Raw genomic sequence first — 144,179 nt, 5'->3', positions numbered from 1 at the left:
AATTCATATTTGCACCTTCCGTAGTTGGGGTGTAGCCCACGGAGAAGACCCGTTCGTCACATCTGCTTTTATGAGTAGAATCACTGCCTGCTGACGTCCGGCGAAGCTTGCGCTTCAAGTGGCGCGATTGCACTAGCGTGTAATCACTGTCCGATTCCACCTCTGCCGCTGTTGAGCTGTCAGATGAATCGGGAAGCCTATAGTCGGTGATGTCGCGGTTTCCCACGGACAGGGCTACCGCCGCGGGACTCGCCTTGCCATGAGGGCGCGGAGGTGCTCCGTCCTCCATTCCGGAGGATGACGTCTTCGGGGAAGCTTCTGATATGCAGAAGTCGCACAACTTTGAAGAACCACAGAACAAGGTCTACCGTTCCGCACTTCTTCGTCTTCGTCTGTGGAGTAATCCCACAAAGTTACAAAGTGTGGAGTAATCCCACTAAGTGTACGTTTTGGAATATGAATGAGGTCAATGTCACAAATGCAGGTGAACGTGGAAATCGAACAATACATTGAAGTATTTCCGAAATAGTTCACGTTTTAATTTATGCTTTTAATGCATCCCCGATGAGCGGGATATTATAGAGTTGCGGCAACCCAATAGGTATATACAAGCTCGAAAATATCAAACCATAAAAACACATATGGCCAAGAATTAGCAAACTAGAGCAGACGGTAGCAAAGCGTGCGGAAAATCTACGTAATATGCAGCTGATTTTTTAACGTAGTTACGCCCCACCTGAATTCAAAGTTAAATGCGTAAGGTTTTCTCCAACCTCATTTAAAACACTATGCGAGCTATGCAAATGTTTTGGCTCATCCGCGGACACTGTGCGCAAGAAATTATAGTCACGAATGACTAATTAACTCAAATTCATTTATATTTCATTTGTTTGCTTATGCGGTGCACAATATTATCAGACACTTGGCAGTTGCATCTTAAGAGGAAGCTTGAACTTGAGGCCAACTCCGGTACCGCCAATTCAAATACATGTAAAACGCAGAATTGCTTTTACGAAACAACCCCTCGACCGATTTGAATGAAACTATTTGCACTTGAGAGAGAACGGTGCTTTGTAGTGACCGTTTGAAAGCGAAGTTTTGAAATGTTGCCGCGTTTGTTTTGTAAGGTCTGCCGAAAATTGCTAACTTTAATAGAAATAGAAGCATTAATTTGCAGATCTGTAAATTTGCACTATGAACAGGTATCTCCGTTCTGTAAACTGCTTTCGTTAGCGCATTTAAAGAACACAAATTCCATGTATTAATTGTCAGCTTGAAAGAATTTGTTACAATGTTTACAAGGATTTTGCAAAAGTCAAGCTCACATATTAATGGTATATTTCAGAGTGATGTTTAGTACACCACTTTTGTCCAGTTTCTATGGGCTATTGGGGTGAGTTTATATAATTGTGATAATTATTTTTCATTGTGGCGTTATAAAGCTGTAATAGTAATAGTTTTGTTTTCTGAAAACTTGCGATTTTCAACAATTTTATGCCAAAATTGATGGCCTGAATAAAAGATCCATTTACTACGCTCATTATATTTAACTTTTTCTTTTAAATTCAAGAAGCTTATCTAATTCGGTGCAGCGGTTGACCCAGAAAAATGACTTTTCCTTTCCCATCTATATAGATAGGACCCCTCGATAGGAGCACCGGAGCTCCGATTTAAATACATAAAGTTAAAATCTAGTCAATGTTGTAATCAGATTTTCAATTTATACATACAGGATCTCCCAGCTAACGTTAGCCAAGCTCTTAAAAATGAAATATGGAATATACGAGGACGCAGCTAATAACATTCTGTCAGCAGTGACGTGGCGCGCCAGGAGGACTTTTTCATAATTGAACTATCGAGAATTAAACGATGTTAATTAATAAGGTTTTCATTTACTGAAACGAGGGCACGAATTTTGATAGGAAAGTTGCATTCAGTGTGCTAGGTCTCGCGTAATTATTTCTTTCCGCGTTACAAAGAAAACCCGCGAAATATGAACTCAGCTGCATGACTACGCGTCCCCAGCGATCTCAGGCGTTACTCGCAAGAAATAACCGTCTGCTCGATGCCTATCTCTTCCTGTGCTCAATGCCGCTGCGCACTGCGTTGAATTCGCGCTTCACGCAAAAAAGACAGCTCCCAGTTGGTGGTGACCAACGCCAATAGCTATGCCTCGTCACTTTCACGTGACCGCCGAGCCAGTGATGTTTTTTTCAGTATGTTTTTGCCCTCCCCTTTGCATTATCATACATACTTACCTTCGTGATTTCTTCGTTGCCGTTTTTGTAAATTTCCATGACCTTTCTTTTTGTTTCGATCCTTTGCATCCAATTTATCGTCGGTTTCTCTCGCTTGCTTGTTTATAACTCCTGGTTGTCTATACACACTTTCAGTTACCATATAATTGCATGCCAACTTTCAAATCTACGGCGCAGCGAGCAGCGCCACCAATGGTGAGAATTTCTGCCATGGTGGGCGAATCGTAAGGCACTCCACAGCGATGTTGGACGGACGATGGTGACAGCGTCATCTACCACTGTTTTAACAACTTCAAATAAATGTGGGCTTTAACATCCCGAAACTTCACAGTGGTTTATGAGGGACGTCGCAAGGAAGGGCTCCTAGTTAAATATTCTTTTCGCCTAGGGTACTTGAAAGTGCACCCAAAGCGTTCTTGCATGCACCCCTATTAATAATAATAATAATAATAATAATAATAATAATAATAATAATAATAATAATAATAATAATAATACCTTTATTCATAAAAACAAGTGGTACAAAGTGCCAAGGCATTAGGAAAAAAGTTGCTACAAAAGCAACTTGACTGGTCCTAATAACCAGAAGGTCCAAAAGGCAGCAGACAGCAAGGAGCGAGAAAAAAAGAAGAAGAAAAAGAAAGGAAAGAGGAACAACGAAAATGGAGAAAGGAAAGAGTAATGGCATCTAGTACATAGATCTCACTTAAACAATTTGCTTACACATGAAACAGCTCGGGAAAAACAAACAATATAGATATATAGACACACAAAACTCTTAAAAAGAGAAACATTAGGTACATGGTTAAACGTAATTCTTGGGGCAATAGAAATTATACAGTTCTCTGCCAGAACGATTAGGTACATCGATGGACGCAAATTTGAGATTATTCAGCAGAGTGGGAGAGTGCAACAAGTCATTTGGTTACCATAGGTTGAACGCACATGCGGCACATGCCAGTATTCCGGGGACCTGGTGTTATAACATGGGATGTTGTGTTCTAATCTAGTCAGAGATGAAACAAGGCTTAAATTCTGTTTGGTTTCTTTTAGGCATCCAAGAGCAAGGCGGTAGTTAAACATATCACTGACTTTAATTACCCGAAGTTCTTTAAATAGGGGCTCAGATTGGGAGTCAAAGGGCATATCACCAAATACGCGAACAATTTTCTTTTGTATTACAAGCAAACGGTTAATATTTGTAACAGGTGCGGTGCCCTAAATAAGGCAGCAATAATGAAGGTGTCTCGCAAACAAAGCATTATAAATTAACATATTAATCTTCCGAGGCATGTAGCGAATAGAGAAAACGCGTCCAGTAATTTGGGAGAGCTTGAGTGCAAGAAAATCAATATGATCGCTCCAACTCATATTTTCATCAAAAAAGACCCCGAGCGTTTTTACAGAAGGGACGAGCTCAATTTTAGAAGACCCTAACACCACGTCCCTGCAAAAACAGGTATTCTTATTCTTCGGTTGAAATAAAACTGCCTTTGTTTTTTCAGCGTTAATCTTGAGACCATCGGACCATAAATATATTTCTTCCAAAGAAGAGCTAGCCACGAAAACAGGACAGTAGTGTCGTCGGCATAGATTATGAATTTCGCATCGAGATCAATATTAACGAGATCATTGACGTAAGATTGGATTGCTGCCGCCGCGGACATGAATCGCAGACACTTTCAACAGACACTCGTCTCTCCATACAATGCATGGTCTATATAAGTGTCATTTTCTCTATCTTGATTTCTTGCAGAACGCGTTCTCTGATTTCTGTTCCGAGCTTCGCACTTTGTCTTGAGCTTATATTTAGCTGCATTCCTCTGCTGTTTTTAAGTAGTTTCTCTCTGCTTCCGCATATGCGTGTAATGTATAATGTATGTAATTTTGCGTTCTTCCTTGGTTGTTGCTCCTTATGCACCTCTTTATTCAGATATTTTTTGTTTTATATTCTGTTTCTCATTTTTTAACATTTAGTCTAATTTTACTTTTCTATTTCTTTTTTTCTGTACACGACTATTTATACGTCCAGTTGTTCCTTGGCACACAAAATAAGTTCTTCTTCTTCTTCTTCTTCTTCTTCTTATAATAATAATAATAATAATAATAATAATAATAATAATAATAATAATAATAATAATAATAATAACAATAATAATAATAATAATAATAAATATTATTATTATTATTATTATTATTATTATTTCGCAGGATTTCCATAAGTTCCTTGTGTGGGTCGCATATGCGGGCTTCTATTATCTATTCAACGGAGCGTTAGCGCAGCGCGAGTACACACACACATAAGCATAGACGCACGCTCGCTCTCACACACATGCACACAACTCATACGCATAGACGCACGCTCGCACACCCATGCACGCACGAACACAAGCACGCACGCACGCCTGCACGCGCACACTTTATTCTCCATCGCTGCTATTCTACGACAACGCACAGGTAACAATTACCTATTGCCAACATGCACTTCGCCGCCTTGAATATAGTGTTTAACGAGATTGATCTGCACTAGAGTACTAACCTTCGGGAGCAAATAGTGCTACGCAGTTATTGCAGCAGCAGTGGCGCTTTTTGCTGGCAACATACGGCATGATTACATCTTTCACCGTGGTGTCTAGCACCGCCTAGATCTCCGGAGCTATTAACATTTCTAGAATTTTTTAGAGCGTCTAACTGCCCGCTCTTGCAGTCATTTTGTTGGCCCTGTTGCTAGTTTCAATACTGCTTGCTACCTGTGAGGAAGAAATAGAGTGAGAAAAATGGATAGGCAACGAGGTTAAAAGGTGTCACTTGGCTTGCTGCCTTACTACTGGGAAAGGGTGAAGCAGGTAGAAAATGACGAGGTATGTGCGCGCACACGCAGCAGCGTTCACCGCGCAAACAAATGTGGTCGCAGCGGCGAGTCGTCTTCAAAATGTGCAGCAATGGCCTGTTGGTATTCTGTGCGGATGGCGATCGGGTCCACGGTCTTGATATTTTTCCCATTGAAAGCGACCTTCAGTCCATATTACTAGTCGACTTATACGCGGAATGTCGCCTGCAGTGCGGTATTGGCTAGGTCCAAATTGCTATTCCTATTCTTCGATTGCAAGGGTCCCAGAAAACTGGAAGAATGCAAACATTATACTAATCCACAAAAAGGGAGACGTTAAAGAATTGAAAAATTGTAGGCCCATTAGCTTAGTCCCAGTATTATATAAAATATTCACCAAGATAATTTCCAATAGAATAGGGGCAACACTGGGCTTTAGCCAACCAAGGGAACAGGCTGGCTTTAGGAAGGGATACTCTACAATGGATCACATCCATGTCAGTAATCAGGAAGACAAGAAATCCGCAGAGCGAAATCAGCCTCTCTATATGGCTATCACAGATTACGAAAAGGCATTTGATTCAGTAGAGATACCAGCAGTCATAGAGGCATTACGTAATGAAGGAGTACAGACCGCTAACGTAAATATCTTGGAAAATATCTACAGAGATTCCACAGATATCTTAATTCTGAAAGAAATGTTCCAAAGGCAAGGGGAACTCATACTTCATACTTTTTTGTTATATATTATTGTTCAGTAAAGCCAGTGATAACAACACGTTGAAGTATCTTAATTCTACACAAGAAAAGTAGGAAGATACCTATAAAGATAGGGGTCAGACAAGGAGACACAATCTCTTCAATGATATTCACTGCGTGCTTGGAAGAAATATTGAAGCTATTAAACTGGGAAGGCTTAGGAGTAAGGATCGACGGCGAATACCTCAGCAACCCTCGGTTTTCCGATGACATCGTTCTATTCAGCAACACTGGGGACGAGTTACAACAAATGATTGAGGACCTTAACAGAGAGAGTGTAAGAGTAGAGTTGAAGATTAATATGCAGAAGACCAAGATAATGATGAATAGCCGGGCAAGGGAACAAGAGTTCAGGATCGCCAGCCAGCCTCTAGAGTCTGTGAAGGAGTGCGTTTATCTAGGTCAATTAATCACAGGGAACCCTGATCATGAGAAGGAAATTCATAGAAAAATAGATCGCACACGGCAGACATTCTCAGCTCCTGACTGGAAGCTTACCATTATCATTGAAAAGGAAGGTGTGCAATCAGTGCATTTTACCGGTGCTGACACATGGGGCAGAGACTTGGAGATTGACAAAGAAGCTTGAGAGCAAGCTAAGGACCGCGCAAAGAGCGATGGAACTAAGAATGCTAGGTGTAACGTTAAGAGACAGAAAGAGAGCGGTTTGGATCAGAGAGCAAACGGGTATAGCCGATATTCTAATTGACATTAAGAGAAACAAATGAAGCTGGGCAGGTCATGTAATGCGCAAATTAGATAACCGTTGGACCATTAAGGTTACAGAATGGGTGTGAATAGAAGGAAAGTGCAGTCTGAGATGGCAGATGACTAGACGGGGCAATCAAATTAGGAAATTCGCGGGCGCTAGTTGGAATATAGGTTGGCGCAGGAATTGGAGATCGCAGGGAGAGGCCTTCGTCCTGCAGTGGACATAAAATAGGCTGATGATGATGATGATTCTTTTTTTGCAAATGCAATAGTCTAACATTTCATCATTACTGTCACCCACTGTGGTGGCGTAGTGGCCTTGGCGTGGTTGCGCTGCAAAGCCCGTGTACGCGGGATCAATCTTGGCTGCGCCGGCCACATTTCGATGAGGGCAAAATGCAAAAACGCCCAAGTACTGTGCATAGCAATACATTCACTGACATGCCTATTTCCTCCTTTCAAGGACTATCGCAAAATGAGATGTCTCATCATTGAAAATTCTGCGGTGCACTTCGGTTGAATTGTATAAGAAAGTTTGAAAAAGCGCTACATTGTAGTTCTGCGGTGCTTCATAAATGCACTTGGCATTTTAGTTATGTGACGTTTTAATCCGTTCGAAAGTTTCTCGGTAAAATTTTTTCGATTAACTTTTGAACAGTATCTTTAGTGACTCGTTTCGGCATTACATCTTCATTATTAAGGGGCTCACAGACCGCTTATGCACTTATACCTTGATATTTTTTTATATACTCATATAATAATGATGTACACATTCAAAATAATAAAATTTAATTGCCTTCTTGGAGAAAAGTGGCGCTGGTGATGCCTTCAAATGAAGTTTTCTTGTTACCAACTGAAATAGTGTTAAAACGCACCTTAGAAGCATTTTCAAGGCTGTGAATGCAGAGAGAATACATGTGTGTTTTCTTCGTAAACTCCTTGACAAGCTTGGCTTAAGATAACCACAACAAAAAGAACCAGAGTTCGTGTGGAGCAACACTAGCTTAACAACCATAGCGTCAACTCCGATGCAGACATATCGTGTAATTGTTAGTTATTAATCGTCGATGAAGGAGTCTTCGATCGACAAACGGGAAGGACGAACTCCGCACAGCGGCAGCCTTAACATTATTGTCATTATATTTATGGTAATCGTTAGAGTAATTTTCTAAACAGCAGAGCGAAGTGGAGTAGCCGAGAGATTTTCTGCCTCATTCTGTCTGTAGTAACTGATTTATAACCTAAAAAAAATAGAGAACGAGCCCAGGAGGAAATATTTGCACCGCGGTTACTCCAAAAATCTTAGGGGAGTTTTGGAGAATTGCTTTATTACGCTGCTCATTCTGAATTATGATTATGGCGTATAGGCTACACTTTCATTTGTTTCTGCATTCACTGCTATTGTGCCAGAAAGGACCTCTTTGCTTGACGGACAGGAACATAATATTATACAATATACATTACGATCAAAGAATGCAGCAGTTAAATTGTCATCGTTTGTGTACCGACAATATATATATATATATATATATATATATATATATATATATATATATATATATATATATATATATATATATATATATATATATATATATATATATATATATATATATATAGATATGTAAGATGCCTCTCTTATACTTATGCATATAGTTCGACACTTCCTTCCTCCACCACGGGACAGCCTGCTACGCCTTCGCAGAACGACACGGAAATGCAGCGAGCGCAGCAGGTCTCTGGCTTCGTGTTGACTTTCGGAGTTTTCCTGTTGTCCTGGCTGGGAATTCATGACCGACCTTGGACGCAAGCGCCGTCGTCGATGTCTGCGAAATGCATACAAGACGGTCGTCGCTTTCCTCGAGTGCGTCGTACGCTTTCCTTGTTCGAAGTGGACGAGCCGACATTCGTGAGGTGGGGAAATAAGACACAATAGCGGCCGGCCCATCCGCCTTCGTAACCTTGCTTTTCCTCCACAAACGTCGATGCCGCCGCTTGTCGCTTGCATTGAGTTCAATCCATCTTTCTCTCTCTCTCTCTACCTGCCTCGTGTTGCGACTAGGATATAAATGGTGCTAAAATAGGATTTATATTACTAATTTACATAACACTACTATAAGCTTCAAGAGTAATGACATTATTTCAGGGCGCCCGAAACAATTAGCGTTGTATGTTCACGCCGTGGCGCGGCTGTGCTGTAATGTAAGACTAGAATGTAATACTGCAGTGTAAGATTATAGCGAAGTGCACTTTCACTCGAAAAGCACGCATGCGAGACAAGCATACAAAATATCCCTAAACGCTCAACGCGTTAATCGCCCAGGACAGAGTGCGTCACCGGTGCTTGTACTCACTGTGCGGCTTATCGCGGTCGCGCATTAGGCACTCATGTGTAACAGTGCAAGTATTAATCTGCAAGTGAGGTAGACTTATGGCGCGCCCACCTAGGTGGTTCACTATGACTCAGTGGCAATGGCGTTGCGCAGCTGAGTACGTGGTCGCGGGGTGGGTTCCCGGCCGCGGTCTCGCTGCAGTACGCGCGTGTTGCATGACGGGTATCGGCGGCGGAAATACACGTGCAAGCGCACACACACACGCACACACAAACACACGCACACAACGTGCAAACTGAAATGTCAGCTTTTTTTCCAGCGTTTCATATCACAACTAAATATTTCGAATGCCTATGCTTATTATCGAGCGGTCACGTTTACTGCTTAATGTATCGCCCACCTTATGGTCCCATGGCTCACTTTATTGACTGTGTGGATAAACTGTTGAACTTCATAAGTTATTACAAATACAAGATGATCATCGGAGGAGATATTAACATAGATTTATTAAAACTCCCTGCTGATCAGGCAATGTTCTTGTGCGCGGTGGAATCAAATTGTCATACCATTGAACAAATTCTGCTACGCCTGTTACTGCTCGGACAGTATCGCTCATTGATGTCTTTATTACCCATCTAAATACAGACGGTGCTTCATCGGGAGTGTTGTATTCCGGAATCAGTGACCATTTTTCCATATATTTGCTTGTTCAAAGAACAGACACACCAACTCACCCAAAACCAGATTCAATAGTAACAATCGAAAATATAACATCGCAGAAATTGGGTGCCTTTCTTCTATGATTTAAAAATGAAAGATGGGACGAAGTGACGCGTGGCGAAACAGCCGATAAGGCTTATCAGGCATTTATTTCCACGTTCAAACGTCTTTACCATGAGTGCTTCACCGAAATTTCCTGGATAAGAAAACGTGGCAAACGCCGTAAGCCATGGATAATTCGTAAGTATCGGAAAAGAATGAAGTGAAAAACAAAATTATTCAAAATATTTCTTAAGACAAAATCAATCACGGACCTAGAAAATTTTAGGCAGTACCGCAATAAGATAACGCCTTTTCTGAGGAATGACAAAAATGGGTATTTACACGCCCTATTTCAACGGGAATGCTATGACAAAGCAGGAAATGTTTGGAAACAGTTAAATCAATTACTAAACCGTGCGAAATCGCCGCCTGCTGTTGATGATATCATAATTAACGGCCATCGCATACACGGTTTAGAGCTTGCAGAAAAGGTAAATAAATTTTTTAAGGATGCCGTTAGCACTGGCCAAAGTGACTGCTGGGGAGCGTACAGCGTTAACAGAAACAGCCGCAGTATATATTTAAGGTCTACAGATGAAATTGAAATGCAGGGCATTTACACTTCCCTGAAAAATGGCAGGGTACGTGACGTTAACAATACACAAATTCAACCAGTAAGGCATGTGCTTAATATAATAGCTCCTCTGCTTACACATACATCTATATAACCTTGTGTTATCAACAGGGTGTTTTCTCAAGGTTATGTAGATTTCTAAAGTCATTGTTTTACATAAAAAACGCAATAAGAATTTACGGTCAAATAGACCAATTTTAATTTCGCCTATCTTATTGAAAGGGCCGGAAGAAGTTATGCACCGAAGATTAATTAGCGTCTGTACGTCATTTAAGTTGATCAGCCCATCACAACACGGGTTTATTCAAGGCAGGTCTAGTGAAGCCGCTCTTCTGATGCAGAGAGAGAGAGAGAGAATGATGCATAGAAAGGCAGGGAGGTTAACCAGAGGTAGTTCCGGTTGGCTACCCTGCACGGGGAAAGGGTTAAAGGGAATAAAAAGAGAAAAAGAGTTGAAGGGGAAATAGAAAGAAAGAGAGACGAGCACGAACAAGCCGCCTACATTATAGCGCGGTAGGGGGTGGCGTTCATAAAGTCTATCGTGAAGCCCCGTAGACCGCAGGAACCTTAACAACGTGAGTAAGGCTTTCAACGCCGTTGTTCTTCGGGAGCACTGACCTAAAGCTTTGAGTTCTGGTAGGGGACGATTGTCCAACTGGTCCAGTACTCTGCACATCACTTGTCTCTGGGCACTATATCGCGGGCAGACACAGATAATTTGTGCGAGCGTCTCATCGCTGTTGCATGTGTCGCACGTGGGTCTGTTGGTCATTGCAATAAGCCTTTCAGCTAGGAAAAGTGTGCTTTGGCATATACATTGACTTTTCAAAGGCTTTTGATGGGTTATATAACAAAATACTTCTAGAAAGACTTGAACTATATGGAATTCCTGGTAACGCTCTGCATCTCTTTAGGTCCTACTTAAAACACCGTTTCCAGTGTCTAACAATAGGAAAAGCGGTGTCTTCCCTTGCGAAAATAACCACAGGTCTTCCACACAGCAGTATTCTTGGGCTACTTTTATTCATATTATATGTCAATGACATTACCTCAATCAGTCACATGCCCACTTCAGAGTCTGCAGTCAGCCTTACCACGCAAGACCCATGAACAACTCGTGTTTGAGACCAGGGAGGTTCTCTATCAAGCCCTCATAAACGGACACGACATAATCTTCGAATGGCTTCCGGGGCACTGTGGCATCGTCGGAAATGACCTTGCTGATCACGCCGCCAGGTCAGCCCATAAAGAAACCATGACAATTCCTATACCCCTGTCAAGGACAGACGCTGCGAGGAGTCTTCGTTTACTTGCTCAAACCAAGACTGAAACTTTGTGAAACACTCCGATTGTCTCCAACTTCCTTCTCCTCCAGCTGGGTCCTACATGACGCTGCAGATTCCATCGACCTTCTCCCGCTGTCATGCAACGTTACTGTGCAGCCTCTGGTTAGGAGCGGCTTTTAAGAAAGCCTACTCATTCTTTATTGGAATGACTGACACACAGATTTGCGACTCGTGCCAATGTGAAGAGACGATCGAGCACATGTTGCGTTTTTGTAATCTCTATGAGATCGAACGCGACGTTCTCCAGAGGGAGTTAAATCGATTAGATAGCAGACCATTTTCAGAGACCAATATTCTCGGATCATGGCCCCATGCGTCGCAGGCTTACAAAGCGACGCGGGCACTGCTACGTTTCATGAAATCGACTTGCCTCAGTGACCGATTATAGGCGTGAAGTTATGGAAAACCGCACGTATTCACAATGATAGTACCTTCTTCCCTCCTTCTGCTTTCTTTTCTTTTCTTAAACTCCTTCCCCTGTGTAGGGTAGCAAACGGGACGTGCGTCTGGTTGACCTCCCTATCTTTTCTTCCTGCTTTTCCTCCTCCTCCTCCTACTTAGCACTGACCTACAGAGTCTGATGCCTGAAGTTAATAAAACATTGCACAAATTGCACACATGGAGCGAGTCAAATTCATTAACGATAAATTCAGCGAAAACAAGAGCTGTTCTCTTTCATTCCCGTCAAAATCAAGTCGCAACAAATTTGAACCTGCACCTTGGTCGTTCCACTGTCGAGTTTGTAGACACGATAAAAACTATTGGTATTATTTTTCATAAAAACATGATATGGGACTCAGTTTGATTATGTTCAGTCACAAGTAACCAACTGTGTCGGCGCACTTGCAACATTTCGTTACGCTCTACCTGAACCAATCAAGATGTTTATTTGTAACACATTCTTTTTGTCTTATATATAAATTATGTTTTTTTTTGTTTGGGGCAACTCTACAGGTAGGAATATTCTCAAGGTAGATCTGTTACAGAAAAAAGCAATTCGTCGCATTGGAAATTTAGATTATCGTGCTCATACGGAAAAAGTGTTCACACGATTTAACCTCATGCCAGCATTTAATATCTACTATTGCGACTTAGTTGTCAAATACAAAAAGCCCCTGCATCAGAAACGACACACCTTAAAAGATCTTACTAACCTAAGGAATAACATCGGCAGTTACACATTGAGAAACCAGGAATTTTGATGTATATACCATATTGTACAAAAGAAAAAAAAATTTAATTATGGGGTTTTGCGTGCCCACACCACGATCTGATTACGAGGCACGCCGTAGTGGGGGACTCCGGAATAATTTGGACCACCTTGGGTTCTCTAACGTGCGCCTAAATCTAAGTACACGAGTGTTTCCGCATTTCGCCCCCATCGCAATGCGGCCGCCCTGGCCGGGATTCGATCCCACGACCTGATTTAGACAAATGATCCGTTATACTTTGCCACGACTTCTGAACACACTAAGAGCCGACAGTGTTGTTGTATAAAATAGCGGCACACGAGGTATTGAACGCCATTTTTTATTTTTGGGATTTTCAAATTTCAGACTACAATTACATGTGTATGTCTATATATAATATATATACAGGGTGTCCCAGCTGGCTTCAGCCAGAGTTTCAAAGTGTGCGAATGCCACGTAGCTGGACAGAACCAAGGTAATGTTGTTTCCCGTCGCTTGGAGATACTGAAATTATTTTTTAATTTCGCCTACTTCGATAACTAGTCTTAATTAATTAATACTCTTCTGAAACAATATAGTTAGATGAAAAGTGCCAATAAGAACATTGTAAAACGACATGAAAAACTCCCGATACAGATTTCTGTTGCTACCTACATGGTACATAAAAGTGGTTTTCTTTCCGAGCGTGAAAGAAGCCCGGAAATGCACGCAATATTACCGCGAAACTGGCCGCTCCAGGCACTTCATATATATATATATATATATATATATATATATATATATATATATATATATATATATATATATATATATATATATATATATATATATATATATATATATATATATATATATATATGTAGGTAAGGCGGCGGCCGGGCAATGCAGGCACGGCTAGATTTTGTCATCCTTTTCGTGCAGGTTAGTACACGGCGCCCTGCTTGCGAATTTCGTAGTGAATGTTCGTGCCTCGTCGCACTCCTTTGCCCAGGCGTGTTGTTTGAGCGCACTGCGGGATATTTTGACTCGTTTTGCTTTCTCGTTCTACTTCTAAGTGGCGATGTAGAAATGAACCCCGGCCCGTCATTAAGTATAATGAACTAGCAGCAATTTTGCAAAATCAGATAGACTCATCATGCGAGCTCAAAGGAATAAGTAATAAGTTAGACGTGCTCATAACCGAAACAAACAAAAGACTAGCTACAATTGCAAAGAAAATAGAAGTGTTTGGGCTGCTAGCTGGAAAGACCGAGGACTGTGAGCGTACCATGCGCCATCTTCAAGGTGAAACTGCAACGCTACAGCGGAAAGCGGATGACCTTGAGGATTATAGTCGGCGCAACAATCTGATTATCTTTGGTGTAGATGAGCTTGAATCTGAAACCGAGAGTTCGCTGAAGCAGACAGTTGTGGACGAAATCTTCGAACAAACTTTGGGAGTAAAAGTGATTAGTATTGAGGGGATTCATCGTTCAGAAAAAAAAAAGCAGTCAACAAAACACGAGCGGTAATTTTGAGGTTGTTTGATTTTAACGAAAAAGTATAGAGCTTCTCATAAACGCCAAGAAATTGAAAGGTACAAAACTTTCCCTCTCTGAGGATTACTCCGTTCGAATTCAGAGGATAAGAAAGTTGCTCTGGGCTACGGTCCAGGACAAAAAGGCGGAAGATAAGGTGTACCTTCGCCTGGATAAGTTGATATTCAACAAGGAAGTGTACCTGTGGGACGAGGTCAAAAATCAGAGGTGAAAGGTGGCTAGTTTTGTTAAAGAAACAGATATTGATGCCACTTCGAATGTCCTTGTTTATTCAGCCGTCCAGGAGGAAAGTCGAGTAGCCACCAGGCGTAAAGGCACCAACGCACCCAAGTGACAAGCCCGAACAATTGTTCCATTACGACTTGTATCCTCTAAAGCGCAAAGTGTTGTCAACAAGGTGACCGATTTTGAAACCCTCCTTTTGACCTCGACCTTCACATAGCATTCCTTACCGAGACTTGGTTACATGCTGACATCAAGGACAGCAAAATTGTGCCCCCGTCGTACAAAATTTTTAGGTGTGATCGACAGACTCGTGGCGGTGGTGTGACTATAGTGGTTAAAGAAAGGGATTAAAGATAGTAGTTACTGCCAGGCATACCGGGCCATGAAAGAGTGTTCTGCAAGGCCAAATTTCTTGGTAATAGGGTTGTTATTTGTGTGTTGTATTGATCTCCGAATGCTGATCTTGTTTTCCTCGAGGAACTTTGCGGCTATGTACTGCACTTCAGCGGTGATCAAGCCAAAATTATTTTTGGTGGGGACTTCAACCTGCCTAACACTGACTGGGCCAATATGATAGCTACTCGTGGTCATAACAAACACTCAGAATTATTAATTTATACTGCCTTTTTATGTGATGTGAACCAGATTGTTAATACGCCTACTAGAGTTACTGCCTCATCAGGCCACATTCTGGACTTATTATTTTTAAACTCTAAAGTAGAGTGTTCCGAGGTTACTGTTTTGGACGGAATCTCCGACCATAAATTCGTGTTTGCGACTATTCAATTAAAAGAAATTGTGGAAGCATAGAAGGACCGTATTTTTGTGAAAGACTTCAACCGAGCAGATGATTCGAGTATTTCGGACTATATAGAAATTAATTTCAACAATTTCGGTGCTGATGATAATGTAAATATATTGTGGCACAGGTTCATGTCTATATGTTTGCACTGTTTAGATCGTTTTGTGCCGCACAAGGCGTTTGATAAAGTATCCCACAATAAACTTCCTCAAAATTTTAATAACATTGGAATCAAAAGCAAAATTCTTAATTTTATTAAAGCTTATCTTGACAACCGTTTCCAGTGTGTACAAGTTGATAACGGCATTTCAGAACTTCTCCCAGTAACATCAGGTGTACCCCAGGTCTCCGTCCTGGGACCTATCCTATTTCTCATTTATGTTAATGATATTGCATACGTTGTTGACCAGCATACAAAAATCAAACTCTTCGCAGATGTGTCTTCTGTCTTGTACAAATTGGTTCGATCACCCGCCCACCAAACTTGACTTAATGACAATTTAACTAGTGTTGCTAACTGGGGGATGGTTCTAAATATTAATAAATGCGGTGTACTTCGTATCTGTAACAAGACTACTTCCATGACGCACCCTTACTATATAGAAAACACACCAATAATGGAAGTACCAGCAATCTAGTACTTCGGAGTAACAATCACGTGAACGCTGAGTTGGAACTACCACTTAGATAACCATATATAGTATCACACTTCGAGCCCTACGAGCCATCTGACGCAAGCTTTGCAACGTGCCGCTCCAAGTTAAGCGGACGGCTTATAAAATCCATGTTAGGCCCAGTTTAGAGTATGCATCAACCTTGTGGGGCCCGCATACGAAACAGAATATTACCGAGCTAGAAAAAATACACAGGATGGTTGAAATGTTCATTTGTAATAAGTGCAGGAGAACTGACAGTGTTACAGAAATTAATAGTTTTGGTGGCCTCGAGTCGCTGCTGTCTAGGCGGGCCGAATCAAAGTTGAAGCTCTTGCATCTCATGTATCATGATTTTTTACCAATTGATTTGCCTCCCTACATAAACCCCTGTGCCTCGCACCAAAACTCGTTGCAATAATGGCAAACAGCTCAAACAGTATCGTATACAAATATTGATACATTCAAGTCTTCATTTTTCCCCAGCACCATAGATGCCTGGAATCTTTTACGGAGGGACGTTGTTGACAGCCCCAACGATGAAGTGCTCATTGCAAAATTGACAGCTATGTCTGAATGATGCATCTTTTTATTGCTCGTGCCATATCTTTGTATATAGTGACTGTGTATTGAATGTGTTTTTTTGCATTGTATGTGCTCACTCCTGCGGGGACTCAAGCGAGTCTGCAGTTATGTAATATATATATATATATATATATATATATATATATATATAGCTTTGTCGTATGAAGCTGTTTGGGATATCAGTGATCTTAACTTAGAAGAACTAGTAAGACTTATACAGTGATGACTAATGACCACGTCCTCTGCTATAGAGGCCTTCCACATAAGAAGCCGTACGGAGTATGGTTCCTAGTCCATAAGGACATAGCGGGCAACATTGAGGAATTCTACAGCATTAATGAGAGGGTAGCAGTAGTAATAAAACTTAATAAGAGGTATAGATTAAAAGTAGTACAAGCCTACCCTCCAACATGCAGTCATGATGATGATGAAGTAGATCAGTTGCATGAAGATGTGGAATTAGCGATGAGAAAAGGGCAAACTCAGTATACTGCAGTAATCGGCAACTTCAATGCAAAAATGGGGAAAAACAGGCTGCTGAACAAGCAAAACTATGGCGTCGATTATAGGAACGCTAGAGGCGAGATGCTGGTAGAATTCGCAGAAAGGAATAAGCTTCGAATAATGAACACCTTTTTCAGGAAGCGTAGCAACAGAAAGTGTACCTGGAAAAGCCTTAATGGTGAAACAAGAAATAAAATTGATTTCACACTTTCTGCCGATCCCAGCATAGTGCAGGATGTGGAAGTGTTAGGTAGAATACTAGTGCAGTGATCATAGGTTAGTGAGGTCTAGGATTCACCTCAATTTGAAGAGAGAAAGAGTAAAATTGGTCAAGAAGAAACAGGCCAACATGGACGCAGTAAGCGTAAAAGCTTACCAATTCAGTTTGGCACTTGCAAACAAACATGCAGCCTTAGAACAGCGAGCTGAAGATGGCATAGAGGTAATGAATGAAACCGTAACTAGGATGCTTTTAGAAACAGCAATTGAAGTGGGAGGTAAAGCACCAAGGCAACCAATATTTAAGCTTTCCTAAGCAACGAAGGACCTAATAAAGAAACGACCAAGAATGAAATTGTCCAACTCAAGAGATCAGATAGAATTCTCGGAATTGTCAAAACTGATCAACAAGGAGAAAATAAGGGATATTCGAAATTATAAAGCAAGAAAGACTTAGAATGCAGTTAAAAATTTGGCCAGCATGAAATCAATGAGAAGAAAACTTGGCATAGGACAAGCCAAGATGTATGCACTAAAAGATAAGCAGGGTAATATTATCAGAAATTTCCAAGATATAGTAAAAGCAGCGGAAGAATTCTATATTGACCTGTACAATATCCACAGCAGCCACGATACCTCCATTCGATGTATTAAGGAAGAGGTTGCAGAGAATCCTTCTATAACTAGCGATGAAGTTAGAAGGGGCTTGCAAGACATGAAACGAGGAAAAGCGGCAGGAGATGGAATAACAGTCGATTTAATAAAAGATGGACGAGACATCACGCTTCAAATGCTTGCGGCCCTTTATACGAAATGTCCCATGACTTCAAGGGCCCCAGAGAACTGGAAGAACGCCAATATTATACTAATCCACCAAAAATAGACGTTAAAGAATTGAAAAATTATAGGCCTATTAGCTTACTTCCAGTATCGTATAAAATATCCACCAAGACAATTGCCAATTAGGTAAGGGCAATAAGGCAATGTTCTCAGTCAGCCAAGAGAACAGGCTGGCTTCAGGAAGGGATACTCTACAATAGATCATATCCATGTAATCAATCAGGTAATCAAGAAATCTGCAGAGTACAATAAATCTCTCTATATATGGCCTGCATAGATTACGAAAAGCCATTTGATTCAGTTGAGATACCAGCAGTCATAGAGGCATTACATAATCAAGGAGTAGAGGAGGCTTACGTAAATATCTTGGAAAATATCTACAGAGATTCCACAGCTACCTTAAGTCTCCAGAAGAAAAGTAGAAAGATACCTATAAAGAAAGGGCTCAGGCAAGAAGACACAATCTCTCCTATGCTATTCACTGCATGCTTGGAAGGAGTATTCAAGCTATTAAACTGTTAAGGCTTAGGAGTAAGGATCAACGGCGAATATCTCAGCAACCTTTGGCTTGCAGATGACATTGTCCTGTTCTGCAACACTGGGGACGAGTTACAACAAATGATTGAGGACCTTAACAGAGAGAGTGCAACAGTGGGGTTGAAGAATAATATACAGTAAACAAAGATAATGAAGAATAGCCAGGCAAGTGTACAAGAGTTCAGGATCACCAGTCAGCCTCTAGAGTCTGAAGGAGCGCGTTTACCTAGGTCAACTACTCATAGGGGACCCTGATCATGAGAAGAAAACTTACAGAAGCATAAAAATGGGTTGGAGCACATGCTGCAGACTTTCTCAGATGCTGACTGGAAGCTTGCCATTATCATTAAAAAGAAGGGTGTAGAATCAATGCATTCTACCGGTGCTAACATATGGAGCAGAAACTTGGAGACTGACGAAGAAGCTCGAGAACAAGTTAAGGACCACGGAAAAAACGATGAAACGAAGAACGTTAGGCGTAACGTTAAGAGACAGAAAGAGAGCGGGGTGTATCAGAGAGCAAACGGCGTAAGCCGTTATTCCAATTGACATTAAGAGAAAAAAATGGAGCTGGGCACGCCATGTAATGCGTAGGTTAGATAACCAGTGGATCATTAGGGTTACAGAACGGGTGCGAAGTGAAGGGAAGCGCAGTCTAACATGGCAGAAGACTATGTGGGATGATGATAATAGGAAATTTGCGGGCGCTTGTTGGAGTAGGTTAGCGCAGGACAGGGGTAATTGGAGATCGCAGGGAGAGGCCTTCGTTCTGCAGTAGACAAAAAATAGGCTGCTGCTGATGACAATGCTGGTGACTGTGTATATTTGTATTGGTATATGTATTGCACTATTGATGAAGTCTGTAACATCAGTATTGTAAGAATGCAGTCTTTCTTTTGTACAGCCTGTGTTGTGTGCTAAGTTCCGTACTCATTTTTGTCGTATAGACATATTTGAGGATTTGAGTTGGCTGTATGCCATGTACAAGGGGTGCTCAGTTTTCCTTCAAGTGAATTTGTCACTTCTTGCTTGGGTTATCCCGCATCCCTCCTGATGTAAACAAATAAATACCAACAGGAATAGCAACAACATACCGTCGTCTGCATTCATTCGTCGTCATTTCGCCGCCTTTCCTTTCTATCATTATTATTCCTGCATTGTCTTGCCATCACCATCGTTTCCCTGTCTTCACTCATCGTGGTCATTGCCTCGTCGTCATCTCGTCGCCGTGATGCCATCGTCATTATACTGTTAATGTCATTCTGTCGTTATTGTTCCCTCGTTATTAGGCCATCAGTAGTCATGCCGTCGTCGCTCCATTGTCATCATCCTGTCACCGTCATTCTGTCGTCCTCATATCATCGTCGATATTGCGTCTTACATTGGTCGTCACGCCCTCATGGTCGTTTCATCGTCCTCATTCTTTCATCGTCGTTGCAGCCGTCGTCGTCCCATTGTCGTCGTCGTCGTGCGGACGTCATCGCGCCGTCATGGCTGTTTCATCGTCGTAATTTCTTCGTAGTCATGCCAGGGATCCGCATGTTCGAGCGCCACAAATGTTTGTTGAACGAAGCGTTTGCCGGTGAAAATGTGCCCAAAGTGGTTTAGGGCTCTATGATTGCAAGTGATCCCTAAACAATGACAGCCTTCCTCTCAAACACCAATGCAAGCTTCGCCTAAATAGATTCCCACAGCGGGTAATTCGCATAACTGTTGGTATTTTTTTCGGTTTAAGCCGCCAACGTTTAACCCTACCTATAGTACATTAGGAGTAGACAATGAGAGCATCTGTTCAGAAAATTCCTGGTTATTGATCACCACTCAATGTCACTGCAATGCACTGACCACTGCGGTCGAAGGGCGGTGCTGCCATTCACTTTCTTGATCGGTGGGTAAAGTGCACAAGTATCTGCACCTGAAAAGCGTGGGCACAGAATTGAGGAAGAGGTCAAGAAAGTCGGCAACCAAATACAGGGTAATTGAAAGTATAAGTCGACAACCAGGATTGGATTGGAAAAACTTTAATAAAGGTCCTGCAGGACGCACGTCAGCGCGCAGTGGGCGTCTCCCACGCAGGGACCGACAGGGAATACCTGTCGGCCGCTGCGCGAGCCTGCTGGACGGCCCATTGCTGGTCTTGTAGGAGCGGGCTTCGCATCGTCCTCTCCCACTTGTCGGAGGTAGAGTCCGGCGGAGCGTTTCTGCACTCCCAGAGCACGTGTGCGAGTGGAGGATTCAGAAAGAAAGTAAAAGAAACAGACACAATGAATTGGATGCAAAGAATGGAAACAAAAAAGTTCACGGAGTTTCACAAGAATGGGAAGAAAGAAATTAGAAGGGAAAATCTGCACGATAGCACCAAGGGCAGTGCTTCGCCATTTGAGTCTCGAGCTGGTTGCCTAAGGAGAAAAACATACCGGAGCAAGTATTCGCAACAAGATAAGGAATATGTATGCTGCAGCAAAACACCCGGAGCATACTCAGCACATCCTAATGTAATGCGAAGGGATTCACCCAGTGAGACCCGTAGGTAACGTACATCTTGCAGAAGCGCGGGATTTTAAGTGGGCCGAATCATCGCCCGGTCAGCTGTCGAGATAAGCAAGAAACATTTAGAGTAGTGGTGGAAAAAAAGCAGGGACGAGATTGATAGGACCGGATCAGTTAAGGCATAGGTAGCGGTACAATGTAGATAAAGAAGTTTTGAGGAAGAAAAAAAAAAGTTAAGGAGACATACAGAAATGCTAGAATAAAAAAAAACATGTATAGCATACCTTATTGCTCTTATTGCTCTTATTGAGCCTGATTAAATCAACCTGATTAAATGAACCTGATATCTGATTAAATCAAGCAGGTTAGGTGACTGTTTGTCACCTAGGGAATAGGGAATATGCGTGCGTGTGTGTCTGTGTGAATGCGCGCGTGCGCGTGTGTGCGTACGTGCGTGCACGTCTATAGTAGGGGATGCCAAAAATCAGCCCCATCATCAGTGATTGGTCAATAACTGATCAGTGTTCGAGATAAGCAATATACGCTTAGAGCACTGGTAGAGAGAGAGAAAGAGAAAATAGTGCAGGGAGATTAACCAGAGGTAGTTCCGGTTGGCTACCCTGCGCAGGGGGATGGGTTAAAGGGGATGAAAAGAGAAACAGAGTGGAAGGGGGATATAGAAAGAAAGAGAGACAAGCACGAACAAAGCGCGTACACTACAGAGTGGTAGGGGGCGGCATTCTTAGAGTCTGTCGTGAAGCCCCGTAGTCCGCAAGAACCTTAATAGCGCGAGTAAGGCCTTCAACGCGGACGTTCTTTCGGAGCATTGGCCTAAAGCTTTTAGTTCTGAAAGTGGACGATTGTCCAACTGGTCCAGTACTCTGCATATCACTTGTCTCTGAGCACTGTATCGCGGGCAGACACAGATAATATGTGTGAGGGTCTCGTCGATGTTACATGTGTCGCACGTGGGGTTGCTGTCCATTCCTATGAGGAAAGCATATGAGTTCGTAGAGGCAACGCCTAGCCACAGACGGTAGAGCATGGTCTGTTCACGTCGTGGTAACCCAGGCGGGAGGTGCATCCGTATGTGCGGAGACAACGAACGCAACCGACACATGGTGAAAACATTTGAGTCCCACAGGGGCAAAGTACACTCACGGGACATCAATCGCAGCTCAGCCGCAGCGTCTGTTCGCGAAAGCGGAATGAAGGCTCGTTGACCACTTTCATGTGCAGATCGGGCGGCTTCGTCGGCATGGTCTATCCCGCTGATGTTACAATGTCCTGGAAGCCACTGAAAGATTATGTTGTGTCCCTTGTCATGGCTTTGATGATATATGTGCCGAATTTCTGAGGCACATATAGTATGGAAGAGATGGGGGCCACAGTACTTACAGGCATAGGTAATTTTGCAAGATAAAATGCAGATAGGCAAAATGCTAGACTGCAATAGGTACAGTAAAACATGATTAGCTCCCCTTGGCACGTGCCCTTCGTGTCAGGCGTGGTGGCTGTACTCTGACGAAGGCTAGAAAATAAGGCTTCCAAAAAGTTCGTCGTCTCTGTCCTGCGATGTTACGTTGGGTCCTGCGTGCTGATATTTGAACGAACTCCATACATACATATATATATATATATATATATATATATATATATATATATATATATATATATATATATATATATATATATATACATACACAAACACCCGCCGTGGTCGCTCAGTGGCTATGGTGTTAGGCTGCTGAGCACGAGGTCGCGGGATCGAATCCCGGCCACGGCGGCCGCATTTCATTGGGGGCGAAATGCGAAAACACCCGTGTACTTAGATTTAGGTGCACGTTAAAGAACCCCAGGTCGTCGTAATTTCTGGAGGCCTCCACTACAGCGTACCTCATTATCAGAAAGTGGTTTGGCACGTAAAACCCCATAATTTAATTTTTATATATGTTGTCCCACATAACTTAAGCCAAAGCTTTAAATATGAGAGGCACTCGGGACGCGAGTTAAACCGAATGCATAATGTTGGCATAGACCTAGAGTTACTAAGGCTATTTTTTTATTTTCTCATGAACTAACGGATTAGTTATGTTTAATTAATCAGCTTTTTAAGCATTGGCTGCACACCCCAAGTGTGATACTCAAAGTTGTAGAGCACCTTGAAAAACCTCTGAATAAATTGTTTCCTACACGGTATATCTCACGTAGTACTTTTTTCCACGTTCCAAAGAAAGCCCCCCCGAAATATGAAAAAATATCACGTGACAGGGCGCGTGCGCACTGTCATTCTGCTGCTCTCGCGGTCGGCTGCAGCGATACCGGCCAGCGACAGGGCGTTATGCCTGGTGTAGATATCTGGGCATGCGGCTCTTATCGCATGACGGTGCAAATGCATGCTGCTGGCCGACCGTTGCCGAAGCGATAAAGCGTCCAAGGCCACGAAAAAGGAAAGGCGAAAGCAGCATTTTGATTATGCTTGAAAGAAGGAAAGGGCGAAGCGGCGTGGGAACGACGCAAGGCGCTGACGGCTGCTACAATAGAGTGTTTTAGTTGAGCGTGTTTACGCTCCGCTAAGCAGCTAAGCGGAGCGGAAGCGCTAATGCGCATGCGCCGTCCGCTTAGCCGTAAGCGGGCTAGCGGAGCGAGGAACATGGTCCGCTTAGAAGCTGCCTGAGCGGAGCGTGCTGCGCAGCGTTTTGGCAAGCGTTGGCGTCAGAAAGGATTGGATTGGCTGCAGAAAGCAAGCGCGCTGGCTATCACGTGGCGTTCCCCAAGACGGCGCTTTATTTTCCATTAGATAAAATGGGCCGGTAACGCATTACAAGCGCACGTCTAGATACTTCATGGAGAAATAAGTTATATACACACATATATACGTTTTACTGTATAAGAGGGATCATAAGGTGTTCTTATTTTCTTTCATTACCCTGAATTTGGCCAGGGGGCGCTGCAACTACAGAAGGTCCGCTCTGCTACGCTAAACGTATAACTAAAACGTGAAAATCGCACGCCACTCCCCTGTGGCTTAGCGGGGCAGCTCGGAGCGGAGCGTGCCGTAATGACGCTCAACTAAAACACTCTAATTTTGCCTTTGTACACAAATGACCTTGTAGTGGCTTTTAATTGAACGATGATGCTACAACTTAATACCTTAGGGCTCGAATAACGGCGGATAAATCACACGGGGACAAAACTAAGTAATGGTAAAAAAGAAAGCCTTGGCTATATTTAAGGAAGATTACGCATGTCTTCTTCAGACGATGTCTCTTTTCGCGCTGGCCCCGTATGCCCTACTTCTCACACTTACTCTCTCCAGACGTGCTTTTTTGATCTCGCACCCCGCACGAGTGCATAACTTCGTGATCGCAGTATTGGGTGGCCGCGTCTGGCTTCACACTTGCGCCCGCAGGCTATTCCAGTTTACCGGATGTATACTATACCTTATGTACCTCGTTTGAACCAATCCCAGCGAACTGCAATATATCCACTGCTCCTCAGGTGCCCGGATCCCTACGTGTTCTCCACAGCAAAGCTATTTGGCTGTGTCCAACGTTGAGCAGCAAATATGGCTTACCAATGAGAACAGAGCGGCTATGGTTTCGGCTCTAGGTGCATGAATTGGACATAGAAGGCGCGCAGTGCAGCTATTTCAACGCTGGCATCCAGGTACGCGTCCGAGCTGAATGACGATTGTGCGTGCACATGAAACGGTGAGACAGACTGGGACTTTTACGAAGAAACGACATAAATCTTCAATTCTGGGAGAGGAGGTGGAGACAGATATTCTGTCAAAGTTTTCTTCAAACCCACATGCAAGTGTTCGTAGTGTGGGTGCTGACGCTGGAGTGTCAGTCTTCAGTGTGGAGAGTACTTAAGAGGCAACTTCATCCGCCCCACGAGCAGCTGCACCAGATGTTGGAGCCCCGCGATTTCCAAAATCGAAATGACTTTGCAAACTGGATTATAATCAAGACGGAAGAGGACCGAGGCTTTGTCAACAAAATACTGTGGACCGATGACGCTACTTTCTCACGTAATGCCCTAGAGAACATTCACAACGCCCACTATTGGAGCGACGAAAACCCACAGTGGATTTTGAAGACACATCACCAATACCAGTGGTCGGTTAATGTGTGGTGTGGAACTTACGGTGGCACTATCATTGGCCCCGTGTTTTTTGATAACACGCTTACAGGTGAAAGATACGTCAACGACATCCTTGGTGGGGCGCTTGAGGATTTTGTATCAGCATGATGGTGCTCCCGCGCACGGGAGCAGCAAAGCTTGCAAATGGCTGCATGAAGTATTCCCGCCGCAGTGGATTGGATGGCATGGGCCCATTGCTTGGCCGGCACCGTCGCCAGATTTAACTCCCCTCGATTTCTTTCTCTGGGGCTACGTCAAGGATCAAGTATACTGGACACCAACCGCAACATCACAGAACCTAAAAGAAGAAAGACAATGCTGCAACTTCATCCTTCATACCATGATCAAGAACACCTCGGAAAATGTGGCTATGAGATGCCAAATGTGCATTGCAGCATGGTGACCTCTTCGAACACGCATTATAATCAAAGGGCGCTTTTTGGATTGAAGGTCACTGGAAAATCAATCCGGCCCTAATGCCGCCTCCACACCCAACCACATTACACTCCGTCGGCAGGCTGCCAGCTCTAGCCCATTTCAAGCACAAAAAAAATTCGTCTCTTTGGACGCTTTATCGCTTCGGAAACGCTCGGCTAGTAGCATGCATTTGCACCGTCATGCAATAAGAGCCGCATGCGCAGGTACCTAAACCAGACATGCCGGCCTGCCGCGGGCCAGTATCGCTGCAGCCGACCTTGTTCATCCATCGCACGCTTGAGAGCAGCAGCACAATAACAGTGCGCAAGCGCCCCCTCACGTGGTATTTTTTCATGTTTCGCGGGCTTTCTTTGGAACGCGGAAAAAAGTACCACGTGAGATATATCGGGTTGGAAACAATTAGTTGAGGGGTTTCTCAAGGCGCTCTACAACTTTGCGTATCAAACGTGGGGTCTGCAGCCAAAACTTAAAAAGTTGATTAATTAAACATAACTAATCCGTTAGTTTAGGGGAAAATAAAAAAAAGAATTGCCTGAGTAACTCAAGGCCAGTGCAAACATTGTGCATTCGGTTCAACTCACGTCCGGAGTGCCTTTCATATTTAGAACTTTGGCTCAAGTTATGTGGGAAAACCTGTATGTATATGTACAGGGTGTTTCAGCGAACTTTCAAAAATCTTTAAAAGTTGCCTATGACGGATATAACAATTCTAATTGATTAGCTGGTTTACTCGAAGTGGCGGACAATACTTGCACCATAAATTGAGATGGAGAATGGGCTAATGACTAAAAGTCCACTAATTAAGTTTTTCTAATTACATTATGGTCCATATTGCAATTTACAAATTCTAGCCGTGGAGTTCGCACGGCGGATCCACTTGTAACAAATTTTCAAGATGACACCAGTTTCGAAAAATAAATTCCCGAACATTGCGGAGAAATGCATTCGCGTTCCAGTTACTTGCGTTCTTCAGTGCACGAAACAACGTTTCGTTAACAAATTAACTGGAACGCCAATGCATTTCTCCGCAAAGTTCGGGAATTTATATCTCGAAACTGGTGTCGCCCTGAGAATTCGTTCCAAGTGGATCCGCCTTGCGAACTCCACTGCTAGAATTTGTAAATTGCAATATGGATAATAAGGTAATTAGCAATATAGTTAATTAGCGAATTCTTGTTAATTAGCTGATTTTACATTTCAAGTTTTTGTGGAAGTATTGTCCGCCTCGTCAAGTAGACCGGCTCATAAACTAGAATTGAGCAATCTGCCACAGGCAACCTCTAAACAATTTTGAAAGCATTCGTTGAAACATCCCATATATATATATATATATATATATATATATATATATATATATATAGCGGAGAGCTTTACGAGATACATTTGTGCACAGTGATAAAATCATGACTAGCATGAAAAACGCTCATCGACATACTGTGGGCGCCGTTCGCGTAAAGCTCTCTGTTACTTTTTCATTCTTGCTCACATAAGCCGGTATACCGAATGCCTCAGCAGGCGCAAAAGTCAACTACACGAGAAAGGCAGTAGAAAAAGAATGAGGCTACATACGGGGGATGAAATTAGCGGTATGCCAAGTGCTTGTGTAGGAACGGTCCCGGGTAATTCAAGATTGATTGTCGGTAAACAAGTATTGTCTTATTCAGTTTCGAATTTAATGAATTTAGTGGACATGTTGTAATTGCAGAATAGAAGTCAGTAAGCACTCAAAGCAAAGCCTTTTTGTAGAAGCTATATGCATTGCCTCAATTTGGAGAAATAAGTACTCAGAATCTCTGAGAAAATGGCATGGCTGCACCAGCTGGTATATTTCAGCACTCTGGAAAAATGCAGAGTGGGAAAGTGGCAAAATATACAGCAAAAAATGCCTTCAATTCGTTATGTGAGCATGTTTGTTAAAATATGCTGCGCTTTAGTTGGGTCACCCCGTGTAAATAGTAACTCAGGCACACGGCCGGCAGAGGTCTACGTGGAGTTAAGTTTACGAATACCCACAAATATTTTTCATTTGCGCTTTTCTAAACAGCAGCGACGACAGAGCAAAGGCGAACGATGGATGGCGCGGGCCTTCAAGAGCGTCTGCGTCGTCCACCTCAAGTTGTCCGGTCTTCTGCGCTGTTTGTAGCCAAATATGTCGGATTCTATTAACCCGCAATTCATACGCACTTGACCCCTTATCTATCCATACCCGAACTGCCGTCGTTCACAACAGCACTCGGAAAGCAAGGAGAAAAAGGAGCTTAAGTCATTTTTAATTTGTGGTCATTGAAGACTGTCCATGTTTACAGACGAGACTTCTCGTGTTTGTTCTCGACGATCTCCGGCAAGGGCGGCTTCTTCGAGGCCTCCCCCGAGTTGTTGAGCTCTTTGATAATTCGCTTGTCGACAGAGCGAAAAAGCATTCTGTCCAGTGTGTCGATGGGGGACTCGCAGGTGATGTTCAGGAGCACAGCGAGCGTCATGCTCAGCACGGTGATGCCAATAAATTCCAGCGTCTGCGAGAAGACAGAGAAAGAGAGAGAGAGCAAGAGAAGACCACTTTACCACGTATCCCTTCTGGTAATCAGTGCCAATACGAAAGCTTAATTATTAGTAAAACCATAGTCCTTTAATATACGTTACTACAAAGTCTAGAACCTCATTTATTTTATTTAAAAGGGAGAGGCGGGCTAGTTGGTGGTCAATATTGGAATGAAATATGTAACCCCGCAAACGACAACGGACAAAGAAGAAAACACACACTATCCGCGCTTGTCCTGTGTGTTTCCTTCTTCGTCCGTTGTCGTTTGCGCGGTTACATAATGCATTCCAACATTGTTTTCCCCTCAGAACGCTGCCAAGAGTGAATACACGGACAGCAGTTAGCTGTGTCGAACCTAGCCTGCTATATATACTGCACTATAGACACTAAAGCAATAGCCTGCTTGCACAGGGTAGCCGATACGACCGGTTTCAGCGCTGCGCGGCTGACATGCCCACAGGTGATCGCCTACTTCTAGTAGAATGCTCGTGCTTTCTTAAATACGTTTTGAGCCCCGCATAATAGTGGCGGTTATTTATTTCTGCTTCTCAGTGGTGCAAGTGGCGCTCCGCTAATGCGGTATCACTAGGATACTATGATGGTGAGCCGTAGGTGATAAGAAACAAATAGGATGCAGTGAAAGGCATCCTTCCACCATGCCGGCCAAGCTTCCGACTGGTGGTGTAGTTTCGCCTGTTCCTAAAGTATAGTTTAGTTTCCCCTGCACCTGGTATTAGCTTCAGCCGAGTAATATTCGCAAAAATATTGCACCACGAGTTTAGCGCTCTTCGGCAACCTTTATCGCTTAGTTGTCGTTCTTCCAAGCCGGGTCGCCAAATCGCGGACAGAACACTCCAAATAGGCATCAAGTTTGCCATCGAATTACACAAAATTATTAATGGATGTGTTAATGCTCGCACAATGTATTTTCTCATTATTATTTTTTTTGCAATGGTAAGGATGCGGCTTTGTAGCATTTGTGCTGCTGCTGGCTTATAACAAATTTAGCCAAATTGAAATTTCGTTGCAGTTGGCCTTAAGGGGAATACAGAATCTCCGACGGGGACAAAAAGGGGTTTCTTTTTCTTTTTTGGCAACCGTTTGTATTAAATAAATGTTATAGTAGCTGCGACAGACGACCCGAAATCTGTATGAAATCAACTTTAATGGCTATCGTTGTCTAACTTTCGTATCAGACATTTCGGTGCGCACCAAGTGGTAAGAATTAATGCATGGTTTTCGACTACGGCTCGCTGTTGTATTCAGTAACATCTTTAACAGCCTTAAGGATAAGGTTGCTAGCCATGGGACAAACGAGCACCGTTATGAATGCAAACATTTCTTACTTTGCACAAAGGCATCCAATTGCCACAACTCGCAGATGAGTAGCAGTGGTTTTATTTGGGTTCTGGTGTGAATGGTACGAGCTAATAGAGTGCAAGAAGCTGAGCTGTCACCATGGCGTTTCTTTTTCCACACCAACGAGGCAAGAAAAGACAACCTGCGAGTTATATGACGTTCCAGAGTTTGCACCTACGTTTATCTTGTAGCAGAATGTCTGGTTATGAAGCTTCGTACCACTTGGTGACGGCATGTTCTGATTGCACCTGTCACAATCGCTAATATAGACAACACTTGGCACCTGGCGTTAGTGGAGGCACAAACTTATAATAAAATAGGAACACGATAGAGTGAACTATCACACGAAACCTATTATCTGTATGTCAATAAAATACAAAAGAAACTGTATTCGCTATCAGCCTTAGCCGGATACACATTTGGGCGCAGCTATGGTCCAGCCTACGACACAGCACCGGATAAAACTTGCCTGGAAAAATTCCTCGGCTTGAAGGGGCGTCTTGATGATTCCGATGCGGACTAACAGCAAAGGAAAATGAATTAAATACGTGCCATACACGAGTCGTCCAAGCACTTGGAAGATTCTTGAGGACAGGAGGGCATTTAATGACCCTAAAGAAACAGAATGTAGTAGAATCAGTGGCGAAGCCTACGTAAATAGTAAGGAGCCCACATTAACCAAAGCAGTTCGTGCGCTAAATAATAATAATAATAATAATAATAATAATAACTTATATCCAGTGCTGGAAGATGGGCTTCCCCAGAGTTTCTAATTATCCACGTCTTGCGCTGACACCATCCTTGACTGCGCTTTCCTTCTCTTGGCATCCATTGTGTAACTCTAATAGACCATCGTTATCTTCTCTACGCATTACGTGGCCTGTTCAACTCCATTCCCGTCTTTTAATCGCAAATAGAATATCGCCAACCCCCTTTTGCTCTCTAATGCTAAATGCGCTAAATCTCCGCTCGTAAGAACAGTCCCTAGCTAATCACGATACAAAACGTATTAGCAAGGGCGACCGCTGAATGGCGAGCTTTAGAAATACCTGACGCATATCTGGGGAACACAAGAGTTAGCTGACGCTATCGATTGGGCGTGCAAAACAATGCAATACGAGTACAAAAGAACCTAAGCAATGTTTTAATTTTTGGTTACGTAAGTCACTTGTTTGCGCTATTTCTAAATGTCCTATACCATCGTTCATTATGAATGGTGGAAACAGCGCAACTTTTACGTATAGCTGGCAAAGAAGTCACAGACAACCCTTTCATCTTAGCTCTTGTTTGTGTCTTCTTTGCTTGCAGTCTGCGTAAAAGTTGCGCTGTTTATTAAGGCGAAAACCTTATATGTCTTATCGTTCAGTTCGTGAGCGAAAAGGCGGTTACGGCACGAAAGGTAGAAACTCTATCATCATCATCATCATCATCATCATCAATGGCTCATACCTCGGTAAGTAAGCAAGATAGATGATACAGATGGATGATAAAGCGTATTCAGAAGGATGATAACGCGAATTAAGTGGATGACTATGCGAATTAGGATCGATGACTAGTCGAATTAGGTGAGTGACTCTGGTGATTTAAAGGCAATATAATTAGGATTGATGACTAGGTGATTTAATAAGATGACTAAGCGAATTAGACTAATCGAATTAGGATGATGACTGAGTGAATTAGACTAATGGAATTAAGATTATGGGTAAGCGAATTAAGAGCATGACTCAGCGAATTAAGATGATGACTCAGGTTAGTTAAAGACGATAGCATTAGGATTAAGGACTAGGCGATTTAAGAGGGCGACGAAGCGAATTAGACTAATCGAATAAGAGGATGAGTAAGCGAATTAAGTGAATGACTCATCAGATTAAGAGGGATGACTAAGGGAAATAGACTACTACCCCTGTTTTAAAATAGTATCTTTCGCAACGTTCTCTTAAATCCCTTTTTTTCTTTGAACACGGATAACGTTAGTTAGGACACTCTATATACGACGTATACTATATGTCCCGGCTAGCACGACCCGAGCGGTTTAAAAAAAGTGGCTACGAGATACGCCGATGGGATCAATTGTGTCTTGTTGCCAGTCGCCTTGCACACACTGGTGAATTTTTCTGTTATCATCATTTAGCTAATTACCGAGAATTATTCGCGTGGATTGATAACTACTTGTGTCATTGCGTAAGCTCGAATGTCAAAGTGTGCACCTCATTCAAAACATTATATTAAACAGTTTCCAGCTCGCCACATTTTCCCCAGTTAGTGTTTCCTCGTCTCAAAGTTGCGGCGCGAAATGCGAAAAAGAATGCCAAGTAAAGGCGGGCCCACGCGTTTCTCGCACATGACAACGGCATTCGCAAAAGGGGTTTCAAATAATCAACACTACTCTATGGCTGACTTGGTGACCGCGAAAAAGTCACAAGGTGACGGCGTGCCTGTTAACTGGTGTTACGAGCAAGCAACCTTGTCACGCTGTTTGCTAGAGCATTGCAGACCAGCTTAGGGCAGCGGTATGATATACGATTCAAGCGAAGAAAAAAAAAACACGAATTAAAAAAAGGCACCGTTTTTATAGTGCGTTCTCTATTTTCAGGAAATGTTTTGTAAGTTTGTTGTTCCGCTCTCCTCGTGATGCGTATTTCTTTTACAACGCAGCTCTTAGGCGCCCGTTCCTGCGGCGAGCGTCGGCGGTGGAGTAATCGAGCGAACGAGCACAGCGAAAGATGAAAGCGAACGCGGAACGCAGGGGGGATGAAAGCCGCGACGAGGAAAGCGGAGAGCAGGGTATGGCGAAAGACTGAAAAGTGTAGTGCGGTGGCGCCGACTACGAGATGGCGCCAGAGTAGCGCGCGTCGTCTGGGAGTTCTGTAGGCGCCGGCTTCTGTGAATCGCGCGAACGCGTCACCCACGCGTTGGCTCTCGCCATCTCCAGATTAGTGAGGCAGTCGCGCCGCGCTTCGCTCCGTTTGCAACGGGCCACACGAGATAGATTGTCCGCGCCATCCAATACATAGCGAAAGGAAAACACGTGTACAGCTGCGTTCAAGTTTGCCAATTAGGGACCGTCGTAATTTTTTTCGTGCTTTAGTAACTGCGAAATATGTGACGGTTGGCAACAGAATGGGCCCAGATAAGAACAAATGTTTGCTAAAGAGAACGGGGTTATCATGAATCCAGCTACATTTATTTGTTATTTAAAAATTACCCCGCGCACGTTTCACGCGACATGCATTGTTGCGAGCTCGCTTGTTTGGCAGCGAATGGCCTGTCAGTCACCGTTATACAGCCACGGACATCACCCCTAAATGAAAGCGTCTGTTTATTTCTGTGAGTTTGCGCGGGTTCTCAATGATGCCAAAATTTCTGAAGGAGGTACCTCGTAATGTTGAGTGAGTTCTTAAATACGCAGGGGACAAGTTCACGCAGCTTTTCGTCCATGCCGGCCACCATTTCTAATAATAGGTTCGCTGTCACTACCTGTCGGTGTTTCCTTTTTGTTTGTTTCGTTTTTTTTTTACGAACGACTCTAGGCCCCCGAAGGGGTTCATGAATATGATCCCAGCTGCTTGAGAAATGAGGGTGTACACACCAACCTAAAAAAAAATTAATAAGAAAAATACAATGAGGGAAACGCTACTGCAAGAGATATGCCCTCCACTGCTGGAATGCCGTCGCAGTGGAGACGAGTGTGGCTCACCTCCCCGTCCGGTGACGCAGGCGTAGTGTAACCACCAGAAAGGTAGAGACCAGACGATACGGTTGAGGCCGGCGTACAACGCAGTGACCATTCTCGTCGGCATGTGGCCTCGATGCCACGGCATGGGCACGTAGATGACGACCGCACTCAGCACGACCGACGCAAACCAGGCACAGCCCTGCGTGAGCTGCAAACCGAGCGTACGGAGCATTCTGACGAGGGCCCAAAGCGAAACACCTGGTGAGGGCCAACATTTTCACTTCTCCAGACTACCGCACGCACGTACACCGAAGGATAAAGGAGATGAAGTAGCGGGCAAAACAACTACTTCCTGCATACGGACGGCTGAACTATTGGTTGTTCAAGCGACGACTATCGTCAAGTATTAAATACAGACGATTATAGAAAAAAGAATGAGTTTTGCTTGCCAAGATTCATATCAGTTAACAAGGCAAATTAGTGCGAGAATCAGGAATAAAATAGTTATTTAGCCAATTTTCCCTACTTTTTAATAATTACTTTAGTGCGCTTACTGTAAATTTGAGCCAAGTTGAAACCGTGCTTACCAGTATTCATTTATCGAAGCCTGTCGTAGCTCAAGCCTATTCGCCAAGTAGGAAGCTTGTAGTGCAACCAGCGCGAGGGCTGAGACACACGCAGCACCAGAGCTCGTGTCGCGTTTCTCTCCGCCCTCGTTTTTCGCGCTGCTTCCACTACCAGGAGCAATACCAACTAGCTTTTGTAGTAGGAATCCGTAGACTAGCACCACTTTCGAGGGTAGCCATCCCCAAACTTGCGACGAAATGCCATTGGCATTCCACTCAACCGTTCCTGCGTCAACTCTCTATTGGGCAATGTGGAACAAAGCTACATAAAACCCCAACTATTCACTGCTTTTAGGGACGACTAATTTGGAGACAACAGCTGGCCAACGTGTTGGTCAACGACTCACGCTGCACAACATCTTTCGCAACGGCAACAATTTTTCCACAGCTTCGGTAACAAAAGCGAACGACAGCGTTGACACGTTCTTTTACATAGTATATCTTTCCATGACGCTCTTTGCGGTGCGGGCTGCAATGTCTCTGTTTTTTACGTGCCTTTTTATTTTTCTTACTTTTTTACTTTCTTTCTTACTTATTTTTGGCATAGGGGTGAAAGTTCAGGCCCCCTTTGTGGGGCGAGCCTTCAAGAAGCAACTGCGGCATTTCGAATGTTAGGTGGATTGCTGACGACTGTCGATCAATGTCAGGGATCAATCGACACCGATGCCTATATATAGGGTGGCGAGCTGTGGCCACGATTAATTTGTGGTGAATGCTCGAAGAACTGTCTCACGGATGCCTACTTTTTCATCGAAAAGAGAGGCGTGTGTGATAGCCATAATGGACGAGTGCTGCTTCATGTGGGGCACAGACGCGCCCCGCATCAAAGTTGTCCAACATATTACTTGGTCTGACAGGGCGTCGCTTACCTGTTGGCAAACAAGCGCAGTCGGCGCTTCTTCAAAACACGTTCCCCAACATTTTTGGGGTTGCCCAGTGTGACAGGGCCACCGTCTGCATCGTTCTCCTGCTGATCCGGACGCTGTTGGTCAACATGTTGCATAGTGCGAATAGGCACTAAATGGGCATGCATTTAGCATTCTCGATCTCCTATTCCGCAATTGCAGCGTATGCCACTTAAGGTTGCGAATTTTGTTCTGAAGTTCATTTCTCAAATTTTGTTAAAGAAAGACCGTATTAGCGCGCAGTAGTAATATATACCTCTAATAGCCCTTATGGGGAACATCTCGAGATAGTTGTAGCTAAATCAGCTCGTATACGTGTGGCATGCTCATGGTATATATACAATATATATATATATATATATATATATTGAAAATCTTGAATATATATATATCCTTGAAAAATCTCATTTCATTTGCAGCGCTTGGTATTTAAGACGACTGAACTGATGAAAATAGAATAGGGCACATAAGGCAAATCTACCCACCTTCGAAATTTTCGCATTCCTGTAGCGTACGGTAAGGTAGCCGCAGAACATTCCGCTCATGTAACTAGGCACATGGGCAAAGGGCTTAAAGTGGATGTATTCGGCTGTGTCCAGAACCTTGCTGGATAAAGAGACAGAAGACAGAAGAAGAACTGTAAAAGTAATATCGCTTTCGGAAAGAAGTTTCCGTATTCTAAAGTAAGTTGGAAACAGTTATAGGAGGAAATAACCACACGAGCTCGTTGTTTGTTATTTAATAACAGCGCATTGATGAAAAGGTAGGCTACATTACAGCAGGCCATCCCACGCGCACACGCGTTAAAAACGCACTAACATACGAAGTCTCCAAAAAATCATTGTAAGCTAGAGAATAGCAGACTAAACCAGGAAAAGCGACCCATATGCATCCACGTGCGATTCTTTCCGTTAAAAAAACCATAAGGGGTAATACTATCTTCGAGCCTGTGCAGTTTGGAGACTGCAATGAGTCTGTGTAGATACTGGCGTACTACGGCAAAAATAAACTAAAAAAGTGAGTCACAGATGATCCTACTAATTTGTTAGATAAACATGTACGCAAATGGATAAAAATCTTATCCTATCATTTGTACATTTATTATATGTTGTCTCAGCATTACAGTGCACATGTTAGCTCTCTCTTTCGCTGTTTTTCTAATTGAAAACGTGGCTTTGGGGCACTGATGGTTTACACCAGGAAAACGAGAAAAAAATAAGCGAAGATGTAACAAAAATATTGCTGCAAGCAAGAATCGACTAGCCTCTTGAGATTACAAGGTTGCCAGAGAGCTGCAGGAACTGAAGTCTTATCTGGGTGATTTTTTTCTGCAGCATATTCAACTCTTGTTTCGCTGTGACAGCGACGAACGTAAACGTCCACACGTGTGCTGTTCCCAACGCCGCCTACCTCAGTGCAGTAGACAGTATATGCCTACAAATCTGGGGGCCTCCCCTACTAGCAATAAAATTTTCCGAAGCACTGCTTCATACATTACTATTATCACATGTAACATGTAATTCTTGCAGCAAGGATATTCCATAATCTTTTTTCTGCGTGTGTAGTCGTTATATAGGGGGTAGCGAATCGGACGCTCGTCTGATTGACCTTCGTACCGTTCCCCTCCTTGCTTTATATCTCTCTAAGCTGCGGCAGTGGTAAAGCAACATTGCGTAAGCTCTTTAGATTCGGTAAGTTAACTTGGGACGCTAAGGATTACAGCACGAGTTAGTCCGCCATTAGGGAAATAACTATCGACATTCAAACAGGGATTTGGGTGCAATGCGTGAATGTGGCTGTCGCACATTCTCTTTTTCGTGACCTAAAGCTTCTCGGATTGTGAATATCAATTTCGGTAATTGAAAGGATACTACAAGAGTCCAGCCATATTGGTCGGTTGAAACATTTCGACATGTTCTAGTGACATGTAGAGGTTTGCGAAAGGCTACAACTTTATCGCAACTATTCCCGGCAGTAACGGCGGACGCCCGCTGGACAATTTTTCCTCGCAGTAGTAAGGAGCCATAGCATGTAGAGAGTATTCGTGCTCTTCTAGTCTCAACAGCTGAGGTAGACAATACCGCGTTATGTTTTCGCCAGCAGGTAGGAGCTGAGGCCGTCTCAGGTAAGGGTTTTTTTTTCCCGTCTTATTCTGTTCATTTCTTATCTGAGCGGCTGATCTCAGCTATACCGCCGGCGCGGCTGAAGGCGAATCAATGGCGAAAGGCAAGAAAGAGTCGAAAACGAAAAGAATCGTTACGTAATACGGGCCCTGGATCAGTTCTGCGGTAAAGTGGAATGGAAACGCGTCATGTTAAGCAGAAGGCGCTTACCCTATGTCTGAAGTTCCAGGAGTGAGAGAAAATACCAGATCCCATATGTACGTCAGATATCCCGTCAGGATGCAGGTTACGATGCTCAGGATGACTCCGAGGAGGAAAGTTACGCGTGGTCGGCTGTGCAGGAGAAATTTGGACATTCCAGGTTTCAAAGAGCGAGTACTGAATAATCACAATGTCCCCCGCCAATGCGCACGGCTATGGTTTTCTCCTCAAGCTTGATGCCGGCTTAGAGCACACATGAAAGCTATCAGTGCAAATATGTGGTAATTATAAAGCGGCTCTGGGTCGTCGTACAAACATGTTGAGGCTGAGCGATTTTGCTGAACACTAATACGGCGTAACCATGAGTGTTGGAAGACTCATCATGCGCTAAACACCTGATGCAGCTGGTCACGAATAAATAATCTTCACAAGTTTTTGACACAGTGCCCCTGCATTCTACGCACTTTCTTTCTGTATGCTCAAACGTTGGCATCTGGCCTCCGTTACCAAGGGGGAAGAAAGTTGCACTTTAGCCCGAAAGGCGAAGCATTGATCGTGATAGCCAAATATTAGACAACTACAGGAAGTAAGGTTCGTAGTTTGATCGCTCGTATAAATTACAGTAAACATTAGCTTACTAGTTTACTTAACAAGCATAGTCTTACCCGCGCACAGGCAAACATGAGATCTCACTCGATGACCGCAAACACTTGCTGTCACAATGTTGATGCGATAAAGAGCGTGAGCAGAGTGGAGCGAGCCCTTCTGCTGCTTCTCGCTTCTACGTGTCACCAAAACTTGAGATTACGCGACCTCCAGCACTACGCGGCCCGCGCGCGGGAAGACAGCATAAATGCAACCACCAGCCATCTCTGCTCGCCCAACTTTTGCACCCGCCGGAGATGACCTAAAGCATAAGTAGCTGGAAGTGTATGCGCTTAGCCGCGTGGACAGCTTCTGCCGCTACGGCTCGTCTAGAAGAGGAGACGCGCACTTAACTGCACCAACTCCCCCACCTAGCACGAGCTTTATCCCGTGACCTTCAACATTGGGCGCATATCAAACTACCATGGTACGCAGGGTTTTACGCTCACCCTGGCACGCTTTTCCCCGCACCCATAGCACGCAGCAGTTGGGGAGTGATAGGATCTTATCGCACTTGGAACTTGGAACCTCACGGTGACGCCGACGGCCGCGACCACGGAGAAAATTCACCTGAAGTGTTCATGTGAATGCTATCGCTAAAAGTCGCAGTTTCACCCGAAATAAGAAGCACTGTTTGCGATAGCCAAGGATTAGACAAATACAAAAAGTAAGGTTCGTAGATTTTATCGACCGTACAAATTGCCGTGAACATTCGCTTACCAATTTAATTAACCAATCTTGGTGTGACGCGCGCACAGGCAAACACGAACGGCTCTTATTCGATGACCGCGAACACTCGCTGTAGCCCCGTTTACATGAATGCGACAGTGGCGCATCGCGTTTCCAATCGCATTTGGGAAAGGCGATGCGACGCCGTTTACATGTCGCGCATTAAGTCTCGCGAGAACGTAGCGCCACATGGTGTCGTATAAGGGAAGTGCAGCCGACTTCCGGTGTGACTGGTTTCCGGTAGTGGGCCGAGTGCACGTTGGTGGTTCAGTGCCGAGAAATAGACAGATTTAGTATAGCGTACGCAACTTATAGCGTAGGCTATACGCTGTAGTGTGGCGTACGCGAAGCAGCGCACGTTTTTTACGGCTTTAGTTGGCCAACGAGATCTTCGGATCTCAGAGGCCATATGCCGTCGTTGCAGCTATTTCCCGACTCTAGCGATAGGTGCACGCTGACATCTCGAATGTTTCTTTCGTTAGGCTTCGATACGTTCGAAACGAGAAGCGATCTCGAAAACACCACACGGTTATCTATAATACTCTGTCGTCGAAGCGGCCTGAGACTAAGCGGAAGCCGTTTACACAATCATTTGCTGCGAACGAAGTGCATTTTACATTGACCAGATCGCGTCGAGCCAATGCAAGCCACACATGACTGACAATTAACCCTCGTTTGCAGCTGCTGCCACTGCACTATCTGCCAGAAAATGCGATTTTTTTTGTTGCATAGTATATGTGCGTAATCACGTGCACGAAAATTTAACCTTGAGTGGCGAGTCAACTCATGCAAAGCTTCTAGTACGAGCGGAGAGGCTTTAAAAAAGCATCAGCAATTGTCATCCGCTATAGCGTTTGTTACACCGTCCAATTTCTCGACATCCATTTTCAGTGTGCGTTCCGCATGTAGAACTCGGAGTTAAAAATGGCATGCACTCGATAATGTAACATTCCAACTTCGTGAGCTATTCATATCATAAGTTCACTGCACTACCCTCCATTATGAAGTTGCGCACACTAGTCACGTTGGCTTCAGTCAACGCATATCGTGTGCAAGACTGTGGCTCAGCTCTTGCAGATTGGTGCCGCATTTTGATTGCTGTGAGTCACCCCATGAATGTCGTGCAATATGGGGCGGGCTCCTGCAATGTGGCAACTAGGAGAAAGCGCCTTACACCCCGACGAAACTTGGCGGGGGATATGGAAGAAAAATTCTCTCTTGATGCAATCAATTCTAATACTCCACCATGACTTCTCGTCATGTAGGAGACGCATTTTCGTAGAATTATTGTGAAAAGACGCCCTGGTATTTCTGGTACTTCTCCTTCAATACCTTGCAAAATAAACTTGTGTGTTATGTAAAAAAAATTCAAAGAGAGAAAGAGAAAAGAGGCTTGCGTAATCTAAGAGAGAGAGAGAGAGAAGTCATAAGGGAAAGACAGGGGCGTTAACAATGCTCAGCCCGGTTGGCTACCCTGCACTGGGGAAGGGGTAAAGGGGACTGAGCAGCTTAAGACATACTAACCAGAGAGCCTGCCTACAACGGTTTCTTATTATAATGGTGACGTAAGCAGCAATGCCGGAAGAGTTATGAGGAAACCACAGCACTTATGGTGACCTCTTGTGATGCTGCAATGAGCCATCATGCGCTTAACGTTCTCTTTTTTTCTGCCCCTTCGCTTCAAAGAGCAAAATACCCTCAGAATGACCACGTCGCTGTCAATACGTTTCTCCAACATAAATGTGGTATGGAGTTAGTAATACCAATAGGACTTATGTGGTCTTTCTCTAATCCCATAATGGCAAGACGCCGCATTCTACGCGGCTGTTCAGGTTAATGTTTTCCCTTTTCCATCCGGTATACGCCTCCTATCACAGGAATACCTGTGTTAGAAAGCGCAAGTATCTGCCTGAGTGCGAGTTCCCCTTAAACACGTAGCAGGGAAAGAGCAAGCGAGGTTAAGGACTCAGGGATAACGAGGCGACCATGACAGGGAAGATTGAGAAGGCGCAGACGAGACCAACGCTCTATAGCGTCGCGGATTGCCCTCCGTGGACGATCACTTTTAAATATTACCTGCAGTGCAATATATTTAAACTGGACTTGACATTTCACATGACAGGGGCGAAACGCGAAAACACCCGTGTACTTAGATTTAGGCGCACGTGAAAGAACCCCAGGTGGCCCAAATTTCTGGAGTCCCCCCCTACGGCGTACCTCATAATCAGATCGGGGTTTTGGCATGTAAAACCCCATAATTAAGTTTTTTTTTTTTACATTTCACATAAGCAGCCATAAGCGTATTCTCGTTCTTAATTGGTAAAAAAACGAAGAAAACGGCACAGGGCATGGCACCATAAAATTTCTTTGCGCTGTCAATTTTTTTTTCACAGAGCTGTCATGAACTCACTGCGGACATTTGTAGTTTTCATTATAGAGCCCCTCTCTATCTTTCCCTCTGAAATATTGAAAGTTAGCAGTCGCCTTACCGGAAAATAAACAGAAATGGTACTACTTACTAAATCATGATAATGGTCAAAGGTAAGGCCACGACTACGATGACCTGCATGTCTACTGATATGTACCATAGATGAATCAGACACTGAAAATAACAAAGAAATACGTATTGTTGCAACGGTGTAGTATAATAAAAAACTTGTTTTAAACGATGTACACAGTGCACGCAAATAATAACAGTCAGGTGCAGGTGACTGCAGCTTGTCTTTGTGTGGCTTCCGAAATCCGCCATTGAACCGTGGTCATGGATGAGGCTAACTGTGTAAAAGAAGCTCGAAAGCTGTTATTTCAAGGACATAATTTGTTTAGTGGTAGGAGCTTTCCCCGTGCGTTAGAGGAGCGCGTGTGAATTAAACATGTGTTTCTTTGAAAATTAATGGACATCCTGCAATTACTGCATGTCGCTTGCTCCTTAGGAGCATTCTGTTTACTGATTGTTTACGTCAGTTTACTGAGGTTTTTGAAGGCCTCTGAACTGGCGCTGCATGAGTTTGTCGTGATGGCTGCTGTTGACCTGCTTTGTCAGCAGAGCATTTGAGGGCTTGTCCATTTTTTTTTTTTTTTAGTCGTGATCATGCACTTTGATTTTAGCTCGCAAAAAAGTACGAAAGTAGATAAAATACATAGACAAGTTATTCAGGAACCGAACAGCTGGAGAAAGTGCTTCTAAATTAAATGGCTTAGTGGATGCGGATGTGTTACTGAATTCTTTGTCGGCATTGGATGGTTGGTGTGGTTTAAATGTCACAAACGCCAGGTGGCGGCACTAAGGCTGCAGTTACGGTAACAGTTGACGCTAAGGTGTAAACACATTATTTTTACAGTTTGGTAATTTGGTGAGGCTAAACAGTTCAGTCAACTACGTAAGTTGATGTCCTGGCTGAGGCAATTCTTCAAAGGTATCTCAATGTAAGTCCAGGTAAACTTACTGTCTCCTCTATTCTCTTGAAGTTGTTGACTAGTAGTGGAAGAGCCCACCAGCTTTTATCGCAGACTTTTATTTGGTCCATAAGCATTCCGTCGTCTGCTGGTCCTTCCAGCATCAGAGGAATTAGCGTGGATGCCAACAAAACAGCCAAGGCCGGAAATATGAGCCTGTGAGGAATGAAATATCAGTGCCTAACGCCCAGCTATTTACAGCTCAGAGTCAATGTTTTCCGTGAACTCATTTCTGGCTGCATGAATGGCCTTTAGCTCCAGGGATGGAAAACAAAAGTTCCTGGCCTTAAGTAGACATGTTTGCTTTCGATTGAGACCTGCTTTGTGGTGCCCAGGTATTGCTTGTATTCGCACAACATTAACCTAGCTAGTAATCCACGTCAACAAGGCACCCTTCTGGTTTTTTTTTTCTTTATCTTAAAATGCCTGTGGTATTTATTTCCTTCGGTATATAGCCATGAGCTTCCATTTTCTTCGTTGAAGTTTCGTGAAATGGAGTAGCTTGTGCCCTTTATAGATCAGCTCGTAACAATCATGTATAATGACACAGATGTCATCTATGCCCTGCCAATTATTTTAAAATCTTGCGCACCTAGCGCGAATGATATTTCAGGGCTCTGCTTATAGTCCCCGATACATTTACACTGGCGAAGCGATCTGCAAACCCTCTTTCGCCTTGCTCACACTTCTTGCACTCTTTCCTTGCTTGTGCTCTGGATCGGGCACAGCACATCAGCGCTCACGACACTCGGCCAGGTCTTACCCAGCCATGCACAGCATAATTAAATTTCTGGCTCACCGGTGAGATTAATCAGCGTGCTTTACTCTTAAGTTCACACGAATTGTGCATATTGGCTTTGATGTTCAGTGTGATGTTTATGCGCATCAATGACGCTAAAGAAGGGATTAAGGTTAGGAAAGAACTTAGTGCAGGAGAGGGTGAACAGGGGAGTTGCAACGCTTCTTTCAGCTATTCGACAAACTCTGATGAGGATTCCGTTTGGTACATCCTACGGGAGGCACATGACAGAACGGAAGCCGACGGCCTGTATTAGAGACGTCAGTTCACCTACCTCACGTATCTGCGGAAGATTGCCATCACATAGACCATGAAGGGATTTTGCCGGCTTGCTATCGACCGCTTGTCTTGCATCACAAACGTGAGCAGAAACCCGCTGTTCGCCGTTGTGAGGGTACGAGAAAATGTTCAGGTAACAGCAGGCCTTCGCTGCAGACATCGGTCGAACGAGTACTACTACTTACTTACCTCATGAAAAAGAAGGTGGACACACTCAAAGTAGTGCCGAGCACAATTTGAAAATGCAGTTGGTCCATTATCTCCAAGTAGCGTCTGAGAGAATCTGGAACAAAGTTTTAAGCTTTGTTCTTATAGCTATAAGCCATATGAAGCAATGTTTTTTTGGCGACTCGCACTGTGCGAGCAATTTCTTGAGTTCCTCTTCTTATTTACTATTAATTCACCCATGCGTGGTCGTCTGGAGTGCAACGTGCACATCAACAACAGCAACAACAACAACGATGGTGATGACGACGAGCATGTCGACAAACCCAGCAGGACTGTTGTTAGAAGATGCGTATTCAAAGGTTTAGAGCGGTCGGGTTGCGGCAGTCTTACCTTATAGTTATTTATTTATTTTTTTATTACATTTTGTAATATCAATATATTGTCAATTTTTTATTTTATTTTTTAGCCAATAAAAACAGCACTAGCCAAAGTGCTCTCCGTGTCAATATTTCCGCAGCAAACAATGTACTATAACAGAGCAGAGGTTGCGGCAGTTATTATGCTGAGACCTTCATGCTTCCTTACTATAGCAAAGCATTTACCTGTAGTCGAGTCGCGTAGCACGTCTCCAACAATAAAATTGAGCTGCGGATCGCTGTTGCGTTTGTTCATCGGGTGATAACTACTTGTGCGATTGTATTTCACCTGGTGCGTCTCGTGCTACGTGCTCAATGTGGAAGCTCAAGTGAGAACATGTACTTACGGTAATATTCTGTCTGCATGATGATGTACGTGTGTCCGAGGATAACCCAGAGGCACATCAGAGTCTTCATCCCATTGATGAATTGTAGTGGCTTGTTTGCCGCTCTGCAGTGGGCTGACATGAGGCGCTTGGCATTTTTTCTCGCAGAAAACGCAAGCAACATTTCCATGGGCAGGCCTTGAGTGAAAAATGAAGGGAAAAAAAAAGAAATTGTAGTGGAGAAAGCTAGATTCTGTTTTTAGACTGTGTCTGCACCGACATTACCAAATTGACTATATATATCAAAACGAGATAAGGCGAGATTCATCGCTGAAAGTAACAGGGGTTGACGCCTTGTCTAATGCTTACTTGACACATAACTTAGCCTCAAATTCTGAAACTTTCATTTTCTTGACAACTTTCCTAACTTTACCTGAGGAGCCCTTCACGCCTCTTTACAACAAAGTGTCAATGGTGGACGCAAGTATGTAGGAAGACGACGCCACGGTGGCCGACGAGGCGTGCCGGTCGTCCCCACATTTGTTTGGGACATCCAGTCAGCTGCGGCGACCAGCCTTGTCCAGAACGAGAGCGCGTTCTCTTGCTCGCGCCTGCTTCGCCGTTGTTCGAGGCGCAGCAAGGTGCACGTGGTGCCGTTACAAGAGAATTCTCAAAGCTCACTTTACCTCTCTTCAGGAAATCAGCCCTTTTGTATGGCAAGGAACGGTTGCCGCATGTCTGGGTTCGAGGGAACCCGTCATAAGCTCTACGAGAATGCTTTAACCAAGAGAAGTTGCTCAAGGCACGAGTCACGCTGCCTACGAGCTAGCAGCGACAGTACACAGGCGAGTATCACGCGGGCAAGCAGTGAGTTCAAGCTGGGAGATTGCTGGCAGGGGCCTTCGTCCGGCAGTGGACATAAAGATAGGTGATGACGGCGCCTAGCCATTTCTTATCCATCTTTGTCCCTTTGGTTAATTAAACCAGAGAGATGGATAACATTTTTTTTTAATGACGAGGTCCTAAAGCTCCACTCTACTTTGTACATATCATGGTGCTCACTACTGCCCCTTTCCGATTTTTTGTGCGAGTCGATGCGTGTGCATTTTTCTAATTTTCTCTCGCCCTTTTGTTTTTCGTTATAGTATATTAAACCTGTAGTAGTATTCCAAAGCCTTTCGCTCGGCTAACCTCTCCACCTATTATTAAAATTCCATCACCAGGACGCACGTATTTTGGCATTCTGGTTTATATACGTGGTGATCATCTTTAAGTTCCCCGGAATCTTTGAAAATCCCCTGTGGCAGATAGTATACTTCTTATCCTTGAGCTTGATTATTCGAAGAACCGGATAGTGCTAGCACGAGAAATCGAAATACATATTAAACTACTTAACGAAATTTCACTAATTACTTTATTAATTAATTACGTTGCGCTACATATTGTAACTTAGTGATTGTAGCCGCTGAGCTTGCAAGACGCATCTATTTGAAATGAATTTTCATGATGACCCAAGTTTACATATATTATTTTCCAAAGTGTGAGACGAAATACACGGACGTTTCAGTGAATTTGTGCTTTAGTGCATAAAAGAGTGTTTTTTTAAGAAAGTAAGCGGAACGACAATGCATTTTAACGGCGAGTTTGATGGCTCATATCTCCAAACCGGTGTCATTCTAGAAACTGATTCCAAGTGGATACGACTTGCAATCTCACCGGCTACAATTCGTAAACTGTAATATGTGCAATAAAGGAATTAGTTAAGAAGTTAATTAGCGAATATATTAAACTATTGACAATTTGCATCCATTTCTCTTGCAAGTAACGTCCGCCTCTCTGAACAATCCAGCTTAAGGACTAGGAATATGTTATCTGATGTTATCTGCAACAGGCGATTTTTGAAAATTCCGGAAAACTTAACAATGACCCCTTCGTATGCGGTTTTCTTATTACACATTTTTGGAATACGCATGTGCTGTGCCTGCTGGGGGGTGGGGAGGGCTATGCGGTGTAAATAAGGTAAGATGACAGTGCCTGTCCTCAAAAGTGCATTATCGTAGGCTGGCATACCGCAGCACCAACAATATGAGGAATTTAACGCACACGACCCAAACGCAAAAATATCGGAGCTCTTTTGTGTGTATATATATATATATATATATATATATATATATATATATATATATATATATATATATATATATATATATATATGCGCACACTTGCGCCACGCGCGGTCTTGGTGGTGGCGCCGCCAGATGGCGCGGCGCGTTCAGTGGGAAGCGCGAGAGAGGAGCCCAGCTGCATACACGCCTCATACAGATATACGGCTCTCTGCAGTACGGTGCGTCACTGCATTGCTCCAGTACTAATCGCATCAGCGTCAGGATTCGTCGTTTGGTTCTGTTGGAATCTTTTTTTACGCCACAGCCTGCCAGTGCTGTCCAGTGCGTACAAGTAAAAAAATCACCGGCCCTTCCAGTCAGTGAAGATGGTCGAACAGCGAAGCTGTGTTTGTTACACAGAGTGTTACACCATGCAAGACAAACTTCGCAAACAGTCTTTATTGTGAATCTTTTGTTTCACCATTCTTTCACCTCATTTTCGCTTTTGCGTGCTTCGCGTGGTGAGCACGCTTTAGGAGTACTTTTTTCTTGCGCGTGAGGTTTCTGCCTGTGTTTTGCCGTGCTTTTTTTTCTCGCGTGCAAGGTGCTTCGACCCTTCTAGCGCTGACGTTCATAGTAGGCAGCTTCTTCCTGAGGATTATGCACTACTCGTGGTCTTCCCATAGTTGTAGCTCGGGTGGAGTGAACTGAACCATTAATCTAAAGCTCCCCAATTGGGCGCAAAATCCACCACTGGTGATGCAGGCATTGTAATCGTTTTGACGATTGGTTGGATTGGTTTGACGATTGGGGCGGCTGCCGGTACTTCTTGCGCCAGCAAGAAGTGCCGGTAGCCACGCGCTCCTAGCATCGCGTTTCAATCGCTGGGCGCTGTTCTTCGGCCGCAAACCGCCAGCATACCATTTGTTTCTTTCGCGGCAGGGTGGAATCAATCGTCGACAAATTCGATGCCGATCTGGCTCGATCGCGAGAAATGCACCGTGTGACAACCGTATAATATTGTTACGGTGAAGTGAAGGAAGAAGCTGAATTGGACTAGAGAAAGACGAAGTCTGGCAGTTGCCTGAACGCCTAGCCTAATTTCACCCAAATCTTGGCCAATCCCCCACAGTGGGTGTGCGCCATCGCATAAGGAATACCATACCATACCATACCATGCCTGAACGCCATATCCATCATTTGTAAATATACGTTATTTTACACTCGTGGGCCTGCTTTCTTCCCGCAACATTTTGGTGGAAGGTGCGGGGTACAACCACGGAACTTCGCAGCGGACGTCATCTACCTGCCGCTACAATGGCAATTCAACCGACACAAGCGACAACGCCTCGGCAGCCCGTGCCAACGGTCATCCTCACTCACCCACGGGACCCGGGAACATTTTGTGGCACGGACAACGCCGACGTCGAGGACTGGCTTACGATGTACGAGCGAGTGTGCGACAACAACAGGTGGGATCCTACAATGATGCTTGCAAACGTAATATTTTATCTGAGGGGAACTGCGAAGCAATGGTATGACACACATGAAGCTGACCTAACGAGCTGGGATGTCGGCAAAGAAAAAATGCGAGACCTGTTTGGCAGACCTGTCGGTCGTCAGCTGGCAGCAAAAAAAGAACTTGCGTGCCGCGCTCAGACGTCGACAGAATCCTATGTCATGTCCTATGTCCTATGTGCTGGCCCTCTGTCGCAAGGCTGATGACAACATGACCGAGGCCGACAAGATTGGTCACATACTGAAAGGTATTGCAGACGATGCCTTCAATCTCTTGATGTGTAAGGATTGTGCCACTGTGGATGCAATTATTAAGGAGTGCCGGCGCTTCGAACAAGCGAAGGGCCGCCGCGTCACTCAAACTTTCGACCGATTGCCCAATACCGCCGCGACATCTTCTTGCAAAGACCCGCCGCGGTTCGTTCAGCCCACAGGACCGGAAGAAATAACGCGCATCGTTCGCCGTGAGCTTGAGGCCATGGCCCCGGCTCCAGTTCGTTCAGACTGTCGGGAAAGCGTACCCGCTATCTTCCTTATACAAGCGGTCGTTCGGGAGGAAATAGCAAGTTTGGGCATTCCATCTCTCTGCTCGGTCCGCCATACAAATACCTCCCAAATTTCTCCGACCGCTCGCTCCCAGACGCAAAGCTTTCCACCACTCCGTTGCAACCCAGCTGAATGACGCACAGCGGATGATAAACCCATCTGTTTTAATTGTTCCGGTATTGGACACATCGCCCGTCATTGCCGCAACCACTGGTCGTCGCCTCCTCGGTGGTCGTCTCCGAGTCACTACCGCCAAGTACCAGACAATCGTACTTTCTCGCCCTATACGCCGACTAGGAACATCAACGCCGACAGTGCTCCACCAAGATCCAGCCGCTCCCCGTCTCCGCAAGGTCGTAGGTCCCGTTCGCCTCTCGTTCATCGCTCTTCGTCCCCTTCTGCAACCGGTCGCTTCGCTTCGGGAAACTAGGCGGTGCAGCTCCCGGAGGTGAAGCTGCAACTCCGACCCGGCCCACAAATCCTCTGTTGACCCTGCCTACATGTGGAAACCTACTGGACATTGAAGTTGAAGGCGTTCCTGTTAGATCTCTCGTCGATACAGGAGCGCAGCTTCCAGTTATGAGCGCTGCTCTCCGCCGAAGGCTCAAAAAGGTTCTGACCCCCGCCGTACCGTGCACCGTGCGAGTCGCCGATGGGAGTACGTCACCTGTCCTTGGAATGTGCACAGCACGTGTGACCATTGGGGACCATTATACTGTCGTTCTATTTGTCGTCCTTGAACACTGTCCACACGACCTGATTCTCGGCCTCGACTTCCTTTCGAAACACTCTGCCCAAATTGACTGCTCCGCAGGTGTTGTACAGTTGGATCTGCCACTTCCTGCCGACGCAACCACTTGTGCTCCACACCGCTTATGTTCTGCTGAATTTGCAAGGCTGTCTCCACAGGCGGCTACAAATGTCCTCCTGACGCCCTGTCCTCCCGTACCTGATGGCGATTACGTCGTGTCGCCGCTTACTGACGTGGTTTTGTCGCGTAATATTGCCCTACCGAGCACCTTAATTCGGATCCGCGAAAACTGCGCTCGCGTGCCCATCCTCGATTTTGGGTTTTCGTCACATGTGTTGCCACACGGTATCGCCATAGCGCATATCACTCCTTTGGAAGAATTTCAGATTTCTTTTTTGTCCTCTGAATCCTTCCTCAGTACGAACGGACCTTTGTCATCCACTGCTTCGTACTCGACGCCTGCGGACGATGTTTCTAAGATGATCGCCCCCGACCTTCCTTCCGAGCAAACAACAGCTCTTCGTCTCCTCCTGTCATCTTATCGGGACATCTTTGATTTGGACGACCGTCCACTTGGCCAGACATTTGTTGCCACGCATCGCATCAACACCGGTGACGCCAGCCCCATCCATAGGCGGCCATATCGTGTCTCGGCAACAGAAAGGGCCATCATACAGAAAGAGGTAGACAGGATGATGGACAAGGACATCATTGAACCTTCCAGTAGCCCATGGGCATCACCGGTTGTCTTAGTAAAGAAAAAAGACAACTCGTGGCGCTTCTGCGTTGACTACCGTCACCTCAACCGGATAACAAAGAAGGATGTTCATCCCCTGCCTCGCATTGATGACGCTCTTGACTGCCTTCACGGATCGCAATACTTTTTATCAACTGACCTCCGCTCCGGCTATTGGCAGATTAGCGTCGATGAGATGGACCGCGAGAAAACCGCCTTCGTCACACCGGACGGTCTGTACCAATTTAAAGTCATGCCCTTTGGATTATGCAATGCGCCAGCTACATTCGAGCGCATGATGGACTCTCTCTTGCGCGGCTTGAAGTGGTCTACATGCCTGTGTTACCTCGACGATGTGATTGTGTTTTCGCCGAACACTGAGAGCCACCTGCGGCGCCTCACAACCATACTCTCCGTGTTTCGCAGGGCTGGCCTTCAGCTAAACTGCTCCAAGTGCCATTTCGGTCGCCGTGAAATTAACATGCTTGGTCATCTCGTAAACGCCGCCGGAATCCAACCTGATCCACAGAAAGTTCACGCCGTGCGAAATTTTCCTGTGCCTTGTTCAACGAACGATGTCCGTAGTTTTCTGGGCTTATGCTCTTATTTCCGGCGATTTGTGAAAAATTTTGCCGACATCGCTCACCCTCTCACTGACCTTCTTAAGAAAGACGCCTCTTTCTCGTGGGGACCACTACAGGAGAAAGCCTTCTCTACCCTGATTGAGCGGCTTACAACTTCCCCGATTCTCTCTCACTTTGACCCTTATGCGCCCACTGAACTACGAACTGACGCGAGTGGTCATGGCATCGGCGCTGTCCTCGCTCAGCGTCAACAGGGCCAAGACCGTGTCATCGCTTACGCTAGCCGCCTTCTTTCCACGCCCGAGCGAAATTACTCCATTACTGAGAGAGAATGTCTCGCGCTCGTATGGGCGGTCGCGAAATTTCGACCGTACCTTTTCGGTCGGAGCTTCTGCGTTGTAACCGATCATCACGCCCTCTGCTGGCTCTCCGCTTTGAAGGACCCAACTGGACGACTTGCACGTTGGGCATTGCGCCTACAAGAATATACATTTTCTATTATATATAAGTCAGGGCGCCTGCATAAAGACGCTGGCTGCCTGTCCCGCAATCCCTTGGATCAACCGGACGATACCGATGCAGACTCGGACATCAGTGTTCTGTCCCTCTCCGGATTCCTCCATATTGGCGACGAGCAGTGCAAGGATCCTGTTCTTCGAACACTTATGGAACGCCTAAGCTCCTCGCCCAATGACCCGTCCCTTCGGATGTTCACCTTGCGCGATGGAACTTTATACCGTCGCAGCGTTCGTCCTGATGGCGCGGAGCTCCTCCTAGTCTTCCCCAAGCACCTTCGACTCGCCGTGCTCCAGCAACTTCATGACGCTCCTACTGCTGGACATCTGGGCGTCACTCGTACTTACGACCACCTGCGGCGCCGCTTCTTCTGGCCCGGCATTTATCGCTCTGTGCGCCGTTATGTCGCTTCTTGCGACCTGTGTCAGCGCCGGAAGACGCCTGCTATGCCTCCCGCTGGTTTGCTTCAACCAATTGATATACCTACAGAGCCCTTCTTCCGTGTGGGCCTCGACCTCCTTGGCCCGTTTCCAATTTCCATCAAAGGAAACAAATGGATTGCTGTAGCAACCGATTATTCCACGAGATATGCCATCGCACGAGCGCTGCCAACCAGCTGCGCTACAGATGTCGCCGACTTCTTACTAAAAGACGTCATCCTGCACCACGGCGCCCCTCGCCAGTTGCTGACGGATCGCGGCCGCTACTTTCTATCGAAGCTCGTCGATGATCTGCTCCGCTCCTGTTCTACAGAACATCAGATTGCTACCGCGTACCACCCTCAAACGAACGGCCTCACCGAGCGACTCAACCGCACACTCACTGAAATGCTCGCCATGTACGTTTCCAACGATCACCGCGACTGGGACGTCGCTTTACCAAACGTCACTTTCGCATACAACTCGTCCCTTCACGACACTGCCGGATTTTCACCATTTTTCCTTTTGTATGGCCGCGACCCCACCTTGCCTTTTGACACGTTGCTACCTTCCGCAGTACAGTCACCCAGCACTGGTTACGCTCGCGATGCTATTGACTTAGCCGCCCAGGCCCGAGATGTCGCCCGTCATCGCCTCAAAGTCTCGCAAGCTTCTCAAAAGCGACGCTACGACCTTCGGCACCGAGACCACCATTTTTAACCTGGTTCCCTTGTCCTTCTCTGGACGCCTTCACGTCGCGTCGGCTTGTCGGAAAAACTACTGTCCCGTTTTTCTGGTCCGTACCAGATCTTACGCCAACTGTCCGACGTGACATACGAGATCGCCCCAGTCGGAGCCTTCAGTGCCTCCCAACGTAACCAGCGATGTTGTTCACGTCACCAGGCTCAAGCCCTATGTCCCCTCATTAAGTGAGGCTGTATAACTTGCACCAGGACGGAGCTACCCCGCCGGGAGGGTGATGTTACGGTGAAGTGAAGGAAGAAGCTGAATTGGACTAGAGAAAGACGAAGTCTGGCAGTTGCCTGAACGCCATATCCATCATTTGTAAATATACGTTATTTTACACTCGTGGGCCTGCTTTCTTCCCGCAACATTATTTTCGTAGAAGATAGCATTCTCGCAGGGGGAAAGGCGTCACTCCAACCACTTCTCCCCGGTTGAGCTATTCTTTCCATCTCCCGCTAGGTCACGTGACCCTTTTTTAGCGAAGTCCTACAACGACGACACAGGGTCTGCATAAACAGCTTCGCTGTAAAATATTCGCTCATTGGAGATCTTACAGGGCCAGAGGCACTGCGCGCATGTTTGGGACTTCCTCGAAAAGCTTCAACTTATTGGTCCTTGCTTCAGTATTTGCGCCGAAATGTCTGTTCCCCTCCTTGCCATGTGAAGCTTTTACTTTCTATACTCCGTTCCATACATAGCACTCAACGCTGTGGAAGCTACGCAAGAAGTTCGGTCAAGAAAAGTTATCACTTTGCGCGTTTCGTCTATGCTTCGCTGGGGATCAGAACCCGACTGGTTCCAGTCTCTCGAACTGCCGTCTGCATAATCTGGATCATTCTTTAAAACTGCGACTTCCATTACGAATTTCACGCTCTGATTCTAAATTATACTGCTGCCTTTGGATCAAGGCGGCATTTACAAAAGCTAACTGTTTCCGCATTGGATTGAACGACGCAGCTATGTGTGACTCCTGCGAGACCGAAAAGACTATTAAACACCTTCTGTGACTTTTGCTCCTGTTACGACGTCCAGCGCCGCCCTCTCTGGACAACATTATACCGGCTAGGCCCAAGGCTTTTTGAAAGCAAAAATTTAAGCAGTATGGCTGTGCAAGTCGCTCGAGCAGAAAGCAACAAGGGTGTTACTAAAGTCCCTCAGGTTGACAGATGTGTTTTTTATGTTCTTCTCCCAGTGCAGGATAGCACACCGGACGAGTATTTGGTTAACCTCTTTGCCTTTTCTTGCTTCCCTCCAATGCCACTTATGTGTGCTTCACAAAACTTGAATCGCCAAGACACAAGTTGGACTGTCTTATCAGACGAGTCGGGGCTCCTGTCTATCTGACTCTGTGGTCTACATGCAGCACCAGCATACCCAGTAGTTCGAGCTTTGTCACTGCCCCACCACGCGGCGCCACTCCTACGCTTTAATAATCGACATTTCCGCGACGGCGTGAGTGATGACGATGGCTGCCTGTTAAGTGAACTGAACCAAATTTTCAAAAATACAGTAAGCGTGCGCACAAATCGAACCAGCCAACTTATGTTCGCCTTATCATTTCTTTTGGTAGCCACTAGTCTTAAGCGCTCGGCCTCGGCCCTAATAAATGCACCACCTCACCAGAAGGCATTTACTCATACTGCAAGCTTGCGCTTGATTTAGTTGCTCACTATGAGGACGGCAATTTTGGAACTTTGTGGTCATTCTAGACACATCGTTGAAGCAATCTGAAAGCGGAGTGCGAACTTTGTAAAACCGCATAGAACATTCAACTGACGCGACAGCTTGCTTCGCCAATTGCTTTTCTCTTCGTAAGAAAGGTCCCAAGTGAAGAAAAAATTTCCATATAGTTTCGTACCTCAGACATCGAAAGTAATTTTGAACGGGTTTTGAGCACTTTTGCCAAGGGCACTGAATACATTTGCCTTTAAATTTAGTGAAAGTTCTCACCATACTTGTTCGCTTCGTCGGAACCCCGTGTTCTGTGGACGAGAAAGTCAGCGGATGTTCCGGCAACGACGAGCAGAACTATAAAGCCCAATACGCTCCTGCAAGTCGAGCGCAAAAACTCAAAGCACATGAACGCTGGAAGGTGACGCGTATGCGCTTGTTCTTTTTTTTTTCGAAACTTACATGCTCACCGCTTGGAAGGTGCTAACTATTGCAGTCGTTCGAATACGGCAGCCTTTAACTGTGGTGTTACATCCGTACGTCGAAGAAACTGCAACGAGAACAAACAATAAAAACAGCGCTCAGTGTTTGTTGACTAGACACCAGATGTTACTGGCCCGGCAGAGCAATGACCGCCACTGGTAGTCGAATTAAGTTTGTCGATGGCGGTCTCTTACCTGCATGGATGAGCTCCCCTAGCTCCCCCTGACTGCATGTCGAAGGACCACAAATTCCCAACAGGAAAGCGTAATCTCTTCCTCTGATCTTGTCCGGCAACGCATACAAATCGAAGCGACCCTGGAGGACATACAAGAGCGTATGGCGTTACAGCGTGGCTTTCTTTTTACAGTGCAGCTGTTTATGGCTAGCGTTCCATGCATTCTTGTTCTGCGTGTACAAAAACTGTGGGCCGATCCCGGAAATAGTGTAATACCGGGTCCAGCCACGGCAGCGGTGAAGCAGGCTTCAAGCCCTCCGCCAACTTGCAAAAATAAGTTTAATGCCTTGGGTCCAAATAGAGCCCGTATCGGACATTAAGCTGATAAGAACAGATACTACGCTTTGACTCGCGTCGGTCATGTATATGTTTGCACCGGACTCTTTTTGTCGGCGTTCCAAGCACTTGCGTATCTCCTTTCCTTTCCTTCCACTATCCGTGGTGGCGGTCCCGTCGAAACGTAAAGCATGTCTAGTTTCCTTTGATTTTGACACAGGCATTCGAAGACCTGACATCTGTAGTATAGCGACACTTTTCGTTCGGCTCACTCAATTCCGTTTGTTTGTTTGTTTGTTTCTTTGTTTTTTTTGTTTTTTTTGGCACGGCACAGTATTTCAGTGGTTCGTGAAGCTCCTTAGCCTTGGGAAATAAGCCCGCTCGACTTTTGGCTGTTCACAAAACTCCAAAGGCGCGGGAAAGGAATGCACTTTCGAACCCGAAAGGACATCAAATGCAAAGCGACGGTAGCCCAAGCAGCACTTCCTCAGAAAGGGTCTGCATAACTGTTTTAATAAGGGGACATAGCGTGGAACTCGGTTTGTGGAAGCAGGAAGGAACTACTTTGAGGGAGATTAGGGCAACAAAAATACCAAGCAACGCTTCTATTTTTCCGGGAGCATGGTCGGACAGATTTCAGAAAGGCCCCTCTTGTACTAGCGAAAATGTTCTCTAAAATTACGTGTAAAAATGAAATTTAAACTCTGCGTCATTGATTACTTCGCACAGATTGTGCGATAACTTTCACTAAAATAGGAAGTCATCGTTTCGTTCGCTAAACAAATATGCGCTGAAAGCCACTTTACTCAGTAATTGTAATACTCGAACAACTAAGTATTCTGATGGTTGAGGGCGTTGTTAACTTTCGCCCATCGCTGGGGAAAGCGAGGAAAGAGAGAGAGAGAGAGAGAAAACAAAAGAAAACTCTACCTGAAGGTCGCCAGTGGCTTTGAATTTTTTCACCAAACTTTTCGCAAAAGCTTTGGTAAGTCGGAAAGTCATAGTGCAGTACTGTCCTCTCAGTGTGGTTGACCTGTCATGCGTAGGCGCAACCGTTCGTAAGCATTGTTCGAAGCCTCCCAGGTTGGAAACGCTGTATTCCAGTGCATTGTTCGGTACGAAGGCGTTTGCGAAGATCACTGCGAACAAATTCCGAGTATTAAATACATTTCAAGACAAAACGTTTTTAGCGTTAAGGTGAAGCAGGTGAAGCAGGTGCTCGTTTTTCTTTTTTTAAGCGTTAGAATTCTTAGGGTTCTTCGCGCATTTTCCGGAGCTATCTATCTATCTATCTATCTATCTATCTATCTATCTATCTATCTATCTATCTATCTATCTATCTATCTATCTATCTATCTATCTATCTATCTATCTATCTATCTATCTATCTATCTATCTATCTATCTATGTTTGTATCTAACCGTTTTCCCACCTACCTGGGTCATTGGATAGTCCATGGTCAAATGGGTAGCGCATCGGGCTGCTGTGCAGAGGGAAGATGCTTCGAAACCAACCGTGGGACCTACTTGGGCCTCTGAGTATGTGACAATGTGTACATATGTGTCTCTCTTCAATGAACCTCTTTCACGCCGACATGGGTCAGTGTAGGTGCGGGACATGGGTGGGTGCCGCTGTTCGAAGAAACTCTTTTACTTCGAGCGCTGGATATGTGCCATTCAGTCTGTGCTGGTCTTCAATGGACCTCTTTAAAGCCAACTTGAATCACTGGGTATTTGTGTTAACACAACAAGTAGCTACAGTATAATCTATCTATGAGAGCATGTACTTGTAACCATGGTGACCAGTGTAGCGGTGCGGCCATCTTCCGGCCCACGGTAAGGAAAGCAACTTTGTAAGAGCGGCACGGAGCTCTGTTGGTCGCATCACTGCATAAACTTAACTTAGCCTAATATCACAAGCTGCTTCTACCGATTGCTGGGTACGCATAACAAAAGGGCTTTCTTATATTTGTCACAGAGATCAGTCAAATACTGGCATCAAATACTTTAATAACCGATAAGAAGTATGTGACAAAGTAAATAAATTAGCAAGGAATAGACGCAACGAATTGTGCGATGATTTATTTTAGTTTTAGCAGAGGAAACAGTGAATTCGTCAGCATATCAATCAATATTCCTGTATACTGGTGCCTTCGACGCGTCGTATGCAATCGAATTCTTTCGCGTCGTTGGAGGATGTCTCTTGTCACATTCAACCGTGACAGGCTGCGCGAACTGCATCCGCTGCTGATGACAGAATTGCAGGCACTGTCACTTGTTAGGAATCATATTTGTGACACTACAAAATGTTTATTAGAGAAAAAAAAGGTACTGAGTGGCTGCCAAGCACTGCACCCATAATTGCCTACAATATCCTTAGCGTATTATAAGAGCACTCAACCATCATACCTCTGAAAGGAAAATTGCGGCAATCTTTCCATCATACCAGAGAAATGGCTTTTCTAGATTAGTCAGCGCCTCCTCACTTGTGCGGTTGGTAAATTCTCTCAAAACGCAAAAATAATTTTAAATTATGATAATAATCAAATGAGAAACTAAGCCGGGCAGCCAAGAGAGCCTCGGGGTGCCTCAGTGCACACCTCCTTCCCGGCGGGCGAGAAGGATATCGACGCACTCTAACGTGCATGGAACATGAGCGCCTGTAGCGACACGTCGGCACAGTGCATTCAACCACAACGAATTCTAAATGTTTTTGTGCTGCACGATTGTCCCTTCAGTACGAGTAAATGAAATAGTTTCCCTTATGAACGTCACGTTGTTGTGAAAATCTGTGCACCAGCAATACGTTTAACAAACTCGCTAACGGCGCTCGTTGTAAATGTACGCCTTGGTTAAAAAAATATCCATGAGATGCCGCCACCATGGCTGCTGCTCTCTTTGTGACGACACGTGCGGAAAGCACAGCGTTGTCAGTAGAAATTATTTGAGAGCCCAAATCGCGAGTGTGCATGCCGATCCTTATAGTTACCTTGCAGAAAAACTGCACAGCTTTTGGGCGCGCCTCTTGGTAAACATGACCAAAGTGTCGTTGAGAAGCTGCCATACAAATTTCGTTTACATACAGACCAGGAGCGGCTGCCGCTCATGAGAATCTGCGCTGTAAAATTGTGGGAGCTAGTGACATACCTAACAGCGACGAATCACTTCAGCACACACTACAAAGTACAACAAAGTAACACAATAAGAATTAGCTCACCATACGATTGATAAGCATACAATGGTACAATGGCATAGTGCAGAGACTAATAGACTTCAAGCATTAGGGCAGTACCTTTTATTATCTTGGAGAATGCCGGAGTAGGTCTTTCGTTTGTTTATGTATACCCCCAGGTATTGCTTAACTACGGGTATGACTTGCGCTTTAGTGTATATCACGTTATTACTCTTCTCTTCGTCATACTCTTCTCTTCATTAAAGATCATCATTCCAGATTTCTCTGTGGTTAACATAAGGCCTAGATTGGTCGTGTCATTGCTACCCATATTCGCAAGTCTATCTGAATCCCTTGCATTGTCCACTAGTTGCACTATTTCATCTCAATACATTAGGCCAGGGACCGTCTCTCACACCATTTGCCCATTGGGGATGTAAGAGAGATCGAAACCTAATTCACTGCTTTCCAGTGTTTTTGTATGTCTTTAACATAAAGCGCGAACAATAATGCAGACAGAGGACATGCTTGCTTCAGTCCTCGGTGCGATTCCATGACTCCATTGCATTTCCAGCCATCTCATATGATTCGTACTCGCTTGTCCCTCTATGTTTAGCCGCATACAGCTCCATGAAATCATACTCTATGGCCTCCTGCTTGATAACATCCCAAAGTAATTGCCTGCCTACGTTGTCGCAAGCTACCTTAATATCTAGAAATGCTATTCATAACGGCCTATTCTGAGCTACTGAAATATCTATGCCCTGCGCTGTAGTACAAAGATACTAGAGAGCTTTAGCGTGTAGTATGAATCGTATGGCATTGCCAGAAATGCAATGAAGTCGTGGAATTTCACCAAGCACTGTAGGACCAAGGATGTCCTCAGTCTCCATTATTGTTCACGCCAAAACTCTCTATTAGGTAGTTTTAGCATGTCCGGCATTCCGGTAACAAGTTTTAGCCTGTCAAGTATTCGTTAAATGTAAACGGACTCGGTGTTTTACTGGATGACCAGAGGCCCAAACGTGAACGGCCTGCATGGTGCAGACACCTGGTGGCGCAAATATCAACAAGACAAACACAGCCAACATTGCAGTAACCGAGTGTATTTTTCTTTGCTGCTGGTGTAAATGTTCTGCAGCAACACGATTACGCCGCTTACTTGTTCTCTTTTGCAAATACTTTTTGACCTGCTAGCTCTAGTCAGCGGCTGCGTCCAAGCAGAATCTTTGTTAAGAAGCAGATTTGTAATCAGATTTGGTGCAGCTATTATCTGCTGTTGGAAATAAAGCATCTGCCCCTTTCGAAAGAGCATCTTGTGTACGCTTGAGCTGAACCTCTGGGTATATTGATCGTCCACTGTATCTGCAAGTATTAAATTTTAATTCTTGGCACGTGGCCCCTGCTAGAGTTCATGAACACGCGGGTCTTTCCTGCCCTTCTATCTTTCATTTTTTTGCCGTAGTGCTGCTAAATCACTTCTACCACCAGCACATTGGTACACACCAAACCGCCCTGAACACCAAGTTGCTTGACTAGGCGAATTCAGAGAAAACTTCGATTCTATTAATGTTATAGCGCATTGGGCTACTGAGCACGAGGCCGCGGGATCAAATCCCGGCCACGGCGGCCGCATTTCGATGGGGCCGAAATGCGAAAACACCCGTGTGCTTAGATTTAGGTGCACGTTAAAAAACACCGGGTGGTCAAAATTTCCGAAGTGCTCCACTACGGCGTGCCTCATAATCAGAAACTGGTTTTGGCACGTAAAGCCCCATAATTTAAAAATATTATAGCGCACGCATGTGACGCGCAATGTGCAAATGTGTTAGTGTCTGTAAGCTGAAATGTTTGTACTTTAATGGGTCGTTCTTTGTATTTAAGCTAAGCAGTTAATATTCGCGAAAACTATCATTGCTGGCAGCATACTACTTGTCTCGCTGAGTATTTTAGCCTCCAAAAGGGTGCTTGTGTACTGGGAATGGCTGCTTTTATAACCTGCGGTGCAAAACAAGTCTCATAGCATCAACATAATTATCAGGCCAAAATATTGCTAAATGACTTGTCACGTATTACGCCGTATACACACCTACTCTGATGAAAAACATCAGGAAGAAGGAACGAAAAAACGAATACTTAAAATCCCTGATCGAGATCTTGAGAGGTTCAAATTTTGCGAGGGACAAGGGACAGAGTGTCGGCCGCAAAAAGCAGAAAATATACAAGTCATGGTACTCACTTCTGATGGCCCACGGTTCTTGCCTTTTAAGCGCCATTGTCAATCGGAAGAGCCCCGAGGCACACTCGGAGCTCACGTTGACTGTGGACATGATTTCAGAAGAGTGCGACAGGATTGTTTTCACGATGAAGTCGGTTAATCGTTGTAGGTCCACTTCAATGTCCTTTGTCGTAACTTCGGGAGTGTGAGCGTGAACTTGTTTGTGCAGCAGCGCCGCAAAGATGAGGAGAGGCAGAAAGTATGCCATCATGTTGAAGTAGTGAACAAAAGACCGTCCTATAGTATAGGAAGGACTTCGACGAAAGGACGCGGTCGAAGACGCGATGCCTTCTCCTAGAAACAGGAAATCACGTCTCAGCCATCTGTATATGCATTTCTTCCTGCACAGTCGCCTCTCCGTTGAAGCCGCGATGTAGTGTTCCAGCGAAAAGCAACGGCCAGCACCCGCCTAAAGCCCCGCGCTGCTATGCTGCTCCTACAGGCACACGTGTTGTCTCTTTTATTTTTTTCGCCTAATTCCACACCAGGGTTAAACGATTTGCGTTGCACTGAACGACGCCTGAGTGGCTGGGTGTCAGGTTAAGGAAACGTAGAAGAGAAACGAAAGAGCTTTCTCCAAAACGTGTGTTACCGCTGACGTGTTACAAGTGGTTGCTACTCGTAATTTCCGTATGTTCGAACAACAAAAGTTTCGAAAGTATTTCGCTCGATGCGAAGAGTGTCGTATTTGTCTGTCCGCCACCTTAACAATCAAACAACACGCATCCTAAGACAACAACAGCCATTTTTCAAGAGGCAGTGTAGCGCTCTTAAGAACACCCCCCTCCACCTACTCCCCCCGCCCGCTTTTCCCCAAGAGAAAAATTATGTCTGTTTACGAAATAGTTATTCAACTATTAATCCGCACAATGTTTTCTACGAACAGAAAGGGAGCAACGTGCTGTTTATTAACACATAAGTTTAGCATCACTGTGTCCATGATGTATGGCTAGAAAATAAATTTTAAATAACAATGTTTTCGAAAATATTATTTATGACTTGCATCAAGTGGTCTCCCCGAGGGCGCTAGCACATCAGAGGCGAACAATGGTGTTGAGGTATACTCAACGTAGCCGCATTTCTCCTATAAACTAAAGGGGCCATGACATGGTCAACCAGAATTTTGGTGTTTTCCCCATAAATTAAGTCTATGGGAACCCCTTCGCATAATCCAATCCAGCATATGCAGAGCTCCGCGAGCTCGAATTAACGACTCGAATGAATAAGTCGGAGCTCCTCCTTGAACAGGCAGCAACCACCATGTTGATAATAAGCATGCCATGCCAAGAACCGCGTCGCAACTGCCCGCTATGTGCAATACAGAGATCTTGCGGCTACACTGATCGGCGGAGACGGTACGTGAACAATTATATTTCATTCTCTTCTCAGCAGTCCAAAAGCGCGACCATGCTGAATTAATAGGCGAGCATGACACTGATGTCAGCATGACGCTGACGCCAACCATCGGCCGATACGTCGGGTTGGTAGGTAGTGTCCCTAAATCACCAGTCCTTTATATTAAGCCGACAACGACACGGACGCGACCAGCGACAGGGAGTTGTCGCAGCCTGGCTGCCTTTCGTGCGGAAAACTCCGAAAAATACATTCTACCGATTGACGTCGGACCGTTCTCCGATAAGTCGGTCTCTGAGTGAAAGCCTCGCAAGAAGCCAGAACCCTGCCTCAACTCCAAACACTTCCATCTTCTTTACTGGTGGTAAAAAAATCAAAAGTGAAATAAAAATAAAGAAAGGACAAAGGGGGAGCATAGAATAGACTGAGACAAGCTGTCCCCTGTACTTGTCAGTTACGCAGCTTCCGTACAGATAATAGTCAATGTATCCATTTGCGCCAAGGTCGTACCCCTCCCCCTATAGCGCGCCCACTTAGTTTCTCGGTGAACATATGAATCCTTTCGCTACCAGTCAGTTTTTGACAAAACGATGCAAAAATAACATTGATTTTTTGTGTGTAATAACATTTATGCGGACATATAAGGTGAAAAAAAAACCGCGAAAGTGCTTTATTGCGAAGACGCTGTATACTTGGTGTTTCAGCGACTATTGTCTCTAATAACATAAGATAAGGAACTCGAGAATCAATAACAGTTTTTGCAGGACATGATTAGGAACAACGGCGGACAAAAGGAAATTCCCGGTTGAACTGTTCAACAGCCTATAACTATTCTAATTAACTAAGATTGGCTAATTACCTTTTTATTATTGTCAACGTAGGCTGACTGTTATTGTCGACGTGGGTAGAAACATGACATGGAAGGAAACGCCTTACATTTTCTTTTAGCTGCAGCATTGCGGAGAGCAATAAGCGCTAGCACATGACACGTGTTGATATTCCGTGGGTGCATATAGCTCAGTCGTGAAGCACTCTCTTCCCATGTAAGAGGTCCCGGGTTGAAACCGCGACACCTCCATTGTGGTGCGTATTCATTTTTGCATTTTGATTCGAAAACCGGATAAAAACTTTCCAGTGAAAGACGATACTCTACTATACTAAACAAAGGAACGCGGGCCTCACTGGAGCTGCACGCCATGTCACTGCTTCACACGGGATGCCACGCTCACGCGTCATGCTCTCGCAGGTCCGACTGTACGATGTTTCCAGCTATCGGGACAATGATGTATGTCTTACTGCGCTGTCGTGGCTCCCTTATTCTTCGAAACGTCTTCATGCGTTTTTGATGCACCCGTGGCGTCTTTTTATTTATTTGTGCCACGGCGGCCGCATTTCGATGGGGGCGAAATGCGAAAACACCCGTGGTACTTAGATTTAGGTGCACGTTAAAGAACCCCAGGTGGTCGAAATTTCCGGAGTCCTCCACTACGGCGTGCCTCATAATCAGAAAGTGGTTTTGGCACGTAAAACCCCAAACTTTTTTATTTATTTGTGGCGGCGTAGAGCTGAACCCTGGGCCTATGACTAAACCTCAAGAAGAGAAACTCGATCTCGTTGTTGACGCCACTTTAAATAAGCTTGAGGCCAACAGCCCGAATGTCCTTGAGAACGTTAATAAAGCGTTGCGCCTTCCCGCGACTTTGCAAAACGAACTCGAAGCAGTTTTACGACACCTAGCTGTCTGAATTGGAAGCCAAAGTAGCATTTGCTGTTAATGGCGCCCCTTCGCTCAACTACCGCGAAACCTTTAACACCATCATGATCCGTATGTGCAACGTTGAAGCCATAGTGTGGGGGGGACGTCCCGGTTTGCGCGGCCAAAAACCACTTGGCTCATATCTGCAGAATTCAATACAAAGTTGACGACTTGGAGAATCACTCACGTAGGTCCCACCTAATGTTTTACGGGATCTCCGATGCTGATAAAAGTGAAAAATGGGAAGCTTCCGAACAACTTGAGCTGAATTTCAGCAGTAACAAATTAGGCTTAATAGTTTCTTTTGGTGCCAGGGCTCATCACTTATGGCGTTTATCTTCGGACAAAACGGGATAGACATGTTGAGATGGTGCTAAGTCGTCGCTACAAGCTGAAAAACACTGATTTCAGTGTTTATCGTTACTATTCCGAAGCCGTGCGAGTTAAACGGCGCAAACTCTTGCACTTTTCCAAGGGGATAAGAAAAGATGGCGATCGGGTCCGTCTGGTATTCGGCGAGCTCTTCATCAATGGTGACGTTTACGAGTGGGACGCACAAGCCGATCAAGATGGCGGTTGATGCGCATACAATACGTAATCATCTCCACTCAGAATGCATTACATAACACATACGGGACGACGGCATTTCCTTCTTATTCACGAATATCAGAAGCATGCTCCCCAAATCTATTGCTTTATCCATAGGCGCCGACTACGGGGCGGGGGGGGGGGGGGGGTATCCTGGGCGTGAGCCCCCTTCAAAAATTTCTAGGGGGAAGGGCGAGCCCCCCCCCCCCCCCCCCCCCCCGTAACGCGCCTTTGCCAGAATTTAGCCCACATCATTTGAGGTTTCTTTTGACTTGCCTCGACTTTTTCACTTAAAATTTTATTGTGGCTAATAGCTTATTGAATCATTGTTGGCGTGGCCGTGCATGGCTTTTACTTCATACTTTCGCTTTATTTCTGCAAATCCTGATAATAAGAAGACAAGCGCATCGGAAGCGCCAGCGGCGGCTGCCTCATCCGTATTTTCTCATTTCAACATTGTTTTGAATTTCCACTGTAAGACCGTGCACATATAGAATATATTTAAATATATATTGGGAAAAACACGGGGAAAAAGTTTATTATATTTTTGAAAGATGAGGAGGTAACCAATTAACAATTATTTCTAAAGGAATGGAAAGCATATGCCTCGAGAATGAATATCTTGCTGTATCTTCACCTCATTTCAAATTGCTTTGCGTGCTTTTTTGACCCTGAAAAAAAAACCTTGCAGGCTTCAGTGACCCCTTCGGCAGAGTCTTTTATCAATGGCGTATGAAATGCACGCGAATGATATGTGTTTGAGTATTGCTTCTCTTTCCAGTAAGCAATGCTAACGACTCATGAAAAAAAAAAAAAGAGAAGCTCTTCCAATAAATTACAACATTTATTAGGGATGGAAACATCGTCAATTGCATGCAGAGGTCATAAATATATACAGGGCGTCCCAAATTATTATAGTAGTCCAAGATTTTAAAAAAGTGCAATGGCATTACTAGAAGAAAACCTAGTGCATATTGTTTCCAGTACAGTGTAGTAGCCGCCAGTAATCTTTTCGTTACTGAGATTTAATTAGGTAATCGTAATTATCTAACTTGATACGCACTGTCCTCATTATCAAAGTGTCCATGAGGCATTTGTAGGCACAGCCAAGGGACATCTAGCTGTGGTATTTTCAGCGGCGTACTAATTGCGTACTATTTTTTTCCGACTGATAAATAAACCCCGCACAAAATGAAAAATACCACGCGACTGCGCTCCCACCCGCATTATAAAGCAGCGCCCTCGAACAGGCTCCCTCTGAGTAAGAATGAAATAAAGGAAATAAAGCAAAACATCCTTAACGAGCCTTATCTGCTGCGCCTCGGCCGAAGTAACACGTTGCGTTTGGTGTTGGAAACAAGCTGTGATATCCTTTGTATTAGCGTATAGATAAAGTGCACGGATAGTCCTCTTTCTTTCTTTTTTTTTTGCCACAGGACCTATTACCACAAAAGCGAATTGACGACGTCAGTGCAAAGATTTAAAGGTGCGTTTTGTTTCGTCCCAGTCGCCACGTCTTTCTCTAATGAGCAGAAGGAAAACATGATGTTTGCCTTGGGAGATGCAAATGGCAACAAGAAGAAGGCCGCAAATATATATCAGTCATGGTAGTGTGACGGTATCCCAAACGCATCGACTATCGTCAGAAATTGTGAAACGTGAGACAAACTGGCAGCTTCCAGAAACGGCGGAGGAGGACTCCATCTTTGAGTCCTAGCCTACGCGCGGATGTTCTAACATTTATGGCCTCAAACCGTCATGCTAGCCTGCGGGACGCGGCCGTTCATTCCAGGTACCAATTTTCAAGTCATCAGTTTGGAGGATTATAAATCATTCGGCCTTTCACTCATACCACCTTAACCAGCATCATTGCTTGTAAGATAGGGACCTGCAGAATTGTCTAGCTTTCTTGAATTGGGTCCTCACAAAAGCCGATGAGTCACCGGACTTTTTGAGCAACGTCATGTGCACAGATGAAGGCAATCTTTGCAGAAACGCCCAGATAAGTTTGCATAATGTCTACTATTGGAGTGATTCACAATGCACACTGGGTAAAGCGCAATCGGCACCAATGCCAGTGGTCGGTCAAAGTAGGGTGCGTAATTTATACCGGTGCTATATTCGGTCCCATCTTCTGCTATATTCAGTCCAAGGATTTTGTCGACGTAACACTGTCCAGTCAGTGTTACGTCGACAAAATCCTTGAAAGAGAGGTGGATGAACTTCTCGCGAAGTCCCGCTGTCACGTCATCCCCTTCTGTGCCATCAGAAAAGTGGGACGCCAGCACACAGCAGCGGGAGAGCACACAACTGGCTGGATGCGACTTTTCATGCGCAATATATTGGAAGGCACGGGCCTCTAAATTGGCCGGCTAGGTCACCTGACCTCTCTCGACTCGATCTCTTTCTTTGGGGTTATGTGAAAGATCGTGTTTACATAATCTAGATAACGATGTGAGATGAACTCAAGGCATAATGTCTGCCGTAGTATTCCAGCGTTGGCCATCAAGAACGCCACTGAAGATGTGGTACGGACACAGTACTGCGTAGCTGCCGAAGGATACCTATTCGAACACGCCCTCTAGGCACCAGCTGGTGTTCAACGGTGCTTGCGAATTCACAAATAAGGGCCACTGGAATCTGAAGGTTTCCTTTTTCTGTTGTTTGTGTACAGACGTCCCGATTCCCAATTCGGCTCATTTAAAAGGTGTACATACTTGAACTCGTCGGTTTTTCCATTTCTCTACACGTGGGTTGCTTCCCTGTCTCTTTATTTCGCTTTTATTTTTCGCCACGTGGTTGTTTTTGCAGCAGCTATACACTCTCATGAAAAATAAAACCGCCACTTTAATTTGGCTTTGGCCCGAAACGCGCGCACTCTGCCGACGCGGTGCGAGCAGAGCCGGGATATTGAAAGATTCTATGGCTATTCCATTGCTTTTCATGTTTCGTGCGTGGTCATAGCGGCGCTTCTGTCGCGTTATTAAGGGGCTTTGGTTATCGATGTGATCAGTCGGTCTTGAGAGACAGATGAGTGTACAAAGCCACGAAACCTGCTGTTGGTGTTTCTTCCGAACCATTATCAAGCTGCTGAGCTATCTTTTCGGGTTTGCGACGGGCAATGCAGTTGCTTTCAATCAGCTTATTTGAGGGCGCTGCTTTATGATGCAAGTGGGAGCACATTCACGTGGTATTTTTCATATCTTGCGGGGTTTATTTGTCAGTCGGAAAAAATTAGTACGCAGTTAGATGTCCCTTGGCTGTGCCTAGAAATGCCTCATTGGCACTTTGATAATGAGGACAGTACTTCTCGAGTTGGATAAGTAAGTACAATGACCCAATTAAATCTCATTAACTAAAAATATACTGGTGGCTACTCCACTGCACTGGAAACAATATGCATTAGGTTTCTTCGAGTAACAGAATCGCTCTTTTTAAAAGAAATGGTGCATGATAGTTGGGACACCCTGTACAATTCACTCAACAACCGAAATGAGGGCAAGCCGGGTTCATTCGAAATCAGAATCAACAGCTGTCATAGCAACGCTTATACTCGAGCTCCTAGTGAAACACAAGAGAGAGAGAGAGAGAGAGAGAGAGAGGCTGCAGTTTCTTCGCAAAAGCGAAACAGTATTAGTGAGAGAGAAGTATACGACAATACCGCGGAAGAAAATTACACCACCGCGAGACGCCAGATGCTTGGTAGTGTGAGAAGGCTCAGGCTGTGAAACTGAACTGTCTCCTACTATGAGGTCTTGCAGATACTCCTATAAGGCCGTCACATCACTGAACAATTCTTCAAGGTCACACCAAGTTTCTTCAAGTGCAACTGGTAATAAATAAATAAATAAATAAATAAACATATATATATATATATATATATATATATATATATATATATACGTGAACAGGCAATTGTAGGTTGAGGACGCACGTACGAAAAGAACGATGCTTTATTTCCTACGTTCCGACCGAGGTCCTGCTTCGTGAATGAATACATGAAACGATACGGCGTTGTGCTTAAATAAGCACAGGGCATAGCCCCCCCCCCCCCCCCCCCCTATGCGCTTATCCACTGCCAAGATACATTGGTGCTGGAAGGAGCTTGCGCTCGTGGCAAATCAACTGTGCATGTAAAAAAAATTGCGATTGGGATGGTTGTAACAGCTTCGTGTATATATATATATATATATATATATATATATATAGGGTTCGGAAAGCTGGCTGGGCCCCAGCCGCCCCGCCCCCCCCCCCTTCCCCCGGAAAAATGAAAACTTTCCGCCGATGTCTTTATCATCGTTCATTGATTCATGCTCAGCGTCTCTAGTCGTACTGACGGAGTCCTGACTTGACGACACCATGTCCGATGCGCATGCTTTGAGCAGTTAGCCCTTGTTTACATGTTTTCGCTGTGATCGTAAGCATAAATAAGGTGGTGGTGTCCTGGTGGAAGGTAAAAAAAGTTAGCGAATGTTCCAAGTGATACATTTTTAGAATGCGTATGGGCTACTGTAAAACGCGACTTTAGTCAATTGCTTATTGCTGTATTTTAAGGACCACCTAACATGTGCGCCAGTTTTTCTGAAGAACTTCAAAGAATCCTCAGCGCTGTTGTTAATGATCGCTTTCTTAAGGGTATTTTGCTTATCTTCGTAGACTTTTCTTCACATAATAATAACCCATTAGTGCTTTAACCTAGTACTTTTAAAAGTGCAGTATCATTTATTTCATTTGTAAATGATAAAAGACAGAAAACACAGTGTTCCTTGGTACGCCTTCTTGCTGAGAATCGTCCTATGAAGACGACCCCATAGATTGTAGTTTTTTGTCAGCTGCATGATAGATTTGATCTATTCATCGCGAAAATTGGAAAAGTGCTGAACATAGCAGGTGCTACTCTACATGCAGCTTCTTTATTTTTTGTCAAGCATAGCATACGCTTCTCAAAGCTCAAGTTTTTTGTTAGGTCTTAGGAAAGAAGGATGTAAACGATGAATACATTACATTCCATATACAATACATATCTATACCGTCGCAAGAAAATGAATGCAGGTGTACTTTGTAAAGTACGCTGGGCCTAAGTGTAAGCTGGAGGAGTGTGCTTGATATCGAAGTACACACGATGGTTTTTCATTTCATTTTTTCATTTTCACTTTATTGTACTGTCAGCCTCGTTTGAGCTATAACAGGGGTGGACAGGAGCTACATACTCAAAAATAAGCACTCTTTATACAAACATCTTCAAGCATATAACAATGATTGACAAAGGATAGTCAAAGCTCTTTCCTCTGAAGCACAGCAAACAATGCGTAAAATACACTATACATCCTTAAACACTAAGTCATTTAGTTTTTTTTACGAAAGAAGGCACACATTAAAATGAAACAGTGGAATTCGGCAGCCTTTTCCACTCACTGATCGCCTGCGGAAAAAAAAACTGTACTTAGAACAATCGTTGTGGTGTCTCGGAGGAGGAATGTACATGTTATTCCGGTGCCTTGATGTTTCCCCAGTTTTTATTTCTATGTAATTTGATCTGTCAATTTTTACTTAATCTTTAATTATTAGAAAGAGTAATTTGAGCCTTTCATACTCTGTCCTTTGTTCTAGTGGTTGAAGGTGACCTAGTTTACAAAGCGGAGTTGGCGAGTGCAAATGCTGGTATTTGTTAAATATGAAACGTGAAGCCAGTCTTTGTATTCCATCTAGCTTACTGCAATTACGTTTTGTATACGAATCCCACACCACCTTTGCGTACTCCATGATTGGCCGTACGACTGCCTTGTAAGCAAAACATTTGATTCCTGGGCTGACATTGTGCAGATTTCTCCGTAGTCTCCACAGCGCTTTGTTGTTCCTTAGCACAAACGGAGTCGATATGCAAATTCCATCGCAGATAAGAAGTTATTGATAAACCCAAGTAGTTGTGTTGTTCGACTCTGGAAAGATCGTGATCACCTATGCAGTACGTCCATTCTAGGATGCTCTTTTTTCCTGGAAACGCTCATTGCAACGGATTTTGTCGCGTTTAGATGCATCTGCCAAATAATGCACCAGTCATTTATTTTCTGATGGTTTAGATTTACTTCAGATTGATCAGAAGGAGATTTAACTGGATTATAAATTACGCAATCATCTGCAAAAAACCTTATAGGGACCGTAATATCTTTAGGTAAATCGTTGATAAAAATTAAAGAAAACAGCAGTGGGCCCAAGACACTACCTTGGGGAACTCCAGAAATAATGTTAGTAAATGTAGATTTTTTAGTGTTGACTTGAACGTACTGTTTGCGATTGGAGAAATAGGAGGAAAACCATTGTATTATGTTTGGGTTTTTAAAGATAGCATTTATATTTAACAACAGTTTAGCATGGGGCACCTTATCGAACGCTTTCTCGATATCCAAAAATATTACATCACCTGACCCCGGGAGTTTATTTCAGAGGCGAGATCATGAACAAGCTCAACGAGCTGAGTAATCGTAGATAGGCCTTTTCGAAATCCATGTTGCTGAGGGTATATTATGTTGTGAACATCTAGATATGCCAAAATATGTTTGGAGATAATATGCTCGAGAAGCTTGGAACAAGTATTTGTAAGTGAAATGAGACGGAAATTTTTGCAGTCGTTAGTACTACCACCTTTGTGTATCGGTATGATCTTAGCGTCCTTCCAAGCATTGGGAAAGCAGCCACTGGCTATAATTAGTTATAAGCAACCATTGGACTGGAAAATAATTGTGAAATACTTTGAAACCCAAACTGCGTACCTATATAGAAATTCATTTGTTATTCCACTAGGTCTTGCGCTTTTCTTTTTATTCATTTTAAGGAGCAGGTTCAATACGCCTTGTTCACTAATCGCTATTTCTTCTATGGTAGGTGTGTCAGAAGCGTCATTAAAAGTCTGTACTTGTCTATCATCGTTGGTGAACACTGACGAAAAAAAAGCATTAAATCTTTCAGCACGCGCTTGTATGTCTTCTTTATCGGCATTAAGACTGCTTTGTGTATTTGGGTTCATGGATCTCTAGAACTTTGCTGACGCTTCGTGTAAGAATTTCTTTACCTTAACATTATATAAATTATCTTTGGATTTTTTAACAAGACGCCTCAATTACGTGCTCATAATCTGAATGGTTCTCTTCCCCTCAGGGCAAGGTTTCTTGGAGTGTGCTTTCCATTTATGTTTCAGTTGCCTTTTGGCATGGATCACTACACGTGTTATCTAAGGATTTTTCTTTGCTTTCTTTTTTTGGCGTGTTGGAGTAAAGATTTGAATGCATTCAGTGACCACCCGCGAGAAATAATCCCATAGTTTATCCGTACCTGCATTCGATTTTTGAAGAACAAATGTATCGAAGAAATTTCAAACATTTCTAAAACAGAGAAGTCATCGGCAGCCGCAAAGTTCAAAACTGTATTTTTGTAATCACTATGCAACTTCGCGGGCGCCATACCCAAGGAAAAGATAGCCATCTTATGATCTGATATATAGCCTCAATTACATCACAGATTTTAACGTTTGCTTCCAGTGGCAATGATACAAATACAAGGTCGAGAATAGAAGAAGCAGCCTTAAAAACACGCGTGTATTCAGACACAATTTGGCGTAAGTTAAAACGAAAGGCAAGGTCTAAAAGAAGTTCACAATATGCTACTTCGGTTCCTGTAATTTCATGTGAATGCCATTGAATACCTGATAAGTTGAAATCACCTCGCAAAATTACCTGTATTACCTGCAGCAAATTTACCTGTATTTCGTCATAATATTTGTGCTGGCTACAGAAACTTCAGACACTGTTGCAGGAAAGAAATGTGTTTAGAATTACATCAGCATTGCTATTATTCCTCCTGTTTTCTTTCTTGCTGCCGACATAGACGACGGCGCTCTTTTCTTCTCAGTGAATAAAATAACGAGCCGTGTTAGAGTAAATTTTGATAAATATCAACCATTTAGATACCATATGAAGAATATTTAAAAAGAAATATGATTCATGCATCCTTTATTACAAAGTGGAAATTGAGTGGGATGTAACAGAAAACAACAGAAATTATATGCATTCCTATGCTAGTCGAGGTGAATTATGCAATATAAGCAGGACAGCACATATTGGTGAACCCGACGTAGACCCCACCTCTTGAAATGACAGAAAATTCTAACTAAAATAACACCTAGCATTCATACAACAGGATTGTAATGCAAGAACTGACTGTCATTGGAGGAGATGTCACCAGTCTGTTGAATGTTTCAATTACTACTGAACCACATGCTGAATGTTTTAGTTTTGAATGCCTAAATTCATCGCTAATTATCGCGTGTAGATCTGCGTCGATAATATATTTGCCTTGCGCGTGCCATTGAAGGCAACAGTAAAGCCCTTCCTTGTTACTTGATGAAGTTATGTTACACACTTGATAAGTAAAAGCACCTTAAACAAACAATATTTCCCACTAAAATGCTAATTTTGCTACCAGAAGGTTATGCGGGCTTTCGCAATATTTCGTTTCACTGCTCGCTGCAAGGCTGTTTGTTTTTGTATACATTTCGTGACCGACAGCAGGTGTTTCTCCCATAAAGGCTCAGCGTACGTTAAAAGGAACACCATTGTGTGTTTTTTTTTTTTTTTTTAAAGCGCCACTCACAGGACTTTCACAATGTATTTACAGTGTGAAAAGATCGCCTGACACGAAAAATCAACAACATGCAAGAGGTATATTTTTCTTGGGCCTTAATGGTTTAACTGTCCGATCTTAACTGTTGCTCCAACCCTAATAGAGGAGCATTGTTTTCTTCAAACTTGTCTTGACTTTTTTTAACGCTGATCACCACTAGTCCCACGCGGAAGTCGGCTTCGTCTGCCAACGTTCTCTACCTTATTCTAGCTAATGACCCTAAAATTTGTTTTAACATGTCCCATGGGAATGGCCTGTCTGATCATGACATTATAATCTGTAATCTTTCTTCCTTGCCTAATAAAGGCATATTACTAATAGGTATATACAATGTTACGATAAAGCTAAAACGTACAGAATCAAGTGAGAGTTATTAGCCTTTTTAATGAATTTTAGACGTTTATTTAAAGAGGACAGTTGAAGAAAATTGCATGTGGTTCAAAAATACAGTAGTCAACTTGATTGACATGCGCATTCTCTCTTGCCGAAATAAGGTGATCTAAATCGTCACCGTGTTTCAACGATCGGCTTCCACGACTGAACAATTAAAAAATCGGCTTTATAGGACCGCCGACCAAAATTGTCTGTCACAATTATGAAAACGCTACATATTATGCGAAATAGCGTACCAATCTTCACTAAAACCTATGAGACGTACCGCTTTTGGAATTTACCTCTCTTCTCTCCTCTCCTCAACCCGCGCAGCCATCCTGAAATTGCACTTCCTAATAATAATGGCCGCATTCTCTCCGACTTTGGAAGTGTTCAACTACTAAACAACGCTCTTTCATCTGTCTATTTACGCATGAGGACTTAACGTCCAGCCACCTCATTAGTATTCGCACAGACATAACGAAGCCTGAAATAAATAATACTGAAGGAGGAATTTACTCATTATTAAATAATCTTAAACTCTCTTCCGCATCTGATCATCTCCGATTCAACAACATGATACTTAAAGATATCTCAGCTAGCTTCTCACCCATTTTGTAAGCTCTTTTCCCGCAATCGTTTTCATCGCATACTATTCCTCAAGACTGACGGGTGCCCGAAGTCATTTTCATCTTCAAGTCCGGTGGTCGATCTTTGCCGCTCAGTTACCGCCCCATCTCTTGAACTAATAGAATCTGCGAACTATTGGAACACATTATTTACACTCAGTTCATCAACTACCTTGAGGAGCACAATATTATATGTAAGCAATAGCATGGTTTCCACAAAGGATATTCATGCGACACTCAGCTCATTGGTTTTGTACATGATTTACACTCGGTAGTAGATTGTACTTTTCAAGTTCACGCTAGCCTTTTCTCTATTATTTAAAAGCTTTCGATCATGTTCCCCACCGCCTGGCTTATACTAAATCTAACACAGCTTAACCCACACCATAACGTCGTCTCGTGTGTTAAAGAGAGATAGTCAGCTTTTATTGATGCCAGCAATTACAGGGGCGGATGCAGCCTCACTCCGCCTAGCAGATAGCCGACATCCCTTGGGTCTCAGTGGCTGCCTCGGCTAGCTGGACGGCCCAGACCTGGTCTCGCTTGTCTGATCTGAGTAGCAGGGTCTCCCGCTGCTCTCGGTTTTGAATTTTTCGGCCCTCGAAAGGAGCAGCCTTCGAGCATGTCTATGGAATATGTGGCAGATCGGCCGAATTTCTTTTACACGGAACACAGTTCAGAGCCGTTAATAACGCTCATTCTTATGTGAACGTAACATAAGGTGTCCCCCAAGGTAATGTTCTAGGTCCGTTGCAATTTCTGATTTATTTAATAATCTGCCTAATTGTGTATGCTCCCGTACTAGACCGCACTAGACTTTTCGCAGATGATTGCGTACTACCTGTGTAACGTAACATATGAAGTAATACCGATCGTGAACTCCTCCAGTCCGACCTTCTCAATATTAATTTGTCTACCACATGGTTAAAAACGCTGAATGGATTCAAAACAAAGTTAATGTGATTTACTCAGCATAATGCCCGTATACCAACATCGTACGTATTAAATAACGCCGAAATTGAACTTTGTGCTGCATATAAATGCCTTAAAGAAAGGGGGTTAACCGAGGGCCCGATATTTACTAATCAATACATGAGAAGCCAACAAACAAAGACACAAAGGAAAACATATGGGGAATTACTTGTACTTACCAATTGAATTAAAGAAATGACAAATTAATGGCTATGAAATTGAATGAAAAAACAAGTTGCCGCAGGTGGCGAAACGATGCCATGTCTTCGCAGTACGCGTGCGATGCTCTAACCAAGTGAGCTACCGCGGCGCGGTTTCCCCATCCACTTTCTTGGGTATTTATGTGTTACTACTAGAACTAACCTTGGGAGTTTAGTAACGTCTGCTGCCAGGCTAGTTGGGCTAGATGTATTCTAGTCCAAAATATGTCATGGTTTTGCATTCATTGCTTTTTTTTCCTATCCACCCTTCTCCGGCTGTTAATCAAGCACGTTTTATAATTATGTTTTTTTGTTCGTATTTCAGTCACAATATTATTGTGCAACTATTCTAGTTCCCATATTATTGCACTGCTTCCCCCCCTCCCTAATACTAATAAATATACTAATAAATATAGTAATTTCAAAAGAAGAAAACACTAAGCATATTGTACTGTCACATCCAGTGCTCCAACACCGCAATAAGTGACATTTTTGTAGGACAACAGCAAATGATTCACTATGCTGATGTGGTGCTGACATAAGAAACCTAATTGGAAGGAAACGCCTTACAGTTCCTTTTAGCTGCAGCATTGTGAAGAACAATAAAGTGCTGGCATATGACACATGCTGACGTACCGGAGTTGTAGCTGAAAGGTAGAGTGCTCACTTTATGTGTAAGAAGTCCCAAGTTCAAATACTAGCACCTCCATTGTATAAAAGCCATTCCTAGCCATAGCCGACAAAGCAGGGTCACGTCGGCAGACTTCAGTTGGGATGTAAAGTCGGAGCGAAGGAGACTAGTAGGTGAAGCCGGTTGTTTTGAAAAAGTTCGGTGTGCCACATAGAAAACATGATATCTAGTAGAAGCACCCGAAGTTTTCTCACGGCATCTGACCTATTGTCTTGAAGAGCTGACCAATCGGGGTTATCGATATGCTCGTTACCTATAACGCCGCAGTGACTTGGCAGTCACTGAAATGTCACGTGGTGTCCTTTCTCCACCATAATATCGATAAGTTCTGTAATCTCATATGCCAGTTGTTTATGCGGCCCGCATCGCAGTGCTTCTTGTGTGTGTAAAATTAAAAGGTGTGTTTGTGTGCAGTATGCTCTGTTTTCAATCTGTTGTTTCTGCGGTGTTGGAGCGCCATGTGTGTTGACTGCGATGTTTCCAAGCGAAAACGGCTCCAACATCGTCGCGTTATTTCTACTTTCAAATGACCACTAGATTTTAACAGCATTCCTGGCAAACACCAAAGAAAGCACCACTTCAACCGACTACCGCAGCACGTGGGATCCGCATAATTTTTAAGAGTGCATGGCAAGCCTCATCTGGTGCCAAACTAGGCCATCCGGGAGGCAGTTAGATTTATTCGCGACAAACTGGTAAGACACAGCTGGTAAGACACAGCTGGTAAGACACAGCTGGTAAGACACAGTACTGGTAAGACACAGCTGTTATATACTTTTCTCTTGAAGGATAATGGCAACCTGCTGTTCATGATCTAAGAATGCCTGCCAAATGCACCCCAGCCCATTCGTATTCTTCTGATTATTTCAGTCTCATGATCCGGATCCACAGTCACTACCTGTCCTAAGTAGATGTATTCCCTTACCACTTCCAGTGCCTCACTACCTATCGTAAACTGCTGTTCTCTTCCGAGACTGTTAAACCTTACTTTAGTTTTCTGCAGCTTAATTTTCAGACCCACCCTTCGGCTTTGCCTCTCCAGGTCAGTGAGCATGCATTGCATTTGGTCCCCTGAGTTACTAAGCAAGGCAATATCATCAGCGAATCGCAAGTTACTAAGGTATTCTCCATTAACTCTTATCCCCAATTCTTCCCAATCCAGGTTTCTGAATACCTCCTGTAAACACGCTCTGAATAGCATTGGAGAGATCGTATCTCCCTGCCTGACGCCTTTCTTTATTGGGATTTTGTTGCTTTCTTTATGGATGACTACGGTGGCTGTGGAGCCGCTACAGATATCTTTCAGTATTTTTACATACGGCTCGTCTAAACCCTGATTCCGCAATGCCTCCATGACTGCTGAGGTTTCGACTGAATCAAACGCCTTCTCGTAATCAATGAAAGCTATATATCAGGGCTGGTTATATTCCGCACATTTCTCTATCACCTGATTGATAGTGTGAATATAGTCTATTGTTGAGTAGCCTTTACGGAATCCTGCCTGGTCCTTTGCTTGACAGAAGTCTAAGATGTTCCTGATTCTATTTGCGATTACCTTAGTAAATAGTTTGTAGGCAACTGACACTAAGCTGATCGGTCTATAATTTTTCAAGTCTTTGGCGTTCCCTTTCTTATGGATTAGGATTATGTTAGCGTTCTTCCAAGATTCCGGTACGCTCGAGGTCATGAGGCATTGTGTATACAGAGTGGCCAGTTTCTCTAGAACAATCTGCCCACCATCCTTCAACAAATCTGCTGTTACCTGATCCTCCCCAGCTGCCTTCCCCCTTTGCATAGCTCCCAAGGCTTTCTTTACGTCTTCCGGCGTTACCTGTGGGATTTCGAATTCCTCTGTCGGCACTTGGTCACTCTCAAAGGTCTTCATTTTGGGTCCTCGATCCAGGCCCCCGAGATATGTTATAATAACTCTAACGAAGTTGATGCAATATTACACGAACGAGGAGTGAACTCAGTACGTTGAATACGCTACTGTATTCACAACTGGCATCACTGCAACGTTATTCTTTGTCGTAATAATCATCCATCCTTCTTTCACCCCTGTTTTCCCCCTTCCCCGGGTGCACAGTAGCAGGTCAGAGTGCGCAAGCTCGGGCCGGCCTCTCTGCCTTTCCATAAATCAATTCTGGTACTGCTACAATGGCAAGCAAATTGAAAGAACTGCTCTAAGAGTACAGCCAAACATAATTGGATGGATGGATGGATGGATGGATGGATGGATGGATGGATGGATGGATGGATGGATGGATGGATGGATGGATGGATGGATGGATGGATGGATGGATGGATGGATGGATGGATGGTAGGTTGGGTGGGTGGGTGGATGGATGGATGGATGGATGGATGGATGGATGGATGGATGGATGGATGGATGGATGTAACTTTCTTGTACGTCCGGCAAGGTTTAACGCGACCCGGGCTCAGGTCTCCTACGGGGGAACGTCAAGGCCCTGCCTCAACTCTGCCTCACGGGCTTGCTGGACTACCCACGTCTTGCAATTATAAAAAAGTTTGATTGCTTTTAGGGGGTCTCCTTTTTGGTGGATTAAAATAGAAGCTACAACACGTGCTTCAGTTTCTTAAAGGGGTCGTATCTATAGGTGTCCAAAAACTGCTATAACTGGAGCAAAGGAAGGGCTTAAAATGTGTCATGAAAAAAAAATTCAGATGCACTGTATTGGAAGCACAGAAGCTTTAAAAGAAGCGCGAAAAAAAGCCAAGCTGGCATGATTTTCTTTATTTACCACGGCTTGTTGGCACCATTGACGTACAAGAAAAGCGCATGACCCAAGGATTTCACTTTGATTGAAGCGCATCGAATTTGGTGAAAACGTTCAGGGAAGCCGTCGGATTTGGTCACTTGTCTGTAATGGCCTGGGAGTGGGCATTGTAGGCTGTGAAGTTTCAGGAACTTTGTTGCCGAAAATGTGCTCATAAACATTTTCGATGGGCGCATCACACAGAAGGAAGAGCAGGTATGCGAAGTAGTAACTGATGCCTATGATTCCCAGTGTGTTCGTAAGCTGAAAGAAAAATGACAAAAAGTCAATTTAATGAAAAAACAAGAACCGCAATGTCAACTGTAGTATGGGGGCCTGAGCCCGAAGCGACAAGATTTCCCAGCTTCGTTGAGAGTTGGGCAGAAAGCGATATACATTTACAAACTGAAAACAAAAAGACAGGCATCAAGAAAAAAATAAGGACCTGCACTCACATCACTTCGAATTTTCTTCTGATGACGATAGCAAAGACCCTGCTGATAACTGGTTAACACCACGTAGTTCCCTCGAAAGCACGTCTGATTAATATTAGAGGCGTTTTCATCTTGCTATCAGTACAGAAAGATTTGTGAGAAATACGCAAAAGATATAATCGCATTCTGGTATGGAACGACTTCCATGAATAAAGCATTTTCATCTTAGTTAAATGTATTATGGCAGTGATGATATTACTGTTACCTTCATAAACTTTAATTCACGCGGAATGTGGGCAAATGACGTAGGTCGGGCGGACTAAAGAAATTAGGAGCGTGCGTGCGGATAATGGTAATATATCTTTCTGGACTAGACTAGCGCCCAAAACTTGAAAGCGAAACTCATAGTTAAAGCAGAATTTATGGTCATACACATTTTCTAAAGTGCAGTCTAGTTTATGCATTACATGGATTCAGTAAATACAAGAGTAAATTGACTAACTGCACTTGTGATCACTTTAACAGTTAACTAAGCAGTCACGACTTGGGCAAAGTGGTATTTCAGAAAATTCTGCTTACTATACTAGGAAAGGTATTGGTGTTAACTGAACGTTCTCTTGCAAAGAAAGAAATAAGGAAGGCCAGAAAAAGGAAACAAAAATACTTGGATGGTCTTATTGTGTTCTTATTAGCATCAGCGGAATTTATTTCACTTGAACGACTTCACTTAGCTCGTTCCAATTCGTGTCAAATAAAGTCTTTTGTACGACTTTTTCCCTCACTTATTGGTAGCTAGAGAGGCAGCATGACTACTCCAGAAATGTGATCTTCGTTTCGAAATTTACTGGGCATAATCGCCATCAACACAATATGACATTGAGAAAGGAACCTGAAAAAAATCATTAGGAAGAAGCAAGCTACTCTTCAGCCTTAAAAGAGTCTGCCAGGCTTGCGACTACAGAATCTCCCTTTGCCAACGGTTTAGCTATTGTGCTCTTGAAGCCACAGCGTCTCTATACCCAGATCTGCGTATCTTACCTGAAAAAAGTCGTCCAAGTTGAAGCGTGTCTTTACGAGCGCCATCCGGAGAAGAAGGAACACGCCTTGAAGAAGGTACACACCGTGCGTGAGCCTTGCGAGGGGCACGAACCCTTTCCACGACGACATCCGTGCTATCATGCCTGCGAGATTTGTTTGAACCGATGAAGAGACTCACCTCGACGCACCTGTCCGGGTGTTCTTGGGTGTTCTTGCACAAGCTAAGCCGTGGCAGTGTTAGCCAGCGCCATTAACGGCCAAGGCGGTGGATGCGCCTTCATAGTCTGCCATGTCGCACGATTGTGACTAACGAAAATCGAGCGCCTCAATTCACCCTGTTGTCGATCATCGAATTTTACAGCAATTCATTGGCCTTAAGAGTAATGTGTTTTCATTAAGTGTGTTCCATGCATTTACTTCACAAGTACACCAGCCATCTCCCAGCGTTTGCCATTGGTCGATCTGCAGCTTCCGCCGAAATCCTAAGGCAAGCGCTCGGATTTCGTCAATCCCAATCTGCCAGAAGAAAGAGAGGATGCTCCGCGGATTTGTTGCATGCTCAGAGTTTCGTCATTGTCTTTAGGTACCACAACACATTCTGGCATATTGCAACGCGTCTCCGCCCTCACATCGGTTAATGAGAAAGAGCTATACCCACCTCCGTAGCCCGTAGCGCAGGCGTAAGCCGGCCAGCATAGTGACAGTGACCATAGGAGCCGGTGGTATCCTCCGTATATAGCATTGGTGATGGGGTCCGGTAAGTGCCCACGATTCCATGGCAATGTGATGAATAAAATGAAGCACATGGCTGCGGCTGACAGCAGCCAGAGCAATGCTTGCGTGAACTGCGCAAAGGAAAGAGATTAAACAACACCATTTTCTTATGTCAAAGACAATTTCAAATCATTATGTGCTTGCTCCAACTAAAGGGCGGTGGTGTTGAAAGAGAGTAGGTTAGCCTGTTAATGAGAAAGCTGGCACTGATCCGTGAAGCGCTGTCATGCGCGCCCAAACTGCGAGCCCCCAAGAACCTGCAGCACACGAAGGCCGCAATCCGTGTTCATTTTAGGGCGCTCCAGCGAACTTCATGTCAACCCTGTGTGGTCAGAGAACTCATTCGAAAAGAGGCTGCGTTCCTCGTTCAAGTTAGAACTGGCTCCACCTACACGAAGGCATGCTTATTTAAGACTGAAAGATCCACTTCCTAGCTTTGTGGCATTATGGGATGAGATTGGTTATCTGGAACATTCCGTCTGGTTGGGCCCGTAGTTCGATGACGAAATTAAACCGGTATTTCACAGTCTACAGTAGAAGGGTCTTTCACACGCGCGCTTTCAAGATGTATATAGTACTGTGCTCCCGGAAAGGCCCGGAGTAATCAGAAAAAGAAAAGGCCTGCGCCTGTTAATTGCCTTTCTCCACGACACCGGGTTGATGAACCCTTAGTGGAACACACCCGTACTCATAGCGTGAGAGATGCTCAGGTGGAACAATTGCTCCACGCACACACACAAACACACACACACACACACACACATATATATATATATATATATATATATATATATATATACTTACACCAGATATGGTGACTTCTTTGTATCTCACAGTCAGGTACCCTGCCAGGATGCCACTTACATACGTCGCCACGTGGGTTATTGGTCTAAAATAAATCAACTCAATAGTTTTGAAGATGCGCCTGAAAAAAATAAAGCCTCTTTTAGTTTTTCTTAGCATCATGTGGAAGTAATAAATATAGAGAAAAAGTTCCCAAACGAAATGATTAATACTAAATCAGTTATTAAATTTCGAACACCGTGGTACCGTCCATCGTTCGTGCCAGTTGTCATGCCGTAAAGCAGATTCGTAAAGAATGTGCGGAAGGCCGTGTAAGTGCTGCAGGTAACTCCAGCCAACAGAAGCACGGTCACAGTTGTTTTCGGAAACCTGGAAGCACGAATTAGCAGGTTATCTGTTGCTGCTGAAAGGTAGGACAGTGCAGAAACACAAGAAACCGTCCACTAATGCACATGTGAGTTTGTTCATCGAATTCACATTACTCGAACGATTGCGAAGGATATAGAAGCACGCAATAACAAGTAAGTTACATTTCTGGTAATACAATTCTCAGAAAAAAGAAATGGATGAAAGGGGACGTAGAAGCAGGAGAAATATTAGGTGTGGAAAAAGCGAGAGCGAGAGAGACAGATAAACACTCTAATGTTGCAGAGTGCTTAGATTTAATCTAATAGAGCACTCTTTAATTTTGTGCCAGCAGCCGCGGTGACTGACTGAGTGAAGTGGTCTCTCGCTCAGCACCAGGTTAGGGAAACGAATGCCAACTACACCGGACGCATTCCAAACGAGAGCACTGTGCAATATCTCTCGGCTGTTCACATTAGCAGCACCTTAAAGGAACCCCCGGTGATTATCCTGCGCTATCTACTACGACGTCACTCATGTTCCAGTATGTCCCCACCTTGGGATATTAAATCCGTATTATTATTATTATTATTATTATTATTATTATTATTACGACTACTACTAAAGCTTGCGATGTGCACAGCGCAGCAGTTGAGATCATCGACTAGTCATTTGAAATCTCAGAGTTTCCTGTGCTTAATTATTTATTGCGATAATGTGGGAAGTTCAGCTACTAAAAAGCTCGCTATATCGAAATGATAGCTAAAAATAAAGCTCGGGAGATGCAGTGATATGGAAAAGAGAAAGTAACAAATGACCTTCGCAGTGGCAAGATATAGAATAAAAGAAAATTTCCGCCAGGAATACAATTTACATATCGTTCGCACTGCGGACCCAGCACCTCATTTGCGGTACGAGCTGTCTCCTATAATTCTAAAATAGTTAACATCAAAATGTAAAAGTTGTATGTGACGGGAGAAACCGCCATAACAAAAGAATGGGACAAAAAAAGTCCTAACAATTGCATAGCACTATTTTCTCGGCAGTGATAAAGTAAACATAAAATTCAGCACATTAGATATTTAAATGCATAAAATAGCAGCTCAAAATTGATAAGAGCACTACTTCGTCGTATTGTGAAGAAGAAGACGCGCCTCGCGGCACAGACACATCGCCAACGCGCGGCTCGGCTCCGCTCGCGCTGTTGATTACTGTCGCCTTTTTTGGACAGTGCTTCGGGCTGTCTCGCCGTTCCCGGTCGCTGCGCTTTTGCCTGAGGAGCCGCCAATAAACCTCTTCTCAATTGGTGGAGGTGCTGGGACTCAAACCCCGTCGCTTGTAACCCTGGAGCTGCGATCAAGAACGCTATCGCCCGCCATGACCGACAGCTCATCCCAAACAGCGCCGTCGCCACAGTCCGTCACTTGCACCGGCGTTGCACGACAACGCGACCCCAAGATCTTCAGCGGTGCAGACGACGAAGACGTAGAAGACTGGTTGGCGTCATATGAACGGGTGAGCGCGCACAACAAGTGGGATGATCCAGCGAAGTTAACCCACGTCATCTTTTATCTGGCTGGTGTTGCGCAACTCTGGTTTCACAACCACGAAAGTGACTTACCCACATGGTCAATCTTCAAGACAACCTTTACTGAAGTGTTCGGCCGACCCGCTGTTCGCAAACTGCGCGCTGAACAACGCTTGCGCGCCCGAGCACAGCAGACGGCAGAAACATTCACGAGCTACATTGAAGACGTCGTGGACCTGTGTAAACGAGTCAACGCGGCAATGCCCGAAGCTGAGCGAATTCACCATATACTGAAGGGCATCGATGACGGCGCTTTCCAGATGCTTCTAGCCAGGAATCCGCGCACTGTGTCTGAAGTCGTCAGCCTATGCCAAAGTTATGATGAGTTACGGAAGCAACGCGCTTCGACTCGGCGTGCTCTGGGCAGCGACGACTTGGTGGCAAGCCTTGACAGCACGTACGACCCATGCTCATTACTTCAACGGGTCAAGGACTTCGTGCGTGAGGAAGTTGCCCGCCAACTTTCTTTAGTCCCCTTCACTCAGGAGCCCACCTCCCGTCTTCCAAACACGCTCCGCACTTTCATCTCCGAAGAGGTCGCTCAAGTTGTCCCTTCCGCACACCATCAGCCGCCTGCAGCCACGAATCTCAACTCTGCTCTGGCAGTGCAGCCTGTCGCGACTCCTCCCACCTATGCGCAGCCAGTCCTGCCTGTGGCTGCGCCTCTTACGTACGCGCAGGCAGTACGCAGGCCTCCGCCTGCGTCTTTCGCGACCCATTCCCAACCGGTGCCACCGGAAGCCCATGCTGCATCTTGGACCGCACCGAGAGCTAATCCTTGGAGGACGCCTGATAATCGTCCCATCTGCTATTCTTGCTGCACTCCTGGACACGTCGCCCGATATTGCCGACGTCGACCTCAAGCGTTCGGCGACGCCTCTCGGCCCTACCAGTACGGCAGCCAGCCCTTTCGCCAATACGCCACTCCTTCCCACCAACCGTATGCTCGTGCTGACCTTCCAGAATTTCCTTCGCGTCGCTCGCCATCCCCTCGCCGACGCTCGCTCTCCCCAATGCGTCGGCGACCCGCACCACCTGACCAGGAAAACTGAACGTCGCAGTTCACGAGGCAAGAACTGCGCCCCATTCGAACTGTCTAAGTCCTCGCGCCTGTCCTGCTAACGTGGTCGAAATTAGTGTAGAAGGTGTTCCTGCATTCGCTCTTGTGGATACCGGCGCAGCCGTTTCTGTGATAGCCGCCAAACTGTGCCGTTCGCTGCGCAAGGTGACCACGCCGCTTTCTGGACTGTCGCTTCGTACGGCAAGCGCTCAGCACGTCACTCCGCACGCAGCCTGTACTGTACGTGTGCTTATTCACGGCATTGTTTACATAGTGGAGTGCATTGTTCTTCCCACCTGCTCGCATGACGTCATCCTCGGATGGGACTTCTTATCCCGTCATAAAGCCGTGATCGACTGCGCTCGCGCCGAAGTTGAATTTTCCCCTTGTGACGCACCCTTGCACGAAGATTGCGACCGCCCTTCTAAACTTACCGTGCGCGAGGACACAGATATTCCACCTGGCTCCTTCGCTCTCGTACCCGTCTCTTGCGATGCCATCACTGATGCAACGGTCCTCTTCACACCTTCCGACGTCTTCATGAGCCGTAAATCTCTCCGACTACCCTTCGCAACACTTGACATGGCTGGCGGCTGTAGCAATATATACTTCTGCAATCCCCTCTGTGCGCCTATTACATTGCTCGTTGGTGAATGCCTTGGCATCGTGGAACTCCTCGACTCTTCGTCTTTGGTTGACGTCCCCGGAGACTCTTTTGATGTCGACTCCGGCCAGTCGTCTTCGATTTCCGCGCTTGAAGAGACGTCCAAGGATGCATTCTCGAGTGCCATTGCCGATACCCTCACACCTGCCGAACGCGCCGACCTTCTTGATCTCCTGCACCACTTTAGAAGTTCATTCGACGTTTCACAACCTCACTTGGGCCGCACGTCGGAAGTGCAGCACTACATTGACACCGGTTCACATCAGCCGTTACGTCAACGACCCTACCGCGTCTCGGCCGAAGAGCGTCGAGTCATTACCACCCAAGTCGAAGATATGCTGCGCCGTGACGTTATTCAACCCTCGCACAGTCCCTGGGCATCGCCTGTCTTTCTCGTTCGCAAGAAGGACGGGTCTATTCGCTTTTGCGTCGACTACCGTCGGCTAAATAAGGTAACGCGCAAAGACGTCTATCCTTTGCCGCGCATCGACGACGCCCTCGACAGTCTTCAGGGAGCAGAATTCTTCTCGTCCCTTGACTTGCGTTCGGGGTACTGGCAGGTACCGATGGCTGCAGCCGATCGCCAGAAAACCGCATTCATTACGCCTGACGGCTTATATGAATTTAACGTAATGCCGTTCGGGCTTTGTAACGCCCCTGCCACCTTTGAACGACTCATGGACAACACGCTGCGTGGCCTCAAGTGGTCCATATGTCTGTGTTACCTCGACGATGTCGTGGTTTTCTCGCCTGATTTTCCGACTCACCTGCTCCGCCTCAGACTTGTTTTGACCTGTCTAACGAACGCTGGCCTCCGACTCAACCTCAAGAAGTGCCGCTTCGCCGCGCGAGAGCTCACCATTTTAGGCCACGTTGTGTCCAAGCACGGCGTTCTACCCGATCCTGCAAAACTTCGAGCAGTCACCGAGTTTCCGAAGCCTCAGACCATCAAAGAACTTCGGAGCTTTGTGGGCCTATGCTCATATTTCCGGCGCTTTGTTCGGAATTTCGCATCGATCATGGCGCCATTGACTCAGCTTCTGCGCGGTGACACCACCCTCTCCTCCTGGTCCCCTGCATGTGACTCCGCCTTCGCTACGCTGCGTCGCCTTCTCACCTCCCCACCTATTCTTCGCCATTTCGACCCGTCGGCTGCAACTGAGGTACACACAGATGCCAGCGGAGTCGGTCTCGGCGCCGTCCTCGCCCAACGAAAGCCAGGCTACCCCGAATACGTAGTCGCCTATGCGAGTCGCACGCTGACGAAGCCTGAGGCCAATTACAGCGTGACCGAAAAAGAGTGCTTGGCCTTAGTATGGGCACTTGGCAAGTTCCGACCATACCTGTACGGGCGCCCCTTCGACTTGGTCACAGATCACCACGCGCTTTGTTGGCTTGCCAACTTGAAAGATCCCACTGGCCGCCTAGCCCGTTGGGCATTACGCATCCAGGAGTACGATATTCGCGTCGTATACCGCAGTGGGCGAACACACTCCGACGCCGACGCCCTGTCTCGTTCACCTTTACCTCCAGACTCGGCCTGCGGAACAACTTCCGCACACTCCATCTCATCTCTCGACATGGACTCCTTTGCCACCGCACAACGTCGTGACCCGTGGATCGCTTCTCTTTTCGACTATCTTTCTGGATCATCGACCATCCCTGTATCCCGAACCCTCCGACGCCAAGCAGTTCATTTTGCCATTCGTGACCAGCTGCTCCACCGACGCAATTACTCTCCTGAAGGCCGTCGGTGGCTTCTCGTGATTCCCCGCAGCTTAAGGTCACAAATATGTGCCGCTTTCCACAACGATCCACAGTGTGGCCACGCCGGAGTCTTCAAGACGTACGAACGAATTCGCCACCGCTACTACTGGCGCGGCATGTACAATTTTGTACAAAAGTTTGTTCGGTGCTGTCTTGACTGTCAACGCCGCAAATCGCCGCCTTTACGCCCGTCTGGTGCCTTGCAGCCGCTCCCGTGCCCTGCCACACCCTTCGATCGCGTCGGCATCGACCTATACGGCCCGCTTCCTATGACGCCAGACGGCAATCGGTGGATCGTAGTTGCTGTTGACCACTTGACACGCTACGCCGAAACTGCTGCTTTACCAAGTGCTACGGCACGGGATGTAGCCTTTTTCGTTCTACATCGCTTCGTGCTTCGACACGGCGCACCTCGAGAACTCCTCAGCGATCGAGGTCGCGCCTTCCTCTCCGAAGTCGTCAGAAGTTTGCTCTCGGAATGCCGTATTATTCATCGGACAAGCACAGCATACCATCCCCAGACTAACGGACTCACAGAGCGATTTAACCGCACACTTGGTGACATGCTGTCGATGTACGTGGCATCTGATCATGGTAACTGGGACCGCATCCTTCCATTCATCACGTTCGCGTACAACACCGCGATCCAGGCCACTACGGGATTTTCACCTTTCTTCCTCCTGTATGGCCGCCAGCCTACGCATACCATCGACACGCTCCTTCCATACCGTTCTGACGCCTCCGAGTGTCTACCTGTGTCTGACGTCGCCCGACAGGCCGAAGAATGCCGCCAGCTAGCGCGCTCCTTTACGGCCGAGCAACAGCAGCGCCAGAAAGAAAACCGCACCGACACGCTTCCGAACACCACCTACGCTCCAGGCGTTCTTGTGTGGTTGTCTGTGCCTTTCCAGACTCCGGGGCTTTCCTCGAAACTCATCCCAAAATTCGAAGGGCCTTACCGAGTCTTGGAGCAAACATCTCCGGTGAATTTTCTTATTGAGCCACTGTCACCACCTGAAGACTTGCGCCGGCGTGGACGTGACATTGTCCACGTCTCGCGTCTCAAGCTCTACCACGACCCTCTCCCTCCTGATTCTTAAGGCGCCAGGATGGCTCTTTTTGTCCGGGAGGAGATTGTGAAGAAGAAGACGCGCCTCGCGGCACAGACACATCGCCAACGCGCGGCTCGGCTCCGCTCGCGCTGTTGATTACTGTCGCCTTTTTTGGACAGTGCTTCGGGCTGTCTCGCCGTTCCCGGTCGCTGCGCTTTTGCCTGAGGAGCCGCCAATAAACCTCTTCTCAGTATCAATAACTCCGCTAAGCAGGATTTGCTGGGGAAATCAAAAGCAAAAGAAACCACTTGACCTGACAAAGTAAGAAAAACGAGACATTTGTAACCATTCGCACTCTCAAAACAAAAGTCTAAAACGCAATTGTGTTGCCATTGATTCGAAATAAGAATGTAATATCTCGGCACCGACTGCGCTCTATCAGAACAAAAAAAGGCACAGTCTACGTTTCACCACTGCATAAATGGGGCACCGTGCTTGACATCGCTGTACATAAGGAACAGTTAGATCTGACAGTTTAGTGTGTATCTGTCTGCGGGGAACTCAAATTCAGATAGAAGACGGGCTATTGAAGCTAGGAAGTCGTCATACGGGTACACGGGGTATTACGAAAGACTACGAGCTCTGAACTAAACGTCACTGCCCTGAGAGATCGAGAAAGAAGAAATCGTGGCGCCGCGATCAGCGGGCGGCTGCGATGCGCCTAGTGATAGCTTTATGATTTCTCGGGATACATCGGGGAAAGCTCTATGTTTTGAGCATGTGTAATGTGAAACGACGCGTGAAGTGTTTACACTTTGAACTAAAGGAATTTCACCCCGTGTAACGTGAACACGAGGTGCGATGTGCACTAACTAGGATTTGCTTGCGGGGTTTGCTAGGAAGCAAATGAGAAGGAGGATGCTCCGAAACGATACTACTTCATGGTTCCCCTAATCGTTGCTTCCACCTAGCTAAGAAAGGGCATCACAGTATATTACGTATAAATGCGAAAAGATTTATCTGTATCAAAAAATTCCGGATTAAGCGAAACAACTATAGCCGGGTGGCAGTTAAAAGAAAATTTAAAACGCAATTTAAACTCCAGCAGGTACGTCAAATCTTGCATCTTTATTGTCCTTAGCGTCAGTAGGATACAATCGCTAGTAAAAATATATCTTTTATCGCTGAATTTTTTTGGTTGTGTACACTGAAATAAAAAAAAGCATGAAGAAAATAAACCCTTTGAACTATTTAATTTTTGCGAGAACCGGCTGTTGCGTTCAGAGAACTGGTTCAAAACACAAACTATTGTAGCGCCAGTATACGCATTGGAACTTTACATTTTACAGTGTTCATGAGTATTGTCAACGATTCCGGAGCTGCATTGCTTTTCCAAAGCGCGAAAATATTGGACTCGCTAAAATAGATAGTCACTTGGAGCGTTATTACATTTTTCTTTGTATTCTTGACAACAAGTAAAGATAGCGATTAGCCTACCTAGGCAGAAGCATGGTGAATGGCAGTGTGAGGGTGAAGAGCTGCATCTCTGTGCTGACGTACCAAAGGTGTACTAAACACTGAAAAAACGGGAAGACAAACGTTTCAACATCAAACAGTATATTTACTGCCGCAAACAACTGCTATTATTACTCTATTAAGTTTACTAGGTTTGAAGAAATGCACGGGAACTCATTCATATGGGGAAGCCATATGTAACAAGTTTTGTATTATTGTAGGATGCACGTTACGAAGTAGTGGAGGAGAGGAGTACATTTTCTTTCGACACGCAGAACACTAACGCTAATATTCATATGCAGCAATTTATAATTACTAAATGAACCACTGTTGAACGAAGGCAGGTTATGCAAACGCTGTATGAATTCCCTATGGCGGTTTAAAAGAAAATTAGTTGCTACTAATACAACCATTTCGCAGAGCTTATGGTGTTAAAGCTTTCTTGTTCTATCGTAAAATGTGTTTTTTTTTTCATTACAGCATCACTTAACTTAACAACATTATCGAGGAAAAACGTCGCCAAGCGCGACTACCAACATGAATTTACTAGGGCAGCACGTGCTGTAGTATTCTTAAACATTACATTACGAAACAGCGTTATATGCGCTGCCCACCCAGCGTGAGTGCTCTGGTTGGTCGCTTGGATCGCAAGTTTTTATATGCCGCTATTTAGCCCTGTAATATCATGTCGAAGTATCAGACGCATTATCAGGAGATCATGCATCCGCGCCGCCTTGAAGGGCTCTGTTCGTGTGAGTGGCATAACTGTTAAACGATAACTTCCACCTACGTTAAGAAACGTAAAAGCAAAACCGAAGCCAAACGAGCAACAGAGATTGTCACGCGTATATCTACACCGATCGCAATCGCTGTGCTGACACAGGAAAAGCACTGCAGAGAAAGAGGCCCTGTAGCCCACTTTTTTGCTTTCACTGTGTTTGAGTCACCCCCCCCCCCCCGCCTCTCTCTAATCTTCTCCCAATACATTTAAGCAGAAGTTCACGCAAATGCGCCGTTAAATTTGACAGTCATCATGCACCTCAAGCCGGTTTCCTTGAATTAGAGAACAGAAACGTTCTCAAGAATATCACGAAAAAAAAAACGAGGCGGAAAAAATCCCCACAGTTTTGCGCAATTAGTAGCTAAATAAAAGCCATAGCTGAAGGACTACAGCGCTGTTATAATGAGAAATGTTCCGAATTAATCAACGCCCCTGCTTCCTAGGCTCAAGTGATCTGAACCGGAGCCTTTTAGAGCCTTTCTATTAGTAGCGCCATCTAGGAGAAGACAGGGCGAACAGCCACCTGGTGTATTTCGATTATTTCGCCGTCCGCGCCTAATCTCCTTTTTTTCTCTCATTACAATCAATAACGCCACGTGGAAAGTTCTCAACCGCCGAGTTCGATTTGAATATCGCATCACGTCGTGCCATGTGACACACGCTACGTGTACATCGAGGTAGATATAGAAATTTTGCCAACTCCCTCCCGGGACACTGAACAGAAACTAAAAGCCTCGAATTCATACCAGTGTAGTTTTTTTTCTTCTTCTCACAAATCTGTGCGCATTTTCTTGTCGAAAAAGGCTTACTGTTAAGGGATAAAATGAGTATCCGAGTGCAATTGTAGATTTTTCAAGCCTCGTCGATGATATATTTCTTTAGATAAAAATAAACATAGTTGTTGCCACCTTTATCTGGCAATGGCTACTCCTTTTATCGTGATTGATAATATAGGGCAAAAATAAATGTAAATTCTTGCATATAAGTCTCTGTCAAGAAGCTCTCATTTGCAACGAAGTCCGTGGATGTCTGGCGTACACATGGTTTCAATGCACGAACGAGATAATTACTCACGATGCAGTACAGTCGATAATCGTCACGAGTGCCGGCGTCTCCAAAGAAGCATTGAAATGCTTTTATGGCTTTGTGATGCACTTTTGAAGGCCATGAACCTAACACCTTGGTAAGTGAGAAATGCCTTTTGGAGCTAGTTAAACGCAGTTCTTATTCAAGGCCTTGTCCATGTGTGGTGAGCTTGGGAAAGTCGAGTAGGTGGTGTACATCCTTATCTTCGTGACCACGCAAACATGTTGGAGAGGCCACATGCTTCATTCGGAACGAGAAGTGCTCGTGTAAGCAGTTCCGATGCGGAGACGATATGAGGGGGTATTTACCCCCTCATACCGTACCGTACCAACTCGCCCAACTTTCTATCCTTTGGTATTTACCCGTCGTGGAAGCTGAGTGTCTAGCTGGTGCTCGAGATGTGAGTCAACTTCATATAAGATTGATTCGTTTGTGCTCTCTGTAAATCATTTGAACATACACTACTCGCTTAAGGCCTCGTAAAAATCGCCGGCTGTCGGACTTAGATAAGGGAATAAGGGGTGCTTGCAAATTTTCGTGAGCTGCCTTTGCAAGTACATCCGCCATTTCATTTACTTTGATTACGTAGTGACTTGAAACCTATTGGAGAACCACATGTTCTTTTAACGCTGTAGCTTGAGTAAATTATTTTAGTAGAGCGTAGATTAGACGTGTCTCTGATTGTCTTGGAACGGTATTTTCAATGCATTTTTGCGATGCCGTCTAATGAAGATGTGTTCGCTTATTGAGGCAGTTTTCATCCACAAACAGTGATCTGATGTCGCCAGGTTGAGCCCTTGCTTACCTATGGATACATTGCAATCCTTGTGAATTCACACATGATTATTTATTTATCCTAGGCAATGCTCCCAATATCCATGACCGAACGCAGGGCAGGTGCGGGAATTTCAATTTGGCGCCACCACATATCTTTTCTATTGTTGTTGTTGTTGTTGTTTTGTTTTGTTTTGTTTTCGAGCCCAGTGTGGCTTTCAATCCTCAGCTTTCTGGGAGTCTACAAAAATATATGTTCCACGGACCGTACCTTGTAAGCATTCTTTTAATTTTCTATTTCTTCTTGGCCCTTCGTCGTTGGCTCGCGCAAAGCCACACTCCTGGTGATCGCCAGTATCGGCGATATAACGGGACGGATGATAACAAAAGCATAGGATCGCAGGAAGGGAATCCTTGTATATTGTGACTCCAGAAATGTAATCTAATAATGTAAATAAATATCGGTCCATAGTGTTGCTTTATGTGTACGCAACACTCGTTGCGGGGACTTCACTGGACGCGGAGATCTCGCAGCTCGGGCGTAGCTCGGGCACATGGCTGCAGTGTACTGAGAGAAACGTGCGGCTGAAATACGTAGTCATTATTTGAATGTAAAGAAATATAGCGCAGCATGATTTCAAACGCGTACCCGAGCATACTGAGCAATCTGCGCACCACTCTGCGCGCTTGCACAAACGAGAGAAGGCAAGCGGCATATCTGCAGAAGCGACTCCTTCGGTCAAAGGTTTCGCTGACCCCTCCAAGTGCACGAGAGAGTGTGTGTGTGTGATTGCACCATAATGAAGTAACTGATACTTGCGGTTTCATTGAGCGCGTTGAAGTTGTTCGTGTGCGTGATCACCGTCCACCATTTTTCTGCACACCTGCCGATTTGTTTCGAAAACAGTTCTTGGTCAGCGGGTCCTTCACCCATGGTGGGAAGCAGGAATGCGAAGAACACCACAATCACAACGGGGACAGTCAGTCTAGAATTCAAAGAAAGAGAGACTGCGTACGATAGTAATGTTGCAGTCCTAAGAAGCACAGGCTTGCTTAAAAGGAGTAACGTGGGAATTAAACTCTGACAGGAGTCTTACCTGATGTACCGATGAACTAGAATCAGCAAGTAAGAACGCAAGCACTTTGTTGCAGGAAGCGCTTCGTGGTCCACATTGACAAGGTACGAAAACGTAAATCCTCTGCCAAGAGAAGGATTGTGTGAGCAAAGCCGCAGGAATTGACTACCTTAGTTTTGGCACTCCAGAAAAATCCGTCGTCATTTGTACTTGTGTCATATATAGGCAACGAAAGCGTTGCTGCCTTCGTTTTGACACCAATGCTTTTCGCAGTACCTATGAATGAAAAACCTGAACTCAAGCTTTAATGCCGGGAATGCCTGCAGATATTTCCATATTCACTGCTGAATGTTACCGGATATTTAGATGATATATTATAGTCGCTTCTTCTATACACTCTTGCGGACATGGTTGCGCTGCATCGCTGAACTCAAGCAGAATCATGAAGGAAGCTGTAAAAATGATTTTTTTAGCCGTTGACTCAACAACTGGCCGCGTCTGACGCAGGTAAATCAAACAATGACCTCGTCATATCACGACATCGAGGAACATGCAGCAGGTATGAGCTTCTGCCACTTACTGAATGAAGAAGAGGCTGGAAATGGACAAAAAGGCATTTGTTATTAACTGAAAATACACCCGGTCTCCCAAGTCAAATATCTTGAAGCCGGAATCTGTAAAAAGTACAGTAATTTAAGAATTAGGAAACAAACTTTCAAAAGATTTAACCTAACGAAATAACCCCTTGACTACAGTGGTTTGTCGGCTTCGTTTACTGCAGTACAGATTCTCTGGGCAGCCACAAGAGAACGCAATAAAAAATGTTACTTTTCTTGCAGCTGAAAGTGATTTCACTTGATTATGTTAAGAAGCATAGGTTCCCGTTTCTTTGGGGTCTTAATTGTAGTGCTTCGTAGTTGGGCATAAAATGATGAAAACCCTGAAACACTTTTTGAATAATCCCATCGGTTAATTACTCTACCCTGTCAAGACCATATTACCCAAATATCAATCTTGCGTAGTATACTACGCACATATTGACCATATATAGAATACGGTACAGCTACTGTCTTCCAGGAAGGTCGCTTCCCCTCTATTGCACTCATACAATTTATATCATATTCCTCATGCTTCGAAGAACATGAGTGGCACCAATTTGCTGGGATCCTTCAGCTTTACCAAAGGCCGAACCGGCAAGCTAAGTGCTTAGCGGACCTAACACGTCGCCAAGGTCGTACGTGACAGAAGCTAGGTGCATTTCAGGTTTGTCACAACAGTGTAGTATACCAAAGAATGAAATACGATCGAAGCATACGCGATGATGAATATTTTTAACCCTCTGCCCGGGGTGTGGTTACAGTGTGACAATATTACTTCACGCGCAGATTAAAGGACGGGGCGAGCAAATGCACCACGCCTAAAGATGAATGCGTGGCTCGTCTTCAATGGGCGTATGGCCATCTCTAAAATGCCTCCTCCACCTTCGCACACAGCCATACACAAGCTGAAGCACTATTTGAATTTCTGCAACATAAATTTGCTCTTTCACCGGAAACGCTATCAACGCACGGTATTTTGTTTAGCGTACCGGTGGGTAGATTATATAACCTCTCGGTGCCAAAGCGCCTTCTATAATTGCAAAAAAAATGTGGCACCATGTACTATCATACTCCCATTCTAATGAGCTTTCAGGCTTGCGTACAAAGAAATAGTTTATCATTACTTTCAGTACGGCACTTGTAATAAGATGTTTTTATTTAGTGTGACCTTATACGGGTTAAGGCAGTTCAACAACGATGACTCCGGAAGCAATGAATAAAAACTTAATTTCTGTAGTTTTACATGCCAGTACCGCGATGTGATGATTACCGCGATGTGAAACACCCACATTAGCACAGCAGAGAAGTGGCTACGTCAGGCGGCTCAACTGATAACTGCATAAGCATCATTCAAAACATACGGAATGATTCTCCACTTCCGGCTTCATTTTCTCTACTTCCTGTTAAAATAAAAATATGTTGATCCATAAATATTTTCACAAACAACGGTTAAATTTGTTACTTTTTGCTTTTCCTTCCTGTTTGGCTGTTGCCTTGGCTCTCTCCCTTAGTAGATCACTTAATTTCTCAATTCCTTGAGACTCTTGTTTCCAGTTGCCAATTTTGCATGAAAAGTACTGTACAATTAGGGAAAAGCCAGACAACGTAATGGGTGACAGTCATATTGTTTATAGATTTAATGGTTATTGCAGGGTCTGATGATGGACGCTCTTTCTCATTATCTTATTTTCCACCTTATCTAACCCATATCACGGGTATATGGTTCCGGGGATCTGCCAGCGTCGCGGCGAGCCGTCACTCCAGGAAATAATCAAGCAAAAGGAAACATTAAACGCAACTGGCATTTTCTCCGAGCGCAACTTGTTCCAAGAGCATACAGACCAGCTGACTACGAACCAAATCTCTTTCCTGGTCCCTGGATCAGTCTAAACAAAAAAGGTTGAACTAACAAAGCAACAGATATGCGCGTGATTGTTGAATAGATGGTGACAACGGCACTCATCTCGAGTTAGTCACGTGGGCACCGAATCGATGAGGAACCTGGCCTTAACACCCCAGGAGATGCCGACAACTACCGCCATACAAAAGAAGTGAAAAAAATTGACAACCCTTCCACTCTGTGAAGATGGAATGGTATCGAAAGCTAACCACAGTCAAAGCTCTCAAACGAAATGCAAAGTGCTTCACCTCGGCCGCGGGTCGGCCCGAAGATAGCGCAATACCGGGCCCACCCGTGGCGGAGGTGAAGCAGGCGTTAGGCATACCCAATACGTGGGCTGATTCCGAAGCTGGTACAATGCCAGGCCGACCCGCGGCAAAGGTGAAGCAAGTGTTAAGCACTCCCCATACTGGGCTGATCCTGACGGTAGTGCAATGCCGGGTCGACCCGCGGCGGATGTGAAGTGTATAAATAGGCACAAAGCACTCCCTATAGGTGGGCCGATCCCGAAGATAGTGCAACACCGGGCCCACCCGCGGCGGAGGTGAAGCAGGCGTTAAGCACTCCTCACACGTGGATCCATCCCGAAAGTAGTGCAATGCTGGGCCGACCCGCGGCGGAGGTGAAGTAGGCGTTATGAGCACTCGCCATACATGGGCCCATCCCGAAGATCCCTAAGGGCGCGTTACAGGTTCCCGAGCCCACAGGGGTATGTGCCATTGAGCTCGGACCCTTTCTGCACCTTCACCAGAATCGGCACACATGATGATTTTTTCTGCTGACGGACGCCGAAAAAACTAAGGAAGGTTCGTGATATACAGCTTTCGCTGTAAAAGGCAGCAAAATGTTGACCGCCGAATAGATTGATTTGTCGGCGCTTTAGGAATGTGTGTGAGGAGTGGTTGTGTGGGCGGGGAGGGGGGTTAGGCCGCTTAATTTCTGGGGGGGGGGGGAAGGCAGGCCCCCCCGGCCGCCCACCCTGGGTACGTGCCTGCCAGTCGCAGTATTGAAGAGGAAAAAGTGAAGGTAACAGTGGCCGGCAAGCTAATCGTTTCTCGAGTACAAGGGATGCTAAATTATAACGGTTATTTTGCATACAACATGCTGCTTTGTTTGCGGCCACGGGGCCAGAATAGCATAATTATATGTGGGCTGTTCTTACGCATGCTTAAATGTGACGTGTTTGCAAGCGGAACATGGAGAAATGGTATGGCCGAAGTACTTTCTACCTCAGTTTCCAAAGTAACCCAGCTGTAACAAAACATAACAGAATCTGTACGCTTGCCTTGGTGCTCACTCATATGATAAATATGTGTTAAGTCAGTTATTTAAATTATGCAGTTGGAAGAAACATAGTTTGAAAAGCGTAAAAAAATTCCTAAGTAGAGGAGGAACAGGCCCATGCTGATAGTACTTCAATGCCAAGAACATTCGTCTTAGCCCTGTTCAAATGTACTGTGCTCTAGAGTGAGCAGTCATGGCGACTATGGCTTTATATTAATCCAAGAGATTCGTTTTCAATGACCGCGGCGTGTTTGTGCTGTTGTGGAGCCTCCATGCTCAGGAAGGTTAAGCCACACACTGCGGCGGTAAAAAAGCGCGACGTCGCACGATCTTGCGCAATTCAAGAGGCACGCGCTGTGCATGCATCAGCCGGCCCGTGCGTCGGTATACAGCTCACGAGGACACTGCGCTTTCTATTTCCATGTAGGCCCAGTAATAGAACACTTCAATACTGTTTACTTTTGTGCACATTCTAAGATACGGACTCCAGTAAAAGTCACTTACAATGCGGAGCTCTGCAGATCGATTAGGCTATTGTGGCTATATATCCAGCTTTTCCGGGCATCGGCGTTTAGTTTTCTCTCTGGGTATGGCTCTTTGGGTTGCCACTGGTTATGTACTGCTATTCAGTGAGCCTCTTTGACGCCAACTTGGCTCACTGAGTAATGTGGGCCGTTCCCATGAGTATGTACCGCTGGGTATGTGTCAATGGGCATGTGCCGCTCTTCAATAAACCTCATTAACGCCAACTTGGGTATCTGAGTAGCACAATGACAAAAAAAAAAAACATCGTACCCTGCACTCCGCATTGGTTCGCAACACGTCACAAAAACAGGAACTATTCGCTGTAAAGCAGTAATATAATTCCTAAGAATCATTCTCGACCAAACTAAGCATGCCTTGCACTACGTAGATGTGAACTGGGGTTAAGCCTGGTTAAATATTTTATACGGCACTATTTCGGGATCGGCCTCCGTATTTATACTGCAAGACCTTCGGGATCGGCCCAGATTTTTCAACTGCCTTATCTTGAGCATGAGCCCATGTTTATGGACTGCACCCATTTTTCGGAATCGGCCCGCGAAATCGCCACATTGCCGCCATATATTCGTTGCAGAAAACTGGGTTGCATTCGCCAAGAATGCTTTGCATCAAAGCAATACCACGTAGACACAATTTCGCGCCACGCGAATGGAAGCTCCCGTCAGTTGGTTCGGAAATAGATGTCGCCTGCTTGGAAACGTCGCCAGCTCGATCGCGTTAGCTTCTCTGCTCCTCGGAACCGCCCCTGTCACGTGCTCTTCGCGTCACTACTCGCTGGCGTTGTAACATTGGTCAAACGCTGTCACCGCTTGCGATTTTTTCGAAATGTTTCGATCATGATCGCAGTGGAGTTGGTGGGATTTGGGGGTTTCTGCGACAGCCACCGCGCCACTTTTGGGCCAAAACCGATGTTATGTGAAAAAAGCTTTAGAGGTGCAAAAGAGAAACACCACTTACGGTAGAACTCGGGTTGAATCAGCGTGTAGGAGTGAAAGAAGACCACCCAGAAGCACAGGATCAGTTTGGCTCCGCTAAAGAAGAGCAAATTTTCGCGTGGGGTTCCTTCATATTGGCTGGCGTTGAAGAGGCGTTGGGTGTTCGAAATGACAGAGAACCCGCACAAGAGCTTGAAGGGAAAAGCTTCTGAAAGAGAAAAGCTTGTAAAGACATCCCTTGTATTTGTGCGCAGAGCGCTATGAGTGACAAGCTTCACCGATACTCTGACGAACATTGTACACACACAGGAGTATGGTACTTGTTATAGACACTTTCATGAGTAAAAATTACACTAAGTGAACTGAAGTTTTCTGATTCATTATGTGCACGCAGTGAGTGCGGATATAAACAAATCTGATTAGGAAATAACTGGTTTCTAATTAGATAGTTGGTAACTTTATTCCCTTACACTTACACGTACGGTTATGCTATAATACTCGCAGCTTCTGGGGAGTGTGTACGGGAGAGAGCGGGGCGTAACGTGGAGTGTGTTTCGGAGTATCCGGCTTCAAACTGAGCCCTTGCTTTGATTGATTACGCATTCGCACTGCATTCAAGGACATAGGACAGACTGAGATGCTCATACTCTGACTTGACTGGTTTGTACATCACCTGCTCTACTCCTGCTTCAATAGAGAGTTTTAGCCCAGCGGGTTTACGGCCAGCGGAGCGGAGCGGGCGAGCGGAGACGCGACTGCGCATGCGCACCACGCTGAGGCGGCCAGCGGTTTTACGGAGCAGCGTTTACGCCCGCTGGAAAGCACTCCCCAGCGGAGGGTATACGCAGCGCGCGAGCGTGCGTAAGCGCGCGCGGGCACGGAGGAAGGAAACTAAGGAGAGGCCCTGACGTCACTCTTTGTGAAGCAAAAGTGAAGCCGGAATTCGGCGTTGCTCATGGCGATGCTCCGCCTTTTGGGCCACCCTCCTCTCTTGTTTACATCTTTCGCGAAACCACGCCGCGCTGCGCGTGGTGTCGCGCGCGCTCGCGCAACATCTGGCAGAGCACGGTGCAGGTAACACAGCGCAACAAGACGCGGTGACTAACGCAAACCCGCCCACTCAGCGCCTTTGCCGCGGCCCGAAACCTACCCGAGCAACACGTGTGAGCGCTCAAAACCATAACAACGCCGCCATTGTGGCCCAAAAGGCGTGGCCATACAACAAAAAAAAAATAAAAAAGCAGCAAAAAAATGAGAACCTACTACGTCATTTGCGCCACACTTTTCTCCTAGCGCGCGGAGGGGGTAGGGCCTCTCCTAGTTTCCTTCCTCCGTGGCGCGCGGGCGTGTATGGGAAATGCAAGATGGCAGCCGCGAACATGAACGCCGGCAGTTCTGCATCGACGACGGCGACTGCGGCGCTGACCCGTACATTAGTACTCAGTACATTATTAACAAATAATGTACTGAGAACATGTAATATATCTTTATTCAACATTTCTCGCATAATAAAAGCAAGCGTAATTCAAATTCATTTCTCAGTAACTCCTATTCGGACCACTAGGTGGGGCAGCAGAGCGCCCCGCTCTAGAGTCATTGGAAAAAATTTCAGAGTACCGCAAAGGTCGGGATTTGACTGGCAACACTGAGCGGCCACCGCCATATACCTTCCAAGCCGACGGCGTCGCGGGAAGGCCGCCGTGTTGGAAGAGCTTGATATTCGGTGACACGTCGGGTTGAGTGTTTACTGAAGCACAAATACTTTGTGCCCGGAGATGATGGTTGCTAAGAACTAAAATAAAATGTTATGTTGTGCGAAGTAATGCAGCCGGTGGTTGTTTTGCACGCCGATCGTGTTTACTGCTGGAACTGTGCTACGATTGTGGGCAGCAGCTTAGCGCTGCTATCGGGAGCTTATGCACGCGTTTTTTTTTTTATTCCCTTCCGCGGAGCGAGCTACGAAGGAAACATTTCGTCCCTTCGAGCCGGAATGAGGCAAGCTTGTGCTTTTGGGCATGAACATCGTGGACCGCCGTCGGCTTCTATTGAATGTTTCCAAGCAGGACGAAACTAACATCTGACAGTGTCACAGGCACGTACGTTCATTGTGTAATTTCACAAGCTAAATCGGATACATCTAATTTAGTTTGTAAACGGATACCGCGCGTTCTCGATTCTGCAGGGCGACTTTGTCCGCCGTATACGCACGACACACTGCGACTGCCATGTGCGCACCGGTGTTTGGCCGTGATCGTAAGACGATCTGTGCACAGCAGGCGTAAAAACCAACGTCGATGACCATTTTGCGCACTAAATCTTGTGGAAGGCCAATATGAGCCATTTGCTTGATTACAGCAGCGTATATGTACTTCTGTACACTGATAATGAGCGAGAGTTTGCTACATTGCGACTTATGAACGCGGCTGTCTAGTGCGTTCATGAGCGACTACTCTTATCAACTTATTTATGACTGTTTTCTTAGACTGCCAAGATTTGCTGCCTGTGTAAAAAAAAGAAAGCACGAACGCCCGCTGGTGACGCAGCACTATTTTTTTCTCAGTTACATAGGCGATGTATAAAATTCTTGTGCTTTTAGAGCGGCTTATGCAACATGCATAGTGACAGAGTGAAACTAAAGCTACTGGGTGTTCTGTTTTGTATTTCTTGTTTTGCATCAAGCACAACATTATTTGGGCATGCACCGTAGCATTTCAACATAAAACATAATATGTATGCTGACTTCAGTTCATTGCATGTGCTCGGCTTACAAGCTCAAAATTTGAAGCATGTGTTGTGAATATCACCTGGCCATTGGTTTCAAGCTCGAAATGCGTATGTATAAATGAGCAAAGGATAAGTGGACAAAAGGAAGTATCATGGGCCTCGTATTGACCATGTTTTTATTGACTGCGATCGTCACGATCTGCGAAAAACAAGTGCCATATGGGTCGATCGAGTGACTCGAGGCGAGAGCGCGCTCACGTGCGTGGAGAAATCATGCGAGTACCTGGTGCACGTGAGGACGCGGAATTCTCGCGCGAAAAGTGTGCCTTCGCGTGCCACGAGCACGGAATAACCGCGTGTGTTGAGCAACAAACGCGTACACGTGTACCCGCGTCAAGAATGCAAGACGCGAACGATCCCTGCAATGAACTGCTATTTTTGTAGCATCGCTAACACCGCGTGCACTTCGCTTAAATATCTTCTAAAACAGTGCCGAAAAGCACAAGCAAGGTGTACTTATACCTCGCACATGCGGGTGTTATTGTAGGCTTGTAGTTCTCCCGGCCGATTCTGTGTAACCACGCAGAACGGCGCTCTCGGTCATTTTTCCCGGTCGGAATCTAGAAAAGTCTTTCCAGACTCAGTTCGGTTGCTGCATCCAAAAGCGCAGCAGCCAGGCATGATTTCCTTGCAGTCAACTCCGAGCGCGACAATCGGAACACACACACACACACACACACACACACACAAAAAAAAAAAAAAAAAAAAACGTAGGGCGCCTGCGCTCTAACTCAGCCGGCCCGCCCGGCGCTTGGAAGGTATATGGCACCCCAGAGGTCACATGGTACGGTTGGGCCAATGAACGCGTCGGCGGCGCGGGGAAAACGAATGCGGTACTCTGAAATTTTTTCCAGTGACTCTACCCCGCTCTTTACCCCGCTCGAGCGGGTGAGTGATCCGCCGGGCTAAAATTCTTTTTTCGCGAGCCGCTCCGCTGGCGCAACGGTGGAGACCGCGAGCGGAGCGAAACGTAAACCCGCTGAGCTAAAAGTCTCTAATAACGCCTTCGTCGGAGCCTGCACGTGTTTCTTTGTGAAATGTCATGAATTCAACGCAAGTATTTGCATTGCTTCTAAATGGGCTGACGCCGCCGAACTGCCTTAAATTGTGCAACACAGTGCGCCGTAACACTTGTAATTAAGGAAGTAATTATTAGCTTTTAGTCAGAAAGTGTTGAATCGGGGCAACCATCATTTGACTACATGTAGGCGTCGCATTTATTGTGAACACTCAAATAGACATCGCCTAGCGGACGCATCTGTTCGTTAATAATTGAACAGTCTTAATATATGCGTCATATGTGCAAGAATATAATTAAGGTATAATTAAATATTGACATTAGTCTGCATATATATCATGGACATCTAGGCGGTCGGATATCGAGATACTTTCTGAGCAAAGTGTAATTATATCGGTGTTCGGTGAATTCATGTAGCCTGTTCGCCCCACTGAAAATCGCCTCACTGAAATTTAATTTATTCAGATTGCCCTTTAAATCGCACAATTCAAAGCGGCGTAAGGTGTGAGAGACCAGGCTCGTTAGTTTTCGTGATGTATATTTTTATTTAAACATATTAGCATTCTGCGTTGAGGACTAGTGTGTTTTAAAAAAAAAACCGGCGATGCTAAAGGCGGAGGTATATAATGTGCTCCTCTTTTTTTTTTTTTTTTTTTCGGTGATGTCTACAGCGCGTCGTTCCGTGTTCATGTATCGTCACGGGGTGGCTAAGCACAGCAAAAACTATTGTAATCTAAATTGTTCTGTCTTACGATTAGCGGAACTGGCAAAAATACACTGTTTGTACAACTATTTCTGTTTATTCTGACCACTGTATTTATTATAGACGAAAAGGTAGTAAAACATTGTAACTGGTGAACTTACTAAATTTACACCCATTACTACTATTTTACTAGCTGATTGCTACGTCCGACAATCCCGAGTTATAGTAAGTAGGGGTGGGTGAATATTTGAAGTTTTAAATACGAATCGAATATATCTTACTAGCTATTCGTATTCGTATTCGAAACGAAACTATTCGGCAATTTCGATTATTAAGAAATTACCAAATATCTCGCAACAATCTGTTGTTAAAGTATAGTTTCTGTTCTACCTGCTAAATAACTCATTGTAAATATCAGAAGGGAAACAATAGCAAATGTTTCTGAAGCAACGCAAAAATAAACTGAGTAATGCAAGCCATGTTTTAGGTTTTGCGGTCAAAACCTACATAACAACTTGGCGATTTTCGCTAGTGTTCTGTCACTTCAGTGTTACTGGCAGCAAACTAGTTCTGTAGCAGTTTTATTTGGTACGCTGCAACCAGTGATGTTTTCTTTGCAACGGGCTCTTTTACACGTGTCTATCCCACACAAGTCCTTCAGCAGCTCCTTTTTTTTCTTTTTTCGCAACTTCTCATATATTTTCGGCGACCATTCATGTCGCGTTATTCGACTTTAAGACCTATGATATTCGGTCGCCAGAGGTGTGACGACCGTGCACCGTATGTCTTAAAATTATATCTTGCACCGTATTTCCCCAATATTTTTTTCTTTCTTGAGCAGTTTGGCTAAAATTGGCTGGGATACGTTATACATGGTACTTTATTTTAACTGCACCAAATTTTTAAATATTGCCTGTGGCATATAGTACAATGCGACTATTCGATATTCGATCGGATGCTCGCTACTTACTATTCGTGTTCGTTTCGTATTAGACAAATAGGATATTCTCCCATATCTAATTGTAAGTGTTCCCTTTACTAAGCAGTAGTACGTTTCACAGACCAGTTAGCAAAAGGCAATGCCGCCGTCACCGGTGGTCTATCATGCTGTATATTGGAAGCCTTAAAGCAATGTTTCGATAAACTATAGTTTCTTTCATTGTGTTGGTTTATTAGTTATTTGCTGCGTTGTGGCGCAGATATGTGTAGAATGTACGTTATGCAAATATAGATTCATAATTTTGTTTATTTATCCAAATACATAGGTACGCACCGGTAAAGCCTGTGCTCTTGTAAAGTTTAGGACTATACCCGTAAGGTAGTTCTTTGAAAGATTACGCGTGGTATCCTGAACGTTGTACTGTACAATGCACGTGTTCTCCTTTGTCATTTGTTCCTTTCTGTACAGTGCTGTCTATTACTGTTCCTGTCATGAACCTTAGGTGCCATTACTTGATGGAGCTATAAATATCACTAAACTTGGCGGCAATGCGGTCCTCTGTTTTCGCATACGTGTTTTTTCGCATACACCTTTAGAAGCAAGGCGACGTAATTATTTCGGGGCTATGGAAGCCCCACTTGTACACGAAAATGCCCTGCTCACTTAATTGGGTAGCAGACTGCACTTGACAGGTGCCATTTTTTTATTATTGATATGATATAAGAAGATGTTGACGTACAATTTAAGGCGCCGGCTACTCCTTAGCTCTTGCATGGGTCTAGCCTACAGCATACAGGGTTCAAGATTACATATAACCTTTTCATACAAGCACCAGGACTTGCCGAGCAACATTTTCACAGTAACACTATCACGTAGCATATACATGGTGCATACAACATACAAGTTAAACGACTCCACAGTTCTGTAGAAGAAAGTCTCAAAAATACAGATGATGGTGTCGACTAATAATAGCGGGTGGTACATAGATCGTGTAGATGCATTATCACATATAGTCACAACAAAACAGTCTACATAACACAATCCACAAACACATTCATATATACAGCGACATTGAAATGAAAGGAACAATAAAAGCGTTAATAACGGCCAACAATGCCACTGTCTTCAAAAAAGTATTTAGTACTTTTAAAGCGCTCTTGTGCCGGTGCCATTAATATGTAATGTTTGTACACTGAGTAGCTGTTTTATCTGTATGTACCACCCCCTTTGAATAGTAAATGCAACAACCGGCGCCGTTACTAATTGTCCTTGCAAGAATTTTAGTTAAGTTTGTGACAAGCAGTTACTAGCTTTTGGCTAGTAACTGACGCAACCTTTTTTTTCTAAGAGTGTGTGAATGTAATAATAAAACTAGACTGTCAAAGCCCTTTCTACACCTCGTCGGTGCGTACTTACCAGCCTTTTTACTGGGTTTCGTGGGGCCTAATGGCTTCAGATACCACTCTGCGATTGTTCCAGCGCCTAAAAGTAGTGCTAGAGAGCAGAAGAGCGCACTGAAAGAGATAAACGACGCGTTGCGAGATTGCGAGAGTAAATACCGGAAGCAACGGGAAGTTGCGCGCATTAAAAGAATTCTCATTGAGGAACTCACATGGAGCAGGCCTGGAGCATAGTTAAGGACTTTGGATCATCAGTTCTGCACCCTCGAACCGTGGCATTCACTCCGTATAACTTCATAACTGGGGATTTAGAGGAGAAGAACAGAGCGATGATCCCGAGCAGTGATCAGTGCGTCCTACACGCTTTGAGCACGCATGCCCGTAGCTACACACATATTAATTACAGTAAAAATTGTAGCTTTGGTGAAGTGGGCATAATTTCTCAATTATGCGACATAGTTTGACAAAATCGCACATAAAGCCAGAGTTAACGTTCTTGTACTGAAATAATGCATAATATATGTAATGTTTTTTTTTTAATCGCACGCTAACATCGACGTGTGTCATAAAGTGCTGTTTCCTTCTTTACCTTTTTTACGTGAAGCATGCAGTGTTCGACACTCCCAGCGAGCTACGATTTTGAATATTTGTCCATTAAACTCTGGGCCATTAAACTATCGCACGAGTGCCCTAATTACAAACACAGACCCCTTTCTTGCGCCTTTACGTTCGCTAAAGACAAGTACATAGTATTTCACAAGTTGCGTAACCTTGTTAGTGTGGTTGCCAAGCTTGCATATTAGGAGCCGCCAAACCCAATTCAGAATTACTTCTGTCTCGTGTGTGTGTGCGTGCGTGTGCGTGTGTGTGTGTGTGTGGTTTTCTTAATTATTTTTTTCTCTCTCACCTATCGCATCCATTTGCCCCTCCCCCAATACAAAGTAGCCACCCGGAGATAATCTCTGGTTAACCTCCCTGTCTTTCGTTTGCCTCTCTCGCTCTCTCTCACCTTCACCTACTGAAACACAGCACCAATGCGTATTCATGGAAGAAAAATAAAAAAACCGGCGACCCGGTTTTTTAAGAAAACGCCCTTTCATCAGCTAGAATTTGTCCTTTGGATACGAAATGTCACTGACAAATCACTCCTCAATCACTGCCTACATTTTGAAAATTCCATACTGCATGACTCTCCTATATAGGTAGACTGCGCAGTTCGCCACAAGAAATTTTGTCATAAGGGGATAGCATTATATCACATCTTTCAAGAACTGTGCAAGCTTGCTTAAGCGCTGGATTGTCTGTGTGGACGGAGAATAACCTCGCTTTTAGAAGGACGGAATGATAAGTTGGTTGATACGGCATTATGATAGAGTGTAAACAGCACACAGCGTCACTTTGTCATCTTGTGCAAAGAGCACACAAGATGGCAAAAAAGACGAGAACATGGCGCGGCGTCCCCGTCTTTTCTGTTGCACTGCAGGCCCCGTTCGCGAAACGCGGTATACATAGTGCCGTCTTCAGGGTGGGAATTTCTGACAGCAGAAATAAATGAAAATGGGACGCCCTATAGTAATGCTTTAACTCGAAAGTCTCTATGAACAATGTGGTGCAGCATTAGAAACTAAAACAGCAGGCATTCTAGTCATAACTGTATTTATATCTCGGCGATTGTGGAGGAATAATCATGCTGAAGTGCGTGGACATGCAAAATAACAGTATAGCAAGAAATGCCCTTACTTGAACTAAACAAATAATCTATTTCAGAGTGTGAGCACAGTGAAGGCAGGCATATCCCAACTCTAAAGTCGATGCTGTGAAAACCGGTGTCCGTAGTCGCAGTCAGTGGATCCTTCCGCCCCTGCATATGTTTGATTGGAAAAAAAGTTATATTTTTATTTTATTTATTTTTATTTATTTAGGGATACTGTAGCCCTCACTTGAGGGCCATTACAGGAGAGGAAAAAAATAAAAATTGAAATTTCAACATTGACAATACAACGTTATACATCATTGTCAAACACAAGTTACTGGCAGGATGAACAAACATACACAGCATAACAGTAAGCATGATCAGGTCTCAATTATCCCGTTGCCTATAATACAATTCTAATAGACTACAAAATTCGTTAACATTTTGTGCTGTTACAGTGCAGTCCGGAAGGCCATTCCATATATTAATAGACGAAGGAAAGAACGAGTATTCAAAACCATCAATGCGTGTTTTATAAGGCTGTACACTAGCACTGTGGTTTAAACGCGCACTGTGTTTGAAAGGGGGTCGAATGTATGTTTCTTTGTTTATTCTTATTTGATTTCTGGTTATCTGGAAAAATAATTTCATTCGTTGTTTTTCTCGTCGTGTTTCTAGCAGTTCCAAGTCACAACATTTCAACATGTGTGTTACAGAATCGGCTCTCCTATAACGCGAACAAACAAAACGCACCGCGGTTCTCTGAATTTTTTCGAGTTTATCTCGCAAGTAGAGTTGGTGAGGGCTCCAAACTGGGGAGGCGTACTCCAAAACCGAGCGAACAAAGGTTTTGTACGCAGTCAGCTTCAAATGTGTTGGTGCATGCTGCAACTTTTTTCTCAAGAAGAACAGTTTCCTGTAAGCCCTAGAGCAGACCTCCTCCACTTGGTGGCGCCAGCATAAGTCGTGATTAATGATCACTCCTAAGTACCTAAAGCTACGTACATTCAACAAAGAGTTATCACCAATTTTATAGTCAAAGGAAGGCACATTTTTCTTTCTTGTTATATGAGCAAACGTCGATTTCGAATAATTTATTTCCATTCCCCATTTTATGCACCAGTCATGTAAACCTTGGAGGCACCGATTAATTTTCCTTTGGTCGGTTTTATCTGCCACAGTTGTATAAAGCAAACCATCGTAGGCAAAAAGTTTCATTTTAACAGGTGATTCCAGAACACTGGAAATATCATTGATGTAAATCAAGAACAATAGCGGCCCCAATACCGACCCTTGTGGAACCCCAGACAATACTTCTAGTGGATTAGACATGATGTTTTCAATCCGGACGGATTGTACACGACCACTCAAATAGGCTGCAATCCAGTTCACAACGTCTGGAGCAATACCTGCGTTCTGGATTTTAAAAAGCAATTTACCATGCGGTACCTTATCAAAGGCCTTTGCGAAATCTATGCAGATGACGTCAATTTGTTCGCAGGCATCCAAAGCTAGATAAAAATCATGAACCGTCTCAATGAGTTGCGATATAGTGGATAATCCGCTTCGAAATCCATGTTGTGACGAAAAGAAAAAGTTATTAGCTTCAAGGAAAAGAATGATATGCTTTGCTACTGCATGCTCTATAAGTTTACAAGTCACAGAAGTAAGCGATATGGGACGATAGTTGCTAACTTGATTTCGACTGCCGGATTTAAAAACAGGAATCACAACACCGCTACGCCAATCTTGAGGTAGTGAACTGGTTTCCAAAGATTTTCTAAAGATTATAGTTAAGTAAAATGACACCCATTCAGCATATCGCCGTAAAAATTCACTTGGGATCCCGTCTGGCCCGCTTGCTTTCTTGGCATCAAGCGTAAGCAATTGCTGAAATATGCCAGCCTGAGTGATTTCTAGTGGGCGCATTGCGCAGGCGCCCAATTCACTGCGCTCATTGTTTCCTTGCTCTGTTCTCGTCTTTGTAAATACTGACTGGAAGAATAAGTTGAAGCAGTCTGCTATTTGCGTCTTTTCCGTGATCATTTGAGATCCGCTTTTTATCTGGTGTATCTCTTCTTTTTTATCCCTTAAGTGCATCCAAAACTTTTGTGGCGAAGATCTCAGGAACCCAGGAAGCGTTATGTTAAAGTACTTTTCCTTAGATTGCCGTAACGCTAATTTTAGTTGAGCACGGAAATTGCACACCTGGGCTGGGTTTTGTTTATTTTTGCGTAATCGTTTTATTCTGCGTTTTAAGTGTATTATTTCCCGAGTTATCCATGGGCTATGCTGCTTTGTTTTTTTCATGCGGGTAGGAATAAATTTATCTACGCACTGCTTGACGATTCCCTTGAAACGTTGCCACAATTCTTCTACAGATTCACTAGATGACGCAAGTTCAAATTCACTAAATGATAGACTTAAGTTATCTACTATTGTTGTATCGTCTGCCCGTGCGTAGTCGTTTATAAGTTTAAAAGCAGGTAACCGCCGGCGACTGGGTATATCGATTGGTATATCGACAGATATCATTTTGTGGTCCGATATTCCTGGTTCAACCGCTACACTATTAGCAGCTATTTTGCAAGATAGGAACACAAGGTCTAACAATGACTTAGAATATAAAGTTTCTCGTGTATTTTCTTCAACAATTTGCCGTAAATTATGATAAATCATAATTTCCAGTAGTTTTTCAGCACTCGAAACTTCCGTATGTCCGGGCGAGAGAGTTTTCCAGTTTATGTGGGGTAAATTAAAATCTCCAGTCATTATTAGCCTTGTATTATTATTCAACTGAGTGCACAAAAAAGCGTTTAATTCGTCCAGGAACTCAGGCGTGGTAGCAGGGGCCCTGTATATGCCTCCCACTACGAACGCAACGCCATTTAATAAGATTTTGCACCACACTGCTTCTGAAAGACTACAGTCTATTCTTTCTGCCCTAACTGATGATTTCACAGCTACAGCTACGCCCCCACCTCTTGAGCCCCTATCCCATCGGAATATTTTATACCCTGGAGGAACAACACAGTCATCGGGAACTAAACTATTCAACCACGTCTCTGTAATAATAACTACGTGTGGATTATGAGAGAGTAATATAGATTCAAGTTCTGTGATCTTATTTGCAATACTCCGTGCATTCAACAAAAGAAGACGTAGCTATGCGTGCTGCTTAGAATTAGAAGCGCCCTCCGAAGCAGTAGTTGCAGAGAAGCAGTGCAATTTTCGGGCAGCTTTGTCCCTGCTTTGCACTATCTCCCGACGTTGTCCTCGTGCTTGGTCCCAAGTGTACCACTTGTCTTTTATTTTCAGTTTTTCATGGATCAGTGAAACCTTCACCCCATTAGCTCTTTCCGAAGCAGCACTTCCCCATAACTTCTTTCGAATTTCCACCGTTTCTGGTGCATAGTCATTGCTGACTGAGTAGGAGGATCCCTTCAGTTTGTAGCAGTTTTTCATCACGTGCTCCTTTTCCTTATAGTCATAGAATCTCATGACAACCGGCCTCCTTTTTCCGTCTTTAATCCTGCCTAGGCGATGTATTCTTTCTATCGTCTTTACGTCGATGCCGAACTTGTCCTGAAATACCTCTTCCATGACTACTTTTTTCAAATCACTGTCTGTTTCAGAGGCACTTTCTTCGACACCAAAAACGAGAATATTGTTGCGTCTGCTCCTGTTTTCGTACTCGACCAGCTTTTCGGCCTGTAACCGCACGGTATCCTCAAGAGAATCTATTCTGGCTTTTATTTCCTGGATACCATCTAGTGCATTAGATACTTTGTTTATCTTTGCATTCAGTTCGCAAATTTGAACCTTGATGTCATTCAAACCACTATCAGCCGCAGTCTGGTTATCTAGTATCATCTGCAATAGCTGGGCGGTTGTTGGCCCAGGGTTTTCTTCAATATCACCCGACATTATAAGCAGTAGCAACATCGACCAGCAATCGACAGCAGTCTGACAAAGTAGTCAAAGTGGAGCTCCGCTGTTTCACAAATTATAAGCAGTTATCTCATGCAATAAAAATATTTAGTGCTCCAAGCTCCTCACACCAACAGTATCTCAGACTCGTAAAGTCGCCCATGTGAAAGAACGGTCCATTGGGACGGGCACAGACAATGACAAACATTCCTTACGAAAAGAAACCTCCGTAAGTCTGTGTCGATAGCTGAAATTTAGCTGTCTTTGACAAGGATTCTAAAAAATATGTAAATATTGACAGTCACTTAAGTATCCTTACGTGACTTGAATGCGAAAGCGTTATGTCGTATCACGTGTCATGACTTGACACGTGACGTGACGTCATACATGAGCACGCCGGAATCCACATCCATTTATCAAGTTACCATGATACGTGACGTCATACATTGTCACATGTCCTTCACAGCTCTACCTTATTCCACCTTGCTCCAATTTGTATCCACAATCCACCTTAATTCACATTAACTCACTTTAATCCACCATAATCCACCTAGATATAATTTGTACCAACCTTAATCCACTTTATTTAACCTTGACCTACTTTATTCCACCTTAATACACTTTATTCCACCTTAATCAACCTTACTTTAATTTGTACCAACCTTAATCCAGCTTAATCTACTTTAATTACCTTAATCAACCTAATTCCACATTATTCCGCCTTAACCATCTTTCTCTAATCTGTACCAATCTTAATCCACCTTGACTCACCTTAATCTGCTTTAATCCCGTTTAATTCACCTTCATTCACTTCAACTTAATTTACTTCACCTGAAGTCACCTTACTCTAACTTGTTGTAACTTTAATTCACTTTACTATAATTCACCTCAATTCATTTCAACTCACTTTAATTACCGCTAATCAGGAGGTCGCGGGATCGAATCCCGGCCACGGCGGCCGCATTTCGATGGGGGCGAAGTGCGAAAACACCCGTGTACTTAGATTTAGGTGCACGTTAAAAAACCCCAGGTGGTCTAAATGACCGGAGTCCCCCGCTACGGCGTGCCTCATTATTAGAAAGTAGTTTTGGCACGTAAAACACCATAATTTAATTTATTAATTTTAATTTTCACTTGAATTACCAATAATTACTGATAATTAACGTTGTCATACCATTTACTATCTTTTGTATTGATACTGACGCCATACAAAAGGCTGATGGCGTCACATAATGTGATGATGATTTTCGGTACCACTCGCCTACAACGCCGGCTTTTCTGACTCATGGGATATACCGGATGTCCCAGCTAACTTCAGCCAGAGTTCAAAAATATGCCGATGCCATCTAAGGCGACGCGACCAAATGCATGTTGCTGACTATTGTATGGAGTAGGTTACACGATTTCTTAAAATTCTGTTTAATTCCATAATTAGTCAAGATTAATTAAGCAACTTCAGCAGCAACGAAGTTAGGTAAGAAATTCCAATTAGAAAGTTTTAGAGCGCTTTGCAAAACGTCCGATTAAACAGTTCCTAATTTTCTATCTATTAGGCATTAGTGTTTTTCCGCTTTCCACAGATGCCCGCGAAACACAAAAAATACCACGTGACATGTCCGCTTGCGCACCGTCATTGCAGCGCTCCCAAGCCCTCCGCGTAGAAACGAACGTAGCATTCCGCCGGGTGTGCTGCCGCTGCGCCTGCTTATCGCTATCATGAACCGCCGCGAGGGATGCACATCGGTGGCGTAAATCGCACAGCCAACTCCTGCGCCCCTGCCCTGTTGGCTTTCAATTTTTTTTAATTACCCTGCTAGATGCTATGTTCGTTTGTACGAGAAATGTTTGGGAGCGCTGCAGTCACGACGCGCAAGCGGGAAAGTCACATGGTATTTTTTGGTATTTCACGGGCATCTGAAGTAAGCGGAAAAGCACTAATACCTAATAGATAGAAAGTTCGAAACTGTTTACTTGGACGTTTTTCAAAGCGCTCTACAACTTTCTCATAGGAATTTTTTTGCCTAATTTCGTTGCTTTAGAAGTTGGTTAATCAATATAGACTAATGATTAAATTAAACAGATTACAAAAAAAAGTATGACTTACTCCATAGAATAGTCAGCAACATGCATTTGGTCGCTTGTCCTAGAGTGCATCGGCATATTTTTAAACTCTGGCTAAAGTTAGCTGGGACACCCTGTATAATGCTTTCGCATTAAGAGGAAGCTTTAGCTGCGGCCAAACTCCAACGCGGCCTATTCAAATACATGTGAAACGCAGAAACGCTTTTATGAGATAACCCCAGGATCGATTTTAATGAACTTTGTTACATTTGAGATAGAAAGTTAAGTTATAGTGACTGTTGGAAGCAGAATTCGGATATAGAGTCTGAATTTTGTTAAAAGAGTATTGAAAAAATTTGAAAGTTCGAAAAAAAAAATAGAAGCACGAAGTTTACAAATTAATAGCTCTGAATCAAGAACACATAATACGGTTCTGTAAACGGCATCGATCAGATCATCCAAAGTGGACAAATTCGATATGTCAATTTATATCTTGGGCGCTGTTCTTGGACACTTTAAGAAAATAAATAAGAAAATAAGAAATAAGAAAAATATCTTACGTGGATTCGTTACGTTGTGTACAAGGGTTCTGTAAAAGCTCTATTTTCATGTTACTAAGTTTTTTGAGATTCAGGTGCAACATATCAATTTCGTACGCTTTAGATCTCCTATTAGTCGTAATTCACAGAATTGTGATCTCATTTTTCATTGCTAATTTAGAGTTGTAAACTTGATAGTCTCGTTTTCTGAAAATTTGCGATTTTTGTCAATTTTTCATTAAAATTGACGATCTAAATGAAAATTCGAAATCAGCAGTCACTATGTTTTAATATGCAACAAATCTGGCGCAGTGGTTCCCGAGAAAACAAATTCTCCTTCCACGTGTATTTTGATAGGAGCTCTCGCGGGCTAAAGCTTCCTCTTAATACTTGGCAATACGCAGCAAAGTACTCGTATATCCTCATGTAAGGGTATTCCCCCCCCCCCCGTCCCCCCTATATACGACTGTATCCTGATGATCACGATATCTTAGATGTGAATAACTTCGAGCCCAATATAATGAATACAAAGCATGAATTCAACAATACATTCCTTTATCTTGCCCACATTTTGGTTTTGTAGGGTAGCCAACCGGACGTTATTCTGGTTAACTTCCCTGCCTTCTGCTTTTCTCTTTCCTTCCTTCCACATTTTCGTTTGGAACATTTCTGCTTATGTTAAATGAAGTCACTTGATAAATTACGCCTGTTTGAGCCATTCACTTTACCGTATCTTATTGTGTTAGCACCAGTTGTTCGCTGTCAGTCTGTACCACCACACCGCATCTATACGTAGCGTTTCACGACTTAAATATAATCTCAGGTTGACCGGACCTAGTAGTCCTCTCGTAAAACAGCTTCTTGTTCGGCTGCCCATTCCAAATTTTTTACTTGCCTGGAGCAATAAAGTGGAATGGAATTTAAACGAAAACGTTGTGAGAAATGGTTTATGTTCCTACGAGGCTTTAGTGTGGGTTTTTCTTTTCAAATATGCATTAGAAACTTGCAAATTTTCATATCTTTCATGTAGTGATGCAAAACAAAAATATATAAAAAAAAGTCGGGGGTTCAGATCACTCTTAACTGTTAGGGTGAATGCAGCTGTCTCTGGTTTGCTTTCTTACAATATTCCCCTTAGCGTCGCGTGAGCTAGTGCGTCTCTGTTTAGTTGAAACACTGGTGTTATTTCTCCGATTATTTTGGCTACCTGGCTTTAGAACGGGGGACCCTCTCACGAATGGCTTCCTACTGCTTATGCCAGTATCCATCCTTCACAGTGGCTTGTGTAGTTGAACTCACGCGTAACATGCCGGCGGCGTGGAAGCGCTCCACGAGGCTGCGCATGGCTTCCTTGGGCATTTGGGCGAAGAGCGAGCAGTAGCGGCCTTTGAAGAGTAGCTCGCCCTGGTAGTCATGAAAGCGGGTCTTGAGGCACTGCTCGTAGCCTCCCAAACTCACCAGGCTGCCCTCGAGAAGGTTGGTCGGCACCAGGCCATTGGCGGTCACCACTAAAAGAACGCGCGGGGGGAGACGATCAATTTGTAACCTTTTCATGATGATCGGTGAGTGGCACGAATTTTAAAAAAAAATCAATAGTACTTCACTAGAGCGCTCGACGCACTGTCCGTATAAGACGCGTTGCTGATTAGAGATAATCGCTCATGGCTCTCTAGAAAGCCTTTAGCGCCTTGCACTTATCAGCCCACGTCACATTGCACTGGCCTGGCACAAAGAAACTCCGTTTAAACTCTCTCTAAAGTCGTGTCACGTCATAGCCTCCTCTATTTTTCTGTGCCTGCTCAAAGGCTGCTGAAGCGCCGTCTGAAGGCAACGCCCCTTTGCCGAATTTTTCCGCGGGGCGGCGCTGCCAGCCCTGGGGAAGGCACGTGCGGGTGTGCGGGCTGCGGCGATCAGTCGGCGCATTGTTTGCGTTGTGTTTACGCAGCGTTTCGCGTGTACCAAGAGCTATGGCATACTGCTGTGTGCCGGGATGCAAATCAGACGTGAAGCGGAAAGTGCCAGGAATTTCATTCCATGAAATTCCTAGTGACAACGACTTAAGAGTGAAGTGGCTGCAAGTGAGATCCAGAAAGGACTGGGTGCCGAATACCACATCACGGTATTCGATCGTTTGCAGCAAAGATTTCCTCCCTGACGACTACAAGGAAGGATGCAAGACTAGGAAGCTTAAAAGAGGTGCGGCACCGAGCGTGTTTCCAGACTATCCAGAGTATATGCAACCACCTGCGAAGAAGTCCCGGAGCGATGCTGTTTTGAGAAAACGGGAGGCTGCCGTTTTGCATTCCACGTTCCTTGTCCGTGCTACTGCAAGTTGCCTGCCTCGCGATGTCACTGCCGACTCTCCGCTACCCACTGCATCGTCCCCCGTGCTTGACTCCTCGAACATGGATGTTGCAAGTGGTGACGATCGGCTCCACGTCGAGCCCTGCTGCAGTTCGAAAGACGAAGCGACCCAGGTAGATGTTCGCAGCTCGATGTCTGTCGTGGAACGCCAGAAGTGGCGACGAAAAGAGCGCGGCATGAAAACTCAAATAGAGCGACTCAAACGAACTGTAGACAAGTATAAGGAGGAGCTCAGGCGACTGAAAGAGGACTGCAATATCGCTGCGTTTGCTGGTGTTGTCAAAGCGGCGGGCGAGAAGCACTTGGGTGCAAGCATTCTCGTCGATCAAATCAAGAATTTCAGTAAGACCAGACCTACCTGGTCTGAGCTAGTAGTGCGCCACTGCATTATTCTCAGAAATCTATCAACCCGCGCATATGAGCATATCCGCAAAGAAGGCATCCTGAAGCTGCCAAGCCGGTCAACCCTACAGAGATACCTAGGAGTAAATTCTGGCGAGGTAGGGTTCACCTCCCTTGTGAAACAACGTCTTCAGGCGGAGGTAAGCAACCTAAAAGCTGAGCAAGCTAAAGTGTGCTCCTTAGTTGTGGACGAGATGCGGATTCAACAGAGACTGCAGTACAACAAACAAAGAGACGCGTTTGTGGGAGAAGTTGATCTGGGAAATAGAGTTCAAGAAACAACTACTGGTGAACCTGTTTTGGCCAACTCACTTCTTTGTTTTGTGCTAACAGGGTTGTCGGTGCATGTTCGAATACCTGTTGGGTATTTCCTTACAAGGAATTGCACTGGACAGGATCTCTTTCCATTGATAAAGCTTGTGATAAAGGAAGTTGAAGTAATAGGCTTTAAGATTGTGCGCATTGTGTCTGACAATCACAAGATCAATGTCCTTGCATTTCAACTTCTGTGTGGTGGAAGCTTGAGTCATTGCACACAGCACCCTGAGGATCCAAGACGAAAATTGTTCCTCGCGTTCGACCAGTGCCACATTATCAAGAATGTGCGGTCCCAATTCCTTGCCAGGGACCTTGGAAAAGATGGCGAAGTGTCTTCCTCACACCTGAAAGAACTGTACCGGATGCAGCAAGACAGCATTGTTAAACCGGTTCGCTTTTTAACAAGGAAGCATGTTTTCCCATCTAATATAGAAAAAATGAATGTGTCAAGAGCTGTGCAGGTTTTATCACCGCCGGTCACTGCTGCACTTAAGCTTCTGAAAGAACAAGCTGGACACACATGCGACAGGAGTTTTGCTGCTGTGGGGCCTACAGTGGAGTTTATGGACATGATGCACAGTTGGTTCCTGCTGATGGATGTGAGCAATTGTGCACAACACATTCATCAAAAACTGCCAGATAGCAGGCAGTATGACAGTGCTGAAGATGCACGTCTAAACTGGCAAATGACGTCGTTGTTAAGTTACCTTGAAAACATGCGACGTCATTGCCAAGCAAAACAGTTCCTTAGCAAGGAAACTTATCAAGCTCTTGTTATGACAACAACATCAAATGTGGAGTGCGTCAAGCACCTCCTTGCTGTTGAAGGCTTCAAGTTCGTTCTGACAAGAAAATTCTCATCGGACCCAATTGAATCGTTCTTTGGATGGTTAAGGCGATCTGCTGGGAGCAACGATCAGACAGATGCTCGAGCAGTCCTCTCTGGTGTGGAGAAGGTCTTGAAGACTGGCTTAGTTTCAGCTTCGCTAAACAGCAATATTGTTGACACTTCAAACCATTCACTTTGACCACTGAGTAGCGAGCCTGCAGTGACCCAGCATGTGGATTTATTTCCACAAGAGATAAGAAGGCTTCTTAGTGATCTCCTCAAGAACCCAAAAAGCTTGCTGCCTACACCAGACACTGCGGCACTCTCCATGTTAGGAGGCTACTTGGCCCGTGTTGTGCAAGAGAAGTTGGACTGCAGCTCCTGCAGTGCTCTTCTCACACGACCTGCCTCATCTGCGCCGAGCGACAGCCTGATACGACATCAGGACAGAAGAGGGCTTTTTTATCCATCTGCCGAGTTCGTCTATGTGCTTTACACACTGCGAAAGTACATTGAAGTGATACTAGACAAAAGGAGGTTTCTGGCAAAGCCCCTTCAAGCTGCAGTCTCAACTGCCGTGGATGTCCTTGCAGAACACGGGGCATTAAAATGTGCACGTGCACGCAGTGACCACCACAAAGAACTTTTGAAACTTGTTTGTGCAAAGTTCTTCAGACCAGTATTCACGAACTATGCCTTGTCTGCGACAGACAGGAGGGACATAGTCAAGCCACTTACATCCAAGCCGCTTTCTAGGAAGTTGCTGAAGCTGTGACATGTGTTTACCCTTATGACTTTTCTTGCTTATGACAGTAAAGTTCTTGCATGTCGACTAGATGTGCCTTGCCTTTTGGTTCCGTTGCATCATTACCAGGCAAAAGTCGGTAGTAAACACACAGATAAGGAACGCTTTCAGAGTAGCCTGCAAAAAACATCTTCGGAACATGAGATGGTGTTCACAGCCAGACTTGTGCCATTGAGAAATACTCTCATGTAATGTTTGTTAATGAGGTAACCTAAGGTTTCTAATGTTAGTGTGTTTTTATAGGGAACTAGCGAAATGAATAGCATCGCCGGTGATGAAGTCGACAAACTAAATGTTCACCTTGGAATCGCTGCTCACAATTTTCTTGGTAATCCAACTCCCCATTTACGTATACAAATTCCGTCGCGATCCTTCATGTCCCAACTGCCCTGCCCTTTATGCCAACCTATTCTGCCCTGTTGCTCTGTAATGGGGTTTCTTTCCCACCTCCTCCCGTACTGGCTGGACTGGCTTGGAGCTGAAAGTGAACGGCGCCTGCTCGTGCAGAAGGCCATCGACATCCTAGGCGCCTAATGTTTCGTGCCTGAATAAAGTCTTATACTACTACTACTCATTTACGTACGCTTGCATATGTATGAAAACAATATATAGGTAGCCAACATCGTGACCATTTTCCCAAATTATGCATGTTCCGAGAAAAATGGAAGCTGCGCTGTAACAAAGCGCAACGTTCTCTACGCTACGTATTACTGCTGCGTCGTCTGCTCAACCCAGGGCTGCGGGCGCCACCTGGGAGCGGCTTCGCGTACTTGCGCGAACGGCGCTTGGCAACGGCCCCAGCTGCCGTTGACCAGGCACAGAAAAATAAAGGAGGCTATGGTCACGTATGCCACGTTGTCTTATTTTCAACCAAGCATTCCAGTAATGAGATGAAGCGATTAAAAAAAAAAGCTGTGTTCACCATAAGCATCATCAAACCCAACCACAACAACAACCCTAACAACGCTAACAATAACCACAAACATATGTGAGGGCCGTATGAAAAATAATGATCAACTACTTTTTGAATGCAAGTCGGCAAGCGTACAAGAATGGTCGTGTGGCGGTACGTCGCACCATCTTTTAAGCTGCCATCAATTGTCATTTGCCATAAACAGGTTGCGCCATCTAGCTACCAGCAGGCTAAAAAAAAGTTGACAGTCACTTTACCATACCCTAAAGAGGATGAAGGCAAAAGCCTGCGTGCTCACGAGACATTTTATTTATTTATTTATTTATTTATTTATTTATTTATTTATTTATTTATTTATTTATTTAGTTATTTATTTATTTATTTTACCCACAGGGTTTGCACATTACAGAGGGGAGGGGCATATTACAGACCAAAATTGAAAAAAGGAAAACCAGCTGATACGATAAGAATAAGCAGCTGAAACAATCCACAAATTAATTGAAAACATGTGCAGTTGCAACTAAGAAAAAGCGAGTAATTTCAAGATCTAACAATAAAAACAAACAAAGAAACAGGCTAAACAGAAGAACAAATTGAGTACAAACAATAATTCAATGTTAAGCATGTTATTCAAAGAAATGTTAAAGCGCGTTGTATCCGCAATAGCAGTAGCTGCTTCTGGCAGGTGATTCCATTCGGCGGTGGTTCGAGGTAAAAATTCGTGTGAATAGCTCACAGTTCTGCAACGAGGAACATAAACTTTTTGGAGGTGGTCAGTTCTAGATGATCTGAAGGGAAGGGATTTACCGAACTGTTCACGAGGATAATTGTTGTGATAGTAAATGTTATGAAGAAGAGTGAGCCGGGCTATTTTTTTCCGAATGGTAAGTTCCGGAAGGTTAAGCAGTGACTTCATCATGGTAACACTGGCTGTGTGGTCATAATTGGATAAGATGAAGCGAATGGAACGCTTCTGCACTCTTTCAAGTTGGTTTATCAGTGTAGTACCACTGGGATCCCAGATAGATGATGCCTGTTCAAGTGAGGGACGGATGTGAGGAGTGTAGAGAAGATTTTTAAGTGATGGGGGTGGCAAATAGAAATTTCTTCGAAAGTACTCAAGTGAACGGTTTGCTTTGGCGATGATGTACCTTGCATGGTGCTTCCATGATAGGTTACTACAAAGATGAACAGCGAGATATTTGTAAAATGAAAGCGACTCAAAGGATGTATTAGCAAGATGATAGTGTGAACATGCTAATGAGGAGCGAGATATGCGCATTGATTTGCATTTTGAAGTGTTTCATTCCATCTTCCATGTTTGACACCGGGCAAGTATGTTATTTAAATCGGTCTGGAGCAAGGCAACATCTTCTTGGGTATCTATTTTCTGGTAAATTACACAGTCATCTGCGAATAGGCAAACCAGTAATGAAATTTTACTGCGTAGGTCATTCGGGAAAATTAAGAAAACTAAGAGTCCCAATACAGACCCCTGGGGAACACCCGACAGCACTGGTTGGACTGGGGAATCAACAGTATTAGGCAGAAACAAACTGAGTACGGTTAGAAAAGAAAGCTCGAATCCAGTAAAGCACATTAGGATCTAGATTTAATTGGCCAAGCTTAAAAAAGTACTAACTGATGACTAACCTTGTCAAATGCTTTAGAGTAATTTAAAGAAATACAATCTATTTAAAATCCAGAAATCGAGCAAATGATACAGGTCATCAGTAAAGACCAGAAACTGTGTTTCGCAAGAAAAGTTCTTGCAGAAGCCATGTTGTAAAGGTGCAAAAAAACTGGTTCGACTCAAGAAACTTAACAAGGTGAGTGAATATAAAAGTGTTCAAAACCTTTACATAGAAGCGATGTAAGTGAAATTGAACGGAAATTTGATGGGTTGTGTGTTACCCCAGACTTGCGAACTGGAACAATCTTCCATACCAGCCAGTCTTCCGAAAGGTTAGAATGCGGCAGGGGCTGCTTGCCAGAGTGATAGAACAGTATTCAACAGTGTTTTTCAAGAATTTCGTACTGGTGCTGCTAACGCCACATGATGATTAATTTTTAAGTTTCTTAATGTAATAAAATGGCGTAAGATGTAATAAAAATGGCGCCCATGGGCAAGTAATCAGGTAATGTCCAGATATGTTGTTTATTGGTACCTACTGGGCGAGCAAAAGCTTTTATAAGTGTGTCATTTAGATCAGATGCGCATTCTATGTCACGTAAGAGATGTCCTTCCGTCGTTTGCAAAGTTATTGCGCTGCGTTGCTTGCCGTGCATGACACTCCAAAATTGTCTAGAATCATTCTTTAGCATAGTTGGAAGGGTGCGATTAAAAAAAAAGAAAAATTTAGATTGTTTCATTTCAGATAAGTAAGTTGTGGTTGCAGATTTTTAGGCTGACTAGCGTTTATCAGACCGAGATTTGAGAGCAGCACGATAGAGCCTTTTCTTACGGTTTGAAAGGTGGTTAATATATATGTTGTATCACAGGGCGCTCGTATTCGAAAAAAACCTTTCTTGATAGGAATTCCATTTAAAGGTTAGTTCCGTAATTTTAGTTTTGAAGAAGTCCCAGTTGCTTTGCATAGATCGTTCAAAGTTTTCGAACATTAACACATCTAAAAAGGAGCACAATTCATTGTTAATCGCGTGGAAATCAGCTTTCTTATAATCGCGTATTCCTTTAAGATGTTTACGCGCGCGTTAGAATGGCATTGAAACCTTTGCCTGAATATTTTCATTATTACTTATACAGGGGTACTAGACACAGAAGATACAATTTCCGGCGATGATGTCTAAACAAGGTCAAGAATTGAAGATGTATTATTTGTAACGAGTGTAGGAAACTGAACCAGCTGTGTCAAACCAAAATCGGAACAGATGTGAAGAAATTCTTCTGCATCATCCGAGTTAGGCGACGAATATGAGTACGAACTAGATCATACAATGTTAGGAAACTTGAAATCACTTAACAGAATGACCGGCGCTCCGGGAAGCATGATGTTCACATGATTAAGGCAATCATGAAGGTCACTCGGAGGGACTCTACCTTAACTAACTGTCCCTTATTTAAACTTGTCTTAATTAATTTCGCAATAGTTAACACGAAATGTAGTGGCTCCGACTTTCGACCTTCGCGATGTCAATTGGAATCCAACTTGGAGATATGGCCGGTTCACCCATATCTCCAAGTGGGTTCGACTCCAACCAAAGGTCGAGGGTTCAACTCCCACCAAAGGTCGAAGGTTCGAGTGGCTTAATTAGCTCTATCTTAATATACTGTGCCTGAATAATTTTTGCTTTAATTAACACCGCAGGTCGTGCTGACGCTTCTACTTCACCTCATCTTCATGTTTTCTTATAAAGAAGTTGACGGCCTATTTCGCCCTAATTAACATCAAAATCTGTGGGTTCGACTTCCACCAAAGGTTGAGGGTTCTACTCCCTATGAATTTTGGTGACATAATGTCGGACATCATATTTTTTGAACCATAAGCCATCTAAGGCTTTCGCTTTATTATCAGCCCACAATGCCTCGTGTCGGGAAGGTGCGTTGGTTTGGTTGAATTTCTCGTCAAACAGCAACTTTCAGCCATAATGCTTAGACCTATTCATAAGGCTTAGCATTTGTTTACGGGCTCTAGCACTGTGCGATGATAAGTCAGACATTTTAAATATGACCGGTCGAATATTCAAGATCAGGTGCGGAGTTGTCGCTCTCAGACCGCAGCGGCAGAAGCCAAGGAGACCTTTGATGCACTTATCGAAGACAGGTGAGTAACCATAGTCTAAATAGCGAGAATGCTTGGAACAGTTGTCACAGTGCTGTTCGGACGATGATTAAAAGCTTAGGTCACCGGCACCTAAAACACTGCAGAAGCTATGTCGCGCATTGCGCGGCAAGTGACTTGCAAAAAGAAAAAAGACCTTGCGGCACGACAAGGTGCACTTTCACACTTCTAGATAAAATTGGTTGGGAACTGCTTCCGCACCCGCTTTCCAGCTTTGGTCTGGCTCATTCGTACTTCCATCTGTTCGGATACTTGAAGAATAAAATGTAAGTCTAGGGATATGAGCCAGCAGGGATACGTGCAGCAGTGCACCACTGTCTGCAACGGAGTTCTCTCAGGAGGGGATTTTCAGTCTTTCTGACAAGTGGGGAAAGATGTATGCAAATAAATGGGGGATTAAGTGAAATATTGAAGAAAAGTAAAACCAACACCATGAACAACAAAACAAGGTAGCACTGTCTCGCTTTCAATAATGCAGCGTAATAATTTGTGAAAAACTTTTGCCATTTACTTTCAGGACGATCATCGTATAGCATTATTTATATTCGACATGCCATCACTCGATCTCAACGTCTGAAGCTTGTGTCGCAGTGTTTCAACATTTGATTCGCTTAGGTTCAGTTCGGATAGTAGAATCCAAGATTGTAATGAGAAGACGTGTTATTAGTGCACGCAGAAAGAACGACCATGTTAGACTGAGAGAAGTCCGTGCTTTTATTGTAACGATTGATGGTGTTTTATGTTCAGAGGTTCTAGACTTGGAGGAACAACGTAGTGGAAAGCTCCGGTTTGATATGGTCTCATGAAATTCTTTAATGTGCATAATCGGCTATAAAGATTTGCAGGAAACAATATAGAAAGGAAACATTTTACTCCAATTTAAAGTTTCCGTGTTTAGCACTTTATTAGACCTACATATTGATGCAGTAAAATATAAGCGCTGCTTTATAGCAGACTGCAAATTCACACTTGTCGTGCAACACATGTCCCGTAAACTTCTGAGGCAGACTGAGTAGGCAAGATTAAGTTTGCAGGTTTTATCATACTTTTCCTTTACAACCGGCTATATGGCGGCTGCAGCAGGGAATTGACCCCGTGACTTCGTGCTCCGAGACAAGATTGCGAGTTTGCAACAGCGTCAATAGCTCCTCCAAATAAAAAACATTACGACCCGGATTCACAAGGCTGTTAGCGTGTAAAAGCCGTGGATTAAATTACCCACCGGCCAGTGGTCATACCGAATTACATGATAGCCGAGGTAATGGCCAAAGGCACATATATTAACGAACAAGAAGAACACGACGAAGTGTCTTCTTGGCAGAACACTTGTTTCTGTGCTCTGTGAATTTTTTGGTAAAATCTTCGACTTTCGAGGTGCCTCGCCTCCCCGTATTGCGACCATGGACGCGGAGCATGCCAGAGGCCCGCCTGGCCAGAAGTCACCACGGCCGTCAACCGCAAGGAAGCGAGTTGGCTTCCCCAGTGACACCGAAGACACCGAGCTGTACTCTATGTCGGAAGACGACTCATCCGACGACGGCTTCATACCCGTCCGGAGTAAGAGGGCGAGGAGAAAAATCGTCAACACAGCACCGTCAACTGCTGCGAGCACAACGGCTATGAAGTCAAGGCCTGCGCGCTGGCCACACGTCATCATCTTTATGCCGGAAGAACCGTCAAGCAACCTACGATTGCTGAACAGGCAAGCCCTATCCATTTTTCTGGAAGGTGCGGTGCCGGGTCAAATTAAAGACATAAGAATAAATCCACCCAAGAATATACTCGCCATAGACGTGTACAACGCGAGTGCGCTTGGAAAACTACAAGAAATCACGGAGCTAGGCGGAATCAAAATGCTCCCCTTTATCCCGATTGACGACACATCCATAACCGGTGTGATTTACGACATTGACATTGCATTCCCAATGATGACTTACCTAGCCTCATCAAGACGGCATACGAAGGCACGATAATTACGCAAGTGCGCCGCCTTGGGAATACGCGCTGCGTAAAAGTAATATTCAAGGGGAATTGTATCCCATCCCGCGTTAAAGTTGGACATTTCCAACATCCCGTTCGACCATTCATCCAGAAGCAGCTTCAATGCCATCAGTGTTTCAGGCTAGGACACATCAAGGGCGTCTGTCCCAACTCGCTACTGTGTCCCCGTGCGCTGAACCTCATGCAGAACAGACCTGCGGTGCCACGGTCCTGAAGTGCGCCAACCGTAGCGGCCCTCACGCGGCCTCGTCGAAAGACTGCCCCGCATCAAGAGGCAGCGCGCGGTTCTCAAGCAAATGGCGAGAGACAATTCGGCCCACAGGGAGACAGCCGAAGTAGTCCGGCGTCGGCGTCGACGTCGGCACCATCGTACGTCTTCGAAGAACGCGCATGTGCCAAGTGACAGTACCCACTCCACTGCGGTGCCAGTTAGTCGCGCCGCGAAAAGGCCCACCACTTCCACGAAGGAAGCAGAAAAGACTCTATCTTTAGAGCAATGGCCTACGCTACCAAGCCGCTCCCTTGCGAAGGAACGTCAGAAGGACGGGGCCCCACCTGATCCTTCTCCGGCCATGGATGATTTACCTAACACAGACCGTCAAGTCATCTCGGTGCTACGTTCTCTCATGGAGGCCATTCGAGCACTTTTAGTAGACATGGGGACACCGTCTGCTCGAAGCGCACTTAAAGTGCTGGACGCCTTAAGCCCAGTGCTTGCATTCCTCAACTAGAAAGATGGCTACCCATACCCCATCCTTCCAGAAAGAAGTCAAGGCAGCGTCCGTCATCCAGTGGAACGCCAGAGGGCTAAAATCACGAATTTCAGATTTTCGTCAGTTTGTGTACACCAATGTGTTTCCATTCATCGTCATTTGTGAGCCCAACTTGTCGAAACCAATAAGACTGTCAGGATACGAATTTATCATGTCATCAACAAATGGTGCATGCAGCAAAATCGTCGTTTTTGTTCATCGTGAACTCACCTATGTTTTGCAACCAATTGCGCCCCACGACGACAATCAATATATATGCATCACAGTTAAAAAGAACAAACTCTTGTTTACTCTCATAGGCTGTGTATATATCGCCTTCCAGCAATTTCGATACCAAAAGATTTGCGGATATCTTGAGTGTTTGTCCCGCCCCATGGGTCATCATAGGAAATTTCAATGCACACCATCCAGCATGGGGAAGTACAAGGACAAATGCAAGAGGACGAAGATTAGCAAGCATCGCCCACAGCTATGGCCTTACTCTCCTGAACGATGGTAGCCCCACCTTTCTTCGAGGCGTGACATACGGCAGCTGCCTCGACCTTGCTTTCGTCTCCAACTCTCTCGCCAGATGTGTGAAGTGGTTTCCAGACATTGAGAGACATGGGAATGACCACATTCCCACCTATCTGAACATCAAAGGCTTGTCGTCTAGATCAGGCCCACGGAATACCATTCGGACGATTCAATGGGCCAACTTCAAATCTGAGATGGAAGATGCCTGCCGCGAGGGCCTACCCTCTCGGTTAGAGCAAATGATTAAAATTGCGATGCAAAACGCCATTCGCATGATGGCGATCTCTTCCACGCGAAATGACTTCGACATAGGATTAGAGCGACTTCGAGCGCTTCGTCGCCGGGCGGAACGTCGATATCGGCGTACAAGATCAATCCATGACCTTAGGGCAGCCACGAGTATGCAAAAGAAGATTCAGCGTCGTATGGATAGATTAGCGTCAGAACGTTGGGCAACGTTTTGCCACACATTCGACCCCCGCAAGCCACTGTCTCACATTTGGAAAACGGTGCAAGGTCTGCGTTGCCTTCCGGAACGGCGTTTTCCATTCAAGGCGCTAGCGCTTTTCCAAGGGCGGCAAAACATTGATGTCGCAGAAGACTTTTGTGCGTGGATCGCAGACCAAGCGACTCGTCCAGATCCTCCAGCCCGAGCTGACGTCCCCCATTCCCGTGATTGCCGCATGGACCTTCCTTTTACAATGGAGGAGCTTGAAGCGGCACTAGCTCTCTGCAGGCGCTCATCATCTCCGAGTCCAGATGGTCTATCTTACCGGGCCTTGTGCTACCTCGGAGAGTCCGCACGGATAGAATTGTTGAGCCTTTACAACTCCTCATGGCAGGAGGGAAATGTTCCTGATGAACGGAAAGTAAGCCGCCTGGTGCCACTCTTGAAGCAGGGCAAATCCCCACTAGAGCTCACCTCTTACCACCCAATAGCGGTGATCAGCTGTGTAGGAAAGATAATGGAACGGACGATCCTTGGCCGTCGGGAATGGTACCTTGAACACTACACGATTTATTCGAATTCCATGGCTGGTTTCCGATGTAACCGCTCTTCCATCGACAATGTAGTTGATCTCGTTTCATATGTCCAGCACGAAAAGTCCCGTAAGCGTTTATCTGCAGCTTTACCCTTAGATGTGAAAGCGGCATACGATAACGTATTACATGAGGCCATTCTCGACGCTCTTGCGACAGTTGGCCTAGGTGGTCGAGTTTTTTTTGTGGATTGCAAGTTATCTATCTGCAAGATCATTCTATTTGTTAACTGACGATGGCCCAACTAGACGACGCTATACCAGCAGGGGCGTTCCTCAAGGCGGTGCTCTCAGCCCGACAATATTCAACCGCGCTCTTGTTGGACTTGCTGAATACTTGCCAACTACCATCAAAATTTTAATATACGCTGACGACATCTGTATCTGGACTTCGGCAGTGACATGTCCTCAGATACCTGCGCGACTTCAAAGAGCGGCCACTTTGACAGCGAACTACTTGTGTAAACAGGGTCTCAGCATATCACCAGAAGAATGCGCACTAGTAGCATTTACTCGCAAACCGATGACGCCTTATGTCATCTCAATCAATGGGCGGACGATTTCCTATGTCCGAACCCACAGATTCCTTGGCGTAATTATTGACCGAGACCTCTGTTGGAGCCCGCACGTGGCCTACATGAAACGGCGCCTGACAGCGACTTCCCAGTTGTTTAAATACTTGACAGGAAAGACGTGGGGGATGTCAGTAGACGCAATGCTTAAACTCTATAGAGCTCTCTTTCTTGGTTTTTTAAGATATAGTTTACCTGTACTGAACAACACCTGCAAGACAAATATTCGTGTTGTGCAAGCAGCACAAGCTCAAGCACTGAGAGTCTGCCTTGGTTTGCCCAGATGCACGTCAACAGAGGCAACTCTTGCGATTGCTCGGGACCATCCAATGCGAACTCAGATTACGGTGGAAGCCCTGAGAACGCACATCAGACATTTTGCACGTGCCCCCTATCACCACCTTGCAGCCTACCTTTAGACAGGCACCAATCATCATTCTCTAAAGCTATCATCAAGTACAGCGACAACTTCCCTCGGGCTTCACCGCTGCGTCTAAACCATCGATACCCCTTGGTGTCTTATCAACCCCACAGTCCATCTCAGTGTACCAGGAATCGGGAAAAAGTCTGAACTGTCGTCGCCTGTGCTGAGACAACTGTCTCTGCTTCTTCTGCACGAGAGGTACGCGGACAGTGAACGCATTTATACTGATAGTTCCACAAACATCCAGTGTTCGTCCGGTGCTGTGGTTGTCCCAACAAAAGCTATTACCATCAGCTTTAGGACTGACCACCCAACAACATCGACATCTGCTGAACTAGCTGCTCTTCGCGCTGCACTTCGTTTCGTCAATCGGGAGCCACCTCGACAATCTTCAGCGGCTCAAAGGCAGCCCTACAATCTGTACTATCAGCTCTGCGTCGCGGGCCATTCGAACAGCTCGTATTCGATATTAGATGCCTACTCCATACATCACAGGAGAAAGGACACCACGTGACGTTTCAGTGGCTGCCAAGTCACTTAGGCGTCACTGGAAACGAAGACGCCGAGAATGCCGCTCGGGCAGCTCTTGAGGACGCACAAGAGGCCATACCGCTTTCACGATCCGACGCAGCTAGCAGACTTCGAGTGCTTGCACAGGAGATCACGCTATCTCTATGGTGCACACCAAACAGCCAGACCAACCAGAGCAACCGTCAATACCACCTGCCCTCTTTGATGCATCTCTATATGCCAACTGGACTCCGCCGAAGAGAGGCGACTCTGCTTTATCGCTTATGGCTAGGGGTGGCTTTCACGAAATCTTACTCATTCCGCATTGGAATGGCCGACAACGCTCTCTGCAGTGCCTGTCCTTGCGAGGAGACGCCGGAACACATTCTGTGCGACTGTCCTGAATATAATGTTCAGCGATTGTCCCTGGCATCCGTTCTAGCGCACCTTGACACTAGACCATTGTCCCTCGACACGATTTTCACATGCCCCCGACAGAAGACATCGCAGGTGAAGGCGACGAAGGGGCTACTTCGGTTTTTGAAAGAGACGGGATTGGACAAGCGGCTGTGACAGTGATATCACGTACCATGCCAGATTGATGGACTCCAACGGACGATGTGTGTGTGCTGTGCTATGTGCTCTCTCTCTCTCCCCCTTCCCCATCTTTCATCGCCCCCATCCCTCTCCCATGTGTATGGTAGCAAGCCGGTTAAGCTAAACTGGTTAACCTCCCTGCCTTTCCGTCTCCACTTTTTCATTCCTTCCTTCCTTAACGAACAAAAGGCTTTATGAATTCCGCCCCAAGCGACAATGCAATGTGCGAGACAGCTCCTTTGAAGTCAAGGTAAAGCAGCACCCTGTCCAAGTGGAAGGAGGCATGGCTGGTGGACCACTTGCGCCTCAGTTAAAAAATTGCTGTGGTGAACAGCTTTCGTAATGCGAGACGGATTGAAGCAGGGGTGCCTTGAGTAACCAAACCAAACGTTAGGCTTGTATTCTATCAAGTGGGAATAATGTCAGTTTGCTTGTAGATGTGGGAGATGCCAGGTGTAGGTGGTGCGACGGGAGGGGGGGGGGTGGAGGGGAAGAGAGTCTGAGTTGTCTAGAAATAACTTGAATAGATAGGCTGCAAAAGAATGTTGTACGCATATAGGAGGTGGCGGTGGTGGAGAAGTATAACCCTACACCCTCAATACTTTAACTTCCGAGTGTGATGAGACGCATTTTGAATAGCTGTTTCACCCGAAGGTTATGTCACTGAGTAACTGTGTAAGCGTATCGTATTTCTGCATTATACCTCCACGTTTGCTTTGTTAGTCTCTGTCCTCCTCCGTGTGTGTCTGCGAGCATCAAGTCATGAGGTGTTGTTCGCCTCGCGCCTTCCAGAGTGGTCAGCTCCGTGCAACTGTGTTAGCAGACAGGTACGTAATTTCTGGCACTTGTGTTTTCGCCTCATTTGCGGCGGATTATTTTCGAAGCTTGATATATGGAGGGATTACGTTCTATTTAAAGGTGTTTTGCAGCATGTCTCACAACGTACACTCTATAAGGGCATATTCAACTGATTGCTTCAGAGAGCTGTCACCTTGCTGTAAAGTTGTGCAATATAGCTTCAAAGCTGTATACTACGAGGATGTATACATTTATTCACGGGTCTTGCTCTATCATCAACACTGTAGCCAGCCTGCTATGGTAATACAACTTAGTTATTGTCTCTTACACAGCTTTTCAAGCACGACCATATAGGCGGATCATAAAGAAACTTGCCCCGACACTGAGAGTCGCATACCGGGCCTCGGTAACATTTTGAGCAAATTGACCGATGTGGCTGCTTCTCTTGAAGAGTACTCTTGAAGAGTCCGGCAGTCTCATGCCGCCAGTTTCCCAATAGGTGGGTGTCCTTCCAAGCATCTGGAACTCCCGTAGTTGCCGCGGGCCTCAGGCCGGAAGCGAGCTTGTGCCTGTTTTATCGTTTTACCGGTAGTGGCAGCACTCGTCTGTCTCCCACAGCAGCGGCAGATGCTCGACTATGTCGCCAAAGCAGTGGTGGGGACAAGGGGCGCCGAGACACCCTCTCAAATCTATATAGCGCCCCCTTTAGAGATGAGAACCCATATAAACAACTGAGCCTCAGGTAGTGGTCCATCTCTAGCGATCAGAAAAAAACGGTGGCTTTCCGGTGGCACCAGGATTCGAACCTAGTACTTCGCGCATATGAGACGCACGCTCCACCATTTCACCACCGGTACAGTTGGATGACCAGTTGGATATGCCGTAAAGAAAGAGGAGTACTGCATACACATTTTGAGGGAGTAAGTGCTCGCCATGTATTTGAGTCCATTTTCCAGAGTTCTCGTATACTTGTCGATCAAAAGGAGAACGTTCCCTCATCTAATGCCCGAAGCAGAGTGAACGTGCTACCTGGGTGTTTATAAAAGAACTTGTTTAAAGTAAAGTTACATATGGCAGTTAGTGGAGCTAATGCAATAATTGGCAAACACGAACATATGACAATTTATATCGTCTGGATAGAGATATTCTGGCTGCAATCTTTAGCATCAACTGCTGTATAAACACCAGTACACAAGTTCTAAACGCAAGGTTGACAGCACTCGACCGCACCATAATGGTGTTTGTAAACGAACGTAGCAACATGAATGCAACTGCACTACAGGGCTTATCAGGATATCCGCCCGCTGTTGTGTCAGTCAAATCAGCTCATGATGTATGTCAGGGGCTGACCGGTGGCTAAAGTGAACATAACAAATTTAATATTTATCAGCGATTTGAAGCTACCTGCATGTCGACGTTTAGTTTGAAGTCACAGATATTCTCTTTGGCCACAAAAGACGGAATAGTGGAATGCTTCTTATGTAGTTCCGTTTCATTATGAGCTCTGCAAGACTGGCTGCACGCTGGCTCCATGCAAGAAAACTGGCTATTCGTATATATGATATTCGTTACCTTGCTTTGAGTGTACCACGCATGTAGAATAGAAACGATGCAAAACAGTTAAGAAAATATTAAAGACATAGTTCAACGCTGCGATGCGCACCCATTCCATTCGCCTGCGAAACTACGTAAATACAAGCAGTAGTTTCAAGAGTAGCAGCTTCACAGATTAAGAAACAGGTCCTATACTTCACGCTGTATATGCGTTCCATCAAATACACGAAGATCGGAACGAGTCTCGCTTTATGTTCTGACGACAGCTTGGGCACACGAGGTTCTAGCTTCCGCCGGAGCTCGATAAATAGAAGGCTGGTCTTTTCATGTGCGTTGATGGGACAGACCGGCATGCTTTTGTTGGCTTTCCCAATGAAGTGAATTGCCAACTTTTGCTGACAGTTTACTTCAGTGGCACTGATCAAGCTTGGTGCCTACCCACAGATGTACTCACTGCGGATCGCCCATGGTTCCTTGAGCCTTAGGTGCAGGAAGAGCTTGATGAGACTCGAAGAACAGGCAGCGCCGAGCTCCCCACTCGTCAACAACTCCGAAACCAGCGGCAGCGCCTTCCGGGAAAGCAGAGTGAGGGCATCGTCCACGTCGGCCTCAAAGCTGCGCGTGCTTGCCTCGCTGTCAATCGGCGCTCCAGCCACGGTGGTTGTGGTCTCATCGACGCATTCACTGGAAGCGATAAAGTGGGCGACCATGTATCCAAGCAGAGGAAGCCTGTTGCTACCTATCAAGTTCATGGCGCTTGCTGCTTATTATGCACCGCTCTCACTATCCGTGCACTGGGCGAAGCACTAGAGCTTGAGTGCGGCACGTCCGCAGGACGAGCAAGCTGACATGCCCTATCTTACGTTGTCTAAACAACGCGCACTCGGACGGCAAGTGCCTTGGAACTGCGTGGACAGACTGGTTTTAGAAAAAACAGAGCCTAAGACCAGCGTATGCGGATGGCTGTAACTTAACGATCTGCCAGCAGGTACAGCGTACCGCCCAAGCGGGCCTGCGGTGTCGACTTGTTCGCATCATCAGATCTCCGACTCGGAACAGTGCATCGTCGTGCACGCTCCGTTGGGCGCAGATTATGCTGCGCTCAGATTGACAGAGGGGGCGAAACACGAGAGAGCACCAATGAGGAAGATGAGCAGGACGGGAACTATAGAGAACGCCACAGCAACAAGGACGTCTTCACGCGCATTGAAAATAAACTTTGGCGCACGCGCAAGGCATGGAGGAGAGGAGGTTGAGAATACCATCGAGAGGCACCCCAAGGGACTGGAATGCCGTCCACAGAGCGTGGAGCACCGCGGAGTAAATAAAACGCCGCCGTAAAGGCCGCCACTGCACGCTTGGCCGCTGCTACGCCAATCTACGCGCGTTGTGCTGAGAGTATTTTGCATTCGGCAGCGTCACGGGCAATCCGAAGGGCACACACAGGTTGCGCCGCGCAACCGCGACAACTACGCAGGCTAATGAGGAAGTCAAACGACGTGAGCACTTTGTGTGAGTGGTGGAATATTTAGAGAGACAAACCAAGCAGGTAACTGCGACGTAAAAGAAGAAAAAAAAATCAGAGGCACAAAGGCGCACTTATGGCAGCCTTAGCAACCAATGTTCTCATCATGTCGCTCAGAAAACAATTAATTGGTTCGGAGTGCCGTAATGGACGGCGGAAGGAGCAATGAATGTGCAAGGTTGACCACAGATCTAAATAATCTCGCTTAATGTGGCATTGTTCGGGCTAATTACCATTTACGAGGCTCCCCCCAGCGCGCACCTTCTGTACCTCTCTGAGCACGATCTGCTCTGGATCACAAGCACGTTTTCAAAGCTTTAGACGTGGCTTCTGCGTGGAAGTATTTTTGCGCTAGAGAGCTATTAAGAGTTAGTATAATATTAGCGCAGGAGACTCACAGGGGACCCTGAACATGAGAAGGAAATTCACACAAGAATAAGAATTATGCAGATCCCATGCACTGTGGCAATCGATGTAAGCGAAGCTTCCTGTGCTGTTTGCTTTGATTGACGGGAATTAGCGGTGATATTGACGCGAATGTTGAATTTCTTCAACGTTTTGTCCCACAAGAGAGTGGTGATTTGATGCTAAACGTTACCTTGCATGCGCCACTCCTGTTTGTCTGCGTAGTACGCAAAACACAAAGGGAGAGGTGTTTGCTTGAGGCATTGTTCTGCGCCATATTTCATAACCCCTGAGAGGGTTGAGCATGGTCATTGCCTCACATGGCGCATAGCATCATGGCAGAAGCACGAAACTTGAATTGGATTATGGGACTTTACGTGCCAAAACCACAATCGGATTATAAGGCAGGCCGCAGTGGCGCACTCCGGATTAATTTTGGCACTGTGGTGTTGTTTAACGTGTCCCTAAATCAAAGTACGCGAGAGTTTTTATTTCGCCCCCGTCGAAACGGGGCTGTCTCGGTCAAATCCGTGACCTCGAGCAATGCCATAGCTGCAAAGCTATCGCAACGCGCACAGAAGTGTTGATTTGACGTGGGACCGCTTCCGTTGTGTCGCCTAGACCCTGCGGTGCGCTTTAATTAATGCGGCTCTGCTTCTGCACGCCCTGCGTAAGTTGTCCGCTAGACATATTTGCATGCTTTTATTTTTCGGAAATAGCAGAAACGCACCGTACCGTACCTTGAAGTTAAGTTTATCCAGCGTTTCGTTACCTTCTCACGTCACCTTTTCCCTATCAACCCCCCCCCCCCCCCCTGTATCTGCATGGGAACTGCGAGCGAAGAGTGGCATGGCTGTTTTGCGACTCGTTTCGCGAATGCCGTTGGTTCTACCCATTCCCTGCCCCCTCTCCCCCTCCGCTCTTCTATTCTATCTAGCTTCCCTGCGGACTTGCACGTTGGTAGAAAGGCAAGCGCTTGGGGGGTATCACGGATAATTACAGCTGTCAAGAGGCTAATTGGGGACGACCTAGGAGCTCCAGAGGGTATTGTGCACATTCGACGTGGTGTGGTCCATACGAGTTCCTCGCGTCTCTTGTTCTCTGCGACGCTCCTTCCATGTATATCATCATCATCATCATCATCATCATCATCATAATCAACAACAACAACAACCTATTTTAAGTGCACTGCAAGGACGAAGGCCTCTCCCTCCGATCTCCAATTACCCCTGGGCTGCGCCAACCGATTCTAACTTGCGCCTGCGAATTTCTTAATTTCATCAACCCACCTAGTCTTTTGGCGTCGTCGACTGCGTTTCCCTTTTCTTGGCATCTATTCTGCTACCCTAATGGTCCACCGGTTATCTAAACCACGTATTACATGACCTGCCCAGCTCCATTTCTTTCTCTTAATGTCGATTAGAATATCGGCTATGCCCGTTTGTTCTCTGATCCACACCGCTCTCTTCCTATCTCTTAACGTTACGCCTATCATTCTTCGTTCCATCGCTCTTTGTGCGGTCCTTAACTTGTTTTCGAGCTTCTTTGTCAGTCTCCAAGTTTCGGCCCCATATGTTGGCACCGGTAGAACGCGCTGATTGTACACCTTTCTTTTTAGTGATAATGGTAAGCTTCCAGTAAGGACCTGAGTATGTCTCCCGTATGCGCTCCAACCCAATTTAATTCTTCTGTAAATTTCCTTTTCATGATTAGGGTTTCTTGTGAGTAATTGTCCTAGGTAAACGTATTCCTGCAAAATTGCCTGCAACACAGCCATGCATAATTAAAGAACGAGCTCTCGTTTGTGCACCTAATCTCTAGCCCTAACGTATACCTGTGGGCGTTGCACGCGAATACTTAGCACAGTACACGGCATATGCGGCGAAAATTTACTTTCCATATATCCTTATTTCACCGCTAGTTCACTGTCAGTTTGTCCCCCCCCCAGGTCCTAAGTAAGTAAAGCACACATATTGGTAAGTGAATGAGGGAGAGAGAGAGAAAACAATAAAAATGCGGGGAGGTTAAACAGATGGACGTCTGGCGAGCGACCCCACATAAGGCAAAATGAGGAGTGCGAAAGAAAAAAGGACCCTGCCGAGACCCTCCAAAGAGCCTGTAAAGGCTAAAGGAGAGAGAGTTCATGTGCGGAGGAGTAGAAACAGTGTGTCTGTAAGCGTCATCAAAGGTCCGTTTATTACCGCATACTCATCAGAATGTGCGTGGCTTCCTAGGTTGATATTGCGTCAGGCCATGCATCCAGGATTTTTGCCTGTCTAAAGGTCCGGTTGGCTGAACGCCCCGAAAATATGACATTGGACGTCGAAGGATGCGGGGAGGGGGGGGGGGGGGGGTAAGGGAGTTCTTCATGGTCTCTTGACAGTTGTATCGGTCACATATAAAGGAGTCAGCCATTCTAACCGCGGAGGAGCGCGAATTGGCGAAATCTAGCCCCAGTCGCAGTCGGCACAACAGTGTAGTGCCGCACCGGGAGACGGCTGATGGTAATCGCAGCTGCAGTGACGAATGAAGCATGAAAACACGACGGCTGGAATTCCCCAGAGTTCTTTAAAGAGGGAGCGTGATGTCGCGAGCAATTCGGTGGAGCTCCTTAACTGCGTCCATTCCTGATAATGGGATGAGCATGAAGCGTGCGTGGTTATTAGCGGGTGAAGCAGCTTTATCAGCAAGAATGTTTGAGAAACTACAATGTGCAGGCAGCTACTGGAATATAGTGTTCAATCCTTTTTCGGCAGTGTGATCGTAGATTTGTATCATGTTTGAAATCCACTGTTCATAATTTCCATGGCGCATTGTCACTTGTTGGCTTTGAAGGGCTTCTTTAGAATCGCAGAACACTTACCACTTACAAGGCGATTCCTTTTTAACATAACAGTGACACCAAGATAGGCAAGTTCTTGTGCTATGGACGTGGTTATATATACGGTTTGGAATTTGGCTATGACTAGACATGCCGGAACGACGACACTGACCATGGAACTGGTAGAAGTTCTGTGTAACATCCGTGTAATATTAATGTGGTCCGCATACACTTCGTGTAACAGCGATAAAGTAAGCTGTTTTAAAACCAATATGACATGTGGGAATTCTTTGTAAACCCTGGTATTTTGGAGAGTACCTTCAGACTCCTACATGCACCACAATGGAGATGGTGATCTTGAAGCCGGTGCGAAGCTCTTCTAAGGGAAAGCTCTTTCTTGGTGGTTCTTGAAAATATAGGCTGTGGTCCCTTAATATCGAGCCAACGAGTTGGTGGTCCGAAATTCGGGTGAAATATCGAATTTGCGCTCTGTGCGCGTCAGTAGCTATTTAAGTAAAGATTCGGCACTCTCTGGCGATGGCAATTGTTGCGGCGGTTGAGGCGCACCAAGCTAGACCGGAACACGCGCGAACAGCCTGGGTTTGTAGCTGTGACACACAAGGGTTGTTTTTCCCAATGCGAGACAGGATAGGCAAGCTATTTCGTAAAAAATTCAAAATGGTGCGCTATATACTTAAAGCATAGATCTGACGTTCGCCACGTCTTCCCACCGGAAATTCTTAGCATATGCGCAATTGAGCTGAGCCTTTTCTTTAAGTGGGCACAGCAGGAACTTCACAATATATCTCTGTCGATGACGATGCCTATAAAGAAGTGAGTTTTATGCACTAAACAGCTTGTCTATTGATCTAAACTTGCTGCCATGCCATTTACTTGCGAATAAGTATACCACTCAAAGACCTTTTCTGCAGAAATACTCAGGCCTTGATTGCAGAGGTACAATGATGTCCAGCTTGCGGCCCGCTGGAACCTGGTAGGAACCTGGGGACCCGTCACCGCCGATGCCTGAATGCGTACGTTAGCCCACACAGAAACGTTGACTGACTACGGCATGTTTTCAGCCAGACCGATGATTATAAGGTTAAAGGCTCTAAGGCTGAGACCTCCATCCTGCGGGACACCATGGCTGGTGTAGCGAGGGACAGTTTGACCATCCGCTATTTGCACAAAAATAAATCTCTACACGTAGATCCGTATCCAGAGAAACGTTCCGCCACCGAGTGCCACCGCCTATAGCGTGTCCAGGCTGGCTCCGAGATCGACATTATCATTATGTCGAAGACGAGGGCCACTGATATTCACTTGACGAGGTTTTGCTGTTGGAAATGAGTAACGAGTTTGATGACGTTGTCAATAGAAGAGTGGGGTAGTTAGTCTTGTGATGGCATTGGATTATACGCTATAACACTGTAGCACATATTCGAGACTTGTTTGAATATTGTCACGTGGTAGTGACGGTCGAGGACACAGAAACAAAACTGTGAATGGCGAAACTGAATTTATTGGGCGAACCTGTGCCCACAAGAACAGGCTACACTCAAAGCTCAACGAAAGCGACCAACACAGTCGGCAATCGTCGAAAATCCTATCTGCGGAACAAGCGTGTCGGCTTTTATATACAGTCCACGAGGTTCCAGAGTAATCACTGGTGCCTGCGCGTCTTCCCGAAAGTTCTACACCATTCGCGTCGCGTGTACATGAAATCAGATTACACAAGGTTCGGTGACACCCAAACAATAAAAATAACCATCGATAACATTCGAGAAATTTCCAATACATGAAGGCGCGTCCTGCGCTGTGCGATAACATTTGTTAGACGGTAAAATGTGGTCAACCGGAAAAGACAAACAAGTACACGTGTCAATGCCCCCTCTCAAAAAGCATCGTCTCGATGCTGCAAACCAAACAGGAGAGCTAAAAACAAAACGGACACTTATTAAACAAAATCAACAAAACAACAAAGAAGCAAAGTACGAAGTAACACAGTCCAAAAAAAAAGTTCGAAGTTCAGCTATGTAATGTTCCAGAGTTCAGCTATGTAAAGTTCCAAAGTTCATTATCGCTGGTAGAACGTCTTAAGCCGCATAACATGGACTATTTGAGGTCGTGAGCGGCGCCGCTGTGATAGCGAAATGCCGTCTGGCACGACATCATCGCCGCATGAGCCAATGCTCCGGATGATATTGTAGGGTCCGAATTAGCGGCGTAATAGTTCCTCACCGAGTCCTCGTCGGCGTATAGGGGTCCAAACCCAAACACGATCGCCGAGTTGGTACTCGACGTAGCGTCGTCTAAGGTTACAGTGTCGGCTGTCGGTCCTCTGTAGGTTCTTGATGCGCAGGCGGGCGAGCTGTCGGGCTTCTTCGGCGCGCTGGAGATATGTGGCGACATCAAGATTCTCTTCGTCGGTGACGTGCGGCAGGATGCCGTCGAGAGTCATCGTCGGGTTCCTGCCATAAACCAGCTTGAACGGCGTGATCTGCGTTGTTTCTTGCACTGCCGTGTTGTAAGCAAATGTTACGTACGGCAGGACCGCATCCCACGCCTTGTGCTCGACGTCGACTTACATTACTAGCATGTCGGCGAGGGTCTTGTTCAGGCGCTCCGCGAGACCATTCGTCTGCGGGTGGTAGGCAGTTGTCCTCCTGTTGCTTGTCTGGCTGTATTGCAGAATGGCTTGGGTTAGCTCTGCTGTAAAGGCCATTCCTCTGTCGGTGATTAGGACTTCTGGGGCACCATGTCGCAGCAGGATGTTCTCGACGAAAAATTTCGCCACCTCGGCTGCGCTACCTTTCGGCAGGGCTTTAGTTTCAGCGAAGTGGGTGAGGTAGTCCGTCGCCACAATGATCCACTTATTTCCGGATGTTGACGCCGGAAACGGTCTCAACAAATCCATTCCGATCTGCTGAAAATGTCGGCAAGGAGGCTTGATCGGCTGTAGTAATCCCGCTGGCCTCGTCGGTGGTGTCTTGCATCGCCGACAGTCTCTGCATGTCTTGACCTAACGGGCGACGTCGACGGTCAGACGCGGCCACTAATATCTTTCCTGTATCCTCGATAGCGTCCGGGAGAAATTGAGGTGGCCAGCGGTCGGATCGTCATGGAAGGCGTGCAGTACTTCTGGACGCAGCGCTGACGGAACAACAAGAAGGTAGTTGGCGCGGACTGGTGAGAAGTTCTTCTTCACGAGTAGGCTGTTTCGAAGCGTGAACGAAGACAATCCGCACTTAAATGACCTAGGGACAACGTCGGTGTTCCCTTCCAAATACTTGACGAGGCCTTTTAGCTCCGGGTCTGCTCGTTGCTGTTTAGCGAAGTCTTCCGCGCTTATTATTCCAAGGACGGCGTCGTCATTCTCGTCGTCTTGTGGCGGTGGGTCATTGGGGGCGCGTGATAGGCAATCGGCATCAGAGTGTTTTCGTCTGGATTTGTAGATCACAGTGATGTCATATTCTTGCAGTCGGAGGCTCCACCGTGCCAGCCGGCCTGATGGGTCCTTTAAATAAGCTAGCCAACTGAAGACGACGAAGTGACTTCTTGGCAGAACACTTTTTTCTGTGCTCTAAATTTTTGGTGAAATCTTCGCCTTTCGTGGTGCCTCGCCATGGACGCGGAGCCTGCCAGAGGCCCGCCTGGCCAGAAGTTATCACGGCCGTCAACCGCAAGGAAGCGAGTTGGCTCCCCAGTGACACCGAAGACACCGAGTTGTACTCTATGTCAGAAAGCGATTCATCCGACGACAGCGACATACCCGTCCGGAGTAAGAGGGCGAATAGAAAGATCGTCAACACAGCGCCGTCAACTTCTGCGAGTACAGCGACTGCGAAGTCAAGGCCTGCGCGCTGGCCATGCGTCATCATCTTTATGCCGGAAGAACACTCAAGCAACCTACGATTGCTGAACAAGACAGCCCAATCCATATTTCAGGAATGTGCTGTGCCGGATCAAATTAAAGACACCAGAATAAATGCACGCAAGAATATACTCTTCATAGACGTGTACAGCGCGAGAGCGCTTGGAAAATTTCAAGAAATCACGGAGCTAGGCGGAATCAAATGCGCCCCTATATCCCGATCGACGATACATCCATAGCCGGCGTAATCTGCGACATTGACATTGCCATTTCCAATGATGACCCACGTAGCCTCATCAAGCCGGCAAATGAGGGCACGATCATTACGTAAGTGCCCCGCCTTGGGAATACGCACTGCGTAAATTAATTTTCAAGGGGGATTGTATACCATCCCACGTTAAAGTCGGGCATTTCCGACATCCGATTCGACCATTCATCCAGAAGCTGCTTCAGTGCAACCAGTATTTCCGGCTAGGACACGTCAAGGACGCGTGCACCAACTCGCTATTGTGTCCCCGTTGCGCTGAACCTCATGCAGAAGAGACCTGCGGTGCTACGATTCTGAAATGTGCTAACTGTAGCGGCCCTCACGTAGCCTCGTCGAAAGACTGTCCCCGCATCAAGAAGGAGCGCGCGGTTCTCAAGCAAATCGCCAGAGACAATTCGGCCTACAGGGAGGCAGCCGAAGTAGTCCGGCGTCGGCGTCGACGTCGGTACCATAGTCCATCTTCAAAGAAGGCGCATGCACGAAGTGATAGTACGCACTCCACTGCGGCACCACTTAGTCGCGCCGCGAAATGGCCTACCTCTTCCGCGAAGGAAGCAGATAAGTCTCTTTCTTTAGAGAAATGGCCTACGCTACCGAGCCGCTCCCTTGCTAAGGAACCTCAGAAGGTCGCGCGCTCACCGGAGCCTTCTCCGGCCATGGGTGATTCACCTAAAACAGATCGTCAAGTCATCTCGGTGGTACGTTGCCTCATGGAAGCCATCCGAGCGATTTGAGTGAACGTGGGGACAAAGTCTCCTCGAAGCGCATATAAAGTGCTGGACGCCTTAAGCCCAGTGCTGGAATCCTTCAACTAGAAAGATGGCTACCCATACCTCATCCTTCCAAAAAGAAGTCAAGGCAGCGTCCGTCATTCAATGGAATGCCACAGGGCTAAAATCACGTCTTTCAGATATTGGTCAGTTTGTGCACACCAATGTGTTTCCATTCATCGTCATTTGTGAGCCCAACTTGTCGAAGCCAATCAGACTGTCAGGGTACGAAGCTATCAAGTCTTCAACAAATAGTGCATGCAGCAAAATCATCGTTTTTGTTCGTCGTGAACTTACCTATGTTTTGCAACCAATCGCACCCCACGAACGCAATCAATATATATGCATCACAATAAAAAGAACAAACTCTTGTTTACTCTCGTAGGCGTGTATATATCGCCTTCAAGCAATTTTGATACAAAAAGATTAGCGGATATCTTGAGTGTTTGCCCTGCCCCATGGATCATCATAGGGGATATAAAGCACACCATCCAGCATGGGGAAGTAGAAGGACAAATCCAAGAGGAGGAAGATTAGCAAGAATCACCTACAACTATGGCTTTACTCTCCTGAACAATGGTAGCCCCACCTTTCTTCGAGGCGTGACATACGGCAGCTGCCTCGACCTTGCTTTCGTCTCCAACTCTCTCGCCAGATGTGTGAAGTGGTTTCCAGACATTGAGAGACATGGGAGTGACCACATTCCCACCTATCTGAACATCAAAGGCTTGTCGTCTAGATCAGGCCCACGGAATACCATTCGGACGATTCAATGGGCCAACTTCAAATCTGATATGGAAGATGCCTGCCGCGAGGGCCTGCCCTCTGGGTTAGAGCAAACAATTAAAAATACGATGATAACGATGAAAATACTCGCATGATAACGATCTCGTCCACGCGAAACGATTTCGACATGGAGTTAGATCGACTTCGAGCACTTCGTCGCCGGCGGAACGTCAATATCGGCGTACAAAATCAATCCATGACCTTAGGGCAGCCAGGAGGATGCAAAAGAAAATTCAGCGTCGTATGGATAGATTAGCGTCGGAACGTTGGGCAACGTTTTGTGAGACACTAGACCCCCGAAAGCCACTGTCTCACATTTGGAAAACGGTGCAAGGTCTTGATTGCCTTCCAGAACAGCGTTTTCCATTCAAGGTGCTCGCGCTTTTCCAAGGGCGGCAAGACATCGATATCGCAGAAGACGTTTATGCGCATATCGCAGACGAAGCAACTCGTCCAGATCCTCGAGCCCGAGGTGACGTCCCCCATTCCCGTGATTGCCGCATGGACCTTCCTTTTACAATGGAGGAGCTCGAGGTGGCATTAGTCCTCTGCAGGCGCTCTTCATCTCCGGGTCCAGATGGTATATCATAGTGAGCCTTGTGGTATCTCGGAGAATCCGCACGGAGAGAATTGTTGAGTCTTATAACTACTCATGGCAGGAGGGAAATCTTCCTGACGAATGGAAAGTAAGCCGTCTGGTGCCACTCTTGAAACAGGGCAAATCCCCACTAGAGCTCACCTCTTACCACCCAATAGCGCTGATCAGCTGTGTAGGAAAGATAATGGAACGGACGATCCTTGGCCGCCGGGAATGGTACCTTGAACACTACAAGATTTATCCGAATTCCATGGCTGGTTCCCGACGCAACCGCTCTTCCATCGACAATGTAGTTGATATCGTTTCATATGTCCAGCACGAAAGGTCCCATAAGCGTTTATGTGCAGCTTTATTCTCAGATGCGAAAGGCGCATATGATAACGTATAACATGAGGCTATTCTCGACGCTCTTGCGACGATTGGCCTAGGTGGTCGAGTCTTTTTGTGGATTGCAAGTTACCTATCTTCAAGATCATTCTTTGTGTTAACTGACGATGGCCCAACTACGTGACGCTATACCAGCAGGGGCGTTCCTCAAGGCGGTGCTCTCAGCCCGACGCTATTCAACATCGCTGTTGTTGGACTTGCTGAATACTTGCGAACTACCATCAAGATTTCAATATACGCAGACGAAATCTGTGTCTGGACTTCGGCAGTTACACGTCCTCAGATACGTGCCCGGCTTCAAAGAGCGGCAACATTGACAGCGAGCTACTTGTGTAAACAAGGTCTCAACATATCACCAGAAAAATGCGCACTAGTAGCATTTACTCGCAAACCAACGACGCCTTATGTCATCTCAATCAATGGACGGACCATTTCCTATGCCAGAAGCTACAGATTCATTGGCGTAATTATTGACCGAGACCTCTGTTGGAGCCCGCACGTGGCCTACATGAAACGGCTCCTGACAGCAACTTCCCAGTTATTTAAATACTTGACAGGAAAGACGGGGGGGATGTCAGAAGACGCAATGCTGAAACTCAATAGAGCTCTCTTTCTTGGTTTTTTAAGATATAGTCTACCTGTACTGAACAACACCTGCAAGACAAATTTTCGTGTTCTGCAGGCAGCACAAGCTGAAGAACTCAGAGTTTGCCTTGGTTTGCCCAGATGCACGTCAACAGAGGCAACTATTGCGATGATTCGGGACCATCCAATGCAAACTCACATTACGGTGGAAAGAGCTATTTCGATAACATTCGAGAAACTTCCAATACATGAAGGCGCGTCTTGCGCTGTCCGATAACATTTGTTAGTCGGTAAAAAGCGGTCACCCGGAAAAGACAAACAAGTACACGCGTCAATATATTATTTGGACTACTTTCCTCACACATATTGAATGTGGAAGTCGGGTCATGTAATGTCAAATCGAATAGGGATTTGCCAGGATTTATCTGCGGAATTAAGCAGCTAAATAAACAGCCGTGGTTAGAATCCCACCGCCGGACGCGCTTTTCTTTCATTTCTTTTAAAAGAAGCAATAGAAGCTCACTCAGCGCGAACCTTACCAGCGACCGATCGATTGATCGACCGACAGACCAACTCAGGAGAAACCGTGGGATGGTGGGCAAACAAAGTTTCGCTTTAAAATTATTTTCGGCGAAGCCTGTGCACACAGCCTGAAAAGGAAAGGGCCGTATTCACAAAACTTCTCTCTTCGAAGCGCCGTCCTCGATTCGGCATCACCGTGACTATGACGTCGTTATGACGCTTAATATCTGTG

The 144,179-nt window shown here is 45.2% G+C and overlaps 3 protein-coding genes, 1 non-coding gene and 1 pseudogene across 4 annotated transcripts; 1 reads left to right on the top strand and 4 right to left on the bottom strand.

Annotated features, from left to right (window-relative positions):
* Positions 1 to 28,060: 28,060 nt before the first annotated feature.
* On the bottom strand, positions 28,061 to 56,734 carry LOC129380856 (nose resistant to fluoxetine protein 6-like). The gene is made up of 14 exons (XM_055063012.2): positions 55,568 to 56,734; positions 54,321 to 54,441; positions 54,106 to 54,193; positions 53,923 to 54,020; positions 44,072 to 44,248; positions 43,330 to 43,423; positions 43,136 to 43,237; positions 42,053 to 42,218; positions 41,126 to 41,208; positions 37,242 to 37,364; positions 35,394 to 35,514; positions 33,399 to 33,585; positions 30,171 to 30,313; positions 28,061 to 28,316 (listed from the first exon to the last, which is right to left on the bottom strand). Exons 1-14 carry the CDS (start codon positions 55,637 to 55,639, stop codon positions 28,104 to 28,106), a joined length of 1,788 nt encoding a protein of 595 aa, XP_054918987.2. The 5' UTR covers positions 55,640 to 56,734; the 3' UTR covers positions 28,061 to 28,103.
* On the bottom strand, positions 54,545 to 54,727 carry LOC126547489 (U2 spliceosomal RNA). The gene has a single exon (XR_007602736.2). It is a non-coding gene; the product is annotated as a U2 spliceosomal RNA (small nuclear RNA).
* Positions 56,735 to 78,060: 21,326 nt separating the features above from the next.
* On the bottom strand, positions 78,061 to 132,433 carry LOC126546938 (nose resistant to fluoxetine protein 6-like). Its single transcript, XM_050194657.3, has 15 exons — positions 131,861 to 132,433; positions 114,487 to 114,695; positions 106,705 to 106,825; positions 105,177 to 105,264; positions 104,981 to 105,078; positions 98,142 to 98,327; positions 93,439 to 93,532; positions 92,880 to 92,981; positions 92,603 to 92,768; positions 89,124 to 89,203; positions 81,397 to 81,519; positions 81,151 to 81,271; positions 80,231 to 80,417; positions 79,573 to 79,715; positions 78,061 to 78,364 (listed from the first exon to the last, which is right to left on the bottom strand). Exons 1-15 carry the CDS (start codon positions 132,156 to 132,158, stop codon positions 78,176 to 78,178), a joined length of 2,205 nt encoding a protein of 734 aa, XP_050050614.3. The 5' UTR covers positions 132,159 to 132,433; the 3' UTR covers positions 78,061 to 78,175.
* On the bottom strand, positions 109,823 to 110,602 carry LOC140215472 (uncharacterized). The gene has a single exon (XM_072286007.1). The coding sequence runs from the start codon at positions 110,600 to 110,602 to the stop codon at positions 109,823 to 109,825; it is 780 nt and encodes a 259-aa protein (XP_072142108.1).
* LOC140215288 (uncharacterized) lies at positions 116,448 to 117,875 on the top strand (annotated as a pseudogene).
* Positions 132,434 to 144,179: the final 11,746 nt, after the last annotated feature.

Source organism: Dermacentor andersoni, chromosome 1 (assembly GCF_023375885.2).
Source record: "Dermacentor andersoni chromosome 1, qqDerAnde1_hic_scaffold, whole genome shotgun sequence".
Classification (NCBI taxonomy): Eukaryota; Metazoa; Arthropoda; class Arachnida; order Ixodida; family Ixodidae; genus Dermacentor; species Dermacentor andersoni.
Note: the sequence above shows the minus strand (reverse complement) of the source record. Positions and strands in the feature narration are given on the sequence as shown.

Bases quoted from the DNA above. Each gene is read 5' to 3' on its own strand.
- LOC129380856 (XM_055063012.2), bottom strand. From the start codon at position 55,639: ATGACTTTCCGACTTACCAAAGCTTTTGCGAAAAGTTTGGTGAAAAAA. The intron at 54,442-55,567 runs GTAGAGTTTTCT...TATGTCCTCCAG, and splicing joins AAGCCACTGGCGACCTTCAG to GGTCGCTTCGATTTGTATGC. The intron at 30,314-33,398 runs GTGAGCCACACT...CTGTTTCTTTAG, and splicing joins CTGCGTCACCGGACGGGGAG to GGTCATTAAATGCCCTCCTG.
- LOC140215472 (XM_072286007.1), bottom strand. From the start codon at position 110,602: ATGTTGCTACTGCTTATAATGTCGGGTGATATTGAAGAAAACCCTGGG.
- LOC126546938 (XM_050194657.3), bottom strand. From the start codon at position 132,158: ATGAACTTGATAGGTAGCAACAGGCTTCCTCTGCTTGGATACATGGTC. The intron at 105,265-106,704 runs GTAAGGGCATTT...CTAAATCCCCAG, and splicing joins AGATTATTTGTTTAGTTCAA to TTATGAAGTTATACGGAGTG. The intron at 105,079-105,176 runs GTGAGTTCCTCA...TATCTCTTTCAG, and splicing joins ATGCTCCAGGCCTGCTCCAT to TGCGCTCTTCTGCTCTCTAG.